This window comes from Gossypium raimondii, chromosome 1 (genome assembly GCF_025698545.1).
Source record: "Gossypium raimondii isolate GPD5lz chromosome 1, ASM2569854v1, whole genome shotgun sequence".
NCBI classification, from domain to species: domain Eukaryota; kingdom Viridiplantae; phylum Streptophyta; class Magnoliopsida; order Malvales; family Malvaceae; genus Gossypium; species Gossypium raimondii.
The window spans coordinates 5,322,647-5,465,835 of record NC_068565.1 but is presented as its reverse complement, the minus strand read 5'-3'; the positions used below and the strand labels follow the sequence as shown (position 1 = coordinate 5,465,835).

General features: G+C 32.2%; 13 protein-coding genes and 2 long non-coding RNA genes across 30 annotated transcripts; 11 read left to right on the top strand and 4 right to left on the bottom strand.

Moving 5' to 3' along the window:
- The first annotated feature begins 26,185 nt into the window (after positions 1-26,185).
- LOC105778428 (transcription factor GTE4) lies at positions 26,186-29,690 on the top strand. Of its 3 annotated transcripts, none has more exons than XM_052630675.1 (5): positions 26,186-28,164; positions 28,260-28,305; positions 28,421-28,537; positions 28,618-28,685; positions 29,438-29,690. In XM_052630675.1, the coding sequence occupies exons 1-4, from the start codon at positions 26,509-26,511 to the stop codon at positions 28,641-28,643; spliced, it is 1,845 nt and encodes a 614-aa protein (XP_052486635.1). In that variant the 5' UTR covers positions 26,186-26,508; the 3' UTR covers positions 28,644-28,685; positions 29,438-29,690. The 3 variants fall into 3 exon arrangements, with proteins under 3 accessions (XP_052486635.1, XP_052486634.1, XP_012457595.1); XM_052630674.1 differs by having other exon boundaries at positions 26,187-28,164; positions 28,618-28,647; XM_012602141.2 differs by having other exon boundaries at positions 26,189-28,164; positions 28,424-28,537; positions 28,618-28,647.
- Positions 29,691-30,619: 929 nt separating this feature from the next.
- Positions 30,620-33,990, top strand: LOC105778419 (UBP1-associated protein 2C). Its single transcript, XM_012602115.2, has 2 exons — positions 30,620-32,032; positions 33,713-33,990. Exon 1 carries the CDS (start codon positions 30,715-30,717, stop codon positions 32,029-32,031), a length of 1,317 nt encoding a protein of 438 aa, XP_012457569.1. The 5' UTR covers positions 30,620-30,714; the 3' UTR covers position 32,032; positions 33,713-33,990.
- A 2,368-nt stretch (positions 33,991-36,358) lies between these two features.
- On the top strand, positions 36,359-39,428 carry LOC105778421 (malate dehydrogenase, mitochondrial). Its single transcript, XM_012602131.2, has 7 exons — positions 36,359-36,774; positions 37,217-37,390; positions 37,731-37,899; positions 38,165-38,226; positions 38,366-38,487; positions 38,604-38,721; positions 39,022-39,428. The coding sequence occupies exons 1-7, from the start codon at positions 36,541-36,543 to the stop codon at positions 39,160-39,162; spliced, it is 1,020 nt and encodes a 339-aa protein (XP_012457585.1). The 5' UTR covers positions 36,359-36,540; the 3' UTR covers positions 39,163-39,428.
- A 1,527-nt stretch (positions 39,429-40,955) lies between these two features.
- On the top strand, positions 40,956-49,631 carry LOC105778381 (uncharacterized). 8 transcript variants are annotated; one of them, XM_052630649.1, is made up of 8 exons: positions 43,706-43,773; positions 44,279-44,356; positions 45,218-45,667; positions 46,411-47,281; positions 47,424-47,666; positions 48,051-48,095; positions 48,445-48,579; positions 48,844-49,631. In XM_052630649.1, exons 4-8 carry the CDS (start codon positions 46,427-46,429, stop codon positions 49,516-49,518), a joined length of 1,953 nt encoding a protein of 650 aa, XP_052486609.1. In that variant the 5' UTR covers positions 43,706-43,773; positions 44,279-44,356; positions 45,218-45,667; positions 46,411-46,426; the 3' UTR covers positions 49,519-49,631. The 8 variants fall into 8 exon arrangements, 2 of the variants coding, with proteins under 2 accessions (XP_052486609.1, XP_052486603.1); XM_052630643.1 differs by having other exon boundaries at positions 45,930-47,281; XR_008195870.1 differs by lacking the exons at positions 45,218-45,667; positions 46,411-47,281; positions 47,424-47,666; ... (1 more) ...; positions 48,445-48,579; positions 48,844-49,631 and adding exons at positions 40,956-41,084; positions 41,188-41,293; positions 41,910-42,227; positions 42,332-42,529; positions 42,630-42,674 and having other exon boundaries at positions 42,942-43,773; positions 44,279-44,624.
- A 1,535-nt stretch (positions 49,632-51,166) lies between these two features.
- LOC105778401 (uncharacterized) lies at positions 51,167-54,749 on the top strand. 2 transcript variants are annotated; one of them, XM_052630620.1, is made up of 4 exons: positions 51,167-51,462; positions 51,589-51,847; positions 52,343-52,441; positions 53,188-54,749. In XM_052630620.1, the coding sequence occupies exons 2-4, from the start codon at positions 51,611-51,613 to the stop codon at positions 53,932-53,934; spliced, it is 1,083 nt and encodes a 360-aa protein (XP_052486580.1). In that variant the 5' UTR covers positions 51,167-51,462; positions 51,589-51,610; the 3' UTR covers positions 53,935-54,749. The 2 variants fall into 2 exon arrangements, with proteins under 2 accessions (XP_052486580.1, XP_012457559.1); XM_012602105.2 differs by having other exon boundaries at positions 51,568-51,847.
- Positions 54,750-56,179: 1,430 nt separating this feature from the next.
- On the top strand, positions 56,180-58,401 carry LOC105778368 (uncharacterized). Its single transcript, XM_012602055.2, has 4 exons — positions 56,180-56,472; positions 56,537-56,602; positions 57,182-57,259; positions 57,341-58,401. Exons 1-4 carry the CDS (start codon positions 56,410-56,412, stop codon positions 58,007-58,009), a joined length of 876 nt encoding a protein of 291 aa, XP_012457509.2. The 5' UTR covers positions 56,180-56,409; the 3' UTR covers positions 58,010-58,401.
- A 2,478-nt stretch (positions 58,402-60,879) lies between these two features.
- LOC105778344 (multiple organellar RNA editing factor 8, chloroplastic/mitochondrial) lies at positions 60,880-63,648 on the bottom strand. Of its 2 annotated transcripts, XM_052630611.1 has the most exons (5): positions 63,630-63,648; positions 62,987-63,496; positions 61,881-61,978; positions 61,733-61,798; positions 60,880-61,639 (listed from the first exon to the last, which is right to left on the bottom strand). In XM_052630611.1, exons 2-5 carry the CDS (start codon positions 63,415-63,417, stop codon positions 61,035-61,037), a joined length of 1,200 nt encoding a protein of 399 aa, XP_052486571.1. In that variant the 5' UTR covers positions 63,418-63,496; positions 63,630-63,648; the 3' UTR covers positions 60,880-61,034. The 2 variants fall into 2 exon arrangements, with proteins under 2 accessions (XP_052486571.1, XP_012457484.1); XM_012602030.2 differs by lacking the exon at positions 63,630-63,648 and having other exon boundaries at positions 62,987-63,533.
- A 2,027-nt stretch (positions 63,649-65,675) lies between these two features.
- LOC105778334 (ABC transporter G family member 10) lies at positions 65,676-67,765 on the top strand. The gene has a single exon (XM_012602022.2). The coding sequence runs from the start codon at positions 65,749-65,751 to the stop codon at positions 67,576-67,578; it is 1,830 nt and encodes a 609-aa protein (XP_012457476.1). The 5' UTR covers positions 65,676-65,748; the 3' UTR covers positions 67,579-67,765.
- Positions 67,766-80,506: 12,741 nt separating this feature from the next.
- On the top strand, positions 80,507-91,512 carry LOC105778317 (beta-amyrin 16-alpha-hydroxylase CYP87D16). Of its 2 annotated transcripts, none has more exons than XM_052630581.1 (9): positions 80,507-80,776; positions 80,859-81,183; positions 81,276-81,416; positions 81,496-81,768; positions 83,017-83,106; positions 83,198-83,276; positions 83,903-84,009; positions 84,111-84,238; positions 91,398-91,512. In XM_052630581.1, the coding sequence occupies exons 1-9, from the start codon at positions 80,571-80,573 to the stop codon at positions 91,489-91,491; spliced, it is 1,443 nt and encodes a 480-aa protein (XP_052486541.1). In that variant the 5' UTR covers positions 80,507-80,570; the 3' UTR covers positions 91,492-91,512. The 2 variants fall into 2 exon arrangements, with proteins under 2 accessions (XP_052486541.1, XP_012457461.1); XM_012602007.2 differs by lacking the exon at positions 91,398-91,512 and adding an exon at positions 84,329-84,625 and having other exon boundaries at positions 80,508-80,776.
- Positions 91,513-92,252: 740 nt separating this feature from the next.
- Positions 92,253-94,057, top strand: LOC105787175 (uncharacterized). 2 transcript variants are annotated; one of them, XR_001131463.2, is made up of 4 exons: positions 92,253-92,617; positions 92,748-92,821; positions 92,961-93,066; positions 93,527-94,057. It is a non-coding gene; the product is annotated as an uncharacterized LOC105787175 (long non-coding RNA). The 2 variants fall into 2 exon arrangements; XR_001131465.2 differs by having other exon boundaries at positions 92,256-92,617; positions 92,961-93,048.
- A 3,994-nt stretch (positions 94,058-98,051) lies between these two features.
- On the bottom strand, positions 98,052-105,364 carry LOC128034565 (protein DJ-1 homolog B-like). Its single transcript, XM_052624146.1, has 4 exons — positions 105,328-105,364; positions 104,735-104,865; positions 104,502-104,642; positions 98,052-98,346 (listed from the first exon to the last, which is right to left on the bottom strand). Exons 1-4 carry the CDS (start codon positions 105,362-105,364, stop codon positions 98,140-98,142), a joined length of 516 nt encoding a protein of 171 aa, XP_052480106.1. The 3' UTR covers positions 98,052-98,139.
- LOC128041187 (uncharacterized) lies at positions 99,800-100,619 on the bottom strand. Its single transcript, XR_008195852.1, has 2 exons — positions 100,351-100,619; positions 99,800-100,057 (listed from the first exon to the last, which is right to left on the bottom strand). It is a non-coding gene; the product is annotated as an uncharacterized LOC128041187 (long non-coding RNA).
- A 3,732-nt stretch (positions 105,365-109,096) lies between the features above and the next one.
- Positions 109,097-112,378, top strand: LOC105778293 (beta-amyrin 16-alpha-hydroxylase CYP87D16). Of its 3 annotated transcripts, none has more exons than XM_052630577.1 (9): positions 109,097-109,335; positions 109,407-109,731; positions 109,824-109,964; positions 110,045-110,317; positions 111,274-111,363; positions 111,451-111,529; positions 111,643-111,749; positions 111,860-111,987; positions 112,081-112,378. In XM_052630577.1, exons 1-9 carry the CDS (start codon positions 109,124-109,126, stop codon positions 112,172-112,174), a joined length of 1,449 nt encoding a protein of 482 aa, XP_052486537.1. In that variant the 5' UTR covers positions 109,097-109,123; the 3' UTR covers positions 112,175-112,378. The 3 variants fall into 3 exon arrangements, with proteins under 3 accessions (XP_052486537.1, XP_012457430.1, XP_052486531.1); XM_012601976.2 differs by lacking the exon at positions 111,274-111,363 and adding an exon at positions 110,767-110,856; XM_052630571.1 differs by lacking the exons at positions 111,274-111,363; positions 111,451-111,529 and adding exons at positions 110,767-110,856; positions 110,950-111,028.
- Positions 112,379-116,681: 4,303 nt separating this feature from the next.
- On the bottom strand, positions 116,682-120,529 carry LOC105778300 (protein DJ-1 homolog B). Its single transcript, XM_012601985.2, has 8 exons — positions 120,357-120,529; positions 120,071-120,271; positions 119,590-119,739; positions 119,270-119,452; positions 119,052-119,132; positions 117,806-118,006; positions 117,573-117,713; positions 116,682-117,116 (listed from the first exon to the last, which is right to left on the bottom strand). Exons 1-8 carry the CDS (start codon positions 120,495-120,497, stop codon positions 116,910-116,912), a joined length of 1,305 nt encoding a protein of 434 aa, XP_012457439.1. The 5' UTR covers positions 120,498-120,529; the 3' UTR covers positions 116,682-116,909.
- A 1,014-nt stretch (positions 120,530-121,543) lies between these two features.
- Positions 121,544-124,843, top strand: LOC105778308 (probable beta-1,3-galactosyltransferase 14). Its single transcript, XM_012601997.2, has 7 exons — positions 121,544-121,989; positions 122,148-122,300; positions 122,393-122,475; positions 122,583-122,682; positions 123,332-123,445; positions 123,965-124,107; positions 124,411-124,843. The coding sequence occupies exons 1-7, from the start codon at positions 121,631-121,633 to the stop codon at positions 124,512-124,514; spliced, it is 1,056 nt and encodes a 351-aa protein (XP_012457451.1). The 5' UTR covers positions 121,544-121,630; the 3' UTR covers positions 124,515-124,843.
- The last annotated feature ends 18,346 nt before the right edge of the window (positions 124,844-143,189 follow it).

The window sequence follows — 143,189 nt, the reverse complement described above, 5'->3', positions numbered from 1 at the left end:
ATAATATTTTTTAAATTTCAGATATAGCGCGATGATATTATTAGAAAAGATAATTAAAATAATACTAGATAAATACTAAAAGAACGACATGTATGTGTATTGCACTGTTTAAACTACAACCCCCCATGATGGCAAATCCCATGTATATACTCTCAACCATATTTTGTAGGTCGTTTCAGCTGTCAAACAAAGAAATTAGAACTTACTGTAATTTTTTGGCGGAGGGAGGATCATTTGGTTCTATTTTAGATTCAATTGCAACATGGTCTTCCAATGAACTCGATTTAAGAGTAAGTTTCGACTTACTTTTTGATCTTATCCGAATGTGAAAGGGGACCGCCATTGATATAAAATATAAAGGATTAACATGAATTTTAAGTAATTAAAGAAATGTAGGTTCGAAATTAAAATTAATATTTAATATTAATAGGATTACTCTTTTAAAATATGATTAAAATATGTTGAATTTCTTGTATTCGAGATGATAATTTTAACTTCCAAACTCTGTTTATTTTTATTTTATATTATCTTATTTCCTATTTACCTATTACGAGTCACAATCATAATGAATCCAGCAAGTTAATGGAGTTGGGGGGTATGTGGAACCTACTAAAGAAAAAAAAAAAAAGGACTAAAGTCGGCTCAGTGATACCGACCAGACCCAACCAAAGGCCAATAGTGTTCTTTGCTTTTACGAGATTTCATCATTTGATGTTAAAGGGGACTATTCAAAATGGGCAAAAACTGAGTTCCCCTAATTTTAATAGAAAGAAATGATTTACTATTGAAACGGAAAAACCTGATCAATCTCTAGCTTGGATTAAACATGGTTATGCCCTTTCTCATTAATCCTTTTCAAGATTTCAAGAAAAAAAATTCCAACCACATCATATTAATTTATTTGTTTAATACATGTTTTGACTTTTATATTATAATGAAATTCCCACTTTGATTTTTTTTGTCTATCACTTGATTCCCTCAATTTTCATTTCATTCATTAAATTAGCCCATTGACAATTGTTGGTTTTGTTTGACATCCCACATGGTAGAGGGGATGCATTTATGTCACCTCAACCACTTATATAATAAGTGTTTAAGGCTTTACTTTGAAATCATCCTAATCTCTTCCCTTCGTGTAAGTGTATTATTAGTTCGTAAATCTTCTGGTGATAGTGAAGTTATCAAGTGATATTAGTGTTTCATAAATTTGGTGTACTCTTTTTATTTATTTTATTTGCATTTATAGGTTTTGTTATCATATTAAATTTATTTTTAGTAGTAATTTTCCAAGCTAACTTACTGCGTTTGGAATAGTTTCAATTTAGTATTGATGTTTCTAATTCAATTTTAGTGTTTCAGTATTGAAGCTACATTTGTATGAGATATTGCCTGTATCGCTAACAATTGGTATCAAACCTCAATGAAGGAGTATTAATTTTCTTAATATGCTTTATGGTTGTAGTATTGTTTGATCTTTCGCATTAGGAAGAAAATTTTCACTATTAGAGATTATTTGTGGCTCTTCAGTTACTGGATAGAAGCGTAGTTGTGTGAAAGTGCATGTTTAGGAAAAATTCTGACTAGGAAAGACATTATCTAAGAGTGTCTTTATGACGTACATCTATTTTCTGAGAACTTACCTGATGCATTGTTCTTACACTACGTTCATATTCTAATATCTAAGTGTTTTACTATTGATGTCCACGAAATCAACTAAAAAATACGACAAAGGCAAGTGTATCTATCGATAAATAGTATAGCTACGGTGAGCAAAGATATTGTTCCCATGAGAACTAAAAATACTAGTAGTTACCGATTTTCTATTATTTAACCGACAAATTGAAGTGATTGAATTAAACTATAATTAACTAAATTAATTAACTAAGAACTTGGCAAAAAACAAATCAGGAAAATAATCGAATAATAACCAAGAAGTGAAACAATACCCAAGAAAGAATTCACCTAGAATGCATCTGTCATTATTAATCTAAAACCCCTAATATCGCATTAACTCAATCTGTGAATTCCCATATTAGATTTGATTCTAATCTGGTAGATTTATGTCGTCCTATTTCTAGGATTGTATGCAACTTCACTCAATTATGCTAGATCTACTCTTAAATATGGTCTATTCCTCCTCTGAATTAAGCACATCAAACATGAATTAATAATTCGAAAATATTAAATCAAAAATTAAGCACACATAACTGAGAACAAGATTTAAGGATTTATTGTGTAAAACAGAAATCAAAAGATAGAATTCATCATAAGGTTCATCTACTCTAGATATTTAGAAAATTAGTTCGTAATCATGAATAAAAACATCTCAAAGTCAGCATAACTACAAGAAATAATGAAACTCATCATAAACTTCAAACATATTAAAAGGAGATCTTCAATCTTAGTGTAAATCTGCTTCAAAGTTGGCTTCAATGGTGTTTTTCAAGTTGTTTTCTTCAATATTCTCTGACGGCTCTCTCTCCTCTTCTTATATTTAGTATTTATAGGTCTTAAAATGTCTGAAAAACTAAAAACTTACATTTTTTCGTGTGTCCGGAATACAACTCATGAAATCAACACAGTCTGGCACATGGCTGTGTGGCTCACACGGCCGTATGTCCAAGCAGTGTGGGAAGGCCCAGCCCGTGTGGCTCTTGAAATCTGCTTCAATTGTCCAATTTTTGCTCCATTTTCGCCAATTTTGCTCCCAAATGCTCTCGTAAGTATAGAAACATGAACTTAAAGTATTAAGGGCATAAAATTCACCATTTTGTATTGATTAATCATCCAAAAATGCATTAAGAACAGGATTAAAACATGTTACTTTTTACACTTATCAACTATTGACTATTATTAGTTGGTGTTGAAATGGCATTGAGGTCGTCATTAAGCTCGTCACCGAGACGATAATAATGTCAAATGCAACGTTTCCAGTGGAGTTGTTTGACAGAGTAGCAAGGCAAGCTAATAGACGCTTTGTTTCAACAAGGTCTAAACATTGCTATTGAGGAAAAACACAAGATATAGTCCATGCATTTTTATTTTTATTTATTAAGGAGAGTAAAAGCTATTACATAGCAATCAATCTAGGAAAAGATAAACCAATAACATCCTCATGCAGTACATTCAAAGCAAAATCAAGAGGTTAGGACCAAGAGTAAAAGCTAATAATCATTCCTTCTATAGCCTTTGTTAAGTAATTAGCCATCCTATCGCATTCTCAATGCATATGTGTAATACCAATATCTCAATATCGATGTAACAAGTCTCCAATGGCATGAATGCATACGAATTCAGTTGTTGTATCATTAGAGTACCCTTAACATGATACAATACTTCCAAACAATTTATTTTTAACAACACATCACAACGGCTATGGATTTTCCGAAACATTATCAATATAATAGCTTTAAGTCTCTTTTAAATCTAATTCCCTTTGTACATTAAACGCCATGCATTTGTTGTCTAATTAAGACAATAATTAAAAACATTAATTATATGCAAGTAAAATTTATGAACACATCAATTTACTCTGACTCTTGCAGAAAAATTATTATACTCAATGTCATAAAACAAGATGAAACAACAAAGTATAACAGTCAAAATTTCAAACAAAATCTCACTGTCCAGCTGTACAATTTTTCATTGTGCCTTGATGATGAACAAAGTAAATACAAGTCCTTTTCTTATCATCATTTTTTTTGTTAATGGTCCTCATTTCGAAAGCAAATCGAAGACACGGTTTCCATTTTCTCCTAAATGGATTACTTATTTATTTTGAAAATAAAACATTATCTAACTAATTGCATAGAAGTATTCTAAAAAGAAAAAACATTCTTTGCCTTGTCTGTTTCTAGAAAAACTAGTACTACCGTAGGAGAGAGTTTAAAAATTTGCAAGTTTCATTTTTACCCAAAACTAATTTAATTAAGCAATCCGTAATTTAATTTTGTTCTCTGAAAATATAATGCAAGAGTCACTGTTTTTCTTGTACCAATATGTTTTGAATTCACCTCAATGGATTATTTAATTTATGTTATATATTTGTAGTTTTTCTATCACGTTATTATTATGCTAAAACTTTAGATAACTCACCTCAATTGATGGAAGGCATAATCTTCATTTATGCTATATATGTCTGGTATACTATGTAAAGTAATACGTGTCAAGATATATGGACAAAAAACCTTTTTCAATGGATCATGTATGCGTGCGGCTTGCAAATGGCCAAAGGAAGAAAACAACCACGAAAACATTTAAAATAATATATTTTCCAATCCATGCTTAAGGACAACTTAGAAATTCTCTTTCTCTCCATTGGATAAAAGAAGTCCGTGGAAAAGACAGGAATCTATTAGGTAAGGATAAATGGTTGTATTGTCTTCATGAGCGCCTTTTTGAGTCAAGTCTGTAATAATGTTAATAGAAGATAAGCACTTGACAGCAAGAAAGACAAGATTTCCGAGTTGCCACAACATAAAACAGTGACCCCCCTTTTGGCGGTTAATCAAAGGCAAAGAACATCAACTTTCCACGACATTAAAGCATCATCATCTTGTTTTTCGTATCCTCTCTAACGTTTATGGTGGTGAGTCAGGAAAGCAGAAAATCAGCTGTGTTTTTGGGGTTACGACAAAACCATTTCCTATAAGTTTTATCTGCTTATACGTTGATGTTCCAATATCAATGTCTTATATTGAAGAAATAACGGACTTTTCTTGGGGGAAGTGTCATTTCAATTTTGTCCCATTGCGCAGCACAGGTTTCTCCTTCAATATATATAAGCTTATTGGGTATTTGATTTACATAACTTCGTTTCTCCTCTCTAAAAAGAACGTATTTCATGGCCGGTGCTGTCGTTCATCATCATTGTATCGATGCTTGTAATGAAAAACTCTGATCTCGCCGGGAGGACCGGATACTAAGCATTATTATTAATCAGCATGTCATGACCTGACCTATCGGGTAAGACGTCATAATTCGAAATTGTCCTTTTTGTATACCCACATTCCTCCTTTGACGTAGGTTCGAATCTATATTTGCACGTCTGAAAGTGACAAAAAAGAGAGATCTATGGGTACGCATCCTCTCATTTAAACTTGTAAAAGATGAACACAAGAGTTCCAGTAAGGATGCCGATGCGAATGAGATTGAAAATTTCGAGCACTACGGCGCAAATTTATGGTTCCCCGTACAGCATGGACAGGTTACTTGATGTCTTTAAGCTTCATGTGATTATTTGGTGATGAAACCAGTTCGCATGGAAGCTAATCCACTCTTGTATCTGCATGTGGTTAAGAAGGTGTTGTTCGGATCGGACATGGAAATCCAAACGATCTCTTTTTTTAACATGAAAAAGTGTGAATTCTTCTTGGATATTTCTCTTTTTCTTATCAAATAAATTAATTTAATGTTTTTAAAAAAAGTATGAACGATTTAACTATAAAAAAATTAAAAGAAAAACTAATACTATACGAATAATTTCATAAATATCATTATAATTCCAAAAATAAAATTAAAAAAACTTGGCATTAGTCTTATTTCTCAACACTAGCCATCTTAAATTGCACCCTCCGCTTTTTTATAAGATCGAACTCATCAATGATAGAATCTATTGAAAACTCTCGAGCTCTCTTTTCTTCAATCTATGTCACCAAGTAAGTTAAAAGAATCATCCTTTATTCTATTGTGAAGCATTGTCTGAACAATTTTCATGGCTAAAAATGCTCATTTGATTGTTGCAGTAGACACGGAAAGAGTTAGCACAAGACGAATAATTTTATCAAGAAGAGGATAAATACTTGACTTATTTGTCTTAGTTAGCACTTCATAAATGCCAAAAGTAACATATTTTAGTCTCATTCTTAATGCGTTTTTGAATGATTATTTGATTTAAATGGTGAAATTTATGCTCCTAATTTTTTAAATTCATGTTTTTATACATAGGAGGGCTTTTGGGAGCAAAATGAGTGAAAAACGAGCAAAAACTGGAAAATCAAATTAAGTTTCAAGAGTCACACGGGCTGGACACACAGCTGTGTAAGCCACACGGGCTACAACATGACCATGTGCCAGACTGTGTGGATTTCGTGAATCACACTCCAAACACATGGAAAAATATAACTTTTAAGTTTTTTGGCATTCTGAGACCTATATATGAAAAAAAAATAAGAAGATAGGGGAGAGCCTTCATAGAATATTCAAGAAAACAACTCGAAAAACACCATTGAAGCCAAATCTGAAGTAGATTTCCATCAAGATTGAAGAATCTCCTTTTGATTTCTTTGAAGTTTATTATGAGTTTTTTTTATTTCTTATAGTTATACAGTCTTTAGGATGTTTTTATTTGTTATCATGAACTAATTTTCTAAATACCTACGGAGATGAATCGTAGGATGGATTCTATTATTTGATTTCTATTTTTACACAATAAATACTTGAATTTTGTTATCAATTATGTGTACTTAGTTCTTGGTTTAATATTTCTAGACTAATAATCCATGTTTGATGTGCTTGAATCAGATGAGGAATAGACCCTGTTTAAGAGCAGATCTAGCGTAATTGAGTGGAGTTGCATGTAATCCTCGAAATAGGACAATATAAATCTATCAAATTAGAGTCAAATCTAATAGGGGGATCTATAGATTGAGTTAATACGACAATAGGGGTTTTAATTAGAAAGAAATTTTGATTAATCAACCTAGAGTCAATTGCTCTTAGTCTTCAAAAGAGACATTAGCATAATTTAGAAATTTCTACTGATCAAGAGACTAAATGAAGAAATTGCGTAATATAAATCGATAGTGACAGATGAAGTCTAGGTGAATTCTTTTCTGAGTATTGTTTCACTTATTGGTTGTTTACCCTATTATTTTCCTGATTTGTTCTTTCTTTAGTTAATTTAATTAGTTAATTTTAATTTTTAATTAATCATTCCAATTTGTTAGATAAATAATAAAAAGACAGTAATTACTAGTACTTTTAGTCTTCATGGGAACGATATCTGTGCTCACCATAGTTATACTATTAATTGATATGTACATTTACCTTAGTCAAATTTTTAGTTAGTTTACGACTGCAATCAAGTTTTTGACATTGTTATTGGGGACTGAAATATTAGGAAAACTTTATTTCTATTAATTTAACTATTTTTTATTTTTATATGAAATAAAATTTGACCAAGGATAGCAAATGTTATACAATATGAACACAAAATCTAAAAATATATGATAATTTATACATAAAATTTAAAAATTCCAAGGAGGGCAACTGTCCCTCCCAGATCCATCGCTGTGATCGGATGTGCCCTTGTAAGTAAATCTGTTACAGGTTCTTTTAAGTGATTTATGTTTTTTTGGAATATGCTAATCGCCTGTAAGTAAATAAATTGGCACGATAGTTAATGTTGAGCAAATCAAGCTATTGTACATATTAACAGTATTGATTTTTGGTCCACTGAATTGTTGTAAATGTGAGTTTTGATCAGATTCTCTGAGTTTCTTTAAGAATATCTATGCTATCCTCTAATTGTGTAATTTTATTTGGGAGATATTTATTATTAACATAATTTATTATACATATAAGACCAGCAATTTGGCGGCTCCAAGCTGGTGAAGATGAAGTAATTGACTATTATCAGCAGCAGTTTCCTTTTTTAATTTTTATTTATTTATTAAATTTCACCATAACATGCAAAAGGCTTTTCTTGTCAACTTTGAGGCAATAGTTTATTTGGTAACAAAGAACTGAAAGTGGTTGATATTATTATAGGATGCACGATTTCTTTTCGCAAGTCCTCAATGTAGTTTAATTGATTTATTGTGCGTGGAAGAAATTTTTTTTAAAGTAACAGACCATGGACGTACAGTATTTCATAAGGAAATGGAAGTGCGTATTCGGTGGCTAATTTTAGCAATAACCCTTTGTTGGCAAGAGCGAATCAGAAAGAAAATGGAAATCCAGACCACACTGCTTTTCAACTCGGAATTACCATAACCTTCATACTCACCAAATGGTCTGTTCAAGTCAGATCCTTATAAGGTATTAAAATCAATTTTTCAAGTTCGTTCGAAAAATGAGCTAATTTTTACCGAAATCCGATCTAATTTAAGAAAGGTAAACCAGGACCCGGCCTGCCCATATTTGATTTTTTTAAGATTAATTTTTATTTAAAAAATCAATTTATAAAATTAAATGCACTAAAAAATACTAAAATAAAAGTTTTTAATTTCTAACATATTAAAATACATTAAAAATTATTTATATTAAAAACACTATCATAAATATAATAAATATTTTATTATATTAAATATAATTTTAAAATTTAATATTTTGGGTCGGCTTATTTAGTTGGGTAAATTTTTATTTTTTTTAGGTTTTAGGTAATGAGTTTAATTGTTATTAGGTTAGTGATTTAATATAAATATAAATATATAACTATTATTTAACATATATAATTAATATAATATTCTTATAACATAATATATTCAGGCCGAGGTTAGACCAAAAATCTTGCCTAAGGCCCAACCCATATAGAAAACGAGCCATAAATTTTGTCCAAGTCCATTTTTTGGGTATCGTATTTTGTCTAAACCCATTTTTAAGTAGGCCTTCATGTCTGGGTGAGTGGCTCAACCCATGAACAAGTCTAGTCTAAATTTAACACCACTATGGTTCAAGGTTCTGCCACATTAACTCAAATCCATATCTGTAACAACAAAGTACAAGATTCCGATCCTAAGGGTTTTTCTAAAAATTACTCAGAAGAACCTTGATACTAATGGATGTCAAGGTCAAAATAATGTCACATCATCAAACCAGATGATTGGATAACATATTTTTTGCTATTAGTTTTCAACATTTATAAAAAAACTCAACATCTAGAAATGAACCTATGCTAAGAAATAATTGTAAAAGAGACTTATTTTAGTGGGAATAACTTAAATTATAATGATATTAAAATATATAATTTTAGGTATCAATAAAATATAAATAATGCCACATCATCAATTTTAAAGACATACAAATATTATTCTACATTCAATCACATACGAAATTATCTCTAATTTAATTTAATTTTAATTAAAATAATTACAATTTTGAGGAAATGTTGAAACTATATGTTAAAAAAACATAAATAAAAATTTAAAATGCTTAAATCAATAATTAAAAATGAAAAAATTGATAAAAATCACAAGCAAAAATTGAAAAATAAAATAAAATCAACCATTAAAAATATAGAAAAAAACACTAGAAAAAAATCAAATTTGAAAAATTATAACCACCATGCATGGTTTTATCAAATTCTGAAATTTGATTAAAAATTAAAACAATAGAAATAATAAAATTAAAATTGAAAAGAAAAATTACTTGCCTAAACATTAAAAGAATTAAAAAATTGACTACATAAAAATAAAGCACAATCTAAAATCAAAGAAATAAAAGACGATTAAATTTTAAAAATTAAAATAATTTAAAAATTATAAAAGAATATATTAAATATAGATGAATGTATAATAAAAGTTTCAGTATTTTTAAAAATTATAAAAAAATACTAAATATCGATAATGGATAAAATATTGAGTAAATCAATTTTTCATAGCTAATCAAAATTAATTTAATCAAAACTTCAATATTTTTATAAAATAATTTTGTACATGATAAGATTCATCCAAGACTTCAAAATTTGTTTTCCTCGATTTTATTAATTCGACTAAAGCTACATTTAATTTTCATATATATTTTTAAATTTTATTATACAATTTTTTTACCCTCATCATAAATATACCCTAATCTAATATATATATATTTTAAATCAATTTTAGATAATTTTTGAATAAAAAATGGAAGTGGTGATCCATGCGAAGCACTAACTAATGTAAATTAATAAGTTGAAACGAATGACTTTTTGCAAGTATAAAACAAAGGGTTGAAGTGGGAGTCAAATGAAGCAAGATCCACATCATCCAAGCACATGACGACGTATTAGCATCCGCAAACTGGGACGGCGTGAGGTGGCAGTCAAGTGATTGGCCAATTGTGAGATCATATACTCCACCATCCCTTCTCTTGTTTTACCCTCCCCTCTTAATTGCCCAAACATCTCATCATCCAATTGATTGTTAAGGTAAACCTTTAAGCCCTTTTCATATGCTTAAGCAATGAATTAATCATATGAGACTTGTTTGTTGCGGTAGAGCCAAGTTTGTACCATCTGGAAGCATTAAGTTGCAAAATATTCAATAATGTAATATACATAGTTGCAGAGGAACTGTTCTACTTTGTTAATCTACGAAAATCACCAATGATTTAAATGGTTAATCACATTAGTTGGTATCGACCATCAAATCTTTCCAAACCAATTGATGATTTAAATGATTTAAGAGCAGCAATTTGATGATGAAAATTGGCGGCTACAAGCTGATAAAGATGAAGGAATTGCCTATTATCATCAGCAAAGCAAATTTTCATTATCCTGTTCTGTATTTTTTATTATTAAATTGCACCATCAAGGTTGGAACATGCACTACCCTTCTCTTGCCGACTTTGAGGCAACTGTTTTCAGAGATACATTTGCAATAATTTAATTTATTTATTGAGATATTCAATCAATAATAAAATACCACATGTCTTACTTTTCAATTAATTAATTTACGTGGAATTATCGGGTAAACAAATGGATATTGAAAAACAATTAAACTTTGCAAATTGCAAAATTATTGACTTTACTCTCGACATCCTTCACTTCCTACTATCCATTTTATTTACAAAAAGTTGTCTAACGCTAAATATGGCAAGTTATAAGGTTGAATAGTACTCGTAACAGTACTCCAAACTCTTCTCATAATTACCTCAAGACAAGAGAAGAAGAAATATTATGTGAGAAAGAGAGTCATATGAGAATATTAAGAAGATTTAATAAGAAATTTAGTTTTCATGAATAACTACGTGCCATTTTATAATTGATTAGATATTTTGGTCGATTTTATAATGTTAGTTCTTAATCCGAAGAAAAAACTTTAAAAATGAAAGCGGAAAAAGCAAGATAGTTTAATGACTAAATGATTCATTAGGCCATAATTTATTTTGTTTAAACAGCATTGTGTATTTATTAAAGCTTGGACTGTGGAGTGGGAGAGAGTTGTTGAAGTAACAGAGCATAAATAGTTATTTGATGAAGAAAAAAGTCTGTATGTATTATACAAAAGATGCATTGAGAGGATAAATGTTCTGCCATTTAATATATCTTTATACCATTTGAATAATTTCTTACTTTTTTAGTGGAATCAATTAGCATTCTTTAGTTTCCACAAAGAATGTTAATTACTCGCCTGCTGTGTAAGTCAAGGTCGATGAATTGAATACCCTATATGAACTTAACATATTTGAAAGCAGGTTTACGTAGAGAAAAATTAAGAACATAATTTACGCAATCTTAATCTTCCCTCTGCCATTTTTCATCAAATTAATAATGTTAAAACAGGGCCTTATGTAATAGCAGAATTTTTTGTTTTTGTTCAAGCTCTTCTGATATTGAAGAAAATGAAAAAAGGGCAATGAGAAAATGAAAAAGGAAAGAAGAAATAAGAGAAAAGAGTAAATTAGCAATGGCCCTTTGTTTGGTAAGAAAGAATCTAAGAGAAAATGGAAATCCAGACCACACTGCTTTCCAACAAATGCTGATGCAAAATGCCAAGCCCCATGACATGGAACACTTCATTTTTCCTTTTTGTCAAAACGCTAGAGGCTAGATGATGAAAAACTAAATGGATTAGTGGGGCATTAATTTTATCTTCAAATCCGGTAACATGCTTTGGCAAAGTTGAAATAACTTTGTTGGTTAATGTTCATCTTCTTCATATACTTTAGTGTTGGTTTAAGAAAAAGTCAATTCCAGCACTGAAAATTTCATCTCTAGACCCCTCAAAAAGAAAAGAAAAGATCATTGGACTCCCACTTGACAAAACTTAAAATATTCTGGAAAAATGATGGCTATGAAGCCTATATATACTCTATTCATGCACCCCATGCTAGGCAACTATCAACCCTGCATTTGATAACTCTCAATGGCGAGCTTCAAAGTTTTATTCTACCTTTCCCTGCAAGTTTTGTTCTTGGTTTCGAGTTCCGGGGCTCGGTTGTTTCATCCATTTTCGACTGCTGATCCGGCATTGGAAATGGAATCAAAATCACAGTATAAGGCTAGTAGTAAACATGATGAAGTAGAAATAACTTATAGACATTTTGAATCGAAACAATTTTCAGGCACAGACCAGTTAGCATTGGCAGTTGCAGGCAAACAACACTCTAAAGCAACCATTATTGAAGCCAACCGTCCATTGATCGAAGAAGGCAGGGAAGCCATTAAAGCAAGCATTCAAAGAAATGGCGGAATCCCATTCGAGTCGAAACGACTTAGTCCAGGGGGACCTGACCCTCATCATCATAAATAATCATGCGTTTTGTTAGCAGCCAGTGATTTGCACCATCAGAAAAAAGAGAGAAAAATGTTAGAAATTTCATTTTCCATACATTTTCTTTTACTTGCTTCTAGTGTAGATCATTTGGTGTGTGGATGACTGTTTGTACAATTGTTCTTCAATTACTTAGCTATTGGAGATCAAAATAAGGTGACATAATTTGACCAATAATATATCAGACTTCAATAATCTATATATCCATCATTTTGTAGCAATTCAACTATCTGAAGCTTTTATTTTCTATGGATAGACTTCTTTTTAACATTTTTCTGGCTAAACTACTTTGGAGATGGTGGGATATTCGGATATCTTCGTTACACTTACAAATCAGCAAATCACGACCACCTTCGTTTCTTTCTTTCTTTATTTTATTTTTTTTTGGGGGAGGAGGGAATCGATCTATATAGCTGCACTCTGCAGCACATGCATTTGCCCTTGGTGTTAGCTAGATTTTTGCTCAAATCATTTTTCACCACATGTAAAATTAATATTTATTGATATCAAAAAGCACTTTTCTTTATTGAAAGTTGGATTCATGTCATGATTTTAAGATTCTTTTCATTGGATATAATACGATTATATTATTAGAAAAGATAATTAAAATAATACAAGATAAATACTAAAAACTGGATTGTATGTGTATTGCACTGTTTAAACTACCAACCCACCTATGAAGGCAGGTCCAGTGTATGTGTATACACTCCCAACCATATTTTGTGGGTAAGTGTCAGCTTTCAAACGAATAAACAGCAACTTTGTTTCTATTTTAGATTCAATTTCCACATCGTCTTCCTAGCTAGAACTCAAATTAGGAATAAGTTTTGACTTGGTGTTTTTTTTTTTATCCAAATGTGAAAGGGGACGGCCACTAATATAAAGGATTAACATGGATTCGAATCGTCCTATTGATTGTAAATGTTTGCTCAATTATATAATTGCTATTGTAATAATTAAGATGATTTCTCTAATTTAAAAATTGAAGAGGAATTATAAATAGAATATGGGTTTTGTATAAAAATAGTTACACTTAAATCGGATTAAATTCAAAGTCAAATAAAACTGAACTCCTAAATGAGAGATAAATTATTTCATTTAAAGGTAGAGTGAGAAATTTTGTTTAAGGATAGCCGAGGTAAAATTATAAAATTTGGTGAACAAAGCTAAAATTTCTATATTGAAAATACTTAAATTAAATTATTTATCTTTTAATTTTGGAAAGGTTAAAAAATTAAATTGAATTTTTCAAATTTTCCTTTTAAGCCAAGCGAGACCAGATCTCTCCTCACCCCTTTAGCTAACGTTATTTTCAATCATTAAACTTGAATTCAATCACTAAAAAAAAGTCAAATTCCCTATACTCAACTTATTAGACACAAGTAAAATTTTTTATATATTAGGCTTTAATATGTTCTAACCTACAATCTTATCAAAAATATATTAATAGTCTTAAACTTTATACTTATTTCATATTATATTATTTCATATCTATCTAGTATGAGTCACAATCATCATGAATCCAAGTAGTTAATGAAGTGGGGGTTTAAGTGGATCCTACTAAAGAAATCTGATAGAACAAAAAAAAAGAAGACCAAAATCGGTTGAATGAGACCGACCAGACCCAACCAAAGGCCAATAGTGTTCTTTACTTTTGCTCACATTTCATCATTTGATAATAAAGGTCAAGATAAAAGGATAGTCTTCTTGCTCAGAAAATAGAGATCAAGATAAAAGGATAGTCTTCTTGCTCAGAAAATAGAGTATAAATTAGAATTGAAATCATATTATATTAACAAATATTTGAAATTTTCAAAATTCTATAAATAAAAATCTAAAAAAATTAAGAAACATCCTAAAAATTAGAATATTTAAAAATAAAAAAATCAATAAATTTAATGAAAAATTTTACTCATTTCACTATTGTATAAAGAATTTAAATTTTTATTGTGGACATAAATAAAATTTAAAATTAAAATATGTTTTCAGAACACAAATATAAAAAAATTATAAAATTATCATTGGGTAAATTTTAAATGAAATGATTATGATTATAAGTATTTTTTTAACATTAATCTTATTATATGTTCTTATATAAAGAGAAAGGTTATGCATTTCAGTGTATTCAAATCTACGTCCTCCTGAACTAGCAACAATATCGATGCCAATCGAACTAAAACTCAATTAGCATGATTATAAGTATTTTTAGATATTCTTTTAATTATCATATTATTTGTGATATCATTATCGAAATAACACAAAATTAAATAATGTTCAAAACTTTAAAGATAAATTTTAAGAATGTAATTAATTGTGAGTTTTCAATTAATACCTCAATTTAATGTGATTTTAAATTAAAATTGAACTGAAATTTCATTAGTGGAAAGTTTATGAATGTGAACACAGATGGATATTGAGCGTAAGGATAAGATGAAGACCATAAGAGGGAGAGATGATGTCATGAAAGGAATTGTAGACATTCATGTATGCATGTAACATTCTACATATGATGTCTTAATCAATAGTGGATACGATACTCTGATGTATGTCAAATCCCAATTAATTCCTACAATTTCAATGCGCAAAAACCTGATGAATTATTATAACTTCACAGATATCATTTCCACCCATTATTATATGGATAAATTTATATATATTTATATTTAAATTATTCAATTATGAAAAATTAGAATTTGATGGATTATTTGAAATCGATTAAGTCATTCCTTTCGTTAAATTGCTAATAAATATTACTAGATAAGTTATACCTTTACATATTGTATTATTAATAGATTTTTATTTTAGTCACTTAATTATGAGAAGTTAAAAATAATTATTAATTAATCGATGATATGGTACATTAATTCATAGTCTTAATAGTTAATATGAGAATTATTTTTACTATCATGCTAAAAACATTTGAAATCTTACCTAAATTAAGAAGAATACCTTTAAAGGATTAAAGGACAAAGGCATAATTTTAGAATATCTTATTACAGGTTCTGATTATATCTGAGTTTTTTTTTTACACAATGTCTAGAACTACTCATAGTCCCTTTCCAATCGAGTTAAGACTCAATCGACATTTTTAATATTTATGTTGCTTATTAATGAGGTCATTTCTTATCATTCATTTGTCATATATAGATTGATAATAAAGCATTAAATATTCTAAATTAATAATGCAAAACCCATTAAAAGAGAAAATAACAATGTAAATGACTCATATTATGCATTGATATTTGCAAACAATCTCAAATAGAGATAATTTGTGGAGTAAACGGTCACAGTTAATAGGAAAAAATTATTTTTGGGGAATTTAAGGAATTTTTTATTTTTAATAATTTATGACATTATTTTTGGACATAGTCATACTTATACAAGTATTATCTCCTTTGACTTAAAATCTCGTAGTTTTGTTCTACAAAATATTCTCGTAAGTATGAATTTAATCATGATATATTTTTATATTAATTTAATCATTTCCAATTTATATGACAAATTCTCAAATTTTCTTCTATCTTAAGATTTTGATTATAGGCCTATTTTGGTGAAAGTATTTGTAATATATTTTATTATATGAATTATATCAACTAGTCATTTTATTATGAAATGGATTAATTTAATTTTGTACTACTAAAAAATTAAATAATGTCAAATTGTAATAAAGTTAATATTTATACTATGTTTGATAGGAGTATTATTTTTCCACATGTTTTAGTACATGAATTAGCAATAACCTAACTACAATTGGTCATCTTTAGCCACTCACATGAGTTGTTTGTGGCAAAGAGAATAATTTTTTGCTTATTTTAAAATGTCTTATTTTTTTTACGACTCATACTTTTAATTTTAAGTTTAAATTTGTACTAATTATTCTTTATTTTATATCTAAATATTTCAAAACATGTATATTAAATAAATTTCTTTCTCATGTTATTACACTAATAATCAAACGGGTCATTATTGTTTGAAAATGACGTGAATTTTTTTCATTTGCAAAACTATTAAAAGCTTTTAAAATATAACTCCATTATATGATAAATAATATTTTTAAAACAATAAATGTTAACACTGATCAAAATTAATCTTATCTAATTCTTTTTAATAATATAATAACTAAATTAATTTATTTAATAATAGAGTGATTAATTTAATAAAACTTCGGATTTACCAAGTATTTTCACGAATATATATATTACTCCAATTTTTCATTCTCTTTAAAATACTTTATTCCTACGAATCACTCTCCATGTATATAGAGAGAGGCGGACCGTAATAGTAGCCATGGGTTAAGATCCCAAAATCTTTTATAAATTTTCATTAGCCTTCGAAATTTTTAATTAAATTTCTAAACATTTTAAAATCTTCTTTAATTTTTAAAAGTTTTTGAAATTTTTAATTAAATCTCTATTTTTTTAAATTGTTATTAAGCTGAATAAAATTTTAATTAGACCACTTGAAAGTTGTCATTAAATCCTCAAATTTTTAAATAAAAACATATCTCACACTTATCTCAAATTTAAATAACATAGGTTTCATAGAAGGTGTAGCTAAGGGTAAGCGTACCTAAAGGTGTTTAAACGGTTAATTGATCAGTTAACCAAATTGAACTACTATTAATCAAATTAACCGTTTTTTTTAATCCTTTAACTATTAATCGAACTAAATTTTTTTCAAAAAAAAAATCGAACTGAAATATTTCGAATAATCTGGCCGGTTAACCGAATTAAACGAAATTTATATAGTTTTGCTTTTTTGGTTAAAACGAGTATAAAAAATAAATAAATTGATAATGTTCATTTGACTGAATTAACCGAATTAAAACTACATATAATTTATGTTATTAATTATTAAGTTAAGTTAATTTGGTTAATTACCCGATTTCTAACCGAATTAACCGATAACAAAACTTCCAAAAAATCATCAACTGATCTCTGACCGAATTAGATCGATTCGATCAGTTAATTCAGTTTTTATCGAAATTTGAACACCTTTAGATATAGCCTTCACCTTTTTTATTAAACTATACAATCGCAATTTCAATCCCTTCTGATATTAATAATTTATTTTAATCTAATTTAACCTCTTTGTTAAATGTAAAAAATTCCATTTTTAACTTCTCTCAAAGGTTGAAAATTCAATCTAAGTCATCTTAATAAAAAATTAAGCTTTGGCTCTCCGAAATTCTTTGATTTTATCTCCAAAAATTTAGCTTTTTCCTTCTCGTATATTATGTGAACTAATACGTGGGAAGATATTAGAAGTGTGGACAAAAAACTTTTTTCAATGGATCATGCGTGCGTGCGGCTTACAAGTGGACAAAGAACAAAAGAGAAACAAACAACCACGAAAACATTAAAAAAAGTAATATTTGCCGTATTCATGCATAAGGACAACTTGAAATTCTATTTCTCTCTATTGGAGAAAAAAGTCTTTGGAAAAGACAAAACAAGATTGGATTGTTGTATTGTCTTCATGAGCTTTTTGACTCAATTCTGTAATAATGTTAATAGAAGATAAAGCACTTGAGAAGAAGAACGACAAGATTTCCGAGTTGCCACAACGTAAAAACAGTGACCCGCCCCTTTTGGCTGTTTATCAAAGGCAAAGAACATCAACTTTGATACGACCTTAAAGCATCATCATCATATTTTTTGTATCCCTCTCTAACGCTAATGGTGGTGAGTCAGGAAAGCAGAAAATCAACTGTGTTTGTGGGGTTAAGACAAAAACATTTCCAGTCAAATTTTATCTGATTATACGTCGATGTTCCAATATCCATGTCTTATATTGAAGAAATAACGGACTTTTTTTATGGTAAATGTCATTTCAATCTTGTCCAAGCACAGTTTCTCCTTCGATATATATAAGCTTATCGACATGTTTATTGATGTATAACTTCGTTTCTCATTGTTAAAAAAAGATCGTATATTCCATGGCTATCGTTGGTTCAAGTTCTAGGCTGGTGGTGATGCTGTCGTTCATCATCATTGTATTGATGCTTGTAACGAACACTGAAGCGAGGCCTTATGGTCATGGACCTCATGGTAACCCAACAATGGCGGAAAAGATTGATGGCATGACTATGTTGGAGAAACTTGGTTACGATTTATCGAAAATCGACTATTACAGAAGGATGCTGAGCAGTAGCCCGGAGAGAATCTCGCCCGGAGGGCCGGATCCTCAGCATCACTATTAATCAGCATGTCATGACTCGACCTATTGGGTTATGTGTCACAATCCGATATTGTCCTCTTTGAATATCCAAACTTGACATATACGTATTCAAGCTCGATAGGTCATGAGACAGCAGCTGATCAGAAATTGCAGAATGTTATGTAGGGAACTTAGTTCTTTGCTCCATTGGATATGAAAATGTATAACATGAAGAATAAGTTAATTAATCCTCAAGTACTTTGAGATTTTCTGTTGTTGGTAATACGTATGAGTTGTAATATGTATGCAGTTTCATTTAAATAACACTTGTTTATTTTCACCAGATTATTATCTTTCATGAAATTGTGGATATTATTAGATAATTACTTATCTAACTGAAAAAGCAAAAAGTTTAGATTACGTAGGCAAATGTTATCCGATAAAAACACGTTGCTTTAATCAGATTGCTAATCGACTCCTTGGCATAATATTACGTGTAAGTTGCTGAATTGATGCTCTTTGCGCACCAACTCTCGAAACAGCGTTTCATTCATCTGCAAATGTCTTACAACAATGCTTTTTATTGGTGATTACACCAGCTTAATGCTACCAAGTATAGCTTATTGATGCTTCTTACAGCTGTTTGCTGAACATGTCAGCAGATTCATAAAGATTCTCCATAAAAACTTGAACTCGGGTGAGTTTCAGATACGAGTACGTTTGTAACATAGACCATTTTTTTCTAAGTTTTTGGAAGGTCCCCTTACCTATACCCAGTTAGTGTAAGTCAGAAAAATGTGTTAGCTTGCCTTCAATCAAGGTATAAGATCGAGGCCTTGAGGCCTCAATGTCGGGTTCACAAACACGTCAAGGGCGTTGTAAAATTCGGACAGCTCTAAGCCTCCAATGTGCCTAAAACACATTTGAGCATAGTTCTGCATACCATGTTAATAATCACCGGCTTCTCTTTCTCAATGTTTCTAGAGAATTCTCAAGCTTATCGTCATCTATCATTATCTAAACACATAATTATATGATTTTATCCACAATTAGATAATGATATAACGATTCAATGTATGCCGACTTACATAAACCGTCATACAGAGCTTATAAATAGGCTGAATCCTTTCCATTTTGTAGGCGTGAGTTAGAAAAGAAACAAGTGAAATGTTTTCTTAAAGTTTTGGTATCATTACTTTTTTGGCATTAAGTAAGCAAGTTTTGTTTAATTTTTAATTGAGTCCATTTTTTTATTGCTTAAGTTATTTTATATTTGCTCCTTCAATTACTTCAATAAGTAGTATCAGAGCTAGTTAAATAGTAATTCACGACTATTATGGATATCAGTTAACTTGATTATAGAAAGAATTTCTTAAATTAGTATCGATTAGGGATTACTCGGAAGAAGAAGTGCTGCTAATTTTGCAGTTCAAGGTTGCAATTAATTTTTGGTCTAGGACCAAACATAATTAAGGTAGCACAAGACGTTAATAAGTCTACATGGCAAGTTTTGGTGTGCAAGCCGGCACAATTCAAAAGCTTAGATGAAGCAATTATAGCATGTGGAACCTTCAGATGAAATTTTATCTAAAAGGGAAAGAGTTGTGACATAGTTGACGAAAATGAGGTTGAACCACCAACTCAAGCTAATGACATGGAAAAGTGGGAGGTTAAGGTTGTAAAGGTGCAATCTTGCAATACGATGTTGAGACTCTAAATGAAGAATGAGATATTTTGGCAACATTGTTTGGAAAGACAAATAAGGCAAAGTTAAAAACCTTGGAGAATGAGCTAATGACTTTGATTCAATGGAGCATATCGGTAAGTCAATACTTTACCAAAGCTAAGTCGATTAGTAGTGAAATTGTAGAGCTAGCTCCAGATGAGATGCCTAGTGAAGCCATATTACGAAGAATTATAATTAATAGCTTAAATCCAAAGTATAATGGCCTCTCATAATAGCTACAGAAGGTTGGTCTAAAGAGTTGGCGCTTATTGAGTTGGAAAGATACAGACCAAGTAATAAGCTTTAGCTAACCAAATGTCTAGAGTCTCGATTAAGGAAGAGGAAAAAGAAATGTTTAGTAAAAGACGGGATGCTCGAGGGCAAAGTCAACAAAGTAAGACAAGCTTGGGCAAAGGGTGAGCACCCCAAGGCCGACAACAAAGATGGAAGAATAAAAGAAGAGATGAAAATTCACATAAATGGGGAGCTTAGTCAAAGCGAGATAATCAATAGGGTAAAAATACTCGCAAGAAGCAAGGTAATTGCTGTAATTGTGGTAAGTCAAAACATTTTGCTCGAGATTACATTATAAGAAAAGTTCAAGGAAATGTCGCCTACTTACATTAATGAGTGGGATTTTCAAGCCTTTTGTGCAATAATAGACGATGGTGAAGAAGAGATTGCAGTTTCATGCATCGAGGAGCCACGGATAGAACATGGCCAAACAATAGTAAGAAATAGTTCGATCAACTGTCAAGATGATTGGATAGTTGACTCCGGTTGTTCTAATCACATGACCAAAGATAAAGAGAAGCTATCAAGTGCAACAGAGTACAAAGAGGAAGAATTGTGGTTACTGTCGATGATTCCATATTACCAATATCCCACATTGGTGACACCATGATTATCCATCGTTACATTCCACATAAGGTTAAGCTACAAAATGTGTATCTTGTGCCTATGATGAAGAAGAGTTTGTTATTAGTATCACAACTCACGTTAGACAAAAACTACATAGTTTTCAAACCCAACAAAGTGAAGGTGTATCGAAATCTAAAACTAACCAATACACAGAAGGAAAACAATTAGAGTTTGTCTATATAATGTCTGCACAATCAGCTTATATAAACAAGACTTAAAAAAATGAAACTGTTGATTTATTACACGTAAGGCTTGGTCATGTGAGCTACTTAAAGCTAAAGGTAATGATGAAGAAGTTGATGCTAAATGGACTACCTCAGCTTGAGGTATGAGACAATGTAGTTTGTGTTGATTGTCAGTATGGAAAGGCACATCAACTACCTTACAAGGAGTCAAGCATTTGAGCCGAAGTTCCATTACAATTGGTACTCTCTGAGGTGTTTGGACTGGTCTATCGGTCGGTTCTCGTTCCAATCAATTTGATCGACTAATTCAATCATGTTCTAAGAACACTAGTTATAACAGTCTGATTTTTCGATGGTGTCGAAAACGAAGGTTTCGGAACTCTATTTCCATAAATCAAGTATTAATATTGACGATATTAATATTCACAGGTCTATTATAGAAATATATCAAAGTTTGGTCCAGTAATTTTGTCGAATTGATAGTTAATTAAGGTACTAAGACTAAATTGTAAAAGTCTTATCACTATAGATTTTTAAATAGCTAAAAGACTAAAATGGTAATTTAACCATTATAATTTCTTCAAATGGTGGTGGAAAGGTTTTAAAATCCACTATCTTGTTATTTCCAATTAACTTTTAATTAATTAAAGTTTAAATAAATAATTATGATTAATTATATTTTAATTACAAGCATATAAGTTACAGCATAAAGATGTCACCTTTATTTTCTTCATCTTCTTCAGCCTCGTCGTGAGAAATAAAAGAAAACCTAAAAAAAGTTTCAAACATTCATCCCTTAAATTGGTAAGCTATACAAGCCATTTTCTTGTAATTTTCATGTATTTGAGATCATTGGAGCTTGATTTAGCTAGCTCATGTACCAATTTGTAAAGTTGTTAAATTTTTTGAAAGTTTCCATTGATGATTTATTGAAGAAATAGGTGTTAACTTGATAGATTTTAAGCTTAAATGTGAAAAATGACTGAATTGTAAAGTTTAATTGTTAGTTTTGTACAAAAGGACTAAAGTGTATAAATTACAAAATTGATGTGAAATTACTATAATAATAGATGATAGAGGGTCCTAAAAGTATGTGATTAGATCGGTTTTGAAACCGAAGCCCAAAACTGAAGGTTATGGTAATTTTGGTTTTGGGTACTAAATTGAACAAAATACAAAACTTTAGGGGCATTCAGAAAATAGAATTAAACTAGTTCATGCATATTATGGGATACTATAAATTTTTTTAGTATTGATAGATTGTTTAAAACAATTGTTTAAATCAATAATTGAATCAAACCGAGAATAATCGAGAAAAAGGCAAAATTATGGAATAGTCTTTGAAGATTCAATTTGCTTGTTGTTTTGACTAGGTAAGTTTATATGGTATGATTGAATTTAAATTTTATATATTTGAATTATGAATATGTGTATGTTTGGTTGTAATTTGAATTGTTTGCAATGTGGTACAAAATGTGAGATATGTACTAAACTATAAAGAAATGATTATATGTGTTAAAGATGCCTGAGTGAATGTAGTAAAGGATAGGATACGATTGACATGCCAATAGGGTTATATGCGTACTTGTATGATATATGTGATTGTGTGAGATACTTGATTGTACAGAGATTATTAAAAATTATATTGGGATCCAACACTTGTTGTGGATCATCGAGTATTGTATGTCTCTACGGAGACCCTGGTGTGGTGGAGGGATGTACTGTTGTATGATTATATGAACTATTGCTTACAGGCTTTACACTTCGGTGCCTTGGTATGTTGTAGTTAAAGCACTTACGAGTTATCTGGTGTAGTGTGGTTTACCAGTGTTTTTTTAGTCCGTTTTACTAGGGTTCATCGAACCAAGTGGTTAATGAAATATGAAAGATTGAAATGGCACGAAATGAATTTGATATTCAAATGATAGATTATTGAATGATTAGAGTATAAAGCTTTCGATTTATATATGTGATTACATTATTCTTGAATTGAATGAGATTTAAGTTTCTTATGTATTGTGGCATGAAATTACATGATATGTACTTGTGATATTACATGATTGATTATATGTTAAACTCACCTTGTTAATGTTGTGGATTGTCATGTCTAGCCAAATGATGTCAAGCTTAGTAGCTTATTGTGTTTAATTGAAAGATAATGTAAGTTTTTGTTTAATGCCTATGAACTTACTACGCATTCAATATGCTTACCCCGTTGTTTTTCTCTTTCTCTATAGATTTCAACTTGCAAATCGTCCAAAAGCTCACACAATCTCGTTTTCAAATTGGTAGCTTTTCGACCGTTTTAAGTCCAATTTTGTGGCATGTACATAAGTGTTTTGTATTTGTTAACTTAAAGTGTTAGTTATAGCTTAAAACCTTTCCAAGGTTTCATTTTGGCAATGTAATGCCTTGTTGAAATGATATGTTTTGGTAAATGGTTTGTGATATGTATGTGGCATATGAAATGACATATTTGGATATGAAATTGGTATTAATGAAATTAGTATATGCTTAATTGTTGACATGTATGCACCGGGGATGCTATGATATGTCTAATGGCAAAATAGATGTTATAAGTTTATATGAATTAGGTTGTGGCCATTTGCACTTGAATGGTGTGTATTTAAAGTGTTTTGATGCATGTGTGGTTAACCATTTATGCTTAATTTGATGAATTGTGAGATAACATTGAAATAGGTACCAAATGACTCAAATTTTATAAAAAAACAAAGTCCATGTCTTGATGAGCATTCTTCCTCGTTGCAACGTCAACCGACAGCGAATCACATCGCGACGTTGAGTGGTTTGAGGTCACGATATGAAAAACTGTCTGGTGACATCACGATGTGGAGGAAGTGACGTCACGATGTTGGACCTAAGATTTTGAAACTTTACAATTTGGTCATATTTCATGCTCAGGTCAGCAAAAGAGCTTTTGTAAGCTCGATTAAGACTCGGATTTGATTGTGTATCATAATGTAAATGTGTTTAACATATAATTGTATATTTGAATGATTATGTTACTTCATAATTGAATGTAGTTACTCCGAAAATGAATGTGGCGTCCTGTAGTTCGAACTCAGTGATCAAGTTAGGCGAGGGGTGTTACATTGATTATGATTAAGCTCAATTGTTGGCTTGAAATAAAAACTTCAAATCCGCCATTGTATGCCTTTGTATCACTGCCAGCTCGAGATATGTTACTCTCTGCGGTTCCCTCTTTCGTCTGACCGTTCAGATCATAAAGAATGGCACCCAAGGACTTGAACCTTCAAAACCCAAAACGGGTATGAATCCTCTCGTATATTTTGCTTTTTGTTTTTTTTCATCTAATATGGGTTGTGTTGAATGTTGTGGTTGGATTTTGGATTGATGATGGTGGGTGAGAATGAAGGTTGAGTTGATCAAGTTCATTCTCCATCAACTAATCAAAACAAAATGGTGAAAATATGTCTGTCATATCATAATATCGTTAATTATTTAGCAGGTCATTGATTAAAAAAATGAATTCAAATAATTTAGTGATTAAATAAAAAAGTTGACTAAAATAAAAATAGGTGAAAAGTTAATAAGGATTAAAGTAGTTTACCTCAGTAAAATTTGTGATGGATACTTTTAACTTTAGCAGTAGTTAACCAAATATAAAATATGTTAATCTCATTTATAAGGGTGGGTTTGGATGGACAATTGAGTGCGGTGCAGTGTGTTTAGTTTACCTTTTGTCTCACGTTATAGTATCTAATCTCATCGCCACCGTTGTTTTTACACTAACTGTAGGTAAACGCATCACCCATCCAAACCCACCTTAAGAATGGTCCGAATTAGACTTGTCATAGGTCGGGCCAGGCCCTCCTAAAAAGTGAAAGGGTTTGGGTAAAAATATAGGTCCGAAAAATGGATTTGGGCTAAAAAATAAGGTTCGTTTAGAAAACGGGCTGAGCCTCAGGTAAGCTTTTTTGGCTTGGTCCTAGCTCGACCCGACCCAAATTTGCAAAAAAACCCCACTGCTTTGCTGCTATTTTCCCACTGTTTTGCTGTTATTTTCTTATTTTTTTCCCATTGTTTTGATGTCATTTCACTACTATGTTGCTACTATTTTGTTATTATCATTTGGATATTGTATAAATCTTATTTTATTGTTAATTTTGCTACTATTTTAGAGTCATTTGCTTGTTAAATTGTATCCTATCTTAATGCTATTTAAGCATAAAGAATTTTTTAATTTATTTAAAAATATTTATTTTAATATTTTTTGTATTTTTAATGAATTATATTTTTAAATTTTTTATAAAAATAAAATAAAAAATTTTAATATGAGTAAATTGGGCCGAACTCGAATTTTAATATTTTTATTTAAGTCGAACTTGAAAAAAATTTAGATTTATTTTTCAAGCTGGGCCAAACTCAAACCTATTAAATGGAAGTAGAATTTTATTAAAACTCGGCCCGACAACTCTAGTCCAAACCAAAGTGGGTCACCCTTCACTCTCGTGCCGTCTTGTTTGACCGATTTCTCTGTCTCCGTGGAGTTGTTTTTCCGGAAAAGATAAAAGGAAAAATAATAATCCATTAGGCTCAGCCAATTGTATTAAGTTCCCATCTGACGTGGTGATACCTTAAACATTCCTCCCCTTTTTCAGTCACTCGCTCTCTATCGCGCGTGCACTAACTCTTCTCTCAGATTCTCGCACACTCTCCTCTTCTTCAATATGAAAACAAACAAAAACCAAAAGAAACAAATCGAAGGATCCAAATAATCCCTCCAAAATTCCCTCTTTACCAAAAAATTAAAAAGGAAAAAACCCAAAACCCTCGCTCTCTCTTTTTACTTCTCTCAAAAACCCTAAAATTTTCATTTTTCTCCTCCCTCTCAAAAACCTTGATCTTTCCATACAACCCAAACATAAGCCCCAACATGAAAACACCATTTCTAAGCCTTTACCTAATCTGGGTATTTTTCAATTAGGGGTTTCCCCCTTTCTTCTCCTTTGAAAATTTGATCTATTGGGTTTTCTTTTTGTTTCTCCTCTTTCTTATATGAATGGCTACAGGGAAAACTGAAGGTGAAGAATCAAAGAACGACAACAAAGTTTATACCAGGAAAACCCACAACAAGCCCAAAAATCCCTCTTTTTTCCCTCACCAATCTTCTGAGCAAACTCTACCCACCACTACTACAGCTGATTATCACAACTCCTCTCGGCAGCTGCCACCCCAACACTTCGATGCCGTGGCGTCAGATGATTCGTCTAGCCATAATCAGTTGCAGCGGGGTGCACAAAATGCTACCAACGGGACTGCAACTTCTGGGCATGTAAGATATGACAACCTTGTTAAGATTAACTTGAGTGTTCTGTCCAAGAACGATGTTAGAGTTTTGCAGAGGAAGTTAACTAGAGAACTTGAGCAAGTTAGGGGTTTACTTAAGAAATTTGATGCTAAAGAAGGTAGGTTTAGTGGTGGTTATTCGAATTCGCGGGTCTTAGGGAATGAGGATGTTGATAGATGTGGTGGAAGTTTAGTTAGAATGAACTCGGATGTCGGTTCTGTGGGATTGCCTAGTTCAAGGCCTTTTCATGGATTATCTGTGTCAGTGGAAGAGAATGATCGGAGTAACAATGGCAATGGTGGTGGGAATGGGAGTGAGTTTGTGGAGAAAGAGAAGAGAACCCCAAAAGCTAATCAGTATTATAAGAACTCGGACTTTGTTTTAGGGAAGGAGAAGTTGAAGCCTGTAGAGAATAAGAAGAAGATGAAACCAAATGTTGGGAAGAATAATGTGAGACAAGTGGGAGATGGGGTTGCATCAGAGAAGTTATCAAGTCGGATGTTTAAGAGTTGTAGTAATTTGTTAGGGAAGTTAATGAAGCATAAGTTTGGTTGGGTTTTTAATAAACCGGTGGATGTGAAGGGGCTTGGGTTGCATGATTATTATTCAATTGTTAAGCATCCTATGGATTTGGGTACGGTGAAGACTAGGTTGAACAAGAATTGGTACAAGTCACCTAGGGAGTTTGCGGAGGATGTGAGACTAACTTTCAGTAATGCAATACTGTATAACCCGAAAGGACAGGATGTGCATGTTATGGCAGATACATTGTCAGGGCTATTTGAAGAAAAATGGGCAGCTATAGGGTCTGAGTCTAACCTTAATAGGAGGTTTGAAAGGAGTCATGATTACAGTTTGCCAACTCCCACTTCAAGGAGAATTCCAGCTCCAGCTCCAGCTCCAGCACCAATTCAATCTCATGGCCCTCCTGCTCTAGCTCATTCATCACTACCATTAGAAGCTAGGACTCTTGAGAGGTCAGAATCCATGACAATGCCTGTTGACCCCAAATCAAGAGATGTGGACTTGACTCCTAGTGATAGGATTGGAGTACCAAAGAAATCCAAGATAAAGGATCCTGAGAAGAGGGATATGACTTATGAGGAGAAGCAGAGACTCAGTGTAGACCTTCAGAACTTGCCTTCAGAGGAACTTGATAGCATTGTCCAGATTATTAAGAGGAGGAATGCGGCACTTTTTCAGCAAGAAGATGAGATTGAGGTGGATATCGATAGTGTTGATCCAGAAACGCTTTGGGAACTAGATAGATTTGTGACTAACTATAAAAAGAGTTTGAGCAAAATCCAGAAAAATGCTGAAGTTGCTCTTCAAGCAAATACTGAAGATGACCATAATATTCAGGAGACTGTAAGATGATGGACAAGTGACTTTTGAACCTCCAATTGTTTTGCCTGTTGGGAATTTTTGTTCACTGAAACATTTTGTTGTTATTCTTTTTGCAGAATCTGGAACCACCTGCTAATAAGGTATCAAAAGTAGCCGAAACAGGTAATCGCTGTGTACCTGCAAGAATTTGCTTTCCTTGGTATTCTAGTCACTTGTTTAGGTCTGAAGAAGATGAATTTTTCATGCACTCATTATTAAAACTGGTTGGATTGCTAAGCAGCGGAGAGGATTGTTCCTACATCACCTCCTATTCATGGAAAAAGGCAACAAAATGAAGAGAGTGGATCAAGTAGTTCAAGCAGTTCTAGCAGTGACTCTGGATCTTCATCAAGTGGTAAATATTGAAGTTTTTCTTTCATTATGCTCATATGAGTGTGTATATGCTAGATTTCTTACACCCCTACTTTCATGCAGGTTCTGACAGTGATAATTCATCTTGATAATGTGAGTAGTTCACCTTGTTTTTAATGGACTTAACTGAGGTAGGGCCATAAGGGTCATTATCTTGGCTAATGAATTTTTTCGATCCTTATTTCTTGTATAAGTAGTGCAATTGTATTTTTGATTATGTTTGCATTGAATTTCATGTGAAACACATATCAAGATACAAGGTTACATAGTTTTTGATCCTTCTGATGCCTGTTTTGTTTACTTCCTTTCATGGCTGTCCTTATTATGATAGGTAAAAAAGGAACTTTAAGATGGTTTTGGTCTCATGTCCTGAAATTGGACCATAGTAGGAACATGTTCCATGCATGTTGAAGATGCTTGATAGCAATTTGAAAATTTGGATGACCAATGTTCTGCTGTTGTCATATTCTGCTCATGGATCATATATATCATTTTAAGTACTTTCCTCTTTTCCCCCCACCCTGCCCATTAGTCCATTCCTTCGGTTATAACATTTCTCAAGTCTTCGTTTCACTTCAGATCGTTGTATCTGTTGCTGAATTGCTGATTACATTTCATCCGATTCATTTCTATCTTCCATCACATGATTGCCTATATCACCGAGACCTTAATCACGACTATGAGAGCCCAATTCAGAGTTCATCTTTTTAATTTTGTGGATTTAAATTTGACATGAATCTTTTGTTTTAAACATCATGTGCATGGTTCTTGAGTTCTAAGCAAAACTTAAACCGAGCAGAAATGTTGATTCATTTTAGATATGTATCATGCAGTTATATTTGTTTCTCTACATTTGATGAGCTTCTTGTTGCTTTTTGTATAGATCATCTGATGATGGAAGGTGATTCAAGATCATTACAGATTAGCAACCGACAACTTTAGAAAAATGTGATTCTACCATTTTAGAAGGGGGATGAATGACATTAAACACTCAATTTTGTTTTTGTACAACTGAAGTGTGCAAAGCTGCTTCTTTCAGTTAACATCATCCGAATCTCATTATCTTTGTTTTGGACAAATTGTAACATAAACATAGTTGTGGCAAGGGAAAACAAGTTTCTTTGTAGGTCGTCCAATGTTCCATGTTCATTAGCTGCTTGTCTCTATCATCTCTTCAAATCCTTTTTTTTGCACACCTCTACCTTTTAACAGAAATCATAGGAAGGGGATTTTTCAGATTAAACATGTTAACCCAATACCAAGGTTTAAGAATTAATTGTGATTTATCTGTAATGAGCACCCATATCTACCCTTCCTTTTATAACACCTATCATGTTATTCTATATTTTATGTTATATAATGTGCTTGATTGAGTTGGTGTTTTGAGTTAATCAAGCGTCAAAATATTGTCCTTTTACGAAGTAGGATTGTGGCCGAATTTAAAAATAATTGAGTTAACTTTTATATTTAAAAAAATAAAATTTCTTCAACTTATAAATTCAGCCCGAACATTGACATTATTAATATTTTTATATAAAAATACACCAATTTTCAAAAGGTAAATTATTACAAATAAATTAGGTATAGTGATTATAAATAAAAGGGATAAATATCAAAACTACATATGAACTATGGTTTAATGTGTAATTTTAGAAATGAAATTTTGATTTGATCCAATTTTTGTAAATTGTTAACATAATTACTCATAAAACATCATTATAAATTTATATATTAGATACATAAATAATTATATTTATTCAATATAAAAATAAATTGATATATTTATTTCTTTAGATGTGGATGATTAAATCAAAATTAAAATTTTAAATATACATTTGAACCATAATTAGAGTTTTATGTATATAATTGCACATTAAATCAAAGTTCATGTATAATTTTGAGATTTATTCTTGAATAAAATTTATCTAGTGTTGATTAAGTTACAAATCTCAGCCCAGAAAAAGGGGTGAGCCCAAATTCCAATACAAAAGATGAGTTGTTGGCCCAAAACCAAAGTGGCTCACACAATCAGGTCCTTAAAGAAATAACACACGCGGAATTTTAGGCTCTATCATCTTCAAGCCTCAAGTTGAAAGACGGTCTCTCTTTTCTCTGTGAGTTTCGTAGGGTTAGGGTTTTAAGGGTAAAGCATCCTCCAACATGCAATACATGGATCCAACTAAGAAACGCAAGTTAGATGAAAACGGTACTGTTTCAGCGCAGTCGGAACCTGACCCTATCACCAAACTAACCCCACAAGATGGCCGCAAACTTATTGAGCGATTCACCGTCGACCAACTCCTCGACATCCTCCAAGACGCCGTTTGTCGTCACGTCGACGTTCTTTCAGCCGTTCGATCTATTGCCGATCAAGATCCGTCTCAACGGAAGCTCTTCATACGTGGGTTGGGTTGGGATACCACAACTGATGGCCTTCGTTCACTCTTTTCGGTATATGGAGAACTTGAAGAAGCGGTTGTTATCCTCGACAAGACTACCGGGAAATCGAAAGGGTACGGATTTGTTACGTTTAAGCACGTAGATGGTGCTTTGCTTGCTCTTAAAGAACCCAGTAAGAAAATCGACGGGAGAGTCACCGTGACACAGCTGGCGGCGGCAGGGAATTCGGCGACGAATAGTAACCCGGTGGATATTCATATGAGGAAGATTTATGTAGCCAATGTACCGTATGATATGCCGGCGGATAAGTTATTGGGCCATTTTTCTCAGTATGGGGAAATAGAAGAGGGGCCCTTGGGGTTCGATAAGCAGACGGGGAAATCAAGGGGTTTTGCTCTTTTCGTTTATAAGACAGCAGAAGGGGCTCAGGCAGCGTTAGCGGAGCCTGTAAAGAACATTGATGGGAGACAAATGAATTGTAAGCTGGCTATTGAAGGGAAAAAAGGGAAGCAAGGACAAGACGGGATGATGCAAAGTGGCGGTGGGGTTCCGGGAAACGCAGAGATGGGAATGGGAGGACATGGTGGAGGATATGGTGGGCCGGGAGGTTATGGTGGGTTTTCAGGTGGGATGCAAGGGCCGCCTGGTCCTATGGGTCATCCTCATCCCTTGAATTCATCAGGAGTTGGAGTGGGCGCTTTGAGTGGAAATGGCGGTGTTGCTGCTGGGGGTTATTCTGGACTTGGTGGGCCGTATGGTGGGTATGGTGGACAAGGTTCAACTGGCTATGGTGGACCAGGATCAGCTGGCTATGGCGGACCAGGTTCAACTGTTTATGGTGGGTTGACTGGTGCTGGTGCGGGGGGTGGGTTGGGTGCTGCAAGTGGAGGGTCTTCATTGTATAGAATGCCGCCGAGTTCAGCTGGGATGCCAACTGGTGGTTATCCAGAGACTGCTCATTATAGCTTGTCTTCCTCGGCTGCTTTCCCTAGTCAGCTTCACCAAGGGGCTGGGACATCCCCTGCGCCAAGAGTTCCACCCGGTGCAATGTATCCCAATGGGCCACCGTTCTACTGAGGTTATTTTCCCTGATTTAGCATTCCTTAAATTCATTATACTACATCAGGTGTTATGCTTTTTTTACTCTCTGCCGATTGAGAGTGAGTTAATTTTGTGTTTGTGCTTGCTCATATTCTTTGTTGTGGATATTTGTTCCTTGTTTGTTCTTGCTTCAAAATCTGTGTTTCTTTTCCTGCTTTGTTTGGTCAGCATTCTGTTACTTGTGTGCTATATACCTGTATAGTTGTCTGCATATGGTGATTTTACTTCTTTTTGTAAAAGATACCATACATGGTCAATTTTTTTTTTCCAAAATGGTTTTTCACTTTTGCTGGTTTGTTTTGATATCTTCTTTTATTTGCCTGTATCTTTTGTGAAAATTATATGCCCCTATTGTATAGACAACTTTATTTATCTATGGTTGGTGTTTAATATCTATGCTAGAAGCCTCTGATTGAGTCCCCCCCCCCTAAGGAGTCGGTTGATCTCTATTCTTTTGTGAAATCATCTACAAAATTATAGTGAACCTTTAAAATGAAGGACATAAGTGTCGTTATATATATTTTTATTTTTTAATAATCAAGTATGCAGATGAGAAAATTATCATTCCCATAGTTATGGAACCTTTTTCCCCTCTTGTTTATTATCACTTACTCATTTTCACCTACATAGTGAGTGTTCTAGAATTCTTTTATGGTATGGCACTAAGGTTTCCTTCTTTGTGTCTCATATTTATTTCCCTTTTGACTTGTAGTGTTGGAAGGCATATTATGATCTTGTCTAATCATGTCTAGAGAACTGTATTCAGTACGTGTGTTTTACTATTTTTTGGTATGATCTGAATGAATTGTTGTGTTGATAAAGCACAAATTTTTTGGGTACACTTAAATTATCTTGGTTGGTTCTATTTTACTGCTACCAATTGGAGAACAGATATATATAATATTGATATTGGATGAGATGTCCATCTATGTGATCAGTTTTCCAGATAGGATAGCAGTTCTCTTTCATGCTTGAGTTTGCTGTGTACTTTCAATGTTTATGCAGTTTTTTGAGTGTCTTCCTCGGTAGTATCATTTAATATTTCAATTCTGTATGGCCCACGCTTTTGCATTTCATTTGATTGCATCTAAAGAAAAGAAGAGTGGATTTCAATCTCTATATGGTGCCTCGTATTTATTATTATTTCCAGTTTAACTTGCCTTAAATATGTCATTTTTGCATTGTAGATTATAACTTAGTTGTTCATCTGATTTGCTTCTGGCGCCTTGCATGCCTTTTTGCTGTTTGTTTCAACTGTTAACTAATCAGAGGGAATATTATCTTCATTCATTTCAAATGAAATCTAGCTTTCCATTATTTGGTAATCCAAATTTTCTTGAGGAAAAGTTTTCCATCACTGTTAAGTCTTAAGACATTTTTTTAAATGTTTTTTGTGCAATTTAGATAGACATATGTTTATATATATTCTCGCTATGATTATTGCAATTGCCTTGTGTTTCTGTTTGTTCTTTCTTGTTCATTTGAAAAGGGGCAAATGTCTGAGCTTATCCCTACATGTAAGTACAGCGGGTATGCATGTGTTTTTATTTCGCTAGTGTTGCTTTAATACATTGTTTTCAATTAGTTTTTGACATTTCATTTTTTTGCTTGATGATGTGAAATGATGAATTTAGTTATAAATGGGTGTTTGATTCAGGTTTATGACAGCTTGTTGGGCGCAGATGCTTTTTGTGGTTCTGGTGATTGCCTGAATGCAGACTATATATACTCTGGCTTGATGAATGCATTAGCTGGGCTCTTACAGCCACTTCTCTTGATTTGCTCCTTTAAGATGTTTGTTTCTGAGTGCTGGTTGGCAAAACATGTGATCTAGACTAGTTTTTCTGTGTTCCGTTAGGAACTCTTGTTCCAGTGGTACCTTTTAGTTATTAGTATATTTTTTTAATAATACAAGTAGTGACAGTTTTTTGCCTATTTTTGCCGGTATCCGTGGTTGTTGCTGCATCTCCTCTACTTGGAACTTTATTTTTTTCTTGGTTGATATCACTGTTCTTATTGATTTTCTATTAGGTACTCTGCTGGACTATACTAAAAACAGACATGCAGCTTATTTTTTGAAGTTAAATGTAGTTATTTATTTTGCTGTATAAATTAATGGGTTGTAGTGAATCTCTCCCAGAAAAATGCTACTGGACTGTTATTTTGCATAAAGTCGTAACACCATTTTCTAATGTCAACTTTTGTGTTTTTGTTACACTTCTGCTGTACTTGGCTTAATTACGTGTTAAAGTTGCCACCCAAAGATGACTTCAAGCTTATTGTGTCATCAAATTATCATACAAATGCGAGAGTTTTGGTAGTGTTGGACTCTCCTCTCCACCTGATACTTGACTGATGTGCCTTTTTTCTCCAAGTGGAGTATTTCTTTTCTCCTTGTTGTGTATAAAATTTGTAGAATGCCCAAATATCATGGACTTCTTGGGTGGGTTCAGTTATGAACCTAATGATGTGAGAGCAAGTACTTCATTAAGCATACCAGTAAATTGTCAGTTGCTTCTTGATCTGGTGCTGCTATATTTTTTGTGTTGGTGTACTTAATCAGCAGTTTGCTTGTATAATCTGTGTAGTTTTTTCCGGTTTTTTGGACTTGCACATGGACTCTTTCTGTGTACCACTTCATTGGCAACATAAACCGAGTCCCTCTCTCCTATCTGCCGCAACGTTCTTTGTTGACATTTTTGTTCAGTGGGGTTTGGACTCTGTGATCACCATGCATTAGAGCTAGTATCTTGATAGGTTTTGTGGATATGGCTGGTTGAAAAGGTAGCTTTTATTTTCCTTTTCTTTTAACTATAGTTCTGTAGTTCATGAAATTTTAAGTTTACTTACTGAAACCTTAGGTCAATATCCAGTTCGAGTGGAGGTGATGTATCTGTGAAACAACTTCCTTGTGGGTTATGATTGTGCTAGCTGATTTTGATATCTGTACCTACTCAGTTCTCTTGGCATGTTCCTCTAAAAGGAGGTTCTTGTTGTGAGTGCTTTTAAGTGGTTTTGAAGAAAGCCTTATATCCTATTTTTGTCGTGTAGTTGCCAAAAATGTGCCTCAAATACTATTTTGCAGACTGAATTATCTTTGAGCTTTCAACTTTGATTCTTCAATACCATGCTTCTTTGTTAGCTTTACGAAAATGGGATCTGTTTTACTTGATGAAAGATGGGGCTATTTGGTCTATAAGATTTAAATCAACACAACCATTCAACTCTTTTCATTGTCATCCTCTTTGGCTTTTTCCATTTGTTTATCTTTTTTGCTTTCAAGAAATTTTGTTTTGTTAAGGAACCAGGAGTATATTCCTCCCATTCGCCCCCCCCCCGCTTTTATTGATGGGTAGGTAGGGATGTGTGTGACTGACATGTTTTTAATGGTGATGGGTGGGATTAATGCTCTCTTTATATTATGCTAACTGGCATTGGTACCTTCTTTCCCCCCTTGTTTTGGCCATCTGCTGTGGAACACCGAGGCATAAATAAATCCAACCTCAAAAGGTCTGATGGAAGGCGTATGATTGGCTTGGCTCCACCACAGCACTCAAATGAAGCAAGATTGGACACATTCACTAGAATGTTAAATTACCATTAGCTCCCAGGGGGGCCTGTCTAGACTGACAAAATCAGCATCAGATGCCTAACCTGAAGTTATGCGGTAGTGTGCGTCTCAAGTGGTGTTTATTGGTTTACTGACCATACATTTGTAGCCCTTATTTTCTTCTGGCCCAGCATATATTTGTAGCTTAACCCCTAGAAATTCAGTCATGAAGATTCCTTATTCCATAGTATTGTGTATGTATACATGGATTTTTGTACCAAAGGAAATATATACATAGATTAAAAGTGGGAATGAAGATTAACATATTTCTTTATCAATTCCTCCTATATTTTTCAACTCCTTTGAAAACATCATATTTGAAAATTCCAATAATATGACCCAACAAAACCTTTTTCTTTCTTTGTGTTTTTCATATTTTTAATGGTACCATAGTCCATTAACTCTTTTCTATCTCAGACCTCCTTTTCTACTATTTGGATGAGATAAAAAGCTTATCAGAATCTGACATCAATGACCACCTGTTTGCTTGGTTGGTGTGGGGTAAGATGCTAAAGATCAAAGTAGCATATTCCTCAAAATTAATTTGGTCGTTTTATATAAGAAAATTATTAAGATATCGAATGAAGTACTAGAAATATAAAATAACACAAACATGTATGGGTTTATTTAATTTTTTAAATACTGAAAATATGTTAGGGAATCAGATAATTATAGTTTTGAAGTTTAAATAATAACCCAAAAAACGTTAGATAAGTAAAAATCATTTGGTAAGCTCAAAAAAGGAGGAAAAAGGACATTTGGCAGCTACTGTAAAGCAGTAAAAGAGTGAAATACAAAAAACCCAAGCATTTCTTCCTCCTCGAGTCTCTCAATCAAGCCCTTCCAACACTCTTCAGCTTGAACTCTCCGCAACAATGTTTCGATCAGTAGCTCGATCGGCCGCCGGAAAGCACCTCCTCCGCCGAGGATATGCCACTGAATCTGTTCCCGACCGGAAGGTCGCGGTTTTGGGCGCTGCCGGAGGTATTGGCCAGCCCTTGGCTCTCCTCATGAAGCTTAACCCTCTTGTTTCTCGGCTGGCTCTCTATGATATCGCTAACACTCCCGGCGTTGCAGCTGATGTCAGCCATGTCAACACCAGATCTGAGGTCCATATAAAAATTTCATCTTTTTATTTTTTCTGTTGGATTTAGAATTTGTGTTTTATTTTATAGTTTTTATTAAATTTATTGTCAATAAAATGTGATTTATCTGTCTATATTGCGGAGGTATGAGTTGATCTAATGTTTTTGTTGATGGAATTTCTGTAATGATTTAGTTGCTTGATTCCATTCAAATTTGACTTTGCTATTATGTTTTCATCTTCGCGGAAGTTTATATTAATGCATCTGATTTAATTTGAGTATTGTATATATGTCTTTTCATTTGGCTTGATCACTTGACTCTTCTTGTTTTTAAAGGATTTGAGATTTGGATTTTGTTGCTTGTTTATGCAATCTGTTTACCTGAGCATGTAGATGTCAATCTCCATGTTCATTTGACTGCTTTATTCCTTCAGCAACTTACATCCTTTTGTGCCTGTGACTTCAGGTTGCTGGATATGTTGGTGAAGATCAATTGAAGCAAGCTTTGGAGGGATGTGATGTTGTCATCATTCCTGCTGGGGTGCCAAGAAAGCCTGGTATGACTCGCGACGATCTTTTCAACATCAATGCTGGAATCGTCAAGGGTCTATGTGCTGCTATTGCCAAGTATTGCCCTAATGTGAGTTCGTATCATTTTTTTTCTTTAATTTATCTTCTTTGGAGAACTATTTTATTTGGATCCTTCATGCTTCTAAGACTTAAATTAGTTAGGTTCTGTTTCTTCTATATGACTGTTAAACTTGAACCAAAGAGGGATTGCTGTGCTAGTGATTGGATAAGCTGAAATAGAATTATTTCTTCTAAACGATTTATACCTATTTCCTTGCTCTTTAAAATGTAATGGATAGTTTTGATAATTGAAAGATATTGCTTAGCACAAATGAATTATTTCTTTATGTTGTAAGCTTCTATGAGACTTTTCTTTCCCAACTATTTAATAAGCTGGTTTTATGGCTCAGGCACTTGTTAATATGATCAGCAACCCTGTCAATTCAACTGTTCCAATTGCTGCTGAGGTTTTCAAGAAGGCAGGGACATATGATGAGAAAAAGTTGTTTGGTGTAACTACCCTTGATGCGGTTAGGGCTAAGACTTTCTACGCTGGGAAGGCAAAAGCGAATGTTGCAGGTTTGTTGAGTTCTCTACTCAAAAGGAAGTTATATATATTGCTATAAACAAAAGGAAAAAAAGGGGGTCGTTTACCACTCCTCCATTTCCTCTTTTGAGAACTTCTATTATGAAAAATAAGCAATATTCCAAGTTGAGGGTTTCTGAAGTAGACTTTTTTTCTCCTTCATGAGAAGTCCTTTACTCATAAACATATTATAGAATCAGAAAATTTGGATTATAGAAGTAACTATCTGATTGATAAAGTTTCTTCACTTTCTTGCAGATGTTAATGTTCCAGTTGTTGGTGGCCATGCTGGAATAACCATTCTCCCACTATTTTCCCAAGTACTTCCTTGTACCCTGTATCCCTTTTATCATTGCTTTTATTTCATATCGAAATGTATCTAATGCTTGACACTGCTGTGCTCCTTTCAGTTTTTTGTTAATCATAGCCTTCGCTAAGTTTCATTTTAAATTTGTTTAGGCCACACCAAAAGCCAATTTGCCTGAAGAGGATATCAAGGCTCTAACAAAGCGAACACAAGATGGAGGCACTGAAGTTGTGGAAGCAAAGGCTGGAAAGGGATCAGCAACATTATCAATGGCGTAAGTATCAGTCATAACTTCATCACCTTCATGTTTTGATTTCCTTGCAATTGTATGTATAGTTGTAAAATGAAAGTATATGATCTTAACCTAAGTTGTCCTGCTTCTTTGTGCAGCTATGCTGGTGCAATTTTCGCTGATGCTTGCCTTAAGGGACTGAATGGTGTTCCTGACGTCGTGGAATGTTCATTTGTACAGTCAACTGTCACTGAACTTCCCTTCTTTGCTTCTAAGGTGATTTTTTTCAAAAGACCTTGACATATCTCAAGTTTTTGTCCATCCCGAGTTTGTTATTGAATGGTTCTTGTGCTCCACTTGTTAATATCTATGGATGAAGTGCACCAAGTTCCGAGTTATGATTTCTCCCTAAACCCACCCCCACTCTATACTTAAGCCAAACTCACATAGCTTCTTGTCTTACACTTTACCAACCCTTTAGCGAATTAAGCCCGGTTACAATTTATTAGCTTGAATTGAAAGCCTTTCTTTTCCTCTCCGATCACTCATTACTGTAAAGTCTTTCTGTAAATGCAGGTAAGGCTTGGAAAGAATGGTGTGGAGGAAGTTATGGGGTTGGGTCCTCTCTCTGACTATGAGCAGGCAGGTTTGGAGAGCCTTAAACCAGAACTTAAAGCATCTATAGAGAAGGGAATCAAGTTTGCCAACCAGAATTAAGTTTATATTATTTGAGATATTCTTCCATTAGAACAATGAAAATTTTGCAGTTACTTCGGTTGCTATTGGGGTTTTTTTTTTCTTGCAGCAAGCAGCATCGGCTTTGCTGTTGTTAATAGGATAGCCATACCATAAGTTTCCACTAATAATTCCCAGTGGTATGTTGCAGGGAGTGTGTGATTAAAACCCTTTTTTTGTTTAGGTGGGGGATGTTTAATTGCAAACCATTTTAAAATTGTGATATTACATTTAATCTTCCTTGATTATTCCGTCTTTGGTGGTGATGAAGGCTTACTTTTTATCCTAAAGCATCTTTTCTAATGCTTTTTTGAAGATATATGGCTGCTCATTGCAGACAAATTATTTTTAGTTGTTCAAAGGAATGTTCAAAAATAGTAAAAAAATTTATCCATCTAAATTGGTTTTAGAATGTAATTATTCCAAAAAAATTGTACGGACCTTTAAATATTTATTTTGTATTAAAACTCTATTTCTTTTATACATCATCAATGGATAAATTTTTATTTTGTCACTTAATTAAAAATATAATTTAATCATTCAACTATTTAAAGTTTTTTTTATTTAAGTAACAATAGATACTTTCTCTGTTTTTTCACTTCTCTTTTATAATCTAGATTTTTTCAAGAAATAATTTTGGATGTCACAAATATATAAATAAAAATTAACAATTTGTCCTACTACGATTTAATTTATTTAATTTAGTGACTAACGATATAATTTATTCTATTAAAATTAATGTAAAGTGATTCCACCTATAAATAAATAAATGATTGTAAAAAGTAAAATAAATATATATCTTTAACAACTATGTTATTATACTATTCACAAGGACCATACTTCATTAAAAAGTGACACATCGTTGTGAATTTATAAATTTAATGCATCAAATATAAATTTGATAGAAAAACATACACTATTTAATATCAAACTCATCACTATTATTATGAGGAGCTGATGTGATTAACCAATTAATTCTAAAATAAAAATAAAATAAAATAAGACTGTCTATTAAGTGGGACAATTAAATGTACTGTCTTTTGACTTTAGTTACTTTGGATATTACTAGTTGTCAAATGGAATTTTGCTTTCAGTGTCTCAGATTCTTACAAAGAATAAGGACACGAACAAACCACAAAGCATTACATGAATATTGAAATGAGATCATCATCAGTCTGTTCAATGAATGTTTTGATGCTGAGGATAGGAGCTGGCATGTATAAACTATTTGCAACTTGTTCAAACTTAGTTGCGGATTTCATCATGTGACAACAATCTAAATGAACCGACCATCGTACCATCTGAATCACAAGTCACTATACCAAACAGCTTGCAGTTCTTAATTGGTATGATTCTTTCTGGATGGGTTTAACTTCCATCCCTTTAACTAACATTAAAATGACAAAACAGCTGTGAAAACGAACCACAAAACATACCCTTGTCTTTGGATCGTATGTAAGAGACGGCAGTGGCTGTTTTTGCATGTGTTTTGATCTTTCATAAATTCCAAATGATGGCCTTACGTTGTCATCGAAACAACCCTCACCCTCCATTGCAAAACTACTATAACTTTAGTTTTGATGTTATTCATCTTGGATTCGGCCAGCTGCTCCAACTCTTGCATTAAAAATCATTTACGCCCTTTAACTTTTCACTGAATTACAATGAATTAATTACCATAACAATGGATTTAGGAGCATAATCATTAATTTATTTGTTTTTCATACATCAAAAGGATTTTTTATCTTTCCAAAAGGTAGGCAAATGCAATACGTGAAAGAGATTGACAGATGAAAGCTAAACGACAAGCGGTCAACGACCCAACGATACCGTGCGATGATCGCTCGATTACCAAGGGCGGCGGCAGCTCTTATATCTTTTATACGCACGACATTGATCCTACGGTTCACCTGCAAACCTTAGCTACTACTCTTTCATTTCATTTCCTTTTTTTTTATTTGGATTTTTTTCCCCATTTATTTTTGTTTTGCTCAACATGTCATGCAGACAACTGGGGGAAAAAACGACTTGGAAAGTGAGCTAAAAGACTTGGAAAGTGAGCTAAAAAAAGCTAGATTCTGGGAATCAATCATTGTTCCTATACTTGAAGTGGGTAAGCATCGATTTATCTTGTTTTAGTTCATAATTGATACTGCTTATTATAGAATAGAATTTTTTTGGGTTGATTCTTTTGTTTACCTTTTGTTTGTGGAAATGATTTATATTCCACTTTAGGGGTTGATTTGTTTCATTGGAATCACCATCACCTGTTTGATTGTTTAGCTTTTAAATAGGTCAATCATTTAGGTATGGAAAGTAGTGAGGATGGGAAATTTGTTGATCCAAATGATTGGTTTAGGAAATTAATCATTTGATTTACAAATTTTTCATCTTCACTCGTTTCCTGCTAATAAGATTAGGCCAGGAAATGTTCTGTCGATTGTCTTGCCTTTTTTTTTTCAAGTATTCACATTCAAGTGTCTAGGTTATGTTATGTTTGCAGATCATCAATCTGCTGAGCTTATGCCAAATTCTGCATCCATGGATCTTGGAGAGTTCTTGATGGGAAGTTCATTCTCAGTGTTTTTTTTTTTTTCTCTTTCAGTGTTTTCAGGTTGTGATTAGGTCATCTACAACATGAGAATTTCACTTTGTTCTGATGTGATCATTAGCAATCCTTTGATCTGCAAAAGGATTTCGTTGAATTTCCTTATGATGTATCTTTGCAGGTATTATTACTTAATCTCGACTGCAATAGGCCAAAGCAAAGCCGAATTCTGCATCCGGCGAACATGGATGATACTACATCAGAAGCTACCAGCCCCTCCTCAAGGATGGACAGTTCGTCGATGTATAATCAATCTAACCAAACTTATCAGTTTCGTTCTCAGCAGCAAATGTCATATTCTCAAGCAACCCAAGACAGGTTTCTTCAAGGAGAAGCTTTGCAACAACCGAGACGAGGATGTTGTCGTGGTAAAATGAGTGAAGATGAGAGAAAAGCACGCAAAAGGCAGACTGATAGGGACTATCGGCAAAATAAAAAGGTAATGGAGGGATTAGGGATGGGATAGAATTATAAACTGAAGTACTGAATTAGTATGAAAACAAATACTTTTCTGTTATTTAACTTTGGCTTTCATTTGTGCAGGCTAAATTTGTCGAAATGACTTCCCAGAACCAACGCTTGCAAGACCAAAACAGAGAGTTGATGAATGAGAACAGACAATTAAAAGAGGAGATCAGCGGACTGAAAGGCAAGGGACAACTTCCAGTGGAAGTTATGCGGAGACAAGACAGTTATATTTCCCACCCACCTAGCCAGGTTGATCAAAATGTTCAACTTCAGGTAGCAACTGTGTTGGTTTAAGATACCTGTACGGATTAAAACCACATTGATCATGCCAACTACTCATCGCTAATATTATATCCTTTGTCTTAACTTGCAGGATCACTATGGAATGGAGTTTACTAATGGTGACGATGTTTACAATGTACGATCAATTCTATAAATCTTGACTAATTACTGTAAAATCTTTGAAGGGGAACATTTATTTCAATCTCATTTACCTGCCTGATTCTTTTAATTTACAGAACCACCGTTATCCGTACAACTGGTGATTCTTTCAACTTAACTACATTTGACTTGTGATATCTTGACTAGTTACTATTGTCTAGAAACCCTTTAGTGCAGTAATTGTCCTAAATTACATATCATTCAATAATTACTTTGACTTACTGATATTATATTTTTTTCCCAGTTCGATGGTTTTTGGTTAGATGAGTTACAATTGCCTCCTGACGATGGGATGACTACAAATGGAAGAATTGCTCTGAATGAGCCCGCTATTGAACATCCAGAGAGTTCTCAGAGTGGTTTGTGTCCTGCTAAAGTGGATAAGAACAAGTTGCATATGTTCCTAACAAAACTTCATCCTGAAGTTGGGAGCAACGTAGACCCCTCGGGCTGGACAGGCTTATTAAAAGAGGAGCAGAGAAGAATGGGGAGATTCAGTTTCCCATTGTCTCTGATTCCAACCGTTGAGAGAATAAAAGTTGCTTATGGTGACGTTTCTGAAACATGTCTAATAAGTCCCAGTGTTTCTGAAAAGAGCTATGTTTTTTTTTGTGCCATGATCAGAGATATGGAACATCTACGGCTTGATCAAGTTACCGAGGACATAATGCTGAATTGGGGAGATGTCATCAAGGATGCTTTAGGCCTTGGTTTCAAGGTGCAATTTGCCGTGGAGCATTTGAAGAAAGTTGCCTATGCTTTCTTTGGTCAATCAGGGTGCAAATGGCTCAATGACGTTGATTCAAAGATCTCAACATTAGAGGCTGAGGTGAATTGCTGGAAGAAGAAACGCGCTGAGATATACGAGGAGTCCAAGATGAGTATCAATGCTGTAGAGAGCTTCAACGGAGTACCTATAAGCACAGGTTTATTTCCTTAGGCTTAGTTTGGATGGACGGTGTTTACCTCCAGTGAGGTTAAAAACAGCGGTGGCGGTGAGATTAGATACTGTAGCGGTGAGATTAGAAACAATGATGGAGTGTGTGTTTGGATTCAAACGCAGCTGTAGCGGTGAGGTAAGAATAAAAATTGACTATTAAGGACATCAGATTAGAATTGATATATAATAGAAGTTTTTAAAATTATTTTACTTTTTTAAAATTATTAAAATATGTGAATTTAAAAATTCATTTAATAAAATATTAAAATGTATCTTCCAATATTTTAATGAATTATATAATTAATTTAAATTATTTATTAGATAAAATGATAATTATTTTTAATTTTTTATAGTTACATATTTTTTATTAACAATGATAAATATTATTTTCACAAATAGTAACATTATACTTGGATCAAATATTATTTTCACAAATAGTAACAAATAATAACATTATACTTGGATCAAATTTTTTATAACAATGATAAATATTATTTTCACAAATAGTAACATTATTTTTAATTTTTTATAGTTTAACTTTCAAGGATAAAATGGTAAAATAATAAATAAAAGTAAGGGTATTTTTGTCTGTTAAAAATACCAACAGCTCAGTTAATTTCAATTGCTGCTGAAATCTCCAGCTGATTTGGGGCTGACCAGCGTGTTGGAGATGGCTTCTCACTGGACTGACATGCTGAACCAAAGAGCTGACCAGTGAGGTTGGTACCATATTTTCCCCCCAACTGCACCTCACTGGCATGCAAAGCCAAACTAAAGGAAGCCTTAGTCATCTTCCAACAGAATTAAACATTGTTGAAATTGATACTATACAGAAAGATCGGTGGTACAGGACACATTGATTAGAATAAGTTTTTTCAACCTTTAAATAGATGTAGTCGAAACTTCTCTTATGTCATTTGATTTTCAACATTAGTGAATTTTTTTTCTCTGCCCGTGATTTTTTCCTAAGAGGGTTTTCACGTAAAATCTGTGTTTTATTTTTCTTTCTTATTGCTTTGCGGTCGTTCTATATTATCTTTATCGAGGTTCGGTTTTAATAGATACTGTTCTTAACAATTACTACAGGCAAAGTACCACCACATGAAACTAGCTTACCATTTTCTACCTGATATCTTACTCCTCCAAATGATTCACACAATCTTTCTGTACGGTAATTGTTGTTTGTTGAAATTAGACTTGCCATTCTTAGGATTTTTCCATCCAAAGTATCCTGTACCACCATTTAAACCCCTGCTGTTTACATCTTTGTAATTTCTATGTTTATAGTAGGTTTTTCTCTCGTACATGAATGTAGAAGGCAAATGATGTTAAATATTGCCTCCTGGGTGTATCATTTATGCATTGATTACTTTTTCAAATACAAATTGTAAACATAGGGGACATGATTCTTCAAATATGTGGTTTTGTTTTTGAAGATTCAAATATATGATCTTTAAATAATAATAATAACAAAGATATCCATTAAGAGATATGTATATGGGATTGTGCACTCATAATTTCTTAACGTGGGAAACACAGATAGAAACTAATTAAACAGCGTATGCTTTTGCACTTTCCAGACAACTTGCATCTTATCTAGCGAACTGTGGACTTTCAGACAACGTGTGAACAAATGAACAGTGATCAAGCAACAAGACAGACGATCTTGGTCAAACAATAGACAAGTCAGTCAGACAGGCGATCGAGTGAGCTTGGAATTTGTCGGGCGATTGGACAATTTTCGAACGATAATCTTAAGGAAAGCTCCCGCTTCAAGACTCAGAAACATTATTGGTCTAAATCGAGCAAATTATGCGTCTGGTGGACATGGAGGGTGATTCATCAGATGGATCCAGTTCATTTTTACTTTACAGAAACAAGAAGATCAATGGATGGAGCTGATTGAGATGTCTTCAATAAATGGTGGACTCACTGAATTCAATCAGATCAAGACCTGCTGAATCAAGTAGAAACACCCAAAGGTGGAAGTCCTAGACAAAAGTGATTAATGTTATAGGAAAATGCGCAAGGTAAACAAATATTAATTTCTTCAGGAATTTGTCAAAATTTATAATAACACTAAAAATAGCTTTAAGGTAAAATTCTAAACCACCAGAGCCACCTAAACAAGATGTCATCCATTTGCGAGCAAGAAGAGTTCAAGCCACTGATCATCACAGTGTAGTCCTAAAATCATTACGAATCTTGTGATGAAAAGAAAATCAAAATTATGGACAAAATTCATAAACTCTGACATAGTTGATGGATTTGTATATGTTTCCACTGTTGTAGTCAATCTAAGGAGACTATGTGAGATGACCAGATCGGCGTTGTTAGGTCTAAAGAAGTGATGGATTGCCTGATGCTAGTAGCAGGTCTTCTCTATGGTTAAACGATGAGAGATAAACAACACAGTCAACGACCGGGCGATAAAGAGCGACTATCTCACCAAGAAAAGAAAATGGAATAATGATAATAATAATAGTAGTAATACTTTTCTTAAAGCTATTTGGATGAGTGATTAGGTACTGCGTGTCACCGCTGTTTTTATACTAACCGTAAATGTACCGCCCATCCAAACTCACCCATAATAATATAGTAATACTTTTTTTGAAGCAAAAAACAATAGTGTTTATCCTCACAGTCCGATTGGAGGGTGAAGGGCCACGTTCGTCAACGACTTTCCTTAAAGATCAAAAGGCAACTTTCCGTTGTCTTCATAGTTGATTCACATCTTAAACGATTGACTGTTTAGAGAATTTTGTTGTTGCAGTGAACATCAGTTAAACATGAATCCAAGCGAGCTTTCATATCCAGTAATCATGGACGGCTCAGCGGCAACGGCTTCCGGTTCATTTCCAGCCTCACAGATGAACAACGGATCCATGGCGAATCAAGCTGATGAGAGCCAGAATTACCAATCGATCTACCCCCCTTCGTTGCAAAGTGTTGTAGGGATGAACTTTCAGCCAACAGGCCATGCCTCATTCAATCAAGGATATCAGGTTCAGAGTAACATTCAGAGCTTTAATCACACAAGCCAACCCCAATCGAAGGAAACATATCAGACTTGGAGTCTGAATCATCAGTCAGACCTGCATAGTCAGCCATGTCAATCGATTGCAGCAGGTCAGTGTCTAACTGATCTGTTGACCTTTAGGGAACATACTCAACCAACAAGCCAACCTCAATTGAATGAAACACGTCAGAACCAGACTCTGATTCATCACTCAAACTCTCAGCATACTGGGCAATTTCAATCGAATGGAGCAGGTCAGAGTCAAACAGATCTAACGAACTCAGTGCCGAGTGACAGCTTGGTGCATCCTCAACCAACAAGCCAACCTCAATTGAATGAAACACGTCAGTACCAGACTCTGATTCATCACTCGAACTCTCAGCATACTGGGCAATTTCAATCAAGTGTACCAGGTCAGAATCAAACAGATCTAACGAACTCAGTGCAGAGTAACAGCTTGGTGCATCCTCAACCAACAAGCCAACCTCAATTGAATCACGGATACTCATCTCAAGGTTCACAACAAAAAAGAACTCGACGTCCCAGAGCAGCTAATGAGGCAGAAAGACGAGAGAGAAGAAGAGAATCAGATCAGAAATATAAAAAGAAAATGAAGCAACAAAAGGTAAATCAATCTCTTTCAATCTGATATGTGGCCATTTCTTTTATGGGATCTGATGTTCTTATCAATCACAACTAGCAATGGATTTAAAAGTATCCAAATGAAAGAAACTAGGTGACCATTAAACATTGCTTGGATTTTGCAGATAGAAACTAATGCTGAGAATGAAAACTTGAAAAGGAAAAATGTCATTTTGGTTGCCCAGAAGCAATCGTTATCAGACATAATCATTCAGATGCAACCAAATGCGCAAATCCCAGCACATATGCGATCGTCATTAGACTGTGGGCAGCAACCAAATGAGCAAATTCCAGCACAAATGGGACAATTATATAACCAACAAATTCACTATCCAAGTTTTTCGGCCCCTGTAGCAGGCTTCCCAAGAGTTAGTGTTCAAAGTCAAACTCAATCATATTTACCGAGTTTTTGTTACTTCAGGGACAGATATGAATTGATTTTCTTTCTTATCTTTGGTCATTTCCATATGATTGTATTCAACCCTCAACTTTTCTTTACCTATTACTAGGCCAGTATATATCGAAGTTTTGCTTCTATCTGATCTTTACTTCAATTGCATTTGCCATGCTGCAGTAAAGATATGATTTTGGACTAAAAAAACTGGCTTGAAGAAAAACATCCTACTGCTCTAGTTTCTCACAACTTCTTAATGTATTTATAACTTCTTTGCTGGTTATTGATGGGTGTATCTTTTTATGGTTACTAAAGGGAACTCCCAGCTCATCATTTCCTTGATTATCTTAATTTGCAGAGCCACCATGGAGAAGACTCGGAAGAGTTTGATCAGGACCCTGAGGTATGGGCCATATATTTTTAAATAATTTTGAGGGCATTTATAGTATCTTTATCTGCGTATAATCCGAACTCATGTTTGGGGAACTAATCTAAACCAAAATACTAATCTTATAAATTGAATGTAAATCTTTCAGATAATGGTGCGAAAACATATGTTTAACATATAGATTCCTTTGGATCATGATCTACTGGTCTTTTAATATGAACCATATAAGCTTTAGACCTTGATTTCCTGATGAATAACAGTGAATATATTTGTTACAAGATTATGGATGTATACTTATTTCATAGTAACATAGAAATATTTTCTTCCATGTATCTTTGCTTTGATTTTGCATTATTGAGTGCAGGTAAGTGCGTTACGAATGCAAAGGGACAGTTTGGTACAACTTCTACAAGGGTCGACCAGTTGCCAGGAATCGAATGAGCAGACTCCGTCAACCTTCCAGCAGCCTCTTCATTCAGATTGTTCAGCCCAGCAGCAGGTAGCTCTTCAAGGCTTCCTAACAATAGTTAGTTATCAAGTACTCATATCCATTTCTACCCACACTGCTCCTAGTTAATCAAATATATGTTTTTGTTTTCTGCATTTTGCTATGTCTCATTCTTTGAGTTCTTCTCTATACTTCGGTTTGATAAGTTTAAACTCAAGAGAAAAGATAGCTTCAATTTCATCTCAAACAAAACCATGCATTGGGTGGGCTTCTAATTCTAGAACCCTGACTTTCGTTTTCCCCACTTAATTCCAGCTCAATGGTTCGCAATTCAGCAATGACGTTCAGGATCCACCGTGGACATACTCAAACAGTCATGGAGGAGGCATTGCCAGCAGTTCAAATCCTACAGAAAAACAAGACAATTCTCGTGCTCTTATGGCTAGAATTCTCAAAAGAATCGGCGAAAAGAGGAAGAGCACAGTTACATACTCAGACTTCCCAGGTTTAGGCATTGACGAGCGCGTAGCAGTTGGAAAATATAGTTTCCCAAAATCTCTGAAAAGCACTGTCGAGAATATCACCCACATGCATGGCGATGTTTCGGAGAACAGCACAATGCCCCAATGCGTGGACGAGACGATATATATTCTCTTTTGTGCGACAATTAAGGAAATGGATGATCTACAACTTCCCGAAGTTACTGAGAATTGTATAATTAAGTGGAGCGACACGATCAAGGCAGCTTTAGGGATAAAATTCGATGTGGGATTTGCGATGGATCATTTGAAGGACAAGATTATTCCTGCTTTTGTTGGCCAAATTCATTGCCAAAGGGTCGATGAGATGGAAGAAAAGATATCGAACTTAGAGGCTTCCTTGAATGCTTTGAAACAAGACCATGCTAAAGAGTGTGAACAGTCCAAGGTATACAAGGATGCTATGGACAAGTTCAATGGCAAGTCTGTCAGTTCAGGTCTGTTTATGTAATCCAACTCGGTTGTATAATCATAATTTTTAATTAATTATTATGCACTGAGAAAGGATTTTACGAAACAAAGTATCTCATGTCAAATGATATTTATTTCAATCATTTTAATTCATATTTGTCTTAGGTTAAAATACAATAATAGTACCTAAATTTTGTTTAAAATTATATTTTGATTATCTAATTTTTGAATGTTATGTAATAGTCATTAATGTTATCAAGTTGTTACATTTTGGTTATTAGTCTTTTAATTTCCGTTTCCCTAAATGATGACATAATACGTTAATTCAATAACTAATTTGGCACATAAACTATAATTAAAATATCTTTATGATACTGTTAGAATTTTTTACCAATAATTTTAATAAAATTAAAAGATTTATAAATATTAGAAAATTATAAATAAAATATTAAAACTCATACTTTATTTTAAAATTATAATCATACTTTTAAATCATAAAATTCTAAAGATAATAATTACAGTTAATTTTATATTTAAATTTAAATAATAAAAATTATATTCAGATTTAATTATAAAAAAATAAAAATATAATTAGATTTTTAATACTTTATTTATTTTTAAATGATAAAATGAACTTTTTGGTGAGTTGGGCTGGCTCGAAAATGGGTCTAGCTTGAACTTTTTCTTTTTGAATCAGGCCAACCCTGCCCAGATGTACTTTGGGCATAATTACGTTTTTGCCTTCCAACATAAAAAAATCATTTTAGCCTTTCATTTTATTTTTAACTTTCTTTAGTCTTTAAATTTTTTTTTTTTGGCCAAATCCCAAAATAGATAGAAAAGTTAACCTTTGTTAACTTTGTTAACTTGGCATCACGTGGATGATATATCAATAGTTAATTAATTTTAAAATATTATAAAAATTATAACTTTTATAACTTTTTTAATTTTAGAATTTTAAAATTTAACTAAATGTTGATGTGTCATCTATATGACAATCAAATGTACCTCACCTTAGCAAAGTTAAAAAAAAGAACTTTCCCATCCATTTGGGGTAATTTGATAAGAAACACAAGTTTAAGGGTTAAAAAGTAAAAATTAAATAAAAGACTAAAATGACATTTTATGAAATTAGAGGGCCAAATAAGTCATTATACATTTTTGGATTCTCTTGTATTTTTAAAATTCATCTATACCATATAAAAGCACTACTTTAAAAAAATGTTTTGAAAATACCATTCATTATTAATTATATTACTAATTTTACATTAAAGTGATAATTTATTAGTATTATTATGTGGTAATAATAATAACCCCAACAATCTTGCGACCAATGACAAAAGTATTATGTTGTAGGCATGAGAGATTGATCTCCTCCCCTGATTAATTAATTTGGTATTATCTTTTGACAAGAATTATCTTTCAATTTCTAACTCATTTAGTCCACCTCGTACAAAACATAAGTACAAATAGTCTCATGCTGGATACTATTTCATTGTTTTCAAACCGATTCGATATCACATGAATTTTAATAAAAACTTTCGAATAGTACATTGATTACTTTGAAAATTTTTGAGATTAAGTGACCAAAAAAAAAACTCATTAATAGTACAGTGATCTTGGGTGTAGTTTGCCCAAAAAAAAAGCCAAAATGTTATAAGTAGGTGGGAGCAGCTTTGCAATAATTCCATTTTCTCATCACTTTAATCCTAGGTCATAGAAATCTGGAAATTCTTCTATTTTACGCTTACCTCTCATCACTTTGCAACCAAATCGAAGTTCCATCATCGACTCCGTTCAGTTTCGCTCACAACCTAGCTGAGTTTTATAAGTAATTATAACTATGTTATGCTGAAATTTTCAGGTTTCAAGGAAAAGAAAGAAGGGCGGATCCTGTCAATACTGAAGCGGATTTTCTCATTAATTCATCTCTTTGTTTGATTGGCAGAGTTGACTTTTGGTCTTATAGATCTGTCTATGACTGGTAGGTTAAAATTCGGAGTTAATGATTGTTTACCGGCTAAAGAAAGAATATTTTCTTCTGATTATTTTGATCTTTTAATTTGGTCACTCTTTTCATTTTCCTCAGAATTATTTGCAATTTAATCAGGCAGATACTGTTTCACGGAAACATGGACCTTTCTCCGTCTGAGGTTTCCAGTCCATTTAAGAATAATGAAGCTGATCAGTCGAAGTATTTGAAGACTGAGTTGATTACAAGTGTTGAACCCCAGTTGGCTGAATCAGGAGCATCTAAATGTTTAGCTTATAACAAACGAATAGGTTTCAAACGTGGATCCATTGTTTCAGAAATAGACAAGCGAAAGGCCACAATGCCTAAGGATCAGCAGTACAGAATGAGGAAGAAGGTAAAGAATATACATGTCTTCCTTTTATCATTCTTCCCATTGTTTATAGCAGAAAGTTAGGATTACATCCTTCAAGTTTAAAAGACAATTCGCAAAACTTAAAATTTTTGAACTGACAATTGAGGTATCTATTCGAAATTCAATTGTATAAAGTTCATCTCTTTTGTTCATGCTGCTTGAATAGAAAAAAAAATCATTTGCAAAAGGCACATACTATGGAGATAAATGAGAAGAAAACTGTCTAGTCATAGTGATTAATATCTATATGCCTGTGCATGTCTCACCTTTCTTCTTAGTGTCTTATGTAAGTAGTATTGAAAACGCTTATCTATAGCTCATCTTTATGGTATATTGTTGAGAATATGGAGGTGTTGCGTTTGAAACAAAGATGTTAATGACTAGTGATCTCGAGGTTAAAATTTTAACTTTGCACAAGATTAAAAGAAGCTTGGCTGTCAAATACATTATTCTTTGATGTTGCTTTTTATTTTGCAGATGGAACTGCAGAAGTTGAAGGATGAGATAAGATGGTACCAAGAGGAGCTTTCACAGCTGCGTGCCAAACAGCAACTTCCAGCCCAAGATCTAGATAAGGTAGAATGTTGTTTTTCTCAATCAACCAGCCAGTGGCATGATGATCAAAGTGTTTCTGTGCCGGTAGCAACCATTTGCTTCTGATGAGTTTTAGCGTACAGAGTCACAATCATCTCTTCTCAGTTTTATTATCTTAGAACGATGTAAAAAACTTAGGTATTATTTTGCATATGGTCTTATCTTTGACAGAATTAATGGCATGCATACCAAGATTCCTTTATAATTGTGTCTTACTCTTTCAATATCCTTTTGTACTTTGATCGGTCAAATTTGGAATGCTTATGTCATTGTATGTTCTATCGTCTCAATCAAATAAGAATTTATGTAAACAGTAAAAATGATATTCCATAGATTTAACATGTTGCAGTAGTAGTGGTTTTTATGGGCTTGAACATTGGCTTGGCAGTATACCTGCACTCAATCTTTTGACAAAAAGAATCACCCCCCCCCCCTCCCCCAGCCTTTTCTCTCCCAACAAACTCTTTTATCTCTCGCTCTTTTTTTCCCTGTTAGACCATTTACGACAGTTCTTTAAAATCTTTCTGACTGTATTAGCATTTGCTATTCATTTATTTGGTTCGAGCATGAGTAATCTTGCATGTCTAAATTTTTACACTGCTCAATTACTTGGAAGAAAATAGAATGTTCAATAAAATCATCTTCATTGTCTCAAACCAAATCGACTTTTGTGTAATCTTCTTTTTCTGCTATCATGATTTTTTTTACCTCCCAACGTATTGTTTCAGTCCAGTAGTATCCAAAAGCGTCAACGAATCCAAGATCAGCAGAAGATTAGTTCAAATGATGGAGGTGTGGCTGTCAGTCAGAATCTTACAAATAATAAAGAGAGGACTCCAAATGCAAGAGCTGCTGTCAATGAGCCTGCTACTGAACATCCAGAGAGTGCTCAGAGTGGTTCATGTTCTGCTGAAGTGGCTAAGATCAAGTTGCCTATGTTCCTTACAGAATTTCATACAGAAGTTGCGAGCAATGTAGACCTCTCAGACTTCACAGGCTTAGACGGGGAGCAGAGAAGATTTGGGAGATTCAGTTTCCCATTGTCTCTGATTCCAACTGTTGAGAGAATAAACAGTGTCTACGGTGATATTTCTGCAACAAGTCTAGTAAGTCCCAGTGTTTCTACCACAGTCTATGTTTTATTTTGTGCTGTGATCAGAGATATGGAACATCTACGGCTTGAGGAAGTTACTGAGGACATAATTCTGAAGTGGAGAGATGTGATCAAGGATGCTTTACGCCTTGGTTTCAATGTGGCATTTGCCATGGAGCATTTGAAGAAAGTTGTCTTTGCTTACATTGGTCAACGAGGGTGCAAATTGCTTCATTACATTGATTCAAAGATCTCAACATTAGAAGCTGAGGTGAATGACTGGAAGAAGAAACGCACTGAGATATATGAGGAGTCCAAGATGTGTGTCAATGCTGCTGAGAACTTCATTGGAGTACCTGTCAGCACAGGTTTATTTCCTTAGTCTTCTTCCAATAGAATTATGCATTGCTGAAAATGAGATACCATTCTCGACACTTATACTGCGGAAAAATCCGATCATATGAAACTGGTATACCATTTTAGTTGATATCTTGCTCCTTCAAAAGATTGACATAATCTTTCTGTATGGTATTCTTATTTGTTCGAGTAATACTCGCCATTGTTATCCACTTTATACCTTAAATTTTAGGGCTCACCCAAATAAGATCGCTTGGATTTTCCCCCAATCTTATGCTGTATCAGCATCGAAATTGCCACTTTTATTTATATCTGTTTGATGATATGCAACTCCAACACTCCAATGAGCTTCACCAAAAGGCTTTCTTTATCAGCGATTGACGCTCAAACTACCCACCTAAACATCGTTGGTGGTGGCTCAAATATTGGGGCGTTGTTCCCTTATGGTTTGTTAATTTGGTTTGAGGCACATTGAGCAAAATCGAATGCACAAGCAGTGAAGAAAGCTGAAAACAATTGGACTGGCTTGAGAATTAAGACTGGGAACCGGATGCAAGGATGATGGGAAAAAGTCCTAAAAAGGATTGAGAGATCTACCATGTAGTTTGTGTCGATATCACAACAATCTACATAGTCTCTGTACTACTGTCACATTTTGCAGCTGATAGAAACTTACTCACTTGGAATCTTTATTTTCTTCAAATTATCCTTATGTGACACATCTGGTCTACGTAGATACTCATACCGGATGTATCCTACTTTTTTCTTAATTCGGGTACCGTAGACAGGGATTTTTTTATGATATTTTATTTGGATTCATATACTGATTGTTACCTCAAATGGTTGTCTTGAAATTCATAAGCATGTCTCAGAATTGTATAGCAAAAGAAAAGGTTCTATAAGCTTACAAACCTGCTCAAACAAAAACCATTGAAGTTGTAGCATTACACATTTGTTAAATCCTGAATTATCTATCGTTATATTCAAATTAAATATTTTTACTCAATATAACACAGACATTTAGCATTCTCCGTCCAACAATAATAGTGTTCAAATCAATTTCTAAGTAGATTCTTATAAGAATGATTGAAATAGGTGACAAGTTATTGTGGCGACAATCTTGAAGGAAAGAAGCAAGAAAACCAAGGAAATACAAGCCTTGTTGTTTCCGAACATTGTTTCATATATGAATGAGATGGTCTTAGCTTAAACATCATTGGTCTCTGTGTTTTGCTGGCTACAAAATCAAAATTAAAGAGTTTTATCTGGTGAGCATGGAGGGTTATTCATCAGATGGGTCCAGTTCATTTTTCACTTCAAAGAAACCAGTTGATGGTCAATGGATGGAGCTGGTTGGTTTCGTGGAGGACAAAGCTGAGATCTCTGCTATAAATGGTGGACTCGCTCAGTCTTTAACAGATCAAGACCAGTTGAATCAATTAGGAACATCCGAAGGTTCGTACCAAACGAAATCTGAAGGTGGAAGGCCTAAACTTAGTTTAGCTCAGAAAAGAGAAAACAAAAAACTAAGTGATTACAGGTATAGGCAAAAGCGCAAGGTAAACATATAAAACATAACAAAGTTTGTCAAATTTTATGTTACTCTAAAATAACTTTAAGGATTGCCATGGTCAGCTGGAGATGTGTCTTCTTTGACGCTAACATGTCTTAGTGCAGATAACAGCAGATGAACTGTCAGCGGAGAACAAGCATTTGAAAGAGGAAAATGAAGGGCTGATTGCTGAGAATAGACTGTTAAAATCAAAACTGGAATTGCTGCTCTCCTATGGTGATTCTAAAGCTGAAGCAGAACCTAGTTCAGGTTCAGGCAAGCCAATGGAGCAAAAGGCTAAACAAGATTACAGCAATTTAGGAGCAAGAAGAGCTCAAGCCACTGATGGTCACAGGGTAATTTGTGTTGGAACTAAGAATGGAAGATGAATGAATTTAGCAGTTTCTTGAGCTTGAAGGCTCGATACTTGCTGAACAAACAAACAGAATCAGGCTTGAAGAACAAAAGAAAGCAAAGAACTAAGAGAGAATTTGATGAAGAATTCTGATAATTTTCATTAACATTGAAAGATGGCATAATGCCAATACATATACAAGCTTTTCAGCTAGTCAAAATGAAAACATGGTCACCTAATCATCACCTAACTCCACTAATAACATTGAAACTTGTTAAAAACATAACTTGTACACTTTGTAAAGCTGATTTATCAGCTCAAACATCACCTAATTACATCAAGTATATCACCAACTTAGTTCAAATCTAACTAACCAGCAAAACATTAACTTGAAGTAACAAAATCAGCAGCATTGGCTTCAACTGCAGCCTGCATGGTTCGGGCAGCTTATTCTGCTTCTTGATGCTGCATGTGCTGCATGGAGGCCAACTTCAACAATTTGATATATAATTCATGGAGTTTTTGCAATTTTGTGACATAGTTGCAGGCTTTGAATATGTTTCCACTGATCTGAACTTTGTTATTGGCAGGCTATGAGAGAACAAATAAGTGAAAGTACCAAAATTCTTAAGGATCTGATCCCTGCTTGCAATAAGGTATGCTAATGGATACGAATATTTTCATTACTTATGGCACAATATAAGCCACTTTTGGATTCAGGTTCAGGGGGCGCTTTTGCTTGATGAGATTTTTAGTTACATTCAATCACTGCAACGTGAGAGCGAGGTGTGGATCCTTCTGTTTATGTTTATTTGTTGAGGGGAGTTCGGACAGGAGAAGTCTTTAAAGTATTATTTGTCCTGAGTTGGAGCCTTCAAATAGGTCAGTATTGTCTCCTGGTCGAACAGGGATTTTGTCTTCCGACTCTGTTGAGAGCCTGAGCTTGAGGCGGGGTATTCAAAATAGGAGGTCCACATTTGATCAGGTCGTGCCTAATGCTCGGGCCACCTACTGAAGGGATGTGAGTGTGTTGTGCCCGGTAAGGTTTCAATTCTTGACCTATATAGGATATAGATCATTTGAGGGAAAAGATGGTACAAATTAGGGGTTCAAACTCTATCTAGCACGAGGTGCGTACATCCTCTCATTACGTGGCCCGTCAATTACTCACGACCAATCCAACAAGGCATTCTCATTCCACATGCTCCGACTCAACTCGAGTACAATACCGGCCCATTAAGGGCCGATCAGCTCTAAATAGACAATATTTTGAAGATTTCTCTGGAAAGAAACTGGACTCCCTTAACATTTATATTAACATAACTGTATATATTTTACATTTATATATACCTACTTATGTTGCAGTTGCAGTTCTTGTCATTGGAGCTTGCCGCAATCAATCCCAGAACGAACCCCGCCATTGAAGCATTTCCTCTTAAAGACGTAAGTATTTATTCAATCCAAAACTCATGTACAATTTCCTCTGTGTTTGGTTTACAATTCAATGTTTGGTAATGTTTTCAGTTCATGGATGTGGACATGAATGAGTTTCAAAACCTGCTACAGATGATCCTGGTTAATGTGGATCTCAACCCGACAAAACCTGAAGTAGCAACATGCTGTAACGATGAAATTCCCATTAGCGACCTACTTACGAAAATCGAAGCCGAGGAAGAGAGCAAGGGGAAGTTTTCAGACTTCGATGGCTTAGATGGAGATCGCATAAAGCACGGGAAATATAGTTTCCCACACTCTCTGATCCCTACCCTCGAGACAATCATTGATGCTTGTGGCGATATTTCTGCAACAAGTAAGATGAACCCGAGCATCACCGAGATGGTATACATAATGTTCTGCGCTAGTGTCAAAGAGATGAACGATCTTCGACTCGAGGAAATCACCGAGGATAGGATATTGAAGTGGAGGGACGCAATCAAGGACGCTTTACGTATCAGTTTCAAGGTGGATTTCGCCATGGAACATTTGAAGAAAATCGCTTGCGCTTACATCGGTCAAATCGAACGTCAGAAGCTGAAGGATCTAGCTATGAGGATATCCAGGTTAGAGGATGATCTGAACTTTAGGAAACAAGAGCTTGCAAAGGCATATAAACAGTCCAAGGTTTACATTGATGTTGCAGACAATTTTAATGGCAAGCTTGTTAGCTGGGGTATGTTTCAGTCGTGTGCATAATTTAAAACATCCACACGAACTATCCAAACTCGGAAATTCAATTTTCTTACAACATAATAACACAAACACGATATGAATACACGAACTACGAACAGGATACACGATAAGCCTGGAATCATCCTTTCATCTTCGGTCCAACTTCGAAATTGGAAAAACATATGGCCATGCAGCGCCTGTTACTATTCTCAAGGAAAGAAAAGGCTTTCCTTTTGCCATCTTCATTTCCAAGCTCAACATTTGAGAAACATAACAGGAAACAACTTCTCTTCCTGTTCTTATTATCATTCTTTTCAGACATCGAGCCGTGGTCAACGGTGGGGTCAAGGGCCGGAACTTCCGGAACAGCTTCGAGTTCCTTAGGGGGCACGGTGACACTGTCTTTGACGTTTGTATTTTCAGTGTATCCCATGATCATCACTTACCATCAAAATTGTTTCAGGTTTGTTACCAATTGGCAGAATGGATAAGAGCTTAAATATATATATATTTAGTGTCTCCATAGTATTTTTATTTCAACTCTTCAAATGGAATCTCAAAATAGGAGTAGATTTTTTAAAAAATAATAATCTGATTTTCCTATTTAGTTGAAGCTATTATCAAATGCATTTACATCATTGCTTACTGAAAATTGTAGAACTTGCTTAATAAAAATTATTGCATGGACCATCTAGAAACATAGACAAAAGTTTATGTATAAGTTTCTTTATGGTCCAATCACAATTGCAGAATTATTCATACATTTACATAATCTTATACAATTTCAAGATTGCTTTCAAGGGCTTACTTTTAATTACTTATACCATAACTTAGCATCGAAGGATAAAAAATAATAGGTAAACTATATAAATGGTCTCTAAATTATTGTTTTCGTTCTATTTTGGTCATTGAATTATTAAAATTTTTAATTTAGTCACTTAACTTTTCGAAATCAAATATTTTGATCACTCTCCCGTTAGTTGTCGTTAGATGAGCGACGGAAAGTTGATCTGGGGTTTTTTTTTATTCTAATAACAAATTTAACCATTCAATGTTTAGACATTCTATTGCTCTGATCCTATATATAAAATATTCAACAAATTAAGCCCTCAATGTTTACAAAATTTGTCCATTTTAGTTCAAATTCTAAAAAAATTCAATAAATTTAGCCCTCAAAAATTACAAAATTTATGCAATTTAGTTTTAACTCTAAAAATTTCACAAAACAATCTTAAAAAAGAGATTATTTTTAGCCCTTTTAGCTCACCCTTTGATAATGGGTATAAAAACAATGAAAATCTATCAACCGTGAATGAGTCGCGTTTGGTAGCAAGATTTGAGTTTATTGATTGGATTATTTTGACAGTTAAAAAGGAGAAGAAAAGATTGATTATTGCAATTAGATTTGGTTATTGGTGTAATGGATGACAAATGCGTATAAATATTAAAGGTTAAACTTGTTAAATATTTTATATTTAAGATCAAATTGATAGAATATCTAAATATTAGAGAGCTAAATTTGTTATTAGACCAATAAAGAAACCCATATATCAATTTCCCATCACTCATCTAATAGCAGCTAATGGGGAGAGTCAGTAAAATATTTGATTTCGAAAAAAAATTAATAGTTCAATGACTGAAATAGGATGAAGTCAATAGTTCAGATACCATTTTTGTACTTTACCCAAAACAATAAAATACCACAAAAAATCACTCACAATTCGTTTATTACACTACCATAGCTAGAGCTAAAAGAACAGAAAAATGTTTATTACAATAAAACTATACTATCGATAGAACAACACACGATTCTATACACCATGATACAATATTTATTTATTTTACAAACATTGTAAGTTCTTTTATTTGTAATTTATGCTACCAAAGGGCAGTTCATGAATGGTGACATCACTTTGGAATTTTGGGAGGGGCGTCTTCAAGCTCAGAACCGATTTGGAAATTGGAACAACACATCACCATCCCAACTTTGGTTTCCCCACTGTTCAAAAACTGCAAGGCCTTCGCCTTTTCTTCCTCGTTCTCGAACTGCATGTTAGAGCAACACAAGAATATACACCTTCTGTTCTTCTTCTTGTTGTTCTTGTTCTTTGACTGCACAACTAGGGCAGCCTCAGGAGGGGGCTCGACGGCGGCAGAAACAGCTATGTAATCAGCAGTGGTCTTGCTGGTCTCGGTGTTACTGGCCATTGCTTAGTTTGCTTTAAAATTTTCAATGTGCAAAACAATGGACAAACATAAGCATATATAAAGAGCAAAGTCCCAAGGAAAAGTCAATTGTTGTTTAGATTACGCTAGTAGGCAATGAAAACACGAATTGTTCAAGGTTTTTCTAGGTAATTATTCCATGATTTTTAATGTTTTTCTTCAAGGTTTTTCACTTTGTTCTATGGGCAGTGGCACAAGGGGTTATTAATACTGGAAAATACACCTGGAGTTTTAAAGGATCATTGGATTAGGTAGGACCCTTGTATTCTCCATGGAGAACAAATTAAAAAGACTAATACAATGAGACTTAGACCAATCTATTGAATCATTGGCATTCAATGACCAATTTTAACAAATCTTTTCAATGCAAAACTATGTCCAAAGTTAAATAATAATTTGGGCCAAGCCAAACCAACCTGAACTTAGAAAAGCTTTATACTAAACCCATCCATACAGGCCACGCTTATTGAGTAAACCAGACCAGTGGACATGTCACTAATCACTATCAAAGGTATGATGCATGGAATTGCAAGGTCTAAGAGCAACTATGAACAAAAGAAATATCATTCAAAGAGATCAATCAGTTCATGGCACTCATAGAAATTTACCCAACACCATCAATATTATGAACCTGCTAAACATCCAACAAAATTTATTGTGCTACATGATGCAAACAAATGAATCTGTTATAACTTATAAGTTGCCCAACATATTCAATAGCAATTCTTTAGTAGCCAATAACCATAAGTCTAGGCATATTATCTTTATCTACAACAATGCCTAAAAGCTACAATGGTCTCTGAATTCATATTAGAACAAAGATTTAAGATTGGTAGTTCCCACCAGGCATGTTTCCTCCACCAACATTTGGAGGATAGTTATTCTGGTGATATTGAGCATTGGGTGTAGCACCTTGGTAAGGTGTGTTTCCATAGTTAGGACCAGGACCAGGTTGGAAGTTCTGCGCATTTCCAGGAGCGTTTCCATAGTTGGGGCCAGTTTGGAAGTTTGGAGCATTTCCAGGCATGTTACCGGACCATCCTTGATTCGGTGTCATTCCTCCCATATTGTTGGGTGGCATCCTTCCCATGTTGTTGGGTGGCATCCCTCCCATGTTCTGGGGAGGCATCCCTCCCATGTTCTGGGGAGGCATCCCTCCCATGTTGCGGGGTGGCATCCCTCCCATGTTGTTGGGAGGCATCCCAGCAGTCTTTGGAGCGACATTCTGCATGCCCTGATTTTGAGGAGGCATCTGACTATCTCGAGTATTCATGTTCTCCCTTCTCCTCTCATAGTTCCTTGATCTATCATAATTGCGTGGCCTGTCATTGCGCCTATTTCTCTCATTTGCTCTAGCATTATTTCTCACCCATTCCTCATGGTATTTTGGGTCATAAGGCACAGCTTGCCCATTAATGAAAGGTTCCCCTGAAAATCAATAACGTACGTTTCTAGTATTAATAGCTCAAAACAAAGAGACACCAAATAAAGAAATATTCAAGATTAAAAATGAACATTTACCTCCATAATCCTTGTTCTTCACATCTAGATAGGAATCTGGAAGAACCCACCGAACTCCAGGAAGTTCTGAGGAAAAAATTAAAAATTATGAGACATAGGTAACAAATAGCATTGGAGTGGCAAAAAAATAAGAAAAGAGGTCATGCACCTTTGATCTTATATGAGACCTCTTCAGACACCAAAGCACCAAATGCATAGTAATGTCTGGTTGAAACTGAGTATATCTTCATTCTTGCTTCGTCCTCACTGCATATAAACACAAGAAATAAAAAATAATTATAATACATCCCTTGTTCTGGAGGAATAAAAACAAGCAAGTAATTGTAAAAAACATCACTACAAACAAGGAAATCCCAGCACTTAAATAATACAACAATTATCACATGGATAAATGGAGCTTTTGCTACAACTAATAGTATAACATGTTGAATGAATATAGACCAGATCTAAAATCCCTTGTAGAACAAGCATTGCATACTTGCAATGCAAAGAAAGAAAAAAGTTGTTTCAATGACCATAGTCAATATGCAGAGATTCTTCTATCCAATTACATCGTAATCCACATACTCAATGGCTACAATGACAAAAGAATTATGTATCACAGTTCCATATCAAGGATGAATAAATTTATTTCAAAGACTGGAGTTAATATGCAGATACTCTCCTATCTGAGTTACCATACTCATCTTGTGCTAACAATAAAAGAAGTGTAGGAATGACACAAGTATCTACTCGTGCGAAAATAAAAATAACATCCGAACTACAAACAGTAGAACATTGAATTCAACATATTATTTTTCTTTCCATTTCTAGAACTCAAATAAACAATAACACTTAAGATCAATGATAAAGCAATAAACCCGGACTAACATCGAACCAACAACCTTTATTCCAACACTCACAGTACATTCATATTTCCCATGAAAAAAGAAATCGTGAAACATAACAATCAAACTATATATAGTCGCCACTTTCCTCAACATCCATTAGCAGACAAGAAAAAACATGAAAAATAAGGCTTAGTATCCTCAAAAGTTGCTACCATGTAAAATAAAGCAATAAAAGCCAGAGTTGATTGTAAATGAATGTAATAAAATTACAACTTCAATGCCATATAAACAAAACAAAACAAAAAATCAGTACTTTCATTGTTGCTGATTCCAAAAAAATTAAACTGCATATAGCTTAATATTTAAAAAACAACCAAAAAGAAACTCATTGTAAATTAGCAAAAAAATAGCCGAAAAAGAATACCTGCCCACTACTTGAGCTAGGGTTTTGATATAACTATCAATAATATCATCCCTAGTAGCATCCTCTTTAGGCGGCTCCATCACAACAAGCCAATGCTCAAAATCACATCCGTCGAGCAAGATGGTCTCTTTCGGGGGCCGGTTCGAGTAGTTAGGATTGGGATCATTGAGGGAGGACCTGGCTGCTCGAGTCGAGAACGATTTAACAGCTGGGGAAAGTGAGCCTCGAAGGAGTGAGTAGTAAGGCGGGGCACGAAGGCGACGGAGGAAGGAGAGGGAAGGGGGTGGCGATGGGGTGATAAGAGTTTTGGTGGAGGAAGCGGCGGAGGAGGAGGAGGAAAAGGAAGAGAAAGAGCGGGAGGAAGGGAAGAGTAAGGAAGAAAGGGCTTTGGGTTTCGAGAGGAGAGCGCGAGAGAGGGCTTGGGTCGCCATTAGTGGAGGCAGCGAAGTGATTAGACGGTTCACGAAAATGCTACGAGGGTTTTGAAGGGTTTAGTTGGAATTACAAAACCTGCAGAGAAGAGGTACAAATTCCTCTGTTAAAGCTTTAAAGATTTTATGATAATAAATATTAAATATATTATACTAATAAATACTAATAAATATATATATATATATATATATATTCTGTAAACAAAATTTACACATAAGCTTTTAAATTCCAGTTGTTTCGCAGTTTCAAGGCAGCTCGCATGTTTTACTATGACTTTAGTTTGCCAAAGTAAGGAACTCGTCACTTTGTGATAGTATGTGTTCATTTGGAGTAGCTCGCCATATGTAGAAGATTCGTCAATTTTGATGAGTTCGCAATTTGATAAGCTTATAGTCTTTGTGAGCTTGCATCTTTAGGTGAGCTCGCATGGATGACCTCTTCCCAACACTCCTTCTTAGCCTTCGTGTTGCAAATAGTAATTTTATTTATTAACTTTTCAAACCTCAACTTATTGAGTAGTTTGGTCAGGATATCTACAAATTAATCTTCCGAACTGCAATAGACTAAAGTCACTTTCTTTACTTCTCTTACAAAGTAGTATTTGATTTTAAAATGTTTTATCTTTCAATGAAAGACTAGATTCTTCGCATTTGCTATGATTAGTTGGTTGTCACAAAAAAATTGAGTTGTTTCAACCTGCTCACGATTCAAATAAAATAAAATTCTTCTCAACCACATCGCTAGGTTGACTGTTGTTATTACAGCTACATACTCAGCTTCAGCTGTGGATTGAGTAACTGTTGATTGCTTCTTCAAATTTCATGAGAATACCCCAGATCCAAGCGAAAAGAAATATTCAGAGATACTTCGCATGTCATCCACTGATCAAGTCCAGTCACTGTCAGTGTACCTAATAAGTTTCAAGAAGTTCACCATTGCGAACCAGACACCAAAAGCAGTTGTTCCTTTGATGTATCTCAGCACCCTTGTCAAAGAACAAGGGCTTAATTGATTGCTTAAATTTAATTGAGGATTCAGTTGAGTGCTTAAACTCGATTAAGGTCTCAATTGAGTGCTATTTTTAACTGATGGCCCAATTGGTTATTGAATGTTTTCAAGGAGTTTTTTTATATAATAAACCTAAAATTAAAATGCATAAAAGTATTAAAATAAAACTTTGATTGAATGATAAATTTAAAATTTTATTAACTCAGTCTGCATGAGTTCAAATTTCATCTCATGCATATTTTTAATGATCTTTTTAAACTAAAAGACTAAAGTACCCTCAAAATAATATATTTATTTTAATAGCAAAAGGGCATTAAAGTAATTTTCTAATTAAATTAGAACACCAACTCAATAAAAATGTTTTATTTTTAATGATAAAGATGATGAATCCATAAAAATGGTTTTATTTAAAATAGTAGGAGGAGAGTAAATTTAAAAATATAAAATATTTTAATATTCAGCATTTAATATTATTAAACAACATATTTATATGAAACACTTATTTTTTAGAGTGAAAGATAAAATCTTAATTAAAGATAATACCAAATATGTTAAAATCCATCGATTAACACTAATTTTTTTTCCAAAAACACTTGATTAAAAATAAGTAAGGTAAGGTTTTGTGTGGCACATTACATTAAGCACACCTTTCCCAAATATATCTGTTAAGCATAATCTTCAAACCAAAAACATTTAAGAAACTATTTCGTTAAATCAAAGGAAACCATAAAAAAAATGATAGCTTGGTTTGATAAACATAACTTCAAAAAAATCAAGATTAGGGTTCTATAAGTTAAAATTGGATGACCCAACTTGGGATTAATTGTGTTGTTCCATTAAAACATAGCCCCCCAAAATGGAATTTCTTAGTTTATATAGCCAATTGTTTTAGTTTTCTCCCAACTACCTTTTTTAGCTGTCAAGAGTAGGGAAGATAGGGTAAGGCCACCAACATACCTCTTATGGGTTTGGGTAGCTCACCTGAAATAAGTAAAACTTTCAACATTAGCCAATCACTTAATTTAATTTGTGACATTTATTTCTTTCTTCTTTTCATTTTGGGTTTCTTGTAAACTAAATATCTTATTCACCCAAACCCCACCAAAAACTATAATAAATAAAGTCAATTAAAGTCCAATAATCCAAAACAGGCTAAATTTACATGCATGCAAAACTTAGCTATTCATTTATTTCTTGTTGTTGCTTGTTGAAGGGATACCCAGTTTGGTGTGTTGGTTCATCTCCTTTTATATTCTTTTCTTCACATAACTTCAGGTATCCCCAGTTTTTCCTCTCAAACTTTCTCACATTCTCTTTCTCTCATGGAATTGCCTGTTAAGTCCCCGGATTCTGGTGGCCGGAAATATCCGTACAGATTGGAAACTAGGGATCTGTCTTACAAGTTGAGCACCAAATTTGAAGACTATTTCAGGTGTGATTTTTGTGGTGGGAATGAAGGTAGAGCTGCTGCTAAGTTCATTTTGAAGGGTGTGAACTGTGAAGCTAGGCCCGGACAGGTTACTGCAATAGCTGGACCAAGTGGTGCAGGCAAAACTACATTGCTAGATATTCTTGCTGGGAAGATACCACCTTGTGAAGTGTCATCAGGGGAAGTTCTTGTCAATGGCAAGCCTATTAATGTTAAAGTTTTTCGGAGAGTTTCGGGGTATGTTACGCAAGACGACGCGCTATTTCCGTTGCTTACAGTCGAAGAAACGTTGATGTATAGTGCACTTTTGAGGCTACCAGGAGGGAGGAAGGAAGCTGGTTCTAGAGTGAAAGAGCTAATGAAGGAGCTAGGATTGGAACATGTGGCGGGTTCCAGGATCCGTGAGGGATCGAACAACGGCATTTCGGGTGGAGAAAGGCGAAGAGTATCGATCGGGGTCGATTTGGTTCATGACCCTGCTGTTATCTTGATTGATGAACCAACTTCAGGGTTGGATTCTGCTTCAGCTCTTCATGCAGTGACACTACTGAAATCAATGGCAGTTAATCAAGGTAAGACTATTGTTTTAACCATCCACCAACCTGGTTTTCGGATCCTCGAACTGTTTGATCGCATCGTTTTGCTTTCAAACGGATTTGTCGTCCATAACGGAGGGCTAAACCTTCTCGAAGAAAGACTAAAGTTTGCTGATCATCGAATCCCTCGACATGTCAATGTTCTTGAATTCGCCATTGATGTTATAGAAACTTTACCCGTCCCAAATCCAGGCACTCTAAGTAACATAAACCGGGAAGACCGTAAAATTACAACCCCAATCCGCTTCGAAAGAAAGCTGCTCGTCTACCCAAATTCCCGGTTCGACGAGGTCTTGATATTAGGACAAAGATTCTGCAGCAACATATTCAGAACCAAACAACTCTTTGCCACAAGGGTCATACAAGCCTTGGTAGCAGGTTTTATACTTGGAACCATATATTTCAACGTAGGAAATGATAAAGGAAGGATAGCTTTACAAACCCAAACAGGGTTCTTCGCTTTCACCCTCACATTCTTACTATCTTCAACCACTGAAGGACTACCAATTTTCTTACAAGAAAGAAGGATCCTAATGAGAGAAACATCAAGAGGAGCATACAGAGTCTCCTCCTATGTCTTGTCCAATACCCTTGTTTTCCTCCCATTTCTTTTAATGATAGGCATCCTCTTCACTTCACCAGTTTACTGGCTTGTTGGATTGAGAAAAGACACCGTTGATGGGTTCCTTTACTTCTCCTTGGTGGTATGGATGGTACTTTTGATGGCCAATTCATTCGTGGCATGTTTCAGTGCACTTGTCCCAAACTTCATAATGGGGAACTCAGTGATTGCAGGTCTAATGGGGTCTTTCTTCCTGTTTTCAGGCTATTTTATAGCTAAAGATAAGATACCAAGCTACTGGGTTTTCATGCATTATTTGAGCTTGTTTAAGTACCCATTTGAATGCTTTATGATAAATGAGTATGGAGGGGAACAAGGGGAAAGGAAGTGCATTGAAATTGAGAATGGTGAATGTAGGTTGTATGGGAGTTCGTTCTTAAGACAGCAAGACCTGAAAGATTCACAGAAATGGACCAATGTAGGTGTCATGTTGGGCTTCATAGTTGGGTATAGAGTGCTTGGTTTAGTTATTTTGTGGTTTAGATGTTACAAAGCTAGAAACTAAATAATCTTTTCTTTTCTTTTTAATTTTTTCCATTATTATTGTTATTTATCAAATTTTTTTACTCACTCATCTACCTATATACTTAATGCAAAATCTGTATGTATACATGGGTTTGCTTTAAATTCATTGAGGAAAGGGATTTAGCAGATAGTTGTTATTATTATTCTTAATCTTATTCTTATTAGGCTCTCTGGTCTTCCTTTTTGGGTTTAGTCCATATTATGGACTCTTTTCTCTCAGAAAATTACCAACTAATTAAAGGATAGTGGTTTATTTAATTATGGATTGGGTTCCAACTTCCCATTATGGTCTTCACCTTTTAACCCAATAAGAATTTTAAATATTTGCATTGGGGAAACCTTATCCCAACCTTCATCACTAAACTCCTTTTCACAATATCATAATGCTCTCGTTTGAGGGTTTTCTTTTGAAATCTTTTTTATATTTCACTAGATTTCAATTAAATTACTGAGTCAAGTAAATTCGATAAAAGTATGTAGCTTTGTATTAGAAGTCAGATTGTAGTTTGCCTTCTCTATTAAAAAATAGGCAAAGTAGTCTATGTACATTAGATTAAATAGCAAATTGATTTTTTTTGTTAAAAATTACATATATTTGCATTGTTAAAAACTGGGTGATTGATGAAACAACTAGATAGTGGCATAACATCTGTACCTCAAGCTGACATACAAAGACCAATTTTTAATAGTATAAATGAATAAATTTTTTAACTTATTCTAATATACAGGGACTAATTTGTCTATTTTTTAAATAAAATACAAGTAATATAAAAACCACAAAATCAAATCCCCAATAAAAGAAAACTTTACCAACGTTTTTCTATAAATAAGGTCCCAACTCGCAATCTTATTTTAGAAACACCAAAATTTTCACCACGTATTCAACAAAATTAGTGGGTTCATGGTTCATTTTTTTGTTTGTTCTTATGATTGGCATATACGGGACAAAGATGTTCACCAATGATACATTTTTACTATTTTTAACTGAAAAGGGAAAAAAACAAAAACAAAAACAAAAAACCCTATTTGTTAGCTTAATGCTCCCCAAACACCAAACCAAAAACTTGGATACCCACTTGCTTTGTGAGGGGGGTTAATTAATGATTAACTGTTTAATATTTATAGAAATAAGAAAATTAAAATAAAAATAGTAGAAAAAAATTAAAGTACTCTTACGTAAGTTGATGTTCGATTGATCTAGTACGCCAACTCCTAAAATATTTAAAATAAATAAACTAAATTATGATATACCGACAATGTGAGTGAAAAAAATTATGTAATAAATATATTAATAAAAATTAATTTAAAAATTAAATAAAGGCTTAGTTGAATAAAGAAATTAAAAATTACAGTGTAAATCCCATCAAATGCTTTTTTCTAAATTTCACATGATTTGAAATGAAAAAAATACCACAATAATATCTTCACGAGATTCAACTGTAATTCACTTCCATAATAGTTTTGGAAGTCCCTCCTTAGAACATTCCTAGTTTAGGGATGTGATTCATGCGTCAATGGGGTAAATTTTATTAACTTACATTCATTGAAGTTGTTGTTTTTTAAGCTCAAAAGATCAATCAATTTATGACGAGTTTTTGGATGGGATAAAAAAATTTTATGGGTTTAGATGTTTTTATATTGATCGAAGAGCTATCTCTTAGCTTAAAAATGCACTTTGAATCATCCAATTTTGAATTTGAGAGCTCAAGTTATGATTGTTTTAGTGAAGACTGTGCAAATAGAATTTCTGGACAAGATTATTACGAGAAATTACGAATTTTGATTATATATTAGCTCAATATTGTATTTATAAGGGTTTATATTTATTTATTCTAAAATTTAGGATATTTTTCAGCATTTTCAATAGTTTAGAAGTTTTATATTTCTTAGTCAACAAGAAAATTTAGTTCAACTAGAACTACTTGTTGTTTAGATTAATTAGAGTTTTATTATTCTTTAGGAGACCATTCATTAGTTGATTCAATACAACTGTTCGAGTTTCTATCTTAGCAAGATATCTCTCTTGTTTGTTTTAAAAGTTTATATTCTTGATATTCTTGGTTTTCTTCTTGAAGTCATGGGAAGCTCTTCACCTTCCAATTTACTAGGGTTCAGTCTTAAGGAGTTGGTTAGAACTATTCGTGAAGTTTGTTGAGAATTTTTCTTTTCAAAAAGTTTCATAAGACATTGTCTTTTTATCATCTTTCCTCCTATCTTTTTCTATCTTCTCTATATCTTTATTTATCTTGATTATGTTCGTTAGAATCTTTTTTTAATGCTTTATATTCTTATTCAATTTTAGGTTTTAAGATCTTAAGTTATTCTTTCAACAACGTGCCTCTCATTCACAATTTAATTACCTTTCACTTCAAATCTCTTGGATTTTTATTTATTGTTGTCGAATTCTTTTCTTTTTTCATTAGTTTTCGCTTACTATCGAATTCTCCTATTTCTCATTTGCCTTGTTCTTGCATTTCAACTTTTTTTCTTGCCAAGTTAAGGATAATCTGGCTTTAATTCGGTTTTTTTTAATCCCAAACAAATTGGATTTCGATTCTATCGTTGTGCCCTTACCATCCTTATCACCTCTTTTTATATGGATCTACCTTTGCATTTTTAAATATCACTTCATTTCTCATTTTCCATATGATCGAGGGTCTAATAATACACATCAAATTTGGATTATCTGTCTCCTTCTAGTGTCTCCATTAACTCAGCATCTAACTCTTAACATGGATAGAGTTTTTATTCTCCATTTTGATTCCTAATGGTGTTTCAAACCAAACAGCTAGGGCAAATGAGCATTTAAGAAACAATCATCCACATCCTCCTCATTTTAGCATAATGGGCATAGATTTCACCGATATCCCATGTTTATTTAGCTCCACTCTAGTAGGAAGCGTCCTATTAGTCATTTTCTAAAGAAAACTCACAATTTTAAAAGGAATATTCCTCATTCGTCCATAGTCTTGTTCGGATTGAGGGTAATATTAAAATAAACTCTTAACAATGTCGACTCTAAGATTTAAACTTGGTTCAAATACCCGTGGAAAAAGTCCAATTCCACTTCTTTCAACTATTTGCTGGTATATACCTTGTAGATATAAGCTATTCAAGTTTAGTTTAGACAAAATTAAACTTGAATTCAATTTGGTCATTGTTTATTCAAACTCGAGCTATTGAACAAGTAAAATTCAAATATTCTAATATTTAATTCAAATCTTTCATGAGCTTAATCAAGTTTTTTAATAAGGCACTCCACAGGTAGGTGGAGGGTGTGATAAGTGTTACATTTATTTATATATTTATTTATTTACTACACCCTGTAAAACACTTGTTACACCTTAAACCCGCTTGTAGAATTTAAAAGCTTCACAAACAATAGTATGAAATAATTTTCTTTTTGATATCTATATTTCAATTTTTTTAAAAATTACAACTATATAAAAACTAGAATGATGATCATTACATCTTTATATCAAGAACTGAATTAATCCATGAAATATCAAATTTAACATACCAAACTTAATAACTCAAAATCTCCAATGCCTTACTCTTGTCTTTATTTATCAAGAGTCTATTTGGAGTATTAATGAAATTAATTTTAATGTAATTAAAAGTAACGGGACGGTGAAATTTATTATTTATTAGTGAGAATAATACTATAATAGTATTATTAAAATCAATAATAAAATATGTGTTTAGATTTAAGTACAATTGTGGGATGAAGTAAGAATAGAAACAAACCATTAAGGATAAAGGATAAAAAGAAAAAAAAAAGTTAAGGTAAATAAACCAAGTTAATATTGTCGAATAGACTGTTTAGTGAATCTGCGAGACTCTTTTACCTTCGGTTGAAAACTAAGTGACATTAGTAACATTTAGTACCTAGATTTGGTAACTATTAAGGTATGATGATGTGGTCTTTTGAGATCGTGTCACATCATTACCTAAATTTTTTAAATTTTAATTACTTTTTTATATTTTTTAGATTATAAATATTTTCTAATTTTAGGCGATGACATGATATAATTTCAGAATACCACATCATTACACTTTAATGAAATCCAAATTCATGGGTCAAATTAGAAAAAAAAATTGCAAATTCACGGAACTAATGTGGACTAAAAAAAATTCAAAAATCAAGTTGAAAAAAGCTATCAAAGATTAAATATTGTTTTTATCCCTTATACAAACACCTAATTCGAGTGAGTTTGGAGTAACAATTGTGAGGTGCCTAATATTTTGCTTTTTCATTGCTTTTAAAAGTACTTTCAAGTAAAAATCACTTTTGGAGTCAAAAATAATTTTTCTACAAAAAAAATGTTTTTAAACCGAAAAGTAGGCGCTATACTTTCTTTTATTTTGAAAAAAAAGGTTTTGGATTTAAATGACGTTTTTAACTTTATTTATAATTTAATGCACTTTATATAATATTTATACTGAGTATATGTTTGTTTCACTATTAACATTTATTTCAAATATATAACATTATAAATTTAAAATTGTAACGTTTATATTTTAATATTTAAAATATAGTTTATATATATTTAAATTAAATTTTAAAATAATTAATAATAATGGTTTAAAAATATTTAAAATTTATATTTCATATATAAAAATATTATAAATACCATTTTCTTATATTTTATTAAAAATCATCATATTAATGTTTTGCTTTATAATATCATGATTAAAATAAATATTTTATTTTTCAAATTACACAATAATACTAAAACTTAAATTTCAAACTAAACTTTTAATAAATATGTTTTAAAATAAATTTTATGATGATTTTTAAAAACAATGTTAAACTTAACCAGCCTAATCAAATGAGCTTAGGCAATTCCATATTTCTATCGAAGTAGGTCTGAGCATTAAAATTAAAATATTCAAATAAATTAATATCAAAACTAAAATTTAAACTTAAAACTTAAAACTCGACTTAACTCTGATTCCACCCCTTCTTCCCATAGTGACATCAAAAATATTAACTTAAAAATGGGTAACACTTTTCAACTGAAAGATTTAACCACTGACCAAATTATAAAAACATCTAATTTCAAGATTAATTATGAGAATGACTTGATTTCTACTGTAGAGTTAGGTGCCATCACTTTTCTAGGCAGATGCACCCTAAAAATTCCCTCAGTCGTGCTTTAATCATTATAAAAAATAAAAAAAAAGTATTTTGGTGTCGCCTAACAAATTGGCGGCACTGGACTAAAGTGTGCAGGGGCAAACCGTTCAAGGACCTGATGAATTAATTACTCCTTTTAGATTGGCTGAAAAAAGGATCACCGCACCAAATTAAACTTTTAGTCTATTTGCATGTTAGATCTATCACCTTTTGAAATTAAATTTAAATAACTCTTAAAAGATATAAGAATAACAAAAATAAACCCTTCTCATTTTTTATTTTTTTTTAAAAAGGTTAAAATGTATATAATTCTTATTTAAATTACCCATATATATCCCTCAAAAAATTTCCTCAATTTTATCTAAATTTAAACATTTTCATTTCATTCCCTAGCATATTTGAATTTAAAGAAACTTGAGAAAATTTATTGAGGGACATATTGGGTAATTTATATAATAATTTGATATAGTTTTTATGTTTATTGTTTTTTAAAAATAAAAAAATAAAAAAGTTTATTTTTATTATTCTTATATCTTTTAAGGATTATTTAAATTTAATTTTAAAAAAAAAAAAACAGAGCTAACATCCAAACAGACCAAATGTATAATTTGGTGTCTCCATACTCTCATGCGGTACTTTTTTTCAGCCAATCTAGAACAGGTAAGATCCTTGAACAATTTTCTCCAGCATGCTTCAAAACATGATTGTATATTTTTTTTTGTCATTAGGTCCTTTTTTTTTGCCTTCCAATCTATTTTTTTTATAATAATTAAAACATGATTGGGATATTTTTAGGGTGGTATCGGTGAGAAAGTGGTGGCACCTAACTTCTTTGTAGAAATTAGGTCATTGCCATAATTAATCTTGAAATTCGATATTTTTATAATTTTTTAAATTTATAAGGTCAGATTTCTAACAAAACCGATTTTATTTTATTTTAAATTTCTAAAAGAAATTTATCCGATGTGACATATTCAAATCTTATCCTTTTTTAAATTTATAGCGTACACCGATATTTTTGGTCTAAAACGCACCAATCCATGTTTTAATGTAACAAAATCTTGGAAACCTATAAGCTCCAATTTAAACTTATACTCTTAGGGCACAAACCGTACTTGAGCTGGATCAGATCATGACACGTCGGAATCAAATTGTGATGACATCCGACAATGAAGAAGTTGAGGTCTTATATGTTCATATCTGACTTTGGAAGACGTCCGTTTCAATATAAGATAAATGATAATTAATATCATAAAAGAAAAACACACATTAAAAATATCTCATCTACCACATAATTTCTTTACGTTCGCTTAGTTTATTTCATATTCTTCCTACTGGCTTTAAATTATTAATATTATGTTTTTCTTAATATCTCTCGATTAAATTTACTTAATATACATAGAATCCACGTAATTGTTAAAAAATAATCTACTCGATAGTTTAAGTAAATTCCAGGTATGTATTAAATGACAATTTTATTGGCACGTGAGATTTCCATCGCACCATTAGCGGAGGGTAACAATTAAGGGTGAGTTTGGATGGATAGTGCGTTTACCTGTGGTTAGTGTAAAAACAGCGGTAGCGATGAGATTAGATACTGTAGCGATACTGTAGCGTGAGACAAAAAGTAAGCTAAACGCACCGCATCGCACCTAATCGCCCATCCAAATCCGCTCTAAGTAACAAGAAAATAATAAATTAATAGTGACCATATTGTAATTTCTTTTTTTAAATTTAGTAATCAAAACATAATTTATACATAAGTATCTAAACTTATAATTTACCCAAGAAAACTTTAATAAAGACTTTTAAAAATTATTAAAAACATTAAATTTATTTAAATTAATATTCAATAATAATTTTTAACACACTTTTTGTTTTTGTTTTTATTATATCCATTTTACGATTTTATTCTAGGTAAAAAAAAATATTAGTTTTCTTTAAATTTTCTGTGTCAATAATAGTCCAACCAACTAAAATTGCGGCTGTAATTTCAATTGGTGCCGCCCTCTTAAAACAGTGGGCCGTGGGGTCCCTCGCTGGCTGGCTCTCAACTTGCCTGACATTAACATATATACTCAATTATGTTTCTAAAGTACGAATCGATAATATTTTTTTAATATTTAAACTTAACACTTTTTCTTTGATATTTAAAGTTTTTATTTGATATATTTTTTTAATTTGGTAACTAATTTTTTTTATGTTTAATTTGATATCTAAATTTTAAATAATATACGGATTACTCTAAACTATATTAAAAATTCGTGTTATGCTACAAAAATATCATTAGTATTAAAAAATTAATGTTAAAAATTATACATTGAGCTATACTAAAAAATAAGAGTTCTAAAACTCAAAATAAAATAAATTCATTATTTTAAATTGATAAAATGAAATAAATAAATTAAACCAAAAGTAATTAAACAATTAATATAAAAAAGAAATATTATGTCATTTTTCACATGTCATATGTCTACCCTACATCGATTATTTTTGCTAAAAAAGATTAGGTATCAAATTAAGAAAAGAGCCAAATTTAAGTTTCAAATTGAAATAAAAAAATTAAGTATCAAATTAAAATATATATTAAACCCAATTACAAATTTTAAAAAAAAAAGATCGAGGACCAAATTGGACCAATAAAAGTCTAAATATCAAATTAGAAAAATAAAGTTTCAAAAGATCAAATGTTATATTAAACTTATTTTTGAAGTTTATTTGCAGAATAAATATATATTTTGGATAACTAAAATTTATTTCCAAACTTTTAGATAAATGCTACATGATATGGATTCCCATACATTTAATTATAACATATATTCCACATAAATGAAATATTTGTATTTCATAAGTTATTTAGGAAAAAAATTAAATTTGGGTCACTTTTTATCGAGTGAACTTAATTGGACTACGTAAATAATTGAGTTGGAATTATCATGAGCAAAATTTTCATTATAGTTAGTGATTTAATCGTTTATGTATGATTTTCTCTATTTTTACCATGGCACAAATTGAAAGGGTAAACTTTCCTTTCACTTTTACAGTTTAGTTTTTTTTTTTGTATATAAAACAACTTTAAATATTATCAATCTGTGAGCCAAAGTTTGAACAACTTTCTTCATTGATCTCCAACATTAATTATCAAAATAGCTTAGATTTGAAATATGCCTTACTCGTCAATGAGTATTGTTTTGGTGTTCACCATTGCTAACCTGGTACTCGGTTACTTGACTGGGACCGATTCATAGCCTAAATAGTTCGCATACTAGGGTTCGCACGCGATGAGTTCGCATCCTCTCATGAACTCGCACGGGGTGGGTTCGCACCACCATGTAGGCAAACCCTCACCTAAAATAAGGTATGTATTGACATGCATAAAAACTTATTTAGGATGTCACATCTAAGAATAGGGACACATCATATAAATAGAGAATTTAACTCCCTTTGAAGGACAAACATACAAAAACACTCAACAAGTATTATTCTACTGTACTGATCATCGCTCAAAACTCACCGAACAGACTTTAAAAGAAAAAACATAAGGATTGAATTACTTAAATAAAATATTTAGATAATTTAGTAACTATTTTATAATTTTTAAAATTAAATAACTAAAATATAAATTTAACAGGGAAGACTTTTCAACTGAACCCTATGGCACACCATAAATATCCAAAATTAAAACAAGTTGACTGACTCTTTCGTACAGTTCAGTTACTTCAATTCTTCGACTTCCTTGCCAGTTACAGTTGGAAATATTAAAGGTTCTAAATATGACCAATTATACTTAGTTTTATCAAATATTAAAATAAGAATTTCTCTACACAAGCACGTGATGTGATGGGAAGGCAGTGAGAGGGGACAGGGACACCCCCAACATGCACCAAGTACGAATCCAGGGGGCCCTCATGTTCATTCAAACAAATCTCAAGTATATTAGTTATTATTGGTTAAACATTGCTTAATCATTTTCAATGATTTAATAGGATTTATTCGACTTCATCCATGAATGACTTTGTCCTATATAAATGTGTAACACCTCTTACTTGGGTTAAACCGATCACTTGAATAATGAGTATTACATCTAACCACTAAGCTATTTCAATGATCAATTCACATCGATATTTTATTTTAATATTTTAAAGCTCATTTTAAATCATTAAACATCTCTAAATATCACATATAATATCGTAAAATCAAAACTTGTCCCAATAGAATAACCTAAAATTTTCATAGTTCTCAACTTTTCTATACATGTAAAGACTATAATCACCCTATGTACATACCATTTCTAGGTTTATAATCATATATCAAAAGTTTGAACTTATAACTTGAGGAGTGATACGATTCAAACTGGAGTAGAAATCTTAAAATTTTTCATGTTTTTACCTTTCACCTATGCGTTTAAAATAAATACGTTAAGCTATGTGAATAACTTACTAAATACCATTTACTTGCCATTCATTTATTTATCAATTTAATACAAAATGAACAAAATATTATTCTAAATAACATTAATACTACAACAAGCATATAGAATAATTCATTAATACAAACAATTAATCACAATAGCAAAGTCAATTATCTAAATATATTTCATTCATGAACTTTTACATGCACATATTAACATCTTTTCTTAATTACACACCTAACATATTCACTTTTAATTTATTTCACAGTCTAATCCATTATAATATTATTACTTCATAATTACTATGAATTTATTTTTCATTCATTTCAATTTCATTTAAATCATTACTTAAACACTTGATTTATATACATCATTATCACTAATTAAATAAATACGATATTTTGATAATTAAACAGTCTAGTTGCGATATCTAATCTCATTGTCATAACAACTTACACAAATTAGAAACATGATACCAATGCAAAGTCAAAAGCGTGGTACATCATAATATTTTAACAATATATCATCGCATCAATCTACTATCAAGGTATTTAAGCATCGTTCATCATAATATTTTAGGTGTACATCGTATATCCTTTTCATATATCAATAACTAAGTTTTATTATCATATTATAATTTCATATTTAGCTCTTATTAATCGATTTGAGATTTAAAGATAGATACATAGATTAATATATCGAATTACACTTGTGATCCAACAAGGAATTAGAATTAGTGGTATGTTCTCAACCCAATAAGAAATTAATTAAGAAACTCTCCTCAACTCAACCATTGTTTTTCCCCTTTGTACTTGAAGCTCTACCAGGTTTAAAGCTAAATACTTAGCATATTCAACTTGAAAGGTTCCACCTTTCCTATACCAATGGCTTCTAAATGAAGCTAATGGAAGTTGGGCGAGTGGCTAAAGATGTTTATGGGCCAAGCGTAAGTATGATACTAATACACATTATACTTGTTTAAGTTTAGTTTAGCTCGAAATATGAACCTAATATTTTGTCAAAGTCTGTCCATATTTTTATCCAAATCCTTTTAAATTTTGAACGAATCTTCGAACCTAATCGAATAATCCAACCCATAAACACTCTACTCATAGCCTTGCGTATTTTCTCCTCTCTCTTTTTTCCCTTCGTCGAGTGCATGGAAAGCCAATTCCCATTCTTTCCTTTCATCTTCTCTCTCCTCTCATCGTGGATCACAATGCAATGGGATTCATGTCTTATTCTAAGAAGCACATGATGCAACATAATGCCACTCATTTTATTTGCTTGACCACCTAACTTGCAATTATCTAATAAAATGTTATTCTAAATATGATTATATCAACCCATCTCAATGCTCCATTATCATCTACTTAACATGTTACCCATCAATCTCCACTGGCTCTCTTTTATTAATTCACTTAATTATCAATTATAATTAATCTATAATTATAATTTTAATGGCCATGATTTTATCTTCATTTACTTAGTGGGAAATTATGGCTATAACTTGGTTTTGATTTAATTACTCACATGCCCTTAGTTAAATCCTCATCTAATCCCTCTAATCTAATTACTTTATAATTTAGTCATTATGCATTAATTATTAACTTCTCTGATAATTTACTTAATAATTCTCTTTTTTCTATTTTCATATTCATCTTGAAAATCTCAATATTTATTATTTATTATAAAAAGCTTAATTTAAGATTCAACCTCAAATTTTAATTTTTTTTCAATACCAATAAAAATTGAATCATTACAAATATCAAATTATAAATATATGAAAGCTTATCTTCATCCTTTTGTCAGGGACCGAACGTAATTAAGATTACCTTTTGACATTGTTATAGCAGTCATTCATAAATGGTCTGACGAGGTTGTTGTAACCAGAAACTATATGTATTTAATTTTAGGCTAAAATTTTATTCACATACATATAATTATTAGTAGATTTATTAATTTAATGTATTCCAACTAGTACAAACAAGGCATTATATATAAGTAAAAATCAATAATACAAATTTAAACCATTAACTACAAAAAATTAATTACTGAAACAGACATTTGCTACAATAACTCACTAGTGGCACCATCTCACTTCTCTCAATTATTGCGGCATGATTAGTAATTCATCGGAACTCAAAGATAAAAGCATTAACATTTAATCATCTAACCAGAAAAGCTAAATTATTAATTTACCAACTAAAAAAATATTTTACTGGTGCCACCTGACACACAGTAGCGGTACCAAAAAAATTCTTTTTGTTTTAAAAAACTAATCATGCCACAATGATTTGGGGAAAATGAAGTAGTGCCACTGGTTGGTCAGGTGACACCGGCAGGTTACTATAGCAAATGCCTATTTCGGTAATTAATTTTTTCTTATCCTATTTTGGTAATTACTTATTTGTTTTATATTATTTAGGTAAAAAAAAGCCTTCCTCTCTATTATTATCATATGATAAAAAAGGCATTTAAGTACTAAACAGTTGGAAATCAATTAAAACATTAACAAATATTAATTTTTCCATTCAGTTTTTGGTGATTAATTGACAAATTATACAAATTCAAGAGCTAAAAAGACGAAAAAATAAATGAAAAAATAAAACGACTTTATATTATGAAGTTGAAGGGCCAAATAATTCATTATGCTTAATCTTTTTGAGAATCAAGGATGAGGAGTGAAATTGCTTAGGATTGAACCCAAATTCTAATACCTATAACAATACTCTTGCCACTAGGCCAAAATGTTACTACCGACTTATATTAAATTTTGACCTTTAAATTACAATTCATATCATATTATACAATTTTTTTAGCATCATAAATAACATCTTACATACATAACAACCTTTAACCCTCGTTAGGTTTTACGCATGAGACTTTGGTTTGGTGATAAAGTTGAAGCTCACGGTAAATTGAATATAAATATGTTATTTAATAAATATTTAAAAATGACATTTGGTCAAAATAATAGCTATTTAAAGCCATGCTAATATAATTTAAACTCTTATATACATATTAGTAATTCTATCGCACGTGTATTTGTGTAAAACCATTAAATAATGAAACGTATAATTTGAAACTATTAATAACACATATACAATATGTCAAGTTGACTTGTGACACAAACTCAATTAACAATATTTTCTTATACTAAATTATGACACATTCACGGCGTGGGTGAAAAAAATTCTATTATAAAATTCAATTAAATCTTAAAATTAATATATTTAAAGGTCAAAACTCATCATCATATTATTTTATTAAATATTTGAAAAATAATAACATCTTCGAAGTAATATTTATTACCCAATTGACTATTTATTAAAGCTTCCATATAAGGGAGCAACATTAAAGAAAGAAATCAAATTCTGCTTTTCAACTCCTTCCCCATTTCAGTTTTGGTCAAATAATAATGGAGATATGGTATGTTTGGGTTTTCATAATATCTTTTTTCAGTGTAAGTGTAGGTAACTGGATTTATAGGTGGAGAAACCCTAAATGCAAGGGCAAACTCCCTCCTGGTTCCATGGGATTCCCTCTAATAGGAGAGACCCTTAGCTTCTTTGCCACTTCCAACTCCATTGACATGCATTCTTTCATTAATGAAAGATTGAAAAGGTAATAAAATAACCCTTTAAATTCCGTTTCATCTGCGTAGGTCAGTGCATTAAGTATCTCATTTTTTCAAATATGGTTTTAGATACGGTCCGTTGTTCAAGACAAACATAGCGGGTCGACCGGTGGCGGTGTCATCAGATCCCGAATTCAACTACTTCTTGCTGCAACAAGAAGGGAAACTCATCGAACTCTATTACATGGATTCCTTTTCACAGATGATACACCACGATAACATGAGTAACCTAGGTGGCTACTTCCACAGGTATCTACGGCGCTCCATTCTCGGTCATTTCGGGCATGAGCCACTCAAACGTAAGCTGTTGTCTGAGCTTGAGGATGTAATAAACCAAGAATTACATAAGTGGACCAATCTGCCAGAGGTCGATGTAAAACGCCAAACTGTTCCCGTAAGCAATTATAGCATATACATAACCAGATGATCCAAGAATGAAATATTGTCGTAAAGATAAATATAGATTGTTGGTTTGGGTATTTGCAGATGTTATTTGATTTAACCTCACAGATCCTGATGAGCCATAAACCAGAAGAAAATTTAGGTGAAGATTTAAACAACATGTTGCAATCAATTATGACATTTCCTTTATATATCCCTGGGACCACTTTCTACAAATGTATACAGGTAAAAACATGCCATTAAATATGAATTTCATCATGAATCCTTCTAGGGTAAACACTAATAAATATATCTTTGACTGCAGAAGAAAAGAAAAGCAATAAAGCTGACAAGTAGGGTTGTAGAAGAGAGAATGAAGGGGTACTCTTGTGATAATTCAGCAGAAGGTTGCAATAAAACGGGAGATTATTTGGATGAAATAGTAGGAGACATTGGGAAAGAAGCATTTTTGACGAAGGAATTCGTGCCTTACCTTCTGTTTGGGCTACTCCTTGCTACTGTCGAGACTATTTCTCCCACTATCACTTTGGCTACCATGTATCTACTGGACAACCCATCGGCTTTGCAACAATTAACAGTTCGTTCCTTCGTTTATATGCTTTTAACTTATCATTATTATTGCTTTTAATTAAATTAATATATACTTAAGCATTTATATTTCTTTTTGCTAAGTGAATATTTTAGATAGCTGGTGGGTTTATTTATATAATTTTTAATCATATAATCTGCGTTTTGGGGTTATGTTATATATTCAGATTTTAGATAAGTGTACATGAATATATGCAATTTTTATAGGTGTTAACTATACCATTGGTCCCAATTAATATCGTTTTTTGGGTAAAAATGAGATCTGCAATTTCATCTCATTTTATCAGTACAACATCTAATAGAACATGTTATGTGTGGCATAGTAATTGGTTGAGACTGTATGTTGGGTAAAATAGAAAAAATTGATAGTTAATCTATCACTTTTGACAAACACATAGGTATATTTAAGTGAAAAAAACGATATAGTTTGAGGGTTAATTTTGTATTCAAATATTTTTTGTAATTTTTTTATATACCAAGTGTTCATGAGTTGGATTTGGGTCCAATTTAAGCATGATATTAATATTTTTTCTGCTTGCCCAAGCCTGGCCTCGCCCAAAATATAAACTTAAAACCTGTCATATTTGTAAAAAACTAATTCAAGCCCATTTTAAGCCCACTTATATTATTTTTAAAAAAATATATTTATATTTATATTATATTATATTAATATTTAATAAATTTATACATTTTTTATTTATTAAAATTTTTTATATAGTAATCTTAACATTAGAGTAGTATTATATATTTAGTACAAGTTTATTTTTTAATGTATTCTAAATTATATAATATATAAAAATAACATAATATAAAGTATTATAAACTTAAAACAGGTCGGGCCGAGCTGAGCTCGGGTCTTGAATGTTCAAGCCCAAGCTTGACTCATATTTTAAATGGGCCTAATATTTTTATTCAAACCCTCTTAAATTTCGAACAAATCTTTAAACTTGGACGAGTAATTCAACTCATAAACAGATGTACATAGAGGTAGCTACTCTTGTACTTGTGTCGATGTACCTGGTGGTACATTATTGTAAGAAAAGCGAACGGCTCAGATAGATATAATCAGGAGCTGGGTTAGAGGTAAGCAAAGGCTAAACAAACTAAAACCGGTAAATTGCGTAAGTCCTTTAAAAATTGTAAAAATTATAATTTAGTCTAAAAAATAATAATTTAATTCTGATTTTCTTTGAAAAAATTTGGATATTAATATGTTAGTTTTTAAGAAATGAACCAGGAGGAGCATGAGGAAATTCTAAAGAACAGAGAAGATGCCAATTCTGGACTTGTATGGGAGGAATACAAATCCATGACGTTCACTCGTTACGTGAGTTAATTGATTGATTATGCCAACTTTTTTAATAAATAAATTTAGCCCATTGTTTGTTCATGTTTTTTTTTTTTTTTGCTATTTTCAGGTGATTAATGAAACACTTAGGTTAGAAAATGTTCTTCCTGGGATGCTGAGGAAGGTTATAGCTGACATTCACGTCGATGGTAGATAACAATATATATATATATATATATATATTAATATAAACTATCAAAATAGTCACTTTTATTTTTATCATATTATATTTTAGTCACTGAGCCATTAATTTCCGTTAACGGTTTAATGGTAAGTTGACATGACACATTAAATAATCATTTCAAATAAAAAATTTAGGTTAAATTGTACAATTGGTCTCCATATTTTTCATTTTGAGCAATTTAATTTTTTCTTTTATGTTCTTTTAACTTTCCTTTTTTTCTCTCTTCTTTTCCATTCTCTTCGCTTTTCCTTCTATTTTCCTCCCTTCTCCATCTCTTTAACATAAAAGAAAAAAATTAAATTGCTCAAAAAAAGGGACCAATTGTATAATTTAACCTAAAATTTTTGTTTGAAATGATGATTTAATGTACCACATTAGCTTACCGTTATACCGTTAACGGCAATTAACGCTCAATGACTAAAATGTTACAAAACAATATTGTAATTATTAAGTGACTAAAATGTAACATGTAACAAACAAACGTGACTATTTTGATAGTTTATCCTATATATTATTACCAATTTATTTGAATATTATAAACCAGTGTGATTCATCCTTTAAATGATAAAATTTAAAATATAAATATTGCAGGATATACAATACCAAAAGGTTGGGTCCTATTGGTTATGCCCACAGCACTTCATCTAAACCCTAATATATATGAAGATCCTCTTACCTTCAACCCTTCAAGATGGAAGGTATAATTATACTCTTTCCCATGGATTAGATCTTAAATTAAACTTTGGGAGCCATTAATTATAATTTTTCATTTGTTATGATATTTTTAAAAATAATAAAGAACATTGGGAGCAATGGAATGGCAAAGAACTTCATACCATTTGGAGGAGGGAATAGGCCGTGTGCTGGGGCAGAGTTCAGCAAGGTTCTAGTGGCTGTCTTTTTACATGTCTGGGTCACCAAATTCAGGTATGTTTTTTCATTATTTTGTATATATTTTTTTAATAATTTAATCCAAAGAATCTAAACCAAAAATGTTTTGCAAATTTTATTGAACAGGTTCACAAAAATCAAGGGAGGGAACATTGTTCGTTCACCCATTCTGGAATTTACAGATGGTTTCTACGTTAATGTTTCAAGGAAACATGGTTAAAATACACCCACAATAGACATATATATTAAAATGCTATACATATGTGAGTTCATTAATGCCAGTGTTTTGATTTTATCCATAACATTAGTTATAAATATTAGTGATAATTTCAGTCTACAAGTGCCCAAATGTATGTTCGGACATGTACTTATGATTGTACTATATTTATAGATCATGAATGTATCCATTCTGGGTTGTGAACATGTTCACCATCATCTTTTATTAATACCATAAGCTCAAGCTCAATGACTTAATAACACCATATTCCTCTTAAACTTCATTTGAAGGTGGTCTTCAAAGTTCCAAAGTAAAATTTTTATGAATAAAAAAATATATCAATTCTTAATTTAGTGATTCTGTGATATTTAATTAACAAATATTATTGGTAATTGTGTCGTGTTTTGAAAAGAAGAGTGAGAAAAACTTTAAACCCATCAAATCTTAATATATATAAGGGTGATTTTGTTTTTAAAAATCAAGTTTGAGAATGGGATGAATAAGTTTTTCCTTTGAGATTTAGTGACAAAAAAATTATAACCATCGCTAAATACTTGAGGAGTCGATGCAACAACAATATTAACATCTGTTTGATTCAGGTAAATTTTAAGGTTGGAATTTCTTTTAGGAAGGCGCCTCAACCATTTGAATTTTGATTTACTAGTTGTTGTTGCGTGGAGGAGTTTGGATTAAGTTTAAACACTAAGAAATAAATCTGGTTAGTTGGGGGTATGATTTGTATTTTTTGAAAATAAAATAATTATTTTACTCTTTTATTTATTCTTTTATCTTTATTTTTCTCTTTCCCTCAACTTTCCAATGTTCAATTTGTGGGTACTTTTTTTTAATGAAAATAATTTATTTTTGTTATTCTTATATCTTTTAAAGATTATTTAAATTTAATTTAAAAAAAGAACAAAGCTAGCATCCAAATAAACCAAACGTATAATTTGGTGCCTCCATACTCTCATGCGGTACTTTTTTTCAACCAATCTAGAAAAGGTAAGATCCTTGAACATTTTTCTCCAGCATGCTTCAAAACATGATTGGATTTTTTTTTTCATTAGGTCCCTTTTTTTTTTGCCTTCCAATCTATTTTTTTTATAATGATTAAAATATAATTGGGATATTTTTAGGGTAGTGTCGGTGAGAAAGTGGCGGCAACTAACTTCTTTGTAAAAATTAGGCCATTGCCATAATTAATCTTGAAATTAGATATTTTTATAATTTTTTAAATTTATAAGGTCAGATTTCTAAAAAAAGCTGATCTTATTTTATTTTAAATTTCTAAAGGAAATTTATCCGATGTCACATATTCAAATGTTATCATTTTTTAAATTTATAGCGTACACCGATATTTTTGGTCCAAAACGCACCCATCCATGTTTTAATGTAACCAAATCTTGGAAACTTATAAGATCCAATTTAAACTTATACTCTTAGGGCACAAACCGTACTTGAGCTGGATCAGATCATGACACGTCGGAATCAAATTTTGATGACATCCGACAGTGAAGAAGTTGAGGTCTTTTATATATGTTCATATCTGACTTTGGAAGACATCCGTTTCAACATAAGATAAATGATAATTAATATCATAAAAGAAAAACACACATTAAAAATATCTCATCTACCACTTAATTTCTTTACGTTCGCTTAGTTTATTTCATATTCTTCCTACTGACTTTAAATTATTAATAGTATGTTTTTCTTAATATCTCTCGATTAAATTTACTTAATATACATGGAATCCACGTAATTGTTAAGAAATAATCTACTCGATAGTTTAAGTAAATTCCAGGTATGTATTAAATGACAATTTTATTGGCACGTGGGATTTCCATCGCACCATTAGCGGAGGGTACAACTAAGGGTGAGTTTGGATGGACGGTGTATTTACCTGCGATTAGCGTAAAAACAGCGTTGGTGGTGAGATTAGATACTATAACGATACTGTAGCGTGAAATAAAAAGTAAGCTAAACGCACCGCACCTAATCGTCCATCCAAACCCACCCTAAGTGACAAGAAAATAATAAATTAATAGTGACCATATTGAAATTTCTTTTTTAAAATTTAGTAATCAAAACATAATTTATACATAAGTATTTAAAAAATTATTAAAAACATTAAATTTATTTAAATTAATATTCAATAATAATTTTTAACACACTTTTTGTTTTTTATTTTTATTATATCCATTTTACGATTTTATTCTAGGTAAAAAAATATTAGTTTTCTTTAAATTTTCTGTGTCAATAATAGTCCAACCAACGAAAATTGCGGCTGTAATTTCAATTGGTGCCGCCCTCTTAAAACAGTGGGCCGTGGGGTCCCTCGCTGGCTGGCTCTCAACTTGCCTGACATTAACATATATACTCAATTATGTTTCTAAAGTACGAATCGATAATATTTTTAATATTTAAACTTAACACTTTTCTTTGATATTTAAAATTTTTATTTGATATATTTTTCCTAATTTGGTAACTAATTTTTTATGTTTAATTTGATATCTAAATTTATTAAATAATATACTGATTACTCTAAACTATATTAAAAATTCATGTTATGCTACAAAATATCATTAGTATTAAAAAAATTAATGTTAAAAATTATACATTGAGCTATACTAAAAAATAAGAGTTCTAAAACTCAAAAGAAAATAAATTCATTATTTTAAATTGATAAAATGAAATAAATAAATTAAACTAAAAGTAATTAAACATTTAATATAAAAAAATATTTTGTCATTTTCACATGTCACATGTCTATCCTACATCGATTATTTTGCTAAAAAATTAGGTATTAAATTAAGAAAAGAGCCAAATTTAAGTTTCAAATTGAAATAAGACAAATTAAGTATCAAATTAAAATATATATCAAACCCAATTATAAAATTTAAAAAAAGATCGAGGACCAAATTAGACCAATAAAAGTCTAAATATCAAATTAGAAAAAAAGTTTCAAAGGATCAAATGTTATATTAAACTTATTTTTAAATTTATTTGCAGAATAAATATATATTTTCGGAGAACTAAAATTTATTTCCAAACTTTTAGATAAATGCTACATGGATTCCCATACATTTAATTATAACATATATTCCACATAAATGAAATATTTGTATTTCATAAGTTATTTAGAAAAAAAATTGAATTTGGGTCACTTTTTATTGAGTGAACTTAATTGGACTGCATAAATAATTGAGTTGGAATTATCATGAGCAAAATTTTCATTATAGTTAGTGATTTAATCGTTTATGTATGATTTTCTCTATTTTTACCTATGGCACTAATTGAAAGGGTAAACTTCCCTTTCACTTTTACGGCTTAATTTTTTTTTATATAAAACAACTTTAAATATTATCAATCTGTGAGTCAAAATCTAAACAACTTTCTTCTTTGATCTCCAACACTAATTATCAGAATAGCTTGGATCTAAGATATGTCTTACTTGTCAATGAGTATTGTTTTGGTGTTCACCATTGTTGACCTGCTACTCGGTTACTTGACTGGGACCGATTCATAGCCTAAATAGTTCGCATACTAGGGTTCGCACGCGATGAGTTCGCATCCTCTCATGAACTCGCACGGGGTGGGTTCGCACCACCATGTAGGCAAACCCTCACCTAAAATAAGGTATGTATTGACATGCATAAAAACTTATTTAGGATGTCACATCTAAGAATAGGGACACATCATATAAATAGAGAATTTAACTCCCTTTGAAGGACAAACATACAAAAACACTCAACAAGTATTATTCTACTGTACTGATCATCGCTCAAAACTCACCGAACAGACTTTAAAAGAAAAAACATAAGGATTGAATTACTTAAATAAAAATATTTAGATAATTTAGTAACTATTTTATAATTTTTTAAAATTAAATAACTAAAATATAAATTTAACAGGGAAGACTTTTCAACTGAACCCTATGGCACACCATAAATATCCAAAATTAAAACAAGTTGACTGACTCTTTCGTACAGTTCAGTTACTTCAATTCTTCGACTTCCTTGCCAGTTACAGTTGGAAATATTAAAGGTTCTAAATATGACCAATTATACTTAGTTTTATCAAATATTAAAATAAGAATTTCTCTACACAAGCACGTGATGTGATGGGAAGGCAGTGAGAGGGGACAGGGACACCCCCAACATGCACCAAGTACGAATCCAGGGGGCCCTCATGTTCATTCAAACAAATCTCAAGTATATTAGTTATTATTGGTTAAACATTGCTTAATCATTTTCAATGATTTAATAGGATTTATTCGACTTCATCCATGAATGACTTTGTCCTATATAAATGTGTAACACCTCTTACTTGGGTTAAACCGATCACTTGAATAATGAGTATTACATCTAACCACTAAGCTATTTCAATGATCAATTCACATCGATATTTTATTTTAATATTTTAAAGCTCATTTTAAATCATTAAACATCTCTAAATATCACATATAATATCGTAAAATCAAAACTTGTCCCAATAGAATAACCTAAAATTTTCATAGTTCTCAACTTTTCTATACATGTAAAGACTATAATCACCCTATGTACATACCATTTCTAGGTTTATAATCATATATCAAAAGTTTGAACTTATAACTTGAGGAGTGATACGATTCAAACTGGAGTAGAAATCTTAAAATTTTTCATGTTTTACCTTTCACCTATGCGTTTAAAATAAATACGTTAAGCTATGTGAATAACTTACTAAATACCATTTACTTGCCATTCATTTATTTATCAATTTAATACAAAATGAACAAAATATTATTCTAAATAACATTAATACTACAACAAGCATATAGAATAATTCATTAATACAAACAATTAATCACAATAGCAAAGTCAATTATCTAAATATATTTCATTCATGAACTTTTACATGCACATATTAACATCTTTTCTTAATTACACACCTAACATATTCACTTTTAATTTATTTCACAGTCTAATCCATTATAATATTATTACTTCATAATTACTATGAATTTATTTTTCATTCATTTCAATTTCATTTAAATCATTACTTAAACACTTGATTTATATACATCATTATCACTAATTAAATAAATACGATATTTTGATAATTAAAGCAGTCTAGATTGCGATATCTAATCTCATTGTCATAACAACTTACACAAATTAGAAACATGATACCAATGCAAAGTCAAAAGCGTGGTACATCATAATATTTTAACAATATATCATCGCATCAATCTACTATCAAGGTATTTAAGCATCGTTCATCATAATATTTTAGGTGTACATCGTATATCCTTTTCATATATCAATAACTAAGTTTTATTATCATATTATAATTTCATATTTAGCTCTTATTAATCGATTTGAGATTTAAAGATAGATACATAGATTAATATATCGAATTACACTTGTGATCCAACAAGGAATTAGAATTAGTGGTATTTTCTCAACCCAATAAGAAATTAATTAAGAAACTCTCCTCAACTCAACCATTGTTTTTCCCCTTTGTACTTGAAGCTCTACCAGGTTTAAAGCTAAATACTTAGCATATTCAACTTGAAAGGTTCCACCTTTCCTATACCAATGGCTTCTAAATGAAGCTAATGGAAGTTGGGCGAGTGGCTAAAGATGTTTATGGGCCAAGCGTAAGTATGATACTAATACACATTATACTTGTTTAAGTTTAGTTTAGCTCGAAATATGAACCTAATATTTTGTCAAAGTCATCCATATTTTTATCCAAATCCTTTTAAATTTTGAGCGAATCTTGAACCTAATCGAATAATCCAACCCATAAACACTCTACTCATAGCCTTGCGTATTTTCTCCTCTCTCTTTTTTCCCTTCGTCGAGTGCATGGAAAGCCAATTCCCATTCTTTCCTTTCATCTTCTCTCTCCTCTCATCGTGGATCACAATGCAATGGGATTCATGTCTTATTCTAAGAAGCACATGATGCAACATAATGCCACTCATTTTATTTGCTTGACCACCTAACTTGCAATTATCTAATAAAATGTTATTCTAAATATGATTATATCAACCCATCTCAATGCTCCATTATCATCTACTTAACATGTTACCCATCAATCTCCACTGGCTCTCTTTTATTAATTCACTTAATTATCAATTATAATTAATCTATAATTATAATTTTAATGGCCATGATTTTATCTTCATTTACTTAGTGGGAAATTATGGCTATAACTTGGTTTTGATTTAATTACTCACATGCCCTTAGTTAAATCCTCATCTAATCCTCTAATCTAATTACTTTATAATTTAGTCATTATGCATTAATTATTAACTTCTCTGATAATTTACTTAATAATTCTCTTTTTTCTATTTTCATATTCATCTTGAAAATCTCAATATTTATTATTTATTATAAAAGCTTAATTTAAGATTCAACCTCAAATTTTAATTTTTTCAATACCAATAAAATTGAATCATTACAAATATCAAATTATAAATATATGAAAGCTTATCTTCATCCTTTTGTCAGGGACCGAACGTAATTAAGATTACCTTTTGACATTGTTATAGCAGTCATTCATAAATGGTCTGACGAGGTTGTTGTAACCAGAAACTATATGTATTTAATTTTAGGCTAAAATTTTATTCACATACATATAATTATTAGTAGATTTATTAATTTAATGTATTCCAACTAGTACAAACAAGGCATTATATATAAGTAAAAATCTATAATACAAATTTAAACCATTAACTACAAAAAATTAATTACTGAAACATACATTTGCTACAATAACTCACTAGTGGCACCATCTCACTTCTCTCAATTATTGCGGCATGATTAGTAATTCATTGGAACTCAAATTCAGGTATGTTTTTCATTATTTTGTATATATTTTTTAATATATATTTTGTATATATTTTGTATATATATATTTTGTATATATATTTTGTATATATTTAATCCAAAGAATCTAAACCAAAAATGTTTTGCAAATTTTATTCAACAGGTTCACAAAAATCAAGGGAGGGAACATTGTTCGTTCACCCATTCTGGAATTTACAGATGGCTTCTACGTTAATGTTTCAAGGAAACATGGTTAAATTACACTTACAATATACATATATATATATATATTAAAATGCTATACATATGTGAGTTCATTAATGCCAATGTTTTGATTTTATTCATAACATTAGTTATAAATATTAGTAATAATTTCAGTCTACAAGTGCCCATATGTATGTTCGGACATGTCCTTATAATTGTACTATATTTATAGATCATGAATGTATCCATTCTGTGTTGTGAACATGTTCACCATCATCTTTTATTAATACCATAAGCTCAAGCTCAATGACTCAATAACACTATATTCCTCTTAAACTTCATTTGAAGATAGTGTTGAAAGTTCTAAAGTAAAAGTTTCATGAATAAAAAAATATATCAAATTTTTAATTTAGTGATTCTGTGATATTTAATTAATAATGTTTAACTTAAAAATATTATCGGTAATTGTGTCGTGTTTTTGAAAAGAAGAGTGAGAAAAGCTTTAAACCCATCAAATCTAAGAGTGATTTTGTTTTTAAAAATCAAGTTGAGAATGGGATGAATAAGTTTTTCCTTTAAAATTGTATTGATACTTGATACCATCTTTTATTATTATTATTTAACTTTTGTTTAATAAAAGTTTGAGATTTAGCGACGAAAAAAATTATAAAATGCCACTATATATTTGTGTGAGAGTTTGGGCATAGATTTAGCGGCATTTGCAAGTATAACCATCGCTAAATACTTGAGGCGTCGATTCAACAACAATATTCACATCTGTTTGATTCAGGTAAATTTTGAGGCCGAAATAAATCTAAGGAGGGCAGAGTTGTAACGCTCAACAATTTGAGTTTTGATTTACTAGTTGTTGTTGTGTGGAGGAATTTGGATTAAGTTTAAACGCTAAGAAATAAATTTGGTTAGTTGGGGATATGATTTGTATTTTTTAAAAATAAAATAGTTATTTTATTCTTTTATCTTTATTTTTCTCTTTCCCTCAAATTTGTGGGTTAGTTTTTTACTTTTATTTTTTTTCCCTTCCTCTATTTTCACGTCTGTTCTTCATTCTCTACTCTTTGGTTCTCTTTGATTTTTCTTGCTTGCAATCATTGCCTCTTGCATTTTGTCAATACTGGTTGGATTCCTTTGTTTCGGTTATGTAGGCTTAAATCGTTAGAGGTAAGGTTCCATCATCTGCTACTATGATCTTTTGTGGAATTGATGTGGGCAATTGGGAATTACGGAATTGTGATAGTGTAGTGCAAAATTCGTATCCTTGCAATATCTTATTAATTCACTACGTTTTTAGGAGAGGATCAAGATCAAGAGGGAAGAGGCGTTTCTTCAGTGATTTAAGGGCGTGTGTTGCTGTTGCGTGCTTGAGTAAGCGTTTGGTTTTGTTTTGGGGCTGTGTAGCTTCGTTTTTAGGTTTGTTTAGTAGTTTTTGGATGAATTGAGGATGGTGTTCTCTGAATGGGTTTGTTTTGGTTACTGATTTAAGTGTCCTAATTGTTGTGTTTAGGTTTTGGAAGTCTCGTCAGGGTTTTCGCATCGAAATTGAATCAGGTGTAATGAGAAACCTGAAAAACAACGAACAAACATTAAATTTGGTATAATTTCCGATATCTGTAAGTGTATTTGAGCTATCATATGATAATTTAAATTGAGAGTAATGCTATATATGTATATGATTTGTATTTGAAATGTTAATGCATAATTTTTGTTCTGATTGTATTTGATTTTGGGGTGGGATATAATATGTGGAAGTGTTTCTGTGAGAGGCGATATCTCGCCCATTATACTGGCACTGCAGTTGCAAGTAATCTGAAAAGTGTCATACCGACACTAAGTGATGCATAGCGCTAGATAAATATTTAATACTCTATATGGTGTGTAGGGATGTCGGAGATAATGTGTAGCTGATGGGGGTAGAATTGTAAATTTGCATATGATTATGAGTTTGTATAGCAGATACGTCTATCTCTGCTTTGCTATGTAATAACTCTGAAATTAAATCTGTAATTTTGTTTTCTTTAAGATACACACTGAATTATGAAAACTCACTTTCTATTTGTCTGTCACTTTCAGGTAGCCCTCAGACTTAGGCGGGTCGATATGACAGGAGCTCGGTTATAACCATATTTTCATAAATTTAATTTGTTTAAATTTGGGTTTGAGAGTTTTATAAATTTTGAACTATCTGGACATTTTTGGTGGTTTCGGGTTTTGGACTTTAATTTTGTTTTTCGCAAAATACCGCTCAAATGTTTTATCGACAAAGTTCATTTTTCTACAAGACAATATGTTTCTAATCAACAAGTTGTGCTTTCAAAAATACTTCTTTCTAAGGCTTTCCACTGCAAAATAACTGATTTTTAGAAAACGTAATAGAACATGGTTTCAACTAAACAACTAATTAAGAATAATTTCTTCTAAATCGGAGATTTCTTTAGTAATAGAAATTAAGTTGTTTTTAACATTTTGGAAAGCTAAATTTTTAAATCATTTTACGTAATCACTCTAAATTCGGCCATAACATCTAGGCCGGATTTGGGGTGATACATTTAGCCTGTATCGATTCTCGTATCAATCAATACCAGTCCAATCAGATTCAAATAATTATGAGCTAAATTAAATTCAAAACAAACCGAATTTAAATTGTAATAGGCCCAATTTGCTCGGGCCCAAGACAAATAAAATCCAAATAAATAAATAAAAACTAAATACAATAGTCCATTTACAAAAGAGGCCCAAATAGCCCAAAATATAAAAACCCTAAGCGGCCCGTTGGCCTACAACCTAAACTCATCCTCAGAAACCTTAGCTCCCATGTGCGCCGCTCCTCCTCGGGCGCACCGCCCGCGCCTCGTCCCGAGGCTTGACCCTCTCTATTGTTGTTTCACCAAAATAGCAAAGGGATCTGCCCCTCCGTCACCGTTGATTCCACCACTTGCAAGAAAAGAGAAAGAAACAGCAAGAAAAAGCAAGAAACAATAGCACAAAGAATTGTGTAATATGGCTATAAAAGCCAAACATACCAATGTAATATTTTAGAGGGGAATCAAAATAAAAAACATATTCGAGCATAAAAAGAAAACGAATCGAAGGAGAAGTCGTGCAAAGGTTATTTTTTTTAGGTTTTTGAAACTGTTCTTTTTATTTTAAATTTTTTGTACTTTCGTTTTGTTAAAAACTATATACACATATATATAACAAATATATAACAAAAAAGAAAAAAAAACTACAAATATATAACAAAAAAGAAAAAAAAAACTTACCCCTTTCTCTTTGATTTCACCAAGAAAAAAGTGACTTTTGGCCTTTCGGCCATCGTGGACGGCAGTGCAATCGCCAGCGACCGGTGGCCGACGCGGTAGCGGTTCGCTAGAGGATGGCCGGTTTCTGGAAGAGGGGAGAGGGTCTTGGATAGAAAGTTTTGTTTTTTTTTTTTGAGAAGTGCAAAAATAAGGTTTTTTTTTAATTGTTTGAGTTAAATAGGCCTTACGAAACGGCGTCGTTTTGGGCCGGTGCTCCATGCACCAAAATGGCGTCATTTTGGCTTTGGTCCGATATACGACCCGCTCCAATCTCAGGATCCACGTGTTTTTGCGGAAGGGTCTAATTTCCCTTTCCGCTTTTTAATTAGTTTGCAATCCAGTTTTTTTATTTTTTATTTTTCCCCGTAATTTTATTTTTGTTTCATTTTAATCCTCTATTGAAATGCTGCGCACAAAGAGTCTGGGACATTTTCCCTTTTGCTCCCTGGTATTTTCAGCGTGTTACGAATTGGCCCGTTATTCCATTTTTGTTATTTCGAATGCTTACCCCGAAATTTTATTTGGTTACCAATTAAATACTTTTATACTTGCGTTTTTTATTATTATTATCTAAATTTCGACTCTTTAAATTTATTTCATTTATTTTATTCTATTTTATTTAATTAGTTATTTATCCATTTGTCTAGTCATTTATTCAGCATTAAATTTTTAACTTTCCACACTTTAAAATATACCCTATTCGCAATTCTTTAAATACGCATTTTATCATCTTATTATTTTTCGTTTGTTTCATTCATTTGTAAACATTCTCATGTTATATTTATATATATATATACATTTCCCGTTTTATTGTTTTATTGGTTTATTTATCGCGACTGGTTTATTGGTATTAAATTCATCTTTGTAATTACAGGCTGTTTTACCCAAATAACCTAAAAAATATTATATTTACAAAAATAACCCAAGTTTAAAACAATCACCAAAATAACCTAAAATGAACAGTACCCACTCTTTTTTTGCACCAATGATTGGCTAATCATTGTGTCAGACTTAAAAAAAAAAAATTTTGGGTTACGGCACATCAATGGCCGGAACCCATGTATTTTTTTAAAATTGTGTAATCTTGAAATACGGATATCTGAAAAAAAAAAAAAAAAAATTTTGGGTGCCGGCACATCAATGGCGGCACCCAAGACTCAAGATACAATACAAAAAAAATTTTATTTTTTTCGTGTCGAATCATATAAAAATACGAAAAAATTTTAAAAATTTTTTTGGGTCTTTAACTTTATCAATGGCGGCACCCAAGATACAAGATAAAAGAAAAAAAATTATTTTTTTCGTGTCGAATCGATAAAAAATACGAAAAAATTTAAAAAAATTTGGGTCTTTGGCACATCAATGGTCGGCACCGATCTATGATAAAGAAAAAAATTTATTTTATTTTTCGTGTCGAATCGATAAAAAATACGAAAAAATAAAAAATTTGGGTCTTTGGCACTGTCAATGGCCAACACCCAATACACATATAAAGAAAAAAAAATTTTAAATTTTTTCGTATTTTTTATCGATTCGACACGAAAATTTTTTTTCTTTGTCTTGTAATCTGGTGCGACCATTGATAGGCCAGCACCAAAAAATTTTTTAATTTTTTCGTATTTTTTATCCGATTCGACACAAAAAAATAAAAAATTTGTCTTGTGTCTTTGGTGCCGCCATTGACAGCCGTAACCCAAAAATAATTTTTAAGTCGACACAATGATTAGCCAATCATTGGTGCAAAAAAGAGTGGATCTTGTTCATTTTAGGTTATTTTGGTGATTGTTTTAAACTTGGGTTATTTTTGTAAATATAATATTTTTTTGGGTTATTTGGGTAAAACAGTCGTAATTACATCATTGTTTATAATATTTTATTGCATTATATGTGGTTTAAATGCTACGTTAACTTTACCCAAAGTTTCTAAAAAAGAAAAGGTAATATTTTGCATTTTGGATATTCAGAAAAATGTAACTTAATTTACGGGGTTTCAATTTTCGCGTTAAGCCCAAATAGCTAAATATTCTTTTAATTTTTAAAATACCAAAGTTTTTTTTCAATAAAAAAAAATAAAGGCAAGCCCATTCTCAAAGGTTCAATGTGTCGTGTCCTAACGTACGGGATGTGATGTTTTGCTATCTCGAGACGAGAGGATCTTTAATATTTGTTTCGATTTATTCAAGCATTTTTTAAATAACATTAATAAAAAAGGGATCGTATTTTAAATTTCCTTTCAAATTTTTGACTTTCGACATTAAGGCATTAATCAATCAATTAGGTACCAATTTTGGGCGTTACTAGGGTGCCAATCCTTCCTCGTACGTAACCGACTCCCGAGTCCGTTTTCTGGAATTTCGTAGACCAAAATCGTTGTTTTAGTAAATCAAAACATTTTATTGAAACAATCAATTACAAGGTGATCCGATCACACCTCATCAAAAAGGATTGGTGGCGACTCCCATATTTGTTTTCGTTTTTCAAAATCCAAGTCGACTCCTTTTACAAAAAAAAATGGTTTCGGCATAAACCATTTCAAATTACATCAGATTCAAGTAGTTAGAAGATTATTATTATTATTATTATTATTATTATTATTATTATTAGTGACAAATCTTAAAATTATACATAAATTTTGATTTAATGTACAATTGTATACATGAACTTTAATTTGATGCAATTATACACGTGAAACACTAATTGTAGTTCAAATGTATACTTGAAACTTTAATTTTGATTTTATCATACATATTTAAAGAAATAAATTCTTTATATTAAATAAATATAATATATAAACATAAAATGATGTTATATCAACAATCTTGTTAATAATTTATAAGAATTGGATCAAATCAAAATTTCTTGTATAAAATTACACATTGAACTATAATTCATGTATAGATAGGATTTATCTCTTATTATTATTGAATATCCAATTTTGATATCCCCACGCCTAGGCAAATGAAGCACGATTGGCATGGTTTATATTTGCAAAAATAGAAAAGAACAATATTTTACAGTAGTAAAATTTTATTTAGATAAAATTTGTTATGGACTCTAGTTGAGATTGTAATATAAAATGCTTCAAATGGCAACTTCTTGGAAATCAGAAATAAATTGCCGAATACAAAATATTCCACCCATGAAGGCTTCAGGAATTAAAACCACTATTATTTGACAAAGGATGCCATCACAGATGAACCAAAGGTGTTCAACTGTTCATGTTGCTCAGCTTGTTCCAACACTCATTTATTTATCGACAAGGAACAAACTTATCGTACATAAAACCGCAGAGTGAATTCAAACTCACCTTCTATAGTCTCATATATCGTCTCATAGCAGGCTATACGGTAATATGGGCAGGACCAAACACTCATACTAGTTCATCTACTGGCGTACAACAAGCAGTGCTTTTGCTAGCTCTAAGGCTTTCGGGCGTCCGAAAAACTTCTCCACGGTTCCTAGTGCAAACTCCATGGAAGTTCCAGGGCCCCTGCTTGTAATGAGGTTGCCATCCACCACTACTCTGTTGTGAATATGACTTTGATCTGATAGCTTGTCGCACATTGCAGGGTAAGCTGTGGCCTTTTTCCCCTGGACCATAGCACAAAACGACTGTTAACCATCCGGGAATATCAAATACTAGAAAATTTCTTTTGAGTGCTGTTCTTTTTTCACTCGAGATCGAAATGTTTGAAACAGATATAATTACAGGAACCACACACACAAACTTGTCACTTGTAATCAAAAAATAAAAGCAAGTGCAAGCACAATAGTGAAAGTTCAAAGTTTAAAGGCAAAAGCAAATGATACAAACTAAACAGTTTGTATGATGTAGTGACCATATTGCCAAATGATAAGTTCTAATGTATATAGTAGTTGAAATTATTTAATCAAAAGCCTCCAGAGACGCAGAGACTACTTCCCCAGAGGCAGATTATGGTTCTTTTAATTAAGTTGATCATTTATTTTACGAACAAGACAAACAAGTACAATTCCATGCAAATTTTTTAATGAAAACATGAAAATGTTAAACTCGATCAAGATTATACCTTTGTTGAGAAGTAAATTAGTTAGCAAATAGCAGAGTGGTTAGCAAAGTTGTTAGTATCAGTTATGTATGAGTTAGTTAGTTTGATAACTAAGTCTATAAATGTATAACAGGCTGCTGCAGTAAATATATGATGAATTTTCAATTGTTTCAACATGGTATCAGAGGTACGGAAAGTGTCAAAATTTCCGATGAATTGTTAAATCAGCGGCTGTGATTATTTTTTTTGGTTGCTGCGTTCGATTCTTGTTGCTTTGATTTCTCTGCATTTGTTGCCCAAGTCTGCTTGATTCAACAAAATTGGGCTGTTAATCTAGGGCATTTTCAGTCTGTATTTCCTTGTTTTTTGGTTCGTGGTAACAAAGACAATGAGTATCTCCGATTCAATCACCGATTTCAATCATCCGCTTTACTTGCATCCTTCTGATTCTCCGGGCACTTTGTTGGTAGCACATCAGTTGCTTGGTGTTGAGAACTACAACGTCTGGAGTAGAACGATGAAAATCGCATTACTAGCAAAAAACAAATTGGGATTTGTGGACGGAACTTGTTCCAAAGATATGTGGCCGGAAGAAATGGGTTATCAATGGGAGCGGTGCAATGCGATTGTGCTATCTTGGATTCTGAATACGGTCAGCAAAGAACTCTCCGCAAGGATTGTATTTGCGTCCAGTGCAGCAGCAGTGTGGAGTGATCTTAGTGAGAGGTTTCACAAAATCGATGGTTCAAGAATTTATTTCTTGCATCGTGAAATTACCTCGTCTTCTCAAGGTACTATTTCTATCTCTGCCTACTTTACCAAGTTAAGATTACTCTGGGATGAGTATGATGTCCTCGTACCTCCGTTTGCTTGTGGGTGTCCTCAATCTAAGCAGAATGTTAAGCATGTTGAACAACAGCATTTGTTTCAATTTCTTATGGGTTTGAATGACTCGTATAGTGCGTGCGTAGCCAAATTTTGTTGATGAGTCCGTTACCAAGCGTTAATCATGCGTATTCGACAATGAACAAACTTATTGTAAATGTCCAAATTTGACCGGGCTTACAACCCAAGCCCAAATCTAGCCCATGGCCCAAAACAAAAACAAACCCTAGCCCACAAAAAAACTAAACGCATTTCAGCCAAGAAAAAACCTAGGTGCGCCGCACCTAGGTCTTCAAGCCTCTGCTCCTGTGCGCCGCTCAGCCTCCCCGCACGCCCCCTGGCCACTGCCGCGGCTCGCCTATCGCCTCATCCGCATGCTCTGACACCACCTGCAAAGAGCAATAAACACGCAGCAGAGAGAAAAAACAATGTAAAAAAAAAAACAAAAAAGAGATTAAAGCGTTTGTAATCGGGTTATAAAAGCCCCAAGCACTGCTTATATTTTGGGGCTTCTTCGATTTTCTATGTAAAAAAGGCACATCAAAGAAATAAAAATTGAAAGAGAACCAAAAGGTTGTTGTTTTTCATCTTTTTCTTTCGATTCATTTATTCATTTTATTTATCTTTTACAAATCTATTTTTTTTTAAAAAACATATTAATAAGAGGAGCAAAAGGAAATACTTGGAACGCCCGTCGGTCATGTCGTCGGAGGCCTCTCCGTCACTGAAGTCGACTCATAAGGGTGGGGTGGAAGCTTTTTCTTCGCAGCCATCGAACCAAAAACGTGACCTTCGTACAGGATCTGAAACGAGGCTTAAAGTAGCCCCTATGCACAGCGACGGCCACCGTCCAAGGCGGTCACGGCGGTGCATGGCATTGGCCTTGTTGGCCGGATTTGGAAAGGCTGAGAGAGAGAGATTAGAGGGACTCTCTGTTTTTTTTTTAAAACTGAAACTGAAATGTTTTTTTTCTTTTTTTTCTCTATTTATTTAAAGCATGAAACGGCGCCGTTTGATGGGGAAGATCTGCGCATTCGATGCTTATGCAAGAAGAATCGCAAAGGAATCATAGTTCTAGTACTATCTGAGATGATTTGGTCCCTTTCTCTTCAGTCCAGATGGTACAAAAGAAGAGATTCAATGGCATTTGTGATCATTGCAAGTTAAAGGACATAAGAGGGAGACATGTTACAAGTTGATTGGCTATCCTGCTGATTTCAAATTTACAAAAAAGAAGTGCATAATTCTGTAGTAAATAATGTATCTGCTCCTGACTCTGTTTGTAGTAGTGAAGTGGTAGGTTCCCTTGGGTCTGGTTTGCAAGCGCCAGTTTTTACGCAGGAGCAGTATAATCAGATTTTGCATCTGTTAAACAAGGAACCTGTTGTGGTTGAAGCTGCTGCCAGCTTAGCAGGTATGCCTGATATTGGCAATAGATGGATTATAGATACTGGAGCTACTGACCATATACTATCAGATCTTCGTTTCTTGGAATCTCCTGTTGCATGTGCATTCGGGTCACCGAGTGTTCGACTTCCAAATGGTTCTGTTGTTTCGGTTACTCATGTTGGAGTGTGTTCAATTTTGCCTAATCTTTTATTGAAGAGAGTTCTTTGTGTTCCGAACTTTCATTACAATTTACTTTCTATTTCAAAACTTGCTACTGATCTCAATTGTGTGGTTTCTTTTTATCCCCAATTTTGTTTGATACAGGATCTCTCCAGTGGCAAGATGAGGGGGATTGGTAAAGCACGAGGTGGTCTTTACATCCTGGATTCGTCTCGACAGACTTCTGTGGTTTCACCTTCCTCTGTTATTACTGTTGCTATAGCTGACTCGTCTTTTCTTTGGCACACTAGACTTGGTCATGCGTCGGTTTCAAGACTAAATAAGGTTCCTAATTTTTTTTTGTACAAAGTCAAATGTGGATAATATTCATAAATGTTATGTTTGTCCTTTAGCTAAGCAAACGAGGCTTCCTTTTCCTGTTCATAAATCTCGTGTTAATGCTGTTTTTTTCTTATTCACTTAGATTTGTGGGGACCCTATCGAGTGTCTACTCATAGTGGTCATAGGTTCTTTTTAATGATTGTTGATGATTACACACGAATGACTTGGGTTTATTTGTTACAGTCAAAGAGTGATGCACTTCTATATCTCAAACAATTTTTTGTTTTGATAAAAACTCAGTTCTCTACTGTTATAAAAATTGTTCGTAGTGATAATGGGTATGAATTCTTCAAAAATGAGTGTGCTGAGTTTTTTACTATGTCTGGAGTTATTCATCAAAGTTCTTGTGTTCACACTCCTCAGCAAAACGGAGTTGCTGAACGCAAACATAGACATTTACTTGAAGTGGCTAGGTCGTTAAAATTTCAGTCTCACGTGCCTACTAAATTTTGGGGCGAATGTGTTTTGACTGCTTGTTTTTTAATTAACCGTCTTCCTACTCCTATTTTGAACTGGAAATGTCCATATGAACTTTTGTATAATAAGCCTCCTGATCTTTCTCGCTTAAAAGTTTTTGGTTGTCTTGCATATGCCACTACTCCTAATTATCGTGATAAGTTTTCTTCTAAAGCTATTCCTTCAGTGTTTATGGGTTATTCACTTGTACAAAAGGGATACTTATTGTTTAATCTTGAAACCAAAACCTTTTTTGTTAATCGTGATGTTGTTTTTCATGAAACAGTATTCCCATTTACTTTTCCTACAATGCGTTTTTTGCCTTTTCCTGATACTGAGTCTTCTGTTTTTCTTCAACTTGAGCCTGTAGCTTCACCTTCTATACCTGTTACCTCTATATCTCCTTCACCCTTTATACCGGTTACCTCTATTTCACCTTCATCTTCTATACCTGTTAATCCCTCTTCACCTTGCATACCAGCCTCTTCGTCCTCTCTACCTCCAACACCTACTAGCATTTCATTACGCCGTACTACAAGGTCTGTCAAGCCGCCTACTGGGATGCAAGATTATGTCTGCTCTAGTCAATCGTTCACATCTTCTGCTACAGGTTTGTTTCCTATTGCCAATGTCTATTCTTCTTCTCATTTGCCTCTTCATACTCGTTTGTTTACTGCTCATATTTCTTCCTTGGTTGAACCCCACACTTATAATGAGGCCATTTCGGATCCACGGTGGGTTGATGCTATGCAACAAGAGATTCAAGTTTTGGAGGCTAATGGTACATGGGAAGTTGTTTCTTTACCTGCTGGTGTTGTCCCTATTGGCTGCAAATGGGTGTATAAAATTAAATATACTGCTGATGGTTCCGTGGAGCGTTTTAAAGCTCGTCTTGTTGGGAAAGGTTATAATCAAAAGGCTGGAATCGATTTTCATGAAACTTTTTCTCCTGTTGTTAAACATGTAACAGTTCGGACTGTGATTAGTCTGGCAGCCATTCATGATTGGCCTATTTTTCAGATGGATGTTTACAATGCTTTTCTTCAAGGGGACTTGTCTGAAGAAGTTTATATGGAACTTCCGGATGGTTTTTGCAGCCAGGGGGAGACTCGTGTATGTTGACTGCGTAAGTCATTATATGGTCTGAAACAAGCTTCTCGACAGTGGAATTTAAAGCTTACTGAGGCCTTAATACGAGGAAGATATGAGCAAAGTAAATATGATTATTCCTTGTTCACAAGAAGGAGTACAGGTAACATCGTCATCTTACTCATCTATGTAGATGATCTGTTAATTACAGGCAGTAGTGTTGATATGATAAATGAATTGAAACAAATTCTACATCAAAAATTTAAGATGAAAGATTTAGGTGTGTTGAAGTTTTTTCTAGGAATAGAAGTGATGAGATCAAACAAGGGGATTATATTGAATCAAAGGAAGTATGCTTTAGAGTTGATAGCTGATCTAGAATTAGGGGAAGCAAAGTCAGTATGTACACCACTTGAGCAGAATCAGAAACTCACTTCAGTTGAATATGATGAGTCTGTACAAACAAAAATTGAAGAAGATGGTTTAATTGCAGATGTTTCGATGTATCAAAGGTTGTTGGGAAGGTTACTATATCTGACAAATACAAGACCAGACATTATGTTTGCAGTTCAACATCTAAGTCAGTTCATGCATAAACCAAAGAAATCTCATTTGGAGGCTGCCTTTCGTGTACGGTACATAAGGAGAAGACCTAGTCAAGGTATTTTTTTGTCTGCAGCAAGCAAGCCGCAGCTGATGGCTTTTTGTGACTCTGATTGGGCTTCATGTCCTATGTCAAGGAGGTCAGTGACTGGTTTTTGTGTTAAACTTGGGGATTCTCTTGTTTCATGGAAGTCAAAAAAAACAAACCACAGTCTCTCGATCGTCAGCAGAAGCTGAATATAGGAGTATGGTAGTGGTTGTAGCAGAGGTTGTATGGTTGAATGGTCTGTTGAGAGAAGTGAATCCTAGTCAGTTTGATAAAGCTTTGATTTTGTCGGATAGTAAGGCAGCACTGCAAATTGCAGCTAACTCTGTTTTCCATGAACGGACAAAGCATATAAAGATAGACTGTCATTTAGTGCGTGATAAAATCAAGGATGGAACGATTCAGATGCAGCATATTAAGACAACTGAGCAGCTTGCGGATTTAATGACAAAGGCTCTAAGCATAAAGCAACATGAATACTTAGTATCCAAGTTAGGGGTTAAAGATATGTATCAACCCTCAACTTGAGGGGGAGTGTTGAGAAGTAAATTAGTTAGCAAATAGCAGAGTGGTTAGCAAAGTTGTTAGTATCAGTTATGTATGAGTTAGTTAGTTTGATAACTAAGTCTATAAATGTATAATAGACTGGTGCAGTAAATATACGATGAATTTTCAATTGTTTCAACAACCTTGAGTAAACCATGAGGCCCCAACACCAAAGCTGGAGAGGCACATATAGCTCCATAGGGTTTGTTTGATTCCGCTTGCTTTTTTAACAAGTTCACCAGCTTATCAGATTTAGCAAATGCTTGGGCACCACCAAGTCCTCCCTGTAGATAGGAAAGACCAAGTTAAAATATATTACAAAGAAAGAAAATTGGGAGGAATTAGGACTAGGGAATATGACAGAATTCCAACACACTGGCAAGACTACAAGGTCATATGTAAGTTTAGCAGCTTCATCAAGAAGCAGATCTGCCACTAATTTAACTTTCCTAGAAGCCAGAATTTCAAGATTGTCTCCAACAGAGGCCACCACAATATTTGCCTTTGCTCATAACTGCTTCCATTTCTTCTGAGCCATCAGCAATTGGTACAAGAACCTGAAAATTTAATCAAACACAAATTTTATCATAGAAAAGAACCATAAATTTTGGGTGATAGTACTAAGACAAATTTAAATGTCAGAATACTTGGACGTTGAAAATCAGTATCTGAATGAACTTACCAACTGACTGCATAGAATCATTTTAGGAAAGAAATGAAAATTTAGAAATAAAGATAACTATCTTCTTGCAGAAATCAACTTACATATTATCTAGTAATTACATGATAATAACTTGCTTTTTTGTTTCACCGAAGGGAGGGAAAGCAGAAATAGGAGTAAGGAGGGCTGTAACAAGATCAAGTTAGCGGCTAATGACATATCAAATTCAGGCAGCCTATTTTCAATTTATTGATTTATAACAAAATTCTCGACCCTCACAGAAGCCTGCTAGATTTAGAAACAACCACCTTGGTCCAGTGGTCCTGGTACCAAAACAATTGCCATTATTCCTTACATCAAGTTAAAACAAAAGCAGAAATATCAAGCACAATTTGAAGTGCAAAACTGGATCTAGAGGGTACAACACTAGATTACAAATAAGATCAACAGTGATGAAAAGCAGCTAAACTTAGCAAGCAACTGTTCTTGCATTTCTTGGCCTTTAACCGTTATTTTCAGAATCAAAGAAGAAAATAGAACTATAGAAATTGCCAGATGCAAGTCAGCTCTATCTTTACGCTGTTCTTTCTCAACTCCGCTAACTAGAAATTCGTTGTGTCCTTGAAACTCTTTAGAATCAAGAATTGGAACTCTTTTTGAGTCCTTATCAGAGTATTGGAGGAGAATGAAAATCCACCATTCACCACTCAGAATACTGAGATGTACTTAACAATGATTTATTGGTTGAGTAATAAATTTAAAGTTTTACTAACTCAATCGATATGAGTTTAAATTTCATCATATGCATATTTTTAATGATTTTTTTAATAACAAAAAGATATTAAAGTAATTTTTCTAATTAAATTGGGATTTGATTGATTTGTGACACCAACTCAATAAAGATGTTTTATGTTTAAATCCAAATAATAATAATAACATTTCAAATCTATAAATAATTTAGCTTCAACGAAATAAAAAAAATACATAGAAAAAAAGAGAAACTCGATAAAAAAATTTGTTGAACAATCTCATTATAGATTATGGTCATATCTTTTTTTTTGACACAATGCTTAGAACTACCCATAGTCCCTCCCCAACCCATAAATAGGAGGATAATGTGTTTCAGTGTACTCAAACACATGTCCTCCTATATTGACAACAATACTCATATTAATCGAGTTAAGACTCAATCGAATTTTTTTATTGGATGACTTGTGTTTTGGAATTTTAACAAATTTTTTTTCAGTGCCGAGGATGATGAGTCCAAAAAATGATTTTATATGAAATAGTAGGACGAAAATAAAATTAAAATTAAAAATATAAATTATTTTGATATTCAGCATTTAATATTATTAAACAACATATTTATATTAAGCAATTAATACTATCGAAACATCCATCAGTAACACTAAATTTTTTTTCCTAAAAAATTAAAAAGGTCAGGTTTTGTGTGGGACATTAAATTAAGCCCACCTTTCCCAAACGCATCTGTTAAGCATAATCTTTAAACCAAAAACATTTAAGAAACTATTTCGTTAAATCAAAGGAAACCATAAAAAATGATAGCTTGGTTTGATAAACATAACTTCAAAAAAATCAAGATTAGGGTTCTATAAGTTAAAATTGGATGACCCAACTTGGGATTAATTGTGTTGTTCCATTAAAACATAGCCCCCCAAAATGGAATTTATTAGTTTATATAGCCAATTGTTTTAGTTTTCTCCCAACTACCTTATTTTTATTTTTAGCTGTCAAAAGTGGGGAAGATAGGGTAAGGCCAGGCCACCAACATCACCTTTATGGGTTTGGGTAGCTCACCTGAAATAAGTAAAACCTTCAACATTAGCCAATCACTTAATTTAATTTGTGGCATCTATTTCCTTCTTCTTTTCACTTTGGGTTTCTTGTAAACTAAGTATCTTATTCACCCAAACCCCACCAAAAACTATGATAAATAAAGTCAATTAAAGTCCAATAACCCAAAACAGGCTAAATTTACATGCATGCAAAACTTAGCTATTCATTTATTTCTTGTTGTTGCTTGTTGAAGGGATACCCAATTTGGTGATTCTAAGTTTTTTTTATTATATATTTTTAGTTAATATAATAGTTTTTTGGTTAGATGATTAGATAATTGTGATTTCATTCTTGACTCCCAAGTTTGCTTCTTCTTATAAACATTTTAATATGAATTTTTATTTCATGTTGTTGCAAGAAATTTTTTAATTGCTTGAAACAACATGAAATAAAAAATACATATTAAAATATTTATAAGAAAAATCAAACTTGAGACTCAAGAATTAAATCACAATTATCTAACCATCTAATTAAAAAAGCTAATGTGTTAAAAATATTAATTAAAAATAAATACATAAAAAGCTTTAAACAACATGAAATAACAAATACAAATGTGAGTGAAAAAAAATCGAACCCGGAACTCAAGGATACAAGCGCTAACATTTAATCATCTAATAAAAAAAACTAAATTATTAATTTACCAACTAAAAAAATATTTTACTGAGGCAGCTCAAAAAAAATTCTTTAAAAAAAAAACTAATCATGCCACAATGATTGGGGGAAGTGAGAGTGATGCCGCCGATTGGTCAAACAGCAACAACGGGTTACTATAATAAATGCCTATTTCGGTAATTAATATTTTTCCTATCCTATATATTTTGGTATTTATTTATTTATTTTATATTATTTAAGTAAAAAATTATTCCTCTCCACTAATATTGTTTAATAAAAAAAAGCATTTAACTACTAAACAGTTGGAAATTAATTAAAACATTACATATATTAATTTTTTGGCATAATAATTTTTTTAGCCCTTCAACTTTATAAAAAATCATTTTAGTCATTCATTTAATTATTTTACTGCCACATCAATAAAGTTAGCAAACATTAACTTTTCCACTCATTTTTGGGTGATTTGACAAACCATGCAAATTCAAGAGCTAAAAAAGAGGAAAAAATAAATGAAAAAATAAAACTACTTTATATTGTGAAGTTGGAGGGCCAAATAATTCATTATGCCTAATTATTTCGAAAATTAGATATGAGGAATGGAATTGCTTGGGATTGAACCGAAACTCTAATGCCTATAACACAATACTCTTACCACTAGGTCAGGGGGGCTGGCAGGCAGGGACACCGGTCCCCCTAAAATGTAAAAATTTTCATTTAGGCCCTTTGAAATTTTTAAAATTTTAAATTAGTAAAGGTAAAATTACACTTTGGCTTTCCTAAAATGATAAAATTTTGATTTAATCCTTTAAAATTATAAAGATAGAAGCTATTAAAATGGTGAAATTGTACTTTTACTATCGTAAAAATTACAATCTAATTTCGGCCCCCCCTAAAAAAAAATTTCTGACTTCGCCCCTACACTAGGCCAAAAGGTTACCAACAACTTATATTAAATTTTTATGTTTAATTTACAATTCATATCATATTATACAAATTTTTTATAGTGTCATAAATAACATCTTACATACATAATCGCTCTTTAACCCTTATTAGGTTTTGTGAGTGAGACATTGGTTTGATGATAAAGTTGAATCTCACAATGAATTGAATATAAATATTTTATTTTATTTAATAAATATTTAAAACAATATTTTGTTAAAACAATACTTATTTTAAATCTTGTTAATATAATTTAAACTCTTATATACATATTAGTAATTTTATTATATGAGTATTCGTGTAAAAACCATGTATTTGGAACACGTGTGCATTTAAACATAACATCTATTAAATAATGAAACGTATAATTTGAAACTATTAATAATAGCACATATATAATATGTCAAGTTGACTTGTGACATAAACTCAATTAACAGCATTATCTTATACTAAGTTATGACACATTCACGAGTGAATGAAAAAATTCTATTATAAAACTAAAGTTAAAAGCTCATCATCATATTATTTTATTAAAAATTGAAAAGATAAAAACATCGAATTAATATTTATTATCCAATTGACTATTGAATATTTCAAATCAAACAATATCATAAAGCTTCTATATAAGGGAGCAACGTTAAAGAAAGAAATCAAATTCTACTTTTCAAACTCCTTATCCATTTCATTGTTGGTGCAATGATAATGGAAATATGGTATGTTTGGGTTTTCATAATATCTTTTTTGAGTGTAAGTGTAGGCAACTGGATTTATAGGTGGAGGAACCCTAAATGCAAGGGCAAACTCCCTCCTGGTTCCATGGGATTCCCTCTTATAGGAGAGACCCTTAGCTTCTTTGTCACTTCCAACTCCATTGACATGCATCCTTTCGTTAATGAAAGATTGAAAAGGTAATAAAATAACCCTACAATTATTCCCGGTCAGTGCAGTAAGTATCTCATTTTTTCAAATATGGTTTTAGATACGGTCCGTTGTTCAAGACAAACATAGCGGGTCGACCGGTGGCGGTGTCATCAGATCCCGAATTCAACTACTTCGTGTTGCAACAAGAGGGGAAACTCATCGAACTCTATTACATGGATTCCTTTTCACAGACGGTACACAACGATAACTTGAGTAATCTAGGTGGCTACTTCCAGAGGTATCTACGGCGCTCCATTCTCCGTCATTTCGGACATGAGCCACTCAAACGTAAGCTGTTGTCTGAGCTTGAGGATGTAATAAACCATGAAGTACATAAGTGGACCAATCTGCCAGAGGTCGATGTAAAACTCCAAACTGTTCCCGTAAGTAATTATGGCATATGGATAACCAGATGATCCAAGAATGAAATATTGTAGTAAAGATAAATATAGATTGTTGGTTTGGGTATTTGCAGATGTTATTTGATTTAACCTCACAGATCCTGATGAGTTATAAACCAGAAAAAAATTTAGGTGAAGATTTAAACAACATGTTGCAATCAATTATGACATTTCCTTTATATATTCCTGGGACCGCTTTCTACAAATGTATACAGGTAAAAACATACCATTAAATATGAATATCATCATGAATCCTTCTAGGTAAACACTAATAAATATATATATTTGACTGCAGAAGAAAAGAAAAGCAATAAAGCTGACGACTTGGGTTTTAGAAGAGAGGATGAAGGGGTACTCTTATGATAATTCAGCAGAAGGTTGCAATAAAAAGGGAGATTTTTTGGATGAAGTAATAGGAGACATTGGGAAAGAAGCATTTTTGACGAAGGAATTCGTGCCTTACCTTCTGTTTGGGCTACTCCTTGCTACTGTCGAGACGATTTCACCCACTGTCACTTTGGCCACCATGTATCTACTGGACAACCCATCGGCTTTGCAACAATTAACAGTTCGTTCCTTCCTTTATATGCTTTTAACTTACTATTATTGCTTTTAATTAAATTAATATATACTTAAGCATTTATATTTCTTTTTGCTAGGTGAATATTTTAGATAATTGGAGGGCTTATTTATTAATTTTAATAATATAACCTGAGTTTTGGGGTTATGTTATATATTCGGATTTTATATGATAGTACATGAATATAGGCAATTGTTGTAGGTCTTAATTATAAAATTAGCCCCAATCAATATCGTTTTTCTCACTTAGTTATTTAGAAAGTTTTTTTTTTTAAATGGTATCTTCAATTTCATCTTAATTTATTTGTACAACATTCGGTAAGAACATGCTATGTGTCACGTACTAATTGATTGAGATTGTATGTTGGGATAAAATGAGAAAAAATTTCTTTGAAAAAGTTTGTATATTAATATGTTAGTTTTTAAGAAATGAACCAGGAGGAGCATGAGGAAATTCTAAAGAACAGAGAAGATGCCAATTCTGGACTTGTATGGGAGGAATACAAATCCATGACGTTCACTCGTTACGTGAGTTAATTGATTGATTATGCCAACTTTTTTAATAAATAAATTTAGCCCATTGTTTGTTCATGTTTTTTTTTTTTTTTTTGCTATTTTCAGGTGATTAATGAAACACTTAGGCTAGAAAATGTTCTTCCTGGGATGTTGAGGAAAGTTATAGCTGACATTCACGTCGATGGTAGATAACAATATGTATACGTATATATATATTATTAACAATTTATTTGAATATATTATAAACAAGTGTGATTCATCCTTTAAATAATAAAATTAAAAATATAAATATTGCAGGATATACAATACCAAAAGGTTGGATCCTATTGGTTATGCCCACAGCTCTTCATCTGAACCCTAATATATATGAAGATCCTCTTACCTTCAACCCTTGTATATTAATATGTTAGTTTTTAAGAAATGAACCAGGAGGAGCATGAGGAAATTCTAAAGAACAGAGAAGATGCCAATTCTGGACTTGTATGGGAGGAATACAAATCCATGACGTTCACTCGTTACGTGAGTTAATTGATTGATTATGCCAACTTTTTAATAAATAAATTTAGCCCATTGTTTGTTCATGTTTTTTTTTTTTGCTATTTTCAGGTGATTAATGAAACACTTAGGCTAGAAAATGTTCTTCCTGGGATGTTGAGGAAAGTTATAGCTGACATTCACGTCGATGGTAGATAACAATATGTATACGTATATATATATTATTAACAATTTATTTGAATATATTATAAACAAGTGTGATTCATCCTTTAAATAATAAAATTAAAAATATAAATATTGCAGGATATACAATACCAAAAGGTTGGATCCTATTGGTTATGCCCACAGCTCTTCATCTGAACCCTAATATATATGAAGATCCTCTTACCTTCAACCCTTCAAGATGGAAGGTATAATTATACTCTTTCCCATGGATTAAATCTTAAATAAAACTTTTGGAGCCATTAATTATAATTTTTCATTTATTATGATATTTTTAAAAATAATAAAATGAATAAAGAACATTGGGAGCAATGGAATGGCAAAGAACTTCATGCCATTTGGAGGAGGGGATAGGCCGTGTGCGGGTGCAGAGTTCAGCAAGGTTCTAATGGCTGTCTTTTTACATGTCTGGGTCACCAAATTCAGGTATATTTTTTCATTATTTTGTGTATATATATATTTTAATAATTTAATCCAAAGAATCTAAACCAAAAATGTTTTGCAAAATTTATCGAACAGGTTCACAAAAGTCAAGGGAGGGAACATAGTTCGTGCACCCATTCTGGGATTTCCAGATGGTTTCTACGTTAATGTTTCAAGAAAACATTGTTAAATTACACTTACAATATACATATATATATATATATATATTAAAATGCTATACATATGTGAGTTCAATGCCAATGTTTTGATTTCATTCATAACATTAAGCTAAATTATATATTAATAAATATTAGTTATAATTTCAGTTTACAAGTGACCAGTTCCGACATGTACTTATGATTGTACTATATTTGTAGATATAAAAGTGTGTTTTATATATTTGAATAAATTTAGTTTTGTAGAACATGAATGTATCCCTTTTGTGTTGTGAACATGTTCACCATAAAAATTTTATGGATAAAATATATATATATCAATTTCTTAATCTTGTGATTCTGTGATTTTTTATTAACAATGTTTGTTTTTAAAATTGTTAGGATCGTCCCGATTAAGCAACAAGTAAAAATAACGGAATAAATTGAGAAATTGAACACACAAATTTAACGTGAAAAAACTCCTCCAAAGAGGATAAAAAATCACGGGCAAAGATAATTTTATTATAATGGCAAAAGAATGAAAAGTACAAAAGATGGAGATAAAAAACTAAACCCCGAAAACCCGAAAACAAAGAACCCTCAAAACGTAAACACAAAATTCCCTCAAAACGTAAACACAAAATTCTCTAAATGTGTTATGAGTTCTAATATCTAATGGGTGTATTTACTAAGGTTGTAAAAGAGCCTATTTATAGGCTAAATTCATATGTCAAATAATAATAAAATAATCTAAACTAATCAGTGATTGACTGAAACAAATAAACAAAGTTTAACTAAAAGATTATTTCTCAAATTTGACTAAAAATAGGAGTCATACTTAACAAATCTCCACCTTGACTCATATTTCCACAACGCCATCTTTGCCAAAGCCCGCCACGAGCCTATCTTGAACTATGCAGGGAATTAACTGAGTCGAATCTGTGCTTAGAAATTGGAAGACTTCTAGCCTTCGACTTGGACACTGTCAAATCAAAACTAACCCAGGTCTGATTTTCACGAACACAGTGCCCTAACTTTTCAAAATCTGCATCCAAAAGAGAACCTCTCTTCAACGAAACAGTCATACATTTTTCCCTCCTATGACCAAGTTGCCTCCGCTCCAAACGAGTTGACTTTGACTCTGTAACAGACGAGGGACGTCTGATTTCACCGGTCACTGTAGAACCTTCCAGAATATAAAGACTGCCAGTTCTTTTACCTTTTAACAAAACGAGAGCTCCACGAGATACTTTAATGCCGCTTGACTCGATGTTGATTCTGCATCCTTTCAAGTCTAAAATACTCAAGGAGATGAGATTCTTTCGTAAATCAGGTACATACCTGACATCTGAGAGTGTCCTAATCGTTCCATCGTGTATCCTAATTTTAACAGTACCAATACCAATTACCTTACTAGATGAATCGTTTCCCATGCGCACAACTCCACCTTCAACCGAACTGTATGTAGAGAACCATTCTCTATTGGGACACATGTGGAAAGAACATCCCGAATCTAGGATCCACTCGGACGTGAGCTTGGAGTTATCGCTCGTTGACACTAACAAGAAATCATCACCGCTTTTATCGATCAAATTAGCACCATCTACATCTTCCTCGTTACTCTCAGCAGCTCTTTTATTTCGCAGTTTATAACAATCTACTTTGATGTGACCTAACTTTTTACAATAGCGACACCTTTTGTCTCTTTTCTTTGATGATATCAAAACGGAAGATTGCCTATCTACCTTGCTATCGAAATGAAGCTCATTGTCGAGTTTGTCTCTACTCAACAAATGACCCTTTACATCTTCGAACGAGAGTTTGTCTCTGCCATAAATCAGGGTCTCCCTGAAAGACTTGTATGCAGGGGGTAAAGAGCACAATAATAGCATAGCTTGATCTTCATCATCAATATGAACCTCAACGTTCTTTAAATCATTTAAAAGAGTAATGAATTGACTGATGTGATCTCTAAGAAGCTCACATTCGTTCATGCGAAACGTAAATAGACGTTGTTTCAACACTAAACGGTTAGCCAGAGACTTAGTCGCATAAAGAGTTTCTAACCTTTTCCACAAGGCGGATGAAGTCTTCTCCATTAATACCTCCTGCAATACCGTATTCGTGAGGCACAACTGGATTGCAGACAAGGCCTTTTCATCAAGCTCTTCCCATTCTGTTTCATTTAGATTCTCAGACTTTTCCCGGTAACAACCTTTTTCAAACCGGATTGAACTAGAATTGTCATCATCTGAACTTGCCACAGATTGAAATTTGTCTCACCATCGAACTTCTCAATTTCAAACCTTGTTGTCATATCTGAATAGGCTGATCTTTGAACTAGCTCTGATACCACTTGTTAGAATCGTCCCGATTAAGCAACAAGTAAAAATAGCGGAATAAATTGAGAAATTGAACACACAAATTTAATGTGGAAAAACTCCTCCAAAGATGATAAAAAACCACGGGCAAAGATAATTTTATTATAATGGCAAAAAAATGAAGAGAAAAAACTAAACCCCGAAAATCTGAAAACAAAGAACCCTCAAAACGTAAACACAAAATTCTCTAAATGTGTTATGAGTTCTAATATCTAATGGGTGTATTTACTAAGATTGTAAAAAAGCCTATTTATAGGCTAAATTCATATGTCAAATAATAATAAATTAATCTAAACTAATCAGTGTTTGACTGAAACAAATAAATAGAGTTTAACTAAAAGATTATTTCTCAAATTTGACTGAAAATAGGAGTCATACTTAACAAAAATGTTGTTAGTAATTGTGCTATGTTTTTGAAAAGAAGAGTGGAAAAATATTAAACCCATCAGATCTTAATATATCCCGATTTTATAAGAGATTTTACAAGAGTGGTTGTGGTTTTTAAAATCAAGTTTGGGAATGGGTGAATCAGTTTTTTCCTTTAAAATTGTATTGATACTTGATACCATCTTTTATTATTATTATTATTATTATTATTATTATTATTATTATTTAACTTTTGTTTAATAAAAGTTTGAGATTTAGCGACGAAAAATAACAGTGGCGTTTTATAATGTAAAATGCCGCTATATATTTGTGTGGTAGTTTTGGTCATAGATTTAGCGGCATTTGTAAGTACAACCGTCGCTAAATATCTGAAAAAACTCTCAAATCTGTGAAGATTTTTATTTCGAGCTAGTTACTTTGTTTCAGATTATTTTATTAATTTTCATTTGAAGCTTGCAATAGCTTTGTTAGGAACATAAAAATTTAAGGGGAATGACTGCAGTGAAAAGGGATTGCGGCTGCCCATTGAAATATTAACGAGCCATTTGCAAAGTTTTTAAGTAAAATGCAAATCCGTAATTATCCCATGGATTTTTGGTTTAACAATAGTTTTTAAAATTTATTATATTGAGAAAAATCTAACTTATCATTAATATGATATCAACTAGTGGCCAACATAGTGGTAACTTACAATCAAGTCCCGAATTAAAAAAATAATATTATAAGAGAGATACTTAGTTAATTTGAATAATGTTTAGTTTTACATTATGTTAAATTTTAATAATATATCTGCATTATATTATTTTATAATTAAAGCTTTCTAGGTTTGAAATTGATAAAAGTCGGATGCAAAAGTGAAGGCTACGATGGTGTATGAAGTTTTTTTTGAATTTTGCTTTTAGTAAAAGATGCCAAGACAACAAGATCTTATGTCTTTGTGTGAAATGTGTCGATATGAATTGACACCAAGGCGATGTTGTTCAAGAACATTTAATTTGTGATGGAATTCTTCTGGGATATACACTATGATTTCTTCCAAGTTGTCGATCTCCTAAACAAGATGATAGTAAAGGCACATTGCAAGATGTAAAAGAAAAACATGAATGGTTTCCAAGTATCGAATTAGGTCCTTCACTTTCGGGTGATTATGGATATACTTCTTAACAGACGCACTCTGCACGTAGAGCTGAGATATCGAGAGAAGATTCGAAAACCATGCATGACCAGGGTGATGAGTCAAAAGCAACGAAACAAGCAAAGAGAGCTAAACTGGAAGCAAATAGGGAAGCTGGAAGAGATGATAACAATTGATATTTCTAGGTTTTGAACTTCTAGTAACTTGTAGCCCATTTACTTTTAAGTGCTAAGAAACAAAATGCTTATATGAACATAATTTATAATTTCTTATTTTTGCCGAACTCCCTTCCGTGTTTGAAACCTGCTTTAAACCCAAACCAAACTTTTTAAAACCGAATCAATAATTAAATTAATCAGGTTACCAATTCAATTAATATTAGTCTGTTTAATTCAATTAAATAACACATAAAATAATTAATAATGAAACTTGTACAAATTCAATCCTTATTGATTCTCGAATCAATCAATATCAATCCGATTCAAACAATCATAAATCAAATCAATTTTAAACCGTTTCAATTATTATTATTATTATTATTAGATAAAAATTGTTATGGATTCTAGTTGAGAATGATTGCAAAATGAGATTGTAATATAAAATGGTTCAACTGGCAACTTCTTGGAAATCAGAAATAAATTGCTGAAGAATTAAAACCACTATTATTTGACAAAGGATGCCATCACAGATGAACCAAAGGTGTTCATTTTGCTCAGCTTGTTCCAACACTCATTTATTTATCAACAAGGAACAAACTTATCGTACATAAAACCGCAGAGTGCTTACTCAACTTTTATATTCTCATATATAGTCTCATAGCAGGCTATACGGTAACATGGGCAGGACCAAACGCTCATACTAGTTCATCTACTGGCGTACAACAAGCAGTCCTTTTGCTAACTCCAAGGCTTTTGGGCGTCCGAAAAACTTCTCCACGATTCCTAGTGCAAACTCCATGGAAGTTCCAGGGCCCCTGCTTGTAATGAGGTTGCCATCCACCACTACTCTGTTGTCAATATGACTTTGATCTGATAGCTTGTCGCACATTGCAGGGTAAGCTGTGGCCTTTTTGCCCTGGACCATGGCACAACACGACTGTTAACCATCCGGGAATATCAAATACAGAAAATTTCTTTTGAGTGCTGTTGTTTATTCACTCGAAATCGAAATTTTTGAAACAGATATAATTACAGGAACCACACACACAAGCTTGTCACCTGTAATCAAAAAATAAAAGCAAGTGCAAGCACAATAGTGAAAGTTCAAAGTTTAAAGGCAAAAGCAAATGATACAACCTAAACAGCTTGTATTTTGTAGTGACCATATTGCCTAATTATAAGTTCTAATGTATATAGTAGTTGAAATTATTTAATCAAAAGCCTCCAGACACGCAGAGACTACTTCCCAGAGGCAGATTATGGTTCTTTTAATTAAGTTGATCATTTATTTTATGAACAAAACAAACAAGTACAATCCCATGCAAATTTTATAATGAAAACACGAAAATGTTAAACTCGATCAAGATTATACCTTGAGTAAACCATGAGGCTCCAACACCAAAGCTGGAGATGCACATATAGCTCCATATGGTTTGTTTGATTCCGCTTGCTTTTTTAACAAGTTCACCAGCTTATCAGATTTAGCAAATGCTTGGGCACCACCAAGTCCTCCCTGTAGATAGGAAAGACCAAGTTAAAATATATTACAAAGAAAGAAAATTGGGAGGAATTAGGACTAGGGAATATGACAGAATTCCAACATACTGGCAAGACTACAAGGTCATATGTAAGTTTAGCAGCTTCATCAAGAAGCATATCTGCCACTAATTTAACTTTCCTAGAAGCCAGAATTTCAAGATTGTCTCCAACAGAGGCCACCACAACATTTGCCTTTGCTCGACGCAGAATGTCAATGATCATAACTGCTTCCATTTCTTCTGAGCCATCAGCAATTGGTACAAGAACCTGAAAATTTAATCAAACACAAATTTTATCATAGAAAAGAACCATAAATTTTGGGTGATAGTACTAAGACAAATTTAAATGCCAAAATACTTGGAAGTTGAAAATCAGTATCTGAATGAACTTACCAACTGACTGCATAGAATCATTTTAGGAAAGAAATGAAAATTTGGAAATAAAGATAACCATCTTCTTGCAGAAATCAACTTACATATTATCTAGTAATTACATGATAATAACTTGCTTTTTTGTTTCACCTAAGGGAGGGAAAGCAGAAATAGGAGTAAGGAGGGCTGTAACAAGATCAAGTTAGCAGCTAATGACCCATCAAATTCAGGCAGCCTATTTTCAATTTATTGATTTATAACAAAATTTTCGACCCTCACAGAAGCCTGCTAGATTTAGAAACAACCACCTTGGTCCAGTGGTCCTGGTACCAAAACAATTGCCATTGTTCCTTACATCAAGTTAAAACAAAAGCAGAAATATCAAGGACAATTTGAAGTGCAAAACTGGATCTCGAGAGTACAGCATGCCTTGGCAGTTGGGACACTAGATTACAAATAAGATCAACAGTGATGAAAAGCAGCTAAACTTAGGGTGGGTTTGGATAGGCGATTAGGAGCGGTGCGGTGCGTTTAGCTTACTTTTTCTCTCACGCTACTGTTTTTACACTAACCGCAAGTAAACGCACCACCCATCCAAACTCACCCTTAGCATGCAAGTGTTCTTGCATATCTTGGACTTTTAATAGTTACTTTCAAAATCAAAGAAGAAAATAGAACTATAGAAATTGCCAGATGCAAGTCAGCTCTCTCTTCACACTGTTCTTTCTGAACTCCTCTAACTAGAAACTCGTTGTGTCCTTGAAGCTCTTTAGAATCAAGAATTGGAACTCTTTTTGAGTCCTAATCAGAGTATTGGAGGAGAATGAAAATCCACCATTAACCACTCAGAATACTGAGATGTACTTAAGAATGAAGATTTATGCATCAGATATTATACAAAACTTGATAGAATGTAACAATAAACAACACTAAAATCTCACCTGCGGAACATTATTGCATTTCCATTCCAGAGGATTCAGCTCTGTTATTGTATACTCATCACCATGGTTAGGACGCATCACCTGAAGATAACCAGATCCATTTTAGTAAATAGTGGCGCCATTAATCAGAAACATCATCCACTGAGCTTCCAATTAGCCTGATTGCTTTTCCTTTTTCCTAAAAAGAACGTAACTACTGTAGTAAAAAGTGCCCGTACCAATGGCCCAGAAACTTCATCAGCTTTCTCTTTTCCATACAATTGCTCAACCAGTGTTACAGCAAATTCCATGGTACTGCCAGGTCCACGACTTGTTACAACTTTGCCATCCTGCTGAACTCTTGATTCAACAGCTGTTGCACATGATTGCAGTTGCTCCATAAATGATGGGTAACAGGTAGCCTGCCAGAAACAATCATGAATTATGAGTTCAATCATGCAACATTATCTAAAACAAAAACAAGCTACAAATAGCAAAACAACGTATACCATGATCTCTGAAATAAATTAGCTTAAAATATTTATCATTTAGTACTCACTTTCAGTCCCTTCAATAGACCCCATGAACCAAGCGCAACTGCAGGTGAAGCACACACGGCAGCATAAAGCCGCCCATCTGCAGCCTGCTTTTTCACAAGGCTTTCAAGAGCTCCACAATCTTTAAAGTTGCTAGCACCAGGCATGCCTCCCTAAAAGCAAAACATATATACCAATGACAAAAATAAGCGTTTTCCATTTTGATCTAAAAACATCACTCACATGCAAATTATTTTCTTCTATAAATAAAATAATAAAAAAGCCTTTTTATCTTCTGCTTCCGAAAATTACTAGTTTACTTCAATAAAGTAAAAAGATCTTTTCAGTTTGGCTTCCAGAAGCTAGAAAGCAATACCAATTGAGTCCCAATTTTAAACCAAATACTGCTGTAACCATTCATATATTTGCACTCTGCATTTTACTTCAACACCAAAAGCCTGAAGAAAAGTTGTTTACAGAAAAAAAAGTGGAATAATTACTTACAGGAAGCGCGATAAGATCGAAAACGGTATTCTTACAATCAGCGACGAGAGCATCAGCAACAATTTTAACACCGTGGCAAGCGTCAACGCGAAGCTCTTTCTCGACGGAAGCCACCGTGACGTCAGCTCCCGATCTCCTAATCACGTCGATCGTAATCACCGCCTCCATCGGCTCCGTCCCGTTCGCGATCGGCACCAAAACCTAAATAATCGAAACGTCAAAATCACAAAATTACAGAATTAACAAAAGAAAAAAAATCTTTCCATTGTTTATGTGTCGTATTTACTTGTTTAGCCATTGTGCTTGAAGCAGAGGCTGAGCAGGAGAAGCGAGGGGATTTGAGAGGAGAGAAACGGAAATGATGATGGAGTTTGGAAGTTGAAAGAAGAGAGTGATGAGTTAAGTGGCGTAAGTGTAATACTGCCATTACTTTTAGGGGTTTTTCTAGAGGGATCGGCTCGGCTCCCTGGCTCTGTTGGAAGGGGCTAGATTTCAGTAGCGTTTCGAATATGGCGGCAATGGATGAGATCGTTTCAATCAGCGGTTTTCATTTTGCCACGTGCTTTTAATGACTACTTTTTTGGTTAAAGTGCATGGGAAGTCCCTATATTATAAGGACTGAGTCAAATTAGTCCCTCTATCATTAAATAGATCAATTTAATCTCTATAATCAAATAAGTTCAAATTGTAAGGGAGCTAACATTTACTGTATAATAATTGTCTTGAAATTTATTGTTTTCAGTTTCATTGACGATACCATAAAGTCTTTAAAAATATTAACTCGAGTAAATAGTAAGTGATATTTTTAAACAAAAATATCTAACTCAATGAAATTTGATCTTATTTTATTCTTTTCATTAGTATAAGGACTAATTGATCAAGCCCTATAAATTTTTACTTGTTTTAATAATTTTGGCAATATATTTATGTTATGTTAAGATTATATTTTGATATTGTCATAATATAATAAAAATTTTGAATATTAATTAGAGGCGAATCTAGGGGTAGGGCTGCAGCCCTCTAAAATATAAAATTGCTATTTAGACCTCCTTAAATTAATAATGATAAAATTACACTTTGGTCCCCTTAAAATTATAAAAATTTGATTTAATTCTTTAAAATTATAAAGATATAGACTATAAAAATTAAAATTTCATCCGCCTCTAAAATTATTCTGGCTTAGCCCATAATATTGATGATTCATTTTATATAGATTCGTATATTTTAGTATGATGATTTTTTATGTCATTTCATATTTTAGTTATTTTTATCATATTAATTTTGTTTAAAATTAATATTTATAATTTAAAAAATAATTGATATCAAAATTAATCCATTTTTAAAAAAAAATTATTTAACATATTCTAAATTTCACATGTAACCGTTTCTTCTTTTTCTTTATCTTTATCTTTTTTCTTTTTATAAATAAACAATTTCTTCTGGATTTGGCATAATTCCCTTGCAACTAAAAGAGGTCTTTGTCTTGAAACCCGAAAAGCCCATAAACAAAGAGATCCAATATAACGACCAATAACGGCAGATCAAATCTAATTTACAGTTATGCCATCATCTCCCAAATTCTTCCACTCCCGCCATCCACCGCCGGCCACGCGCCTCACCAGATCAACAGCCCTCATCGTCTTCTCCACCCTCTCTTTCCTCTTCTCCCTCTACGTTTTCCTTTCCTCCACTGACTGCGGTCACCAATGTCTCTCCGACCTGAGATCCGTTCGGGTTCTTTTGGACAAACCCGGGAATGTCAATATAACTGCTACTTCCGATGGAGATGTTGATGTTAATGGGACCAAGAGGCATAAAGTTATGGGCTTCGTTGGGATCCAAACCGGGTTCCGTTCAGTCGGTCGAAGACGGTCCTTGAGGAAGACTTGGATGCCTTCCTATCATCAAGGCCTCCAACGGTATATATTTTTTTCCTAAAATTTGTTAATATATTAAGCTCTGTTCTAAGCACTTTTTTTTTTCTTTTACTTGGAAAATGGTATAGATTTAATCAAATACAGAAACAATCATGTTTGAATTTACCTAATATTTTTAATGCAAATAATTTTCTTTTCAGGTTAGAAGAAGCAACAGGATTAGCTTTTAGGTTTGTAATTGGTAGAACAAATGATAGATCAAAGATGGCACAGCTGGGGAGAGAAGTAGCAAAATATGATGATTTCCTTTTGTTAGATTTTGAGGAGGAATACAGTAAACTCCCTTACAAAACGTTAGTTTCTTTATTTCCAAATATTTGGGTTATCGAATTAGTCATGTTATTCAATTGAAAGACGGTCCCTTACTTTAGAATGTCTACTTCAGGTTAGCATTCTTTAAAGCTGCCTATGCACTCTATGATTCTGATTTTTATGTCAAAGCTGATGATGATATATATTTGAGGCCAGGTGACTTGATTAGTTTAACTCTTTTATGCAAGTGTTGGGTGGTATTCTTTACCTTCATACAATGACTTTATGTGGTTAGTTGACAATGGTTTATTATCGATTTTCAGATCGACTATCACTTCTATTAGCTAAAGAACGTTCTCACTCTCAGACTTACCTCGGATGCATGAAAAAGGGTCCGGTATTTACTGATCCTAAGTTGAAATGGTTAGTATTCGTATTTATATATATATATTATTTAACCTATGGTTTAGATATCTACATATTTCAACTGTGTTAATTGGGCTATAAATTTGTTCTCACTATCAATGAGCTTCTAAAATTTCGGGCTACATCAATTACATTTCTTTCCACGAATTTGGTTTTAATCACAAGAGATCCTTACTACAAGGAAGGCAAAGAAACTTTCATTTACAGATAACCTATTAAGATATCCTTGATCTTGAATTATCTTGACAAAAGACGAATTTCATATTTAAAGATCTATGTTGCTCTATACCTTGAAATGTATGTACACATGGAAGGCTACATTGTATATAAATGTACATTTCCCGTTTATATGTATCTTGTTCTGTCTATGTGCTCTCCTTTGATGGAAATGGACCGGTAGCATGGAATGTTGCAATGTGCCTTTCCCGTTTATATTTTTCTACTGTGTTTTACTTGTAGATGTACTTTTAGGATGATGAGGATGTGATTTAAGATATTTAAAAAGTTAAGTACATCATGGTTTTCTGTTTTGAATCGTTTTAGACAAGATTTAGTGTTAAGAGTATATGACACCAAAAAGGTAGGATTTCTTTTTTGCAGATATTCATATATTATAGAATGTTTAGAATTGACTAAATTCATACAGGTATGAGCCACTATCCTATCTACTAGGCTCGGAGTACTTCCTTCATGCCTACGGTCCTTTATATGCTCTTTCGGCAGATGTTGTTGCAAGTTTGGTTGCTCTGAGAAACAACAGGTGGTGCTCATATTTATTTCAGAGCTAATCCCATAATTGTCAATTTCTCGCTTTTCTTATGTTTCTTGTTCCCTCCTTCTCATATTCGGATCAGGGTTTTCACTAGCTGACAGTGTAGGCTTTTCCGGCAAACATTGGCTGATTTTAACCCTTCTTTCGAACTCTGCATGCTTAGTCTAAATTATTACTCAAACGATTGAATTCTTTTTTGTTCGGCCATGGCCAGCTTTGTTCACTAAATACATCTACTATAACTAAAAAACTATGCATTTTGATCAAGTCTTTTGTCTTTCCCTCCTCCATTGTTGTGATTGAGGAGGTTGAGGGTTTCCTTGTAGTGGAAATTGTAGATTTTCTTAAAAGAAAGTTTAATATTTGGAAAGCTTAATCGAATGTATATTTTGCAACACGTCTTTTCTCATTTCGTAACATTAGTTGAGGTGCCGTTACTCATGATGCATCCCTTACTTTTCAAATCTCTGATTTGTTACGATTGTTTCTGTTTTGTATGAATTGCAGTTTTCGGATGTTTAGTAACGAAGATGTTACAATAGGCGCATGGATGCTTGCAATGAATGTCAACTTTGAGAACAACCGAAGACTGTGTGAGCGAAAGTGTACGCCTACATTCATTGCTGTCTTGGATATCCCCAAATGTTCAGGTTGGTGTTCAACTAAAGCATACAAATAGTCATTCCAAGCTTGCCAAAGTACTTCATAGCTTGTTAGGTTTGGCACATGATACCTGAGGATTTGCTTAATATAAATGGTGTATATGCCCCACGAGTTTTCTTTGTACGTTTCCATCATTCATATGGTGGAGAACACCATGGGATCTGCCGATATACAAAGATTGCCGGTGATATGGATATCTGAATCTTTGAAGCTGAAAATGGTTGTGCAATAGACCAATGGTTTTGAAAGCTATAGATACATTGTGTTCTAACGTTACTCCTGTTTCACAGGACTATGTAATCCGGAGACAAGGATATTGGAACTTCATCGGCAAGAAATGTGCTCAAATGGTTCAACGTTCCCATCGGATGATAAACAGCTTTCCTTGGCCTAAATTCACACAGATTTTTCTAATATTGACAAAGGTGTTTCAGAGAATTGCTTGCTCTGCTAAGTTGATCTCTGCTGCCATGCTACACATCTTAACTTCCCTCCTTCAATCACCCCAACCCAATTTTGTTTTCCCGTTTTTACCAACAATAAGTTTTCCAATATATTTTTTTACATTACCATTCTTTTTTACCACTTCAAAACAAAACCAAATTCACAAGGTTCCATTGCCTACTGTAAAATGTACTCTGCTACAAATTGTGATCTTGAAATTACCCCCCCCCTGCTCTTTGACATCAAATATTGGTCCCTAAATATTTCTATTTGGTTAAATTTGTGTTTTTGCAATGTATGTATCTATGTTTTTCTGCCTTGTGCGTTGTCCCAAAGCTGATCACTTACAGTAAATAGAAACAGGGGAAATGCAACAAAATGATATTTGGTTTAACATCCTTAAAAGCTCGAGTTATATGTCTAAGTTCTTACAATCTACATTTCCTTTTAAATTAGGGTTAGAAACCAAATACCAATGATTAGCTTAGGAATTTTTTATCATGAATTTTTGGAAACAGAGTTTAAATCCAAACTGGCAATAAATTATCGAAATTAAACTCCAACAATACTAATGAAAATTACATTAAGCGTACATGAAATTTTATCAAAACCAAATACAACATCATGGATGAAAAATACATAATCATAATTCATATAACTTGTAATTATTGAAGAGCTTAATTTGTTATTATACTTGTAATCATAATTTTATTTTTGGTACAACCCTCGCGGCCCTTGACTGAAACAGTGCTTTACCCCTAGATGTTCAGTCAATTGCTACGCCTTAACACATTTTGGAGAGAACCAGCTAGCTCTGAGTTCGAATGGCATTTCACCTTTAACCACAATTCATCCGCTGATTCTTCAATATTAATCGGTTCAGACCTCAACTTAATTTCACCCAAGCTTCATCCTAGTCATGGATAGACTACCCATATCCAGGTCCATAAGCAATGATTTAACAGAGAATAAATCAAAAAAAATTGTAATTAAATGAGTAAAACAGACCCAATACTGTTTAAATGTCTATAGAACTTCAATGATTATTAAGGATAGCTTTGGATTTATTTTATCATCAACTTTTTGGGAAAATTATTAAGGATTATTATCCTATCTGTTGTGGAGTTAAAATAAGATTAGAAATTTGACTCACCTTAAATTGTATTTTAATCATTAAAACTAATTAAATGGTTTACTTGTGAGGAAAAATTATTTACTGAGAGTGGATAAGAAAAAAATTATCCTTACATTTTTTACTACAAATGAAAACCATTATATATTTGATAATTGTATTGAAATATTGATTGAAAAGTTTACAGAGAGAGAAACAAACGATGAATACATATATTTAGATATAAAAGTATAATTAATATGCATAAACTCAAATGAAAGTTACAATAGAAGTACATCAAATTTGAAAAAGAAAATACAACACTAAAGGATTAAAATACATAATCTTAATTCACAACAACAAGAAGAACTTAATGGAAATTAATTTAAATATAAAATGACTAAAACTCTGGGCCCCAAATGGGGAAGCCAAGAAGTTCAATCTTCTTTTGAGCTGCAATTGTATATATGGGTGCACCATTATCACCATTTCGTTCAACTCGAAAGATGATTTTATCACCAGGCCTGAGACCTTTAACTCGAACATATTTACGCCAATCTTTTTGAAATACTGGCTTAGGATAATCATCTCCTTTCCTAATATAATATCCAAAGTTCTCCCACAAATTACCGGAAACATCGTGCACCGGAAAAGTTATCGTTCGTCCCCCTTCGTAATCGGGCAGATGCTGAACGAAGTCGCTCGGAATCGCTACTTGCTTATTAACATCAACCTCGGTCAGGCATTTCTCAAAAGAAGGCATAGTTTAAAGAAGATTATGAGTAGCTAGAAATGAATTTAGAACAAAGCACTTCTGTTGAATGCAAGGATTATGGATTGATGACCCTTATTTATAAAGCCTCAAATTTCCAACATGATCGCGAAAAGGCTTATGGATTGATCGGAAAAGGGTAATAGATAATCGAACATCAGAGGCTTATAAGATTCGAAATGGATAGCATGCATGCAAACGCGAGATACAGATGTAAGTGTCATTTTCATCGTGCGACTAACAATGGCGGTGAAAGTTGAGAAAGCATGAAAATCACAAAGCTAGAAATTTAGAATGTGTCGACAAATTTAAAAGATTATTTAATTAATTTGCCATGGCTAGTTTCATCTAGGTAAAAGTAATATGAGTACTTGTATTAGGAGTTAAATTGTATTGTGTCTCTTTTATATAAAAAAAAATTGGTAAATTAGTCCATCTGCATTAAATTAAAAAGCAAACGGATCATTTTTGCTAAAAATTCTTTCTATCTCTACTGTTAAAATTTGATCTTTATACATCAATATAAGGTACATGTGGCATGTCACTTGTCACTGTCTAGTTATTTTATCTATCATACCAATTTTTTTTCAGTACAATTTAATGAAATTTTTAACAAAAAGGATCAATTTGCTCTTTGATCTAATGTACAGGGGCTAATTGTGTAACACCCCTTACCCAAGACCATTGCCGGAGTCGAGCATGAGGCATTACCTAACTTAACTTACTAGTTCGGAGCATAAAAATTTTCTTTTAAAATTAATTCACTCACGTTCATTCAATATGTCCCTAAAAAGGAATCTCGAGACCCTAAATCATGTAATAGAAATGGTTTGGGTCCAAACCGAGAACATTAATAATTTTCCGAATACTAAAACAAATCAAAACAATTCATTTCACTATTCATAATAAAACTGTCCACCTGCGCAACAGTCACTAATTTAATTATAACTCAAGTTACAAAACTCGAAATTTAGATCCGTAAATTTCCCTGAAACTATACTCATAAAATTTTCAGAATTTTTGGTTTAGCCAATTAGTACAGTTTATTCTTTAAAGTCTCCCCTGTTTCATTGTTCGACAGCTCTGACCCCTCTTCACTAAAAATTAACTATCTCATTGTACAGAATTCGGATAACATTCTTGTTTGTTTCTATTGAAAATAGACTCACTAAGGAATCTAGACATATAAATTATAACTTCCAATCCTTTCTGTACAATTTTTAATGATTTTCTAAATTCAGAACAGGGGATTTCAAAAACTATTCTGACCCTGTCTCACTAAAATTCAAATATCTAAAAATATACAACTATTTTTCTTACTATATTTCTTTCATGTGAAAATAGACTCATTCAGCTTTAATTTCATATCTCACTCAGCTTCGAATTCAATTTTCACCATTTTTGGTGATTTTTCAAAATCATGTCAATGCTGCTGTCCAAAAACTGTTTTAGTAGAAAATGTTGATAACTAAGTTTATAACACATTCACTTTCTTTCAATTAAACCCTATACATGCCAAATAAACCTTAAGATGCACAATAAAATTTACCAAAGTAATCTGGATAGTGTGCCCTGATGTGTTGATCTGATCCACCGATTTCACATCAATTTACAAAGAACATTAATCACACAGGATTAAGCTTATGTAAGCTTAGTAAGTTCATAGGCATAGAAAATAATTCTTACCGAACATCTTATAACAATTATACAATATATAATTTCACTAATTCTTCCCTATCAATCACAAAATCAATGAAAAAATTTACTTGATTGAGCTCAATATCAATAAATGATCAATTTCAATCTCTTGGGTCCATTTATCGCTTACTTTTCTTAATCAATTTAGGAAACGGTTACAGAATTGAGTACTTAGTTTTTAAAATGCCATTGTATAACTATAGTCTTGCATATAATCACATATCACACACCGAAGCCATAGCCCAACCATGGTCTTACACGGAAGCATATATCACACCGATGCCATATCCCGGATATGATCTTATACGGAAATCACATATCACATATTGCCATGGTCCAACCATGGTCTTTTCCGTCAATGCGTATAAGTTACTGAACGAAAGTACTCAATCCAATGTTCCACTAAATTAAAACTTTTATTCAAACATTCATATTTTCACAATTATCTCTGTTTAATAATATTCATATAAAATAACGTACTATAGCATTCATGAAATTTCAAAGTATAATACAACATTTCCTGCCAACCACAATCTCAAACAATGAATTTACCCAATTGAGCTCAATATCAAATATCAACTTATATTCCAACATTTAGCTTCAATTGCACTTACAAATACTTGTCAAATTAAGGATCGTCTTACAGAATTGAGTACATCGTTTGCCCGGTGCCACAATTTGCTTGAATATTTCACAAGGCTATAACTCAGTATGGTTTTCTTCACGGAATTACCATACCTACTTTTCAGAACTCAATATGGTTTTCTTCACTGAAACACCATACCTACTTTTCACAACTTAGTATGGTTTTCTTTACCGAAATACCATACCTACTTTTTACAACTCAATATGGTTTTCTTCACTGGAATACCATACCTACTTTTCACAACTCAATATAGTTTTCTTTATCGAAATACCATACCTAATTTTCACACTTTGCCATGGATCCACCATGGACTTATCTGTCAATTCATCACTGATTACCGAACGTATGTACTCAATCCTGCATATCCTTTAATTTAAACTAACAATCTCATTTTATTCTCATTTTTACCATAATCATAATTCAAGAACAATATACGGATTGATACATTATATCATTCCCACATTAACAATTAATCATAAAAGTTCAGCCGTATGAACTTACCTGGGCCAATTTGTAGGATTTTAAAAGTTCACAGACTAGTTTGATACTTTCTCTTTTCCGCGTTTATCTTCAGATTCCCGATATGATGAAAAATATGAAAAACCAACTTGAAAACTCTCTCCTATGGCATTTTGGCTAAGGGTGTTCATTCGGTTAACCGACCGGTTAACCGACCCGAAATAACATTAACCGAATTAACTGACCTTTCAAAATTTTTAACCGTTAACCGAACCAAAATTTTTTCAAAAAAATTTAATCGAACCGAAATTTTTTTGGTTAATTCGGTCGGTTAACCGAATTAACCGAAAATTATATATTTTTTATTTTTGGTTAAAAATTAACTGAATTAACCGAATTACCCGAATTAACCGAATTAACCGGATTACCCGAATTAACCGAATTAACCGAATTGAATCACTACATAATTAAATTATTTTTAGACTTTTAGACTTTAGTTTTAGTTTTAGTTTTAGTTTTAGAATTTTATTTTTATTTTTATTTATTAAATTATTTGTAATTTTTATGATTGGGTTGGGTTGAATACTTGGATTTGGATTGGGTTTAGGTGAATAGTGGGCCTATTTATCTATTATAATTTTATTTATTAATTTTTTCGGTTAAACCGAAAAAATTCGATTAACCGACCGGTTTTGAACCGAATTAACCGTTAACCGAAAAATCAAAAAATAAACCAAATTCGGTAGATTAACCGAATTTTTTCGGTTTTACCCGAATTTTGCACACCCCTAATTTTGGCTGAAGAAAAATGATGATATCTCTAGATTTTTCAATTTTGTCTTTATTTTATATGTTTAATTTGCAAAATTTCCAATTTTGCCCTTATTTCTCCTTATTTTCTTGCTATTTTCTTGCCCAAACCGTCCAGCCCATATACTTTAGGCCTAATTGTCTTTTAAATCCCTCCTTATTAGTCACTTAAACTATTTAATCACAATTTAATAAATTTTGCACTATTTTCAATTTAGTCCTTTTTAATTAATTGAGTACTAAACGTTAAAATTTTCTAACGAAACTTTTATACTAACTCAGTGACACTCCATAAATGTCTATAAAAATATTTATGACTCGGCTTATGAATTCGAGGTCTCGATACCTCGCTTTAGACCCAATTTACCAATTAAATTCTTTTTAAACAACAAAATTCACTAAATCACAGAATTCACTAATTCAAAAATTCTTCTAAATTCACACTCGACCCATAATTATTAATTTATTAAATTTTTAAGCTTGTCAGATTTAGTGATCCCAAATCACTGTTTTCGATACCACTAAAAATTGGGCTATTACAAATTGCCTATATTTCTAGTATAAGGGTCTCCATGGTACTTTTACCTATATGCGTGAGTTTTCTCTCATATTTATTTTGGTTTAAGTACATATATATTTCAATTTTGAAAACTGATTTAATTCTAATTATATTTTATTTGAGATTTCACTTATAATCCCTTTTAAAGGGAAAAAAAGAAGAAGATATTGCTATTATAACCAAAAAAAAAACATGTTAAGTTGACAAATTTTGACAAAAACTATTTACAATGATAATAATTGAACTAGGATTTTTAACTTATAAGAGACTTGAATTTTAGATTTTAAAATATATGGACTAAATTCAAATTTTGTCAGAATAGAATTCCTAATAACCGAAAAAATTACTCATTTTGACCGATTGATATTAGGGGTGTTCAAACGGTTAACCAAACCGAACTAGTATTAACCGAATTAATCAAACTTTTTAATCCTTGAACAGTTAACCGAACCAAAATTTATATGTTTTGTTTTGTTTTTTGTTAAAACAAGTATAAAACATATCAAAAATAATAATAATTTGATAATGTTCATTTGACTGAATTATTTGAATTAACTGAATTAGTAATAGCCTAAAACATATAATATATTATTTATTAAGTTCAGTTAATTACCTGATTTCGAACCTAATTAACCATTAACTGAAATTTTAAAAAACCTTTAACCGACCTCCAACTAAAATAGATCGCTTAACCAATCGGTTAATCGAATTACATCAATTCAGTCAATTAATTTGATTTTAACCAAAGTTTGAACACCCCTAATTGATATAGTTATTTATTGGTGATGTGACATTCACTTTTTAAAAAAGCAAACATTTGCTTTCGATTTAGTCCTCAAAGGTTTGCAGATATAGGAATCAGTAGAACCGGCGAATCATATGAAAATTTAAAAGCTCACTCGACGCATTGGATTCCCAAATCGCTCCAAACTCTTTCAAAATTGGGATAATATAATTTTGGTCCCTAAATTTGGTAACTAAGTTTATTTTGGTACCAATACTTTTCTTCATCTACTATGGCACTTGACTAGATAATTAGGTCTATTTTAGTCTGAACTTGAAAAATGAAAAACTTTGATGATGTAGCACTCGAATATGTGTCACATTATCACTTAAATTAAAAAATTTAGGCTACAGGGGTATATAAGCCCTTAAACTTTCATGAAAATATCAATTAAGCACTCAAACTCTCAAATTGCATCAATCAATCTCTTTGACCAATATTTTTCATCTTTAATCGTTACAGCACTGATGTGACCATTAATAACGTTGATGTGGCGCTCCATCTCAAAGTTTCAATAGATAATTTGAACTACAATCAAAGTTTCATATGTATAATTATCTCAAATTAAAATTCATACATTAAATTGCACTTTAAATTAGAATTTTTTTTTTTTTTTGGTATAAGTTTGAGATTTGTCCTTTCTTTTCAACAAATGATTTTCATCTATAAAAGAACTGGATAAAAAAAATGGGGTTTAGGCCTAAAGTCCAATTTGTCGTACAATAATTGGCGAACGTTTTGTTCATCACCGCAAGCTCTCGCAGGTCACAGCACTCTACCTTGTTGAGGCTCCCAGTGTTCGCGTCAACCATGGCGATATATATTCTCTCATATTATAATATAATTCTAAAAAGTAATCAACATGCAATAAATTCATAATTATTTTCAATTTACTCAAAAAGTATATAATGAAATCAACACCATACGAATCGAAATTACTTATATTTGAATATGGTATAATGATTTTTTAGCCCTCCAACTTTTAAAAAAATTAATTTTAGTCTTTAATTTATTTTTTTATCTCTTTTAACTCTTGAATTTGTATTGTTTATAAAATCACTTAAAAATGAATGGAAATACAGAGGTGGATTTAGGGGGGCCGGTAGGGCCCCAACCCCACTAAAATAGAAATTTTATCATTTTGGCCCTTTAAATATTTAAAAATTTTAAATTAGTAAAGGTAAAATTATACTTTAGCCCCCTAAAAATAATAAAATTTTGATTTAATCCTTTAAAATTATTTGTTGATGTTTGCCACATCAGCAAAGTTAACAAACATTAATCTTTTTGTCTATTTTGTGTGATTTGACAAATAACACAAGATTAAGGACTAAAAAGTAAAAATACTAAAATAACTTCTTCTTCTTTTATAAAGTTAAAGGGTCAAATAAGGTCTTATGCCTTTCAATATTTAATTTCTAAATATTTTTAATTTATTTAGTTTGATGGGTTTTTTTTATGAAACTGGATTGAGTTGAATTAATATTTTATAATAAAAAGGGTTGCTTTTAACCAAAAGAAAGACAAGCAAGTAATAATAGTATTTAAGCCGACAAATTAATCCCCTATCGAGAAGAAGCACTATCCGCAGCAAAAATAGAAAAAATTAAAAGAAACGTGGGACTTCCCACTCCTGATAATTAACATGGAACAAAGTGACCCTACCAAAGCTCGTGAGCCGCCGTATTAGTAGTTCATCTAATCCAGTTAAAGAACAATTGTTGACAAATTCAGAAATATCAAAATGGGAAGAATTGAGCACAATAATAATATCACTATAATTTGACTCCACAACAACGTTGTCGAGACCTTAATTCTTCAGTCAAGAGAAAGCCTCTCTAATGGCAATTAATTTGATCAATCTCAATTAGAAAGCAGAGAGAATACGTCCGAGGAGGGGCTCACGTCTGATTAGCTAGTTGGTGAGGCAATAGCTTACCAAGGCGATGATCAGTAGCTGGCCCGAAAGGGTGATTAGCCACACTGGACTGAGACACGACCCAGACTCTTACAGGAGGCAACACTGGGAAATTTTCCGCAATGGGCGAAAGCCTGACGGAGCAATGCCGTGTGGAGGTAGAAGGCCCACGAGTCGTGAACTTCTTTTTCCCGGAGAAGAAGCAATGACGGTATTTGGGGAATAAGCATCAGCTAACTTTATGCCAACAGCCGCGGTAATACAGAGGATGCAAGCGTTATCCGGAATGATTGGGCGTAAAGTGTCTGTAGGTGGTTTTTTATGACTCCACCTAAGCAAAGCTCGAGTAATAAAAAATAGGCTTAATGACAAATTTGGCCACTAACATTTACATGTTTTGTCAAAATGGCCCTGATTGTATTTTTGAGCCTTTTCTGGCCATTAAACTTTATATTTTTTTTCAAATTGCTTTTTTTAACAGTTTTGATGAAAGTGTCGTTAAAAAAGTTAACTGGATGATGTGAAATTTCATATGTGGAATATTTCTAATGAGGTGTAATTTATTACTTAGACAACCCAATAAAATAATCACATGTGAAAATAATAAAATACTAAATAACTCATGAAGTTAAAAAAAATAACTCTTAATTTAAAGAAAATAAACGTAATTATCTAAAAATTGTTTGAAATGTACGCACACATTCAGTTTTTTCGGTTTGATTTATTAATTATCTTTTTGAAACATGTCAAGAAACAAATGTATGCATTCATTTTGAAACCATTTTTAGATAATTACGTTTATTTTCTTTAAATTAAGAGTTATTTTTAATTTCATGTATAATTTATTTATTTTATTATTTTTACATGTAATTATCTTATTGAGTTACCTAAGTAATAAATTACATCTCAGTAAAAATATTTTACATCATCCCCGTTAAATTTTTTAACGGTACTTTCATCAAGTCTATTAGAAAAAGCAGCTTGAAAAAAACAAACAAAAAAAAAACAAAGGTTAATGGACAAAAAAGCTCAAAAATGGAATTGGGATCATTTTGACACAATATGTAAATAGTAGTGATTAAACTTGTCATTAAGCCTAAAAAATAGAAGAGAAAAATTAAAAAAGGATTATGATGTAGCTTAAATAAGCCGAACATTTTGACCAATTGATATAATTATTTGTTTTAGGCTTTGCATTTGCATATACTCACTGTTTGGTTTCCACATTTCCATCATAAAATGTTTTGTGGTCACTTAATTCTATGTCAAACCTTTATTTTTCAAATTTCAAAGTTTATGTTTAATTATTAATGCAGTTGACTAGTGTAGCATTTTAAAATAAAAGAAATATTACTTATTTCATAGTCTTGTGAGAAAAATATTGATATTGTAATGAATTTAAATTTAACAGAAATTTTTTTACGGAATTAATAATTGAAGTTGTATTTTTAAGTCTAAAAGGTAAATTGACTAAATTTCTTAAAATAAATGTAAAAAGACTAAATTTCAAATGTATAAAGAATAGAAGGATTTCAATATATTTTAACTTTTCAAAAACTGATGATAGGGTAAATTAGGGACATCAGTGGGGCGGGTTTCGCAGGGTCCCGCCCCATTTCACCCTCAATTGGGCTGGGATGGGTACAGGTTTCAGGGTGGTGGGGCAGGGATAGAGACAAAAATTAGACCTGTCGTGAGTGATGAGACAGGCGTGGGTATAACATTGTACCTATCTCATCCCCGCCAGCCCTGCATAATATAATAAGCCTATTTAAAAAATAAATATTTACAAAAATTTAATTTTGGTATCAGTACTTAACTCACATTCACTATTATTTTTTTTAGAAAAAAATGAGAGCACTCCACAGTTTCTCACCCACCTTTTAAAAAAAGGAGAGTACTCAACACAGTTTTTCATATGCAAGTTCAAGTGAAGTTAAAGAGATATAATGCTCATAATTGATAGAAGAATTAAAAGATGAATGTGATACAGAAGCAATGGTAGTGACATGTATTGATTGATTTTTGGAATTTTTACACTTGAAGACATTTATGATGTATTTGAGAAATTATTTGCATTTGGATATTATGTAAGGACTTTCTTTTCTGAACTTTTTAAACTCGTGTTGAAGTTATATTTTATTTACCAATTAAAGGGTAGTGACAACTTTTTTTTAATGGTGATAGTTGGAATAATGTCACATATGTGGTGGGAGTCCGGAGGATAGATATTTCATACGTTTTTCATAAAAAATTTGGTTTATATTTAGGGACCCAATCAAGATAAAACCTTAATGGTCAAATATAAATAAAAGAAATAATATTTGGTAAGTGCTAGTGGAGTTTTTAGACTCCATGAATAAAGTTAAAGGTTGACAAGTGTCCTATAGTGTTATAGTAAAATTTTAAAAAATATATATTTAAAAAAACACGTAACAATTTTTAAGACTACTCGTGAAATAAAAATATATATTATCAATGAACAAATACTAACCTTAAATAAAATGCAATAACATTTATTGTAATAATAATAATAATAATAAAATAAGCATATTCAACTTGTCAAAACAGATCACATGAAAGTAACCTATAAATGAATTGAGGGTATCTTGTTTCAAAAAATGGGTATCAAAACTTGATAGCTAAATGCAATAACTTGTTGCTATTAAATGGGTTGTAACAAAAAGTTTAAATCTACACATATTTAAAGATCTTTCGATTGCGGTTTAAAATTTATTGATAATTGATCGTTTTGTGTCGATATCAATATCGAACTAAACTTGAACTGATTATTGTCTTTTGCTTTATGTTCGTACTTTCCTATAAAAAAAAATTCATTGAAGTCCTCAATTGAGCTTAATGTTTCGACATTATTTATTTAGAAAATAAATCAATTGCATATTTTTTTTCCATAATAAAAAGTATTTAAGTATATGTATTAATTATTAATATGCAAATATCAGCTACCAAATAAAGTAGTGAATAGATATCACATTGAAATTACATGTTGGGCCAGAAACCCAACTTAGTTTAGATGTGGGCTATCCTATAATGGTTTCCACCCATAAGACTTTGTGGTTTGGATTTTAATTTAAGCATTGGGCTTTGCAGGCAATATTCAACATTTATTGAATTATGGATTGAAAGCCAATTTACTAAATATAATAGGTGAGAGAGAAATATCAAATTTTCATGTTGAATCTTATATAATACAGATTTAATCAAAGAAAATAACTTTGTCCCCAAAAATATAAAATTGTAGTTTGCTTTCTTTAAAAAATTTAAAATAATATATATTTTAACCCTCGAAAATTTATAAATTAATTATAATTCACTAATATAAAGTCTTTTTTTCTTTTAAATTTTACAAACTCAGTAAAAGCACAAATAAAAGTACATGTTCGAGCAACCATAAAGAGTAGAATCAAACAGTTATAGGACAAATAAAGTAAGAATTGGAACAAATTGTAAAATCAAACAATTACAGCCCGGATTAAGAACTAGAACAGTTCAAGTTAAATTTGACTAACTGTAAATTCCATACATGGTAACTAAGCGTGTTCATAGTTCAGTTAAAATTGAATTAACTGACTAAATCGATCTAATTCGGTTAGTCGATCGGTGGCTGAATTTTGTTCGGTCTGAGGTTAGTAATGACTTTTTGAAATTTCGGTTATTGGTTAATTCGATTCGAAATTGAGTAATTAACCGAAATAAATAATATATATTATACATAATTGTTAAATTTTTGTTTGGTTGTTAACTTTCAAGATTTATGTAGTGTTTCTAATGTATTATTTGTTATTTTCGCCTCCATTTAAAGTTTTTTGAACTATTAAAAAAATTAACATTAGCAATGTATATTTTATATATTTTATACTTATTTTAATCAAAAGACAAAAAAACATATAAATTTCGATTAATTCGGTTAACTGACCGAATTAACCAAAATATTTCGGTTCGGTTAATGTATTTGGAAAAAAATTCGGTTCAATTAACGGCTAAAATTTTTTACATTCGGTTATTAACCGAACCGACAGTTTGAACAACCCTAATGAGAACAACACATAATAAGACTCCAAAACCCACGTATATAATTACGAGTTGTAAATCTCAAACGTGGATATTCACAACTCAAGTATTCGATTTTACCAAATGTAACAATTAATATATGTTCAAAGTATTTAGTAGATGCTTCTTTTTTCTCACTATAGAACACTCTTTTAATTTAAAATTTTAAATCGATTTATGCATTTATGATCGAAACAAATACTATTTAGACCCTCGTTCCAAAAATAAATAATTTCTTTAAATCATAAATTTATAATTCTTTGTATACAATATAACAAATAATTGAACGAATCTAATTTTGATGATATTGATGTATAGAATGTGTTATAGAATATAAGTATATTTTTGGCTTGCATGGTTTTTTTTCCTTCTACCATCTCTTTCTTCTTCTCCTCCTTATGAAATTAAGGGTGGGTTTAGATGGACAGTATATTTATTTGTAACGGTGGTGGTGAGATTAAATACTGTAGCGACACTGTAGTGTGAGACAAAAAGTAAGCTAAACGCACCACACCATACCGTCCATCTATACCCACCTAAAAATCAAATCGCAAATAAAATAACAAAAAAATAATAAATAAATTTAATAAAAATCCATCTGGATATGAAAGAGATGTGATCTATAAGGACATTTTAAGATGTTACTTATGCACAAGTCTTTAAACATATAATTATACAAAAATGGACCCATCATCACTAACTTTGAACATGTTTCTTTTTTTTTTCCCTTTCATTTTCTTTCATTATTGTTGGAGTGTGTTTGCCATGTGGGTTTTTAAGCTTATCCAATTCCTAAAACCCTCACAATAATTTAACCACTGATTGACATGTGAAAGATTCCTACTTTTTTTGCATCCTTCTGCTCCCTTCATCTGCTTCAAAATCAACCCCCCAAAAAACCACAATTTTCATTTAGCAAAGATTGAGACATGACATTACTAAAACAATGAGCCACCAAATGTTCTCACAAAGACAAGATTTATTTAATGTTTCAACTTTTTAAAAAGAAAAAAACAACCCAATGAGACATCCAATCCCATCAGCACAATACTGGCTTCATAAATTAAAAGAAAAAATCATGTGACTTCTTCTCCTTAATCCCCATTTTAATTTTTCATGTTATGGGGTTTACCCATGTTTTATTGCCTATACCATTATCATTGATTGTGTTTCCCTTTTCCTCTGCAATAGCTATATTTGTCTATGCAATGTGGTTGGCATGCCAGAGTAGCCTGCCTACCTTTCAATGGCATCCACAGGCTTTTGTCCCCACTCATTAACTCAAATTTTCTAATTACGAACCGTTTTGAATTCAAGTTATTTTGAGTAGGATCATAAGAACTTATCAATCAAATTTTTTATATCGGGTCGTTTTAAAATCAAATTATTAACTGGAAGTAAATTAATTTTCGAGGTTAAGTCAGCAATATCTATGCACAAGATCAGCATCCACTACTATCATTCAGATTAAACCCCAAATTTTATCTTTAAAAACTTAAAATATATGTATTTTGAAAATATGATGTTTTGGTTAAAGTATGCCAAAATTTAGAGAGAATTTAATACACATACAAGTACGAAGTACATTTTGTTTCATTGAAAACTAAGTACAATAAAAAAATGAACCCAATAGGATGGAATGATGAGTGTAATGATAATCATAACAAAACTATTGGTGAGTTGATATGTTAAACTAGGGATAAAATAATTGAATATTTTATGGAGAATCTAGAGATGATTTAAGGTAAAGAAAATCATGATTAATTATTAGTTTGAAATAGTGGGATTTTGACCCCCAAAGATTGGGTTTCACTCCCCTTGATTGACCCCAAAGCTAAATGTAAAAAGAGTGTAGTTGAAGTGAAGTTTATTTATATTTATAAATACCAAATGATTTGGAAATCATTTTTCTTACCAATAGTGGGATAAGAAGTGGTATTTAAGTGAAGTAATTGGTGGAAATGGGCCAAGAGAAAAATCATTGTTATCTTGATTGGGCTGTTTAAGAAATTAATGATTATAAGCCCATTTTTCATACCTTTTTTTCTATTTTATTTTATTTTATTTTATTTAAATTTACTTTTTCAACCAATTAATCATGTGCAATATGAAGATACATGTGGCCCATGGACATCACCCTTTTCCTCCACCTTTGAATGAGTGGGAAATTAATGGAATTTAAGGAACTGGGCCCAAACTCAAATTTTGTCAAATATTTTCACATTTCTGTTTCTTTTTGAACCTTGACAAATTCAAAAGGTTATCATAAATAATAATTCATAAAATATATCCAAAATATATTCAAAAGGTTAAAATAGCATATCATTATTTGGTAATATCTTTTAACTTATATTAACCCAATAATTATTCTATACATTGTCCACCAAAATAAAATTCGTTTATAATGCTAAAATATTTAATGTGTCTTTTTTCTTATTTTATTTCAAAATATATTATAATGACACTGGGTAATATCCTAATTCGTTTTTGAGTTATGTGACGAGGATCGAGATAAAACTAAAAAAATGGCTGGGGAAAAGCTAAAAATATTTATAATAAAATCATTAAAATTTAAACTTTTGAAAATGATCCATTTAAATAAAAATTAAAAGGGACTAAATTAAATAATTGATATTTAGAAAAATGCTATGACCGTAATTATAACATTGAGCAAAGGGGTCAAGGCCTTATTTGCCCTCCACTATGCCCTTGGATTTACCCAATTGAAAATTATAAATATGAGAAAACTTGAAAATTTATCGACCTAATTGTAAAGTTTATAAAACTCCATTAGTAGCCTACTTGATACTAATCCTAAATTATAAACTTGAGACTTAATAACAAAGACACAACTTATGTTGTGGAAGCAAACTTCTTCTCTCAGTTAAACTTTGTTTTTAGTTTCTCACTTAAATTCTGATTAATCTAGAATTGTTGTAGATTGAGAAAATTTTGTTCTTTGTTTCAAAGTTTTTCTTTTTTCTCATGGGGCTTCAGGTTTTTCTTTTAATTCTCCCCATCTTTTGTGTTCTCTTTTATTATAGTAAAATCTCCTTTTACCCGTGGGTTTTTATCATTCCCAGAGGAGTTTTTTTCACGTAAAATCCGCGTGTTCGATCTTTTTTATTCTTATTTTTTTCACTTTGTTCGTTGTTTAATCGAGTTAATTTGTCCCCTACAATCAAAAACCCCAATTGAATACTTAATTGAAGAAAGAAAGGGAAAAATCAAATTTACAGTTACATTAAAAAAAAAAAACCCTTTTCATGTATGCATGTATATGTATATTTCACAACGAAGTAAAAGAAGGAGAAAATGAGGGTTTGAGAGATGAATTATGAAATCACTGACCCATTTAACAAGAACATGTAAACAAACACACAATTTATTAAGGACAAAAAAGAAACAAAAGTTTGTTTTATATTTAAAAAAAAACAAAGGACCAAATCATAATGAAGTAGTTCGAGAATGGTCGGAAAGTTAAATGAAATTTATTAATCATATATACCAAGTCCAAGAAAAAAGATTAAAGCATATATAAACAATAATTAACCATGATTATTAGCTCCAAAAAAAGAAACCATGATTATTGTTTTCATGTATATACGCGTCAATTCACGTGTGCATGCACATGCACATCAAATTAAAATAAAAAAAAATCATTATATATAATTAAGAAAAGATTATGGATTAGGATCATAATTATAATTTCTAATTATTTTTTGTATATAAAATGGGTGTCACGTGCTGTTCCACCCCCTCCTTATCAACCAAATATTAAGCATGGATTTGCCATCTTGTACCTGCATGTTTAAGAATATTTTCGACTGACTCTGTATATATACGTATACATATATATAAAGATAAAAGAAAAAACAAGTAAGGTTTGTTGGGAGGATCTGAATTAACGACAAGCATAAGAAGGAGGAAGTGGGCAGAAATGTAGTGAATAAAAACAAAAAAATGGCAGATTGGACCCAAAAAAAAAGAGAGAGAAAAAGAAGCAGGGGGTAGCCATGAATGAAGCTCTTCAAACACCTTCCTTTTTTACTTTGCTTTTTTTTATTAATCATTTACTGTCTTTCTCTCTCTATATGAAGAGGAATCCAAGGAACGCTTTTTGAGCAGAGACAGTGAAGGGGGAGGGGGGCTTTAAGATCATCTGCCATTCATTCATTCATTCATTTCACCCTCTGCATGTTTTTATCTGCATGTTGTTTTCAGACAGTTTCTATAAATGGACCCCTCACCCCTCACCCCTACAAATAAGGGTACTTCCATCCCTTCTTCAATTAATAACCTCTAATTTTTGTTTCTAATGCTTCTACTCTTCCCACTTTTAAATTTTTAGTTTTTCTATTTGTGTATTGATAATGGGTTAAAATCTTCATAAATTTCAAATTAGTCCTTGTATTTTTATTTATAGGAATTTATTCTTCTTATTTTTCATATTTCAAAATTCAGGTCCAATTATTAACGTTGTTAAATTTGTTGTTGTTATATTTTAAAGAAATAAAATCACTTGTTAACAATGATAATATTGGACTTGAATTTTGAAATTTGAAAAGTAAAGGACTAAATTCTTAGAAATAAGATAAAGGGATTAAATTACAAATTTAGTAAGAGTACAAAAACTTATGACATATTTTAATTATTGATAACATTGTTGATTGATTTACATTAAATTTAAATGTATGTGATCAATTGGATTTTGATTTTTAATTAACAACTTTGAATATTAAAATGTTTCATTTTCAAATTTAACGGAAATCCATTAGTTCGATAGGATTTTAAATTTTAAATCATGCATGTGAAAGGATTAAATTCCTAAAAATACAAGTGGAAGGACTCAATTTTAAAAGTTTGAGAAGTATAGGGATAAGGGCATAATTGAACCAATTAATTGTCTTCTTTGTTCTTTTAAGGTCTTCCATAGAATAATCCCACAATATTTATTTTAAAACAAACCATTAAAGATTTCACTACCATTTTCAAATTTTAATATTTTAAATATGTTTGATAATCATTTTAATATTTTATTTAATATAATATTTAAATTGATTTTATTTTATTAACAAAACTAAATTTGGAATAAATTATTCTTTTAAAATAGATATGTTCAAATTATCATATTTATTTTTATCTAAAATTTATATAAAGTACTAATATACTAATAAGATTAAAACCAAAAATAAATATTTTTTCAAAAATCAATATTTACTATTATTAAACAAAAAAATAGTTTTTACTCATTTATTAAATGATTTTCTAATATAAACCTGGAATTAAAAATTTAACACCTAATTTTAATTTTTCTTAACTTGTAAATTATTACAACAAATTTGATACAAAACACCCATACTTGGGTTAGAAAAAAAAGCATGTTAAAACTTTAATTTTATGTCAATAAAACATAGGGTATTTTAAGACTATAATTACAATGTAAGTGAATCCCATTTTAATACATGCATAAAAGCCTATATTACAAAGTGTGGGATCGATCTTGCTAACTTTTTTGTGACATGTTGTATAATTGGAAATGGAATGCTTAAAGACATGATCTTGCTAACTCTTTGCTTTCTTTGTGAGACATTGCAGTCTATGAATTTTCGAAACTGACTCTTCATTCTTTAAAATTGGTCTCTGACATCCTTGATTTTTCCCCCCTCTTTGTCCCACTCTTTTCCATGTATAATATATATTTGAGGCCACTTCTTAAACCACAAGACATTCTTTTGCCTCATTATATATAATTTTGATATTTCAAATCCTACTAACATTATTTGTGTATGTTGGT

Coding starts and splice junctions, on each gene's coding strand:
- LOC105778419 (XM_012602115.2), top strand. CDS start 30,715: ATGCAATACATGGATCCAACTAAGAAACGCAAGTTAGATGAAAACGGT.
- LOC105778300 (XM_012601985.2), bottom strand. CDS start 120,497: ATGGCAGTATTACACTTACGCCACTTAACTCATCACTCTCTTCTTTCA. Junction 119,740..120,070: donor TCGATCTTATCGCGCTTCCT/GTAAGTAATTAT, acceptor TTTTGCTTTTAG/GGAGGCATGCCTGGTGCTAG. Junction 117,117..117,572: donor AGCCTCATGGTTTACTCAAG/GTATAATCTTGA, acceptor GCCATGGTCCAG/GGCAAAAAGGCCACAGCTTA.
- LOC105778428 (XM_052630675.1), top strand. CDS start 26,509: ATGGCTACAGGGAAAACTGAAGGTGAAGAATCAAAGAACGACAACAAA. Junction 28,306..28,420: donor ATCAAAAGTAGCCGAAACAG/GTAATCGCTGTG, acceptor TGGATTGCTAAG/CAGCGGAGAGGATTGTTCCT. Junction 28,538..28,617: donor CTCTGGATCTTCATCAAGTG/GTAAATATTGAA, acceptor ACTTTCATGCAG/GTTCTGACAGTGATAATTCA.
- LOC128034565 (XM_052624146.1), bottom strand. CDS start 105,364: ATGGCAATTGTTTTGGTACCAGGACCACTGGACCAAG. Junction 104,643..104,734: donor ATGACCTTGTAGTCTTGCCA/GTGTGTTGGAAT, acceptor TCCTATCTACAG/GGAGGACTTGGTGGTGCCCA. Junction 98,347..104,501: donor GGCCTCATGGTTTACTCAAG/GTTGTTGAAACA, acceptor GCTATGGTCCAG/GGGAAAAAGGCCACAGCTTA.
- LOC105778401 (XM_052630620.1), top strand. CDS start 51,611: ATGGACCTTTCTCCGTCTGAGGTTTCCAGTCCATTTAAGAATAATGAA. Junction 51,848..52,342: donor AGTACAGAATGAGGAAGAAG/GTAAAGAATATA, acceptor TTTATTTTGCAG/ATGGAACTGCAGAAGTTGAA. Junction 52,442..53,187: donor CAGCCCAAGATCTAGATAAG/GTAGAATGTTGT, acceptor GTATTGTTTCAG/TCCAGTAGTATCCAAAAGCG.
- LOC105778421 (XM_012602131.2), top strand. CDS start 36,541: ATGTTTCGATCAGTAGCTCGATCGGCCGCCGGAAAGCACCTCCTCCGC. Junction 37,900..38,164: donor GGCAAAAGCGAATGTTGCAG/GTTTGTTGAGTT, acceptor ACTTTCTTGCAG/ATGTTAATGTTCCAGTTGTT. Junction 38,488..38,603: donor TCAGCAACATTATCAATGGC/GTAAGTATCAGT, acceptor TTCTTTGTGCAG/CTATGCTGGTGCAATTTTCG.
- LOC105778293 (XM_052630577.1), top strand. CDS start 109,124: ATGATAATGGAAATATGGTATGTTTGGGTTTTCATAATATCTTTTTTG. Junction 109,336..109,406: donor GTTAATGAAAGATTGAAAAG/GTAATAAAATAA, acceptor ATATGGTTTTAG/ATACGGTCCGTTGTTCAAGA. Junction 111,750..111,859: donor TCAACCCTTCAAGATGGAAG/GTATAATTATAC, acceptor AAATGAATAAAG/AACATTGGGAGCAATGGAAT.
- LOC105778381 (XM_052630649.1), top strand. CDS start 46,427: ATGAATCCAAGCGAGCTTTCATATCCAGTAATCATGGACGGCTCAGCG. Junction 47,667..48,050: donor CTGTAGCAGGCTTCCCAAGA/GTTAGTGTTCAA, acceptor CTTAATTTGCAG/AGCCACCATGGAGAAGACTC. Junction 48,096..48,444: donor AGTTTGATCAGGACCCTGAG/GTATGGGCCATA, acceptor TATTGAGTGCAG/GTAAGTGCGTTACGAATGCA.
- LOC105778334 (XM_012602022.2), top strand. CDS start 65,749: ATGGAATTGCCTGTTAAGTCCCCGGATTCTGGTGGCCGGAAATATCCG.
- LOC105778317 (XM_052630581.1), top strand. CDS start 80,571: ATGGAGATATGGTATGTTTGGGTTTTCATAATATCTTTTTTCAGTGTA. Junction 83,107..83,197: donor CCATGACGTTCACTCGTTAC/GTGAGTTAATTG, acceptor TGCTATTTTCAG/GTGATTAATGAAACACTTAG. Junction 84,239..91,397: donor GTCTGGGTCACCAAATTCAG/GTATGTTTTTTC, acceptor TTTATTCAACAG/GTTCACAAAAATCAAGGGAG.
- LOC105778368 (XM_012602055.2), top strand. CDS start 56,410: ATGAGAGAACAAATAAGTGAAAGTACCAAAATTCTTAAGGATCTGATC. Junction 56,473..56,536: donor TGATCCCTGCTTGCAATAAG/GTATGCTAATGG, acceptor TTTTGGATTCAG/GTTCAGGGGGCGCTTTTGCT. Junction 56,603..57,181: donor CACTGCAACGTGAGAGCGAG/GTGTGGATCCTT, acceptor CTTATGTTGCAG/TTGCAGTTCTTGTCATTGGA.
- LOC105778308 (XM_012601997.2), top strand. CDS start 121,631: ATGCCATCATCTCCCAAATTCTTCCACTCCCGCCATCCACCGCCGGCC. Junction 122,301..122,392: donor AGTAAACTCCCTTACAAAAC/GTTAGTTTCTTT, acceptor TGTCTACTTCAG/GTTAGCATTCTTTAAAGCTG. Junction 122,683..123,331: donor ACTGATCCTAAGTTGAAATG/GTTAGTATTCGT, acceptor AAATTCATACAG/GTATGAGCCACTATCCTATC.
- LOC105778344 (XM_052630611.1), bottom strand. CDS start 63,417: ATGGCGACCCAAGCCCTCTCTCGCGCTCTCCTCTCGAAACCCAAAGCC. Junction 61,979..62,986: donor CTAGCTCAAGTAGTGGGCAG/GTATTCTTTTTC, acceptor GTTTATATGCAG/TGAGGACGAAGCAAGAATGA. Junction 61,640..61,732: donor GAAGAACAAGGATTATGGAG/GTAAATGTTCAT, acceptor ATTGATTTTCAG/GGGAACCTTTCATTAATGGG.